This window comes from Chroicocephalus ridibundus, chromosome 2 (genome assembly GCF_963924245.1).
Source record: "Chroicocephalus ridibundus chromosome 2, bChrRid1.1, whole genome shotgun sequence".
Lineage (NCBI taxonomy): Eukaryota > Metazoa > Chordata > Aves > Charadriiformes > Laridae > Chroicocephalus > Chroicocephalus ridibundus.
Genome location: NC_086285.1, coordinates 156,445,689 through 156,575,753, shown reverse-complemented (window position 1 = coordinate 156,575,753; position 130,065 = coordinate 156,445,689). Strand labels below are relative to the sequence as shown.

Below are 130,065 nucleotides of genomic sequence, written 5' to 3'. Positions count from 1 at the left end.
TCATTACAAGGACATTTTACTTATGCAGTGGTCATGTCTAAGAGTCCCTTTTGTAGACAAAGCGTCCATCATTTGTTCGTTTTGTGACAAAAAGTATTATGCGACTCTATACACCTAGTTTTAATGTTCTGGGCAGTCTAATATCTGGGGCAGTCCTCCCAAAAGAAGACAGTGGAACCTGGCAGGGGACAGAGGAGAGTGACTCAGGTGACCAAGAGCATGGACTAGTTTCCAGCCAGGTTATAGCTACAAAAATTATGACACTGGTGCTTGGAAAAGGCAAACGGGTGGGATCCATGAGGGCCTCTAAAATCTTTAGTGGAATGGCAAACATGAGCAGGAAACACTTGTTCATAGTTTCTCTCTGTAGAAGCATTTTGCATAAGATACATAACTACAGTGTTGAACAGATGAAGCAGTTCAGCTGTTGCTACTTAGCACAGGACCATGTAATGTTGATATAACAGAACAAATTCAGGGTAAAACTACTCCATTCGGAGCACAGATGACAAGAGTCTCAAATACACTACATTTTTAAAGCAAGGCTTTTTAAATTCACGATTAATAGATCATCACATTTGGATTCTCTAGCAGTTCAGACTTCCCAGAGAAAGTCGCTGGGTTTTCGTGAATAAATTCAGTCCTGAAAAGAGGGTTATTGATGTAAAAGGCTTGGAACAGGCATCATGCACAGCTACTATAAAAACATTTTCCACGCACTGAAATGGAAGGAGAGTTCTCATGTAAATTAACTACAACCTGCCATAAAAGTTTGATGGCCCTTTTCTCTCTGCTTTCTGAAGAGGAAACCCCCCAGGCAGACATCTTATGCTGCCTAATTGAAGCTGGTGGGGAGTCTGGAACACACCAGCGAGGAACTCTGCCCTGCCACAGCCCGGACAAAGCGTCAGCCTGGGCCACCCTCTCCTGGAGACGTTTGTGCCAGCAGTCGCTCAGGCATGAGGTCTGATGGAGGTCCAAGCCTTCCAGAGAAAGAGAGGTAAGGATGCGGCCCTGCTTCCTTTCTCTCAATTAGCAAAGATGGCAGCAGTTATGGCAAGAACAATATCTGCTGGGAAATGATGGCAGGGCACCCTCCTGAGAAACCCTGCTAAGGGGGCTGAGCACCCCAACAGTTGGATTTTCTTGGTCTGTAGCAGCTGAATTGGGGGGGACAGAAGGAAGAGCAAAGCACCCCAGCAACTCTAACAACCACAGCTCCCCAGTGCCACCTGCTCCACAGCTTGGCTAAACCTGATGCCTAAACCAAACATTTTTTTGTTTTGACACTTTTAGTGCAATTTGTTGGCTTGGAGTCCTTGTGTTGGAAGAGGCAGTGAACATAATGTCCACCCCCGTCCCCAGGCCATTCTAGGTTATATAGACCATGCCTTCCCTCGTCTCTTTTTATCTTTAGAAACCACCAACAACTCTGTTGTTCTCAGCTGCTTTCCATCTTTTGGATCATGAAATCTGTCCTCTCTGAACCTTTCCTGCTCCCCTATAGCCTTTCTGAGGGGGAAAAGCTTCAGCTTCCACCACCACAAGGGTTTTAGGAAGGGCCACCCCCCTCCATTAGCACTAGTGCAGCCAGACATCTCCTACGTTTCCAAATGCAGGCATCTATCACACAACTGCAGGATGTGAGTCGCAGCTGGTGTGGAAGAAGACCACAGTTAGAGAGACCACCAGCTGTCCTCTTCTATGGCCACACTCTCCAGCACCCACAACAGCATCTGTCCCAAGCCCCACGGCAGCCACATGGGCACCAGGACGCTTGGTTCCTCCATCCACCGGCAGCTGTGTGCGAGAGCAGCTGACGTACCTGCGTACACTGCGGCACCTTGCCCATCTCAGCAGCATGAAGCCATCTTGTCCACCACAGGAAACTGAGAACCAGTTCCAGCATGAGTTACAGGCAGGCCAAGGAGAAGGGCTGCACCACTGTGAAATCTATGGGCTGGAGCACGCGGGACTATTCGGCAAAATCTCCTCGCTGTGATTGCAGTGGGACCACGGGTGCTCAGCACCTTGCAGGCTTGGATACTGAGCACGCACGGACACGGGTACTACGTAGTCATGATGCTACTTCGGTCGCATTTCTGACTCCCTGACAGAACAGCCTTAAATGCTCTGTTTCCCCCCCAGCCCCGACTTGCTGTGTTTAAGCACCAGGAAATAAACGTGGTGAAGATCTGTTATCTCTGTAGCCCATGCTGTAATTCCTACAACACTGGTATCTTCTCTCTCTCAAACCCACCCACTAAGTGATTGCCTTTATAACAGGAATATTTGTAAATCTGCTGAAAGCATATACAGTATCAGTCTCCAGAATACTGTCATTTTTGCAGACACAGAGGCTCTCTTTCATTTCATTTCACTTATCTCATCAGCTTACCCCCATCTTAAAACAATCCACTTCCCCTCTTACCTGCAAACCTTAAAAAAAAAAAGCTGCAAAATGAAAGCGGCCATGTACAGGTCAACACTCACATAGGAGGGACTTAAAGCTGCTGCCAAATTTCCTATTTTTCTTCTGCTGTTTTCTCTCCCCTTTCCTCTGAGAAGGCACCTGTGTTGCAAGTAACAAAATTTGCTAGGTCGTGGTCCACCTAATGTGGTTGACAGAGGCGAGATTCATCTCTCCTAATGCCAGATGTCTGCAGACTAAATGTTCACATGTGAATTAGTTTTCTGGAACGTCTTGGTCAATGGAGGTAAAGAAGGATTTTGAGAGCTTGGCTGACCTGACACGCTTCTAGAGGGCTCATGCAGGTGTGGACATCTACCAGGGGAACCCCCTGAGCAATCCTAGCACGTTCAGGTTTAACATTTGCAACCATGGCCCAGGAAAGAGTGAAATAAAAGACCTAATAGTCCTCCCCAGTCTTGTGGTAGTAAGATTACACTTCCTGGCATAACAAGAAGACGTATCTAATAACTAACACCATGAAGGGAGTAGCTTCTGTTCACATACTCCCCTCAAGCTCAAAACATCAGACCACCGTAGTCTTGCTACAAATGCAGTCTCCCCATACCATATTAGCTGATACCACTCAAGAACTCTGCAACGTTTGATTTTGGCATCAAATAGGAAAGACATCATAGAATCATAGAATGGTTTGGATTGGAAGGATCACCTAGTTCCAACCCCCTGCCATGGGCAGGGACACCTCCCACCAGACCAGGTTGCTTAAAGCCCCATCCAACCTGGCCTTGAAAAATGCTTGCAAAATACGCATGCGAGTATGGACCAGACTGACCCGCCCTGCAGCGTGATCACTGACACCTTATCCTTCTGCTCCACAGGCAAAGCTTCAACCACCCCCTTCACCTGGTTTCACTTAACAAAATCAAATGTAGTTTACAAAGGCTCGTGACTGGATGCCCCACTGCTGTTACATCAGCACTTCCCAAGGGTTTGAAGGTATCATACAAAGGGACGTCTCTGCTTCACGTACATCCCTTTCTTACTTTTACTTACCGCATGGAGAGACTGGATTTTATGTGGCCAGATTTCTCCCATGTGAGTCAAATAACTTTCTTCTCCTCGTTTGCATTCCCGCAGCTTCCCATGCAGCTCAGACACAGATGTTTCCCTCTCTGACAAAATTCTGTATAAACCATTCAAACAGTTGTGTCCGCACAACTGTAGTTAAAAACATGATAAAGTCAGTTTATTTTCTTCCTCAGCTGTGTTGCATTAGAAAAGAGAAAGAATTTTTTTTTTTAGCAACTGGAGTTCTTGGTATCCCATATAGATAGGCTCTGTTGTTTTTTTTAATCCACAACAAGTTTATTCATCTAAATTGAATCTGAAATCCTGCGGGTGACATTTTTAGGCTCATATGTCAGCAGATGCTTCTTTTGCCTTTTTTTACTTCAACAGAAACAAGTTTATACATAATTTTCTCAGCAGTGTCCGTAATACAAATCCCACTTCTAGGCAAGCTTCCAAGCCTCAGCTGCTTGGTCATATGCATCAGGGAGCGTTTTGTGCTTTAAAACCTCACACAGCATTGCCCACAGGAATCTTTCATTCTCCTTTCCAAAATTCATCTTATTAGCCTCCTCTGTTGCCTCAAACCTAATTTTCTACAAACAAGTTGCTTTGAAGTTAACATTGCCCATAGAATTATTTGTATACCTTCTCCCCTTTTGCAGGACCAAGTGGTTATTGTACCTATAACACCGCAAGCTTCTTCATTGGTTTAGATCTGATTGTATAGTATAGGCTTGAAAAGGCAAAGCAAACCAGGCCTTTGGAATGCTTGTGCTGCAAGTCGGACTGAGCCCCTGATTATACTTAACAATTTTCCTCCTTTTTCTGAATTTCTGCATTTAACAGACTAATTCCTTCTATAAGCCCTTCTGAAATGATGACTTCTCCTTTATAAGTTGGATTGCCATTAGTTCTGATTTTCCCAGCCTTATCTTTGTTTCTATGTGTGCATATAGTTACAGAGAATACTTAGTGCCAGCGCCTTGCGCAGCTCCCCTGTTACTATTCCAGCCTCAGCTTCGTAGCCATTGCTTGGAGTACGTGGTTTTTAGCAATTTATGGCCAGCTGCCCACAAATTTCCATAATAGACGTGGGGCTTCTAAGCACATCCGCTGCTAATGGATTTGGAATTGCTCCGTGCATTTTATCTGCACCACTTCGCCTTTGTAATACCTGTGGGATAATTTGTAAAGCAGGTTTTGTATTATCTCCTTATTTAATTTTCTTCCTTGATGTCTCAAACCAGAATGAGACCAGAATGGTGATGTCTTCATATGGCTCGGCTTCAAAGCCGCATGCAGGTCTTAAACAGAAGATTACAGTGGTAACAGGTAGGATCTCTCTTCTTGATGCCCTAACATCATCGCAGATCAGCTCCAGAAACCAAAATACAGCAGAGGCCCAGATGCAGACAACTTGTCTTCAGCATCCAGCATAGGTACTACAGTCCCTAAAATGCCCAGTCCCCCGAACACTGTAATTCAGAGCCCCTAAAACAACTCCCAGTATGGTTGATAGACTTCTCAGGTGTGGCCCCATTTTCCAATACAAGGTGTCACTCTCCCCCTCATTTGATTTTACCTGGAGGTAAAGGCTCCCCCCGTGAACTCTCTGCTCCGTAGCCTGACTGTGCAACTGAACTGGGCGAGAAAACACCAACGCTGCCTCTGAACTGGCAACTTTTGATTCGGTCAATTCAGGAATGAATTTTTAACAAAACAAGCTTTCCAAATGATTACGTTACCTTTTGGGCCCGGCAAACATCTTCAACAATAGCCACACTGGCACTTCTGAACATCTGATAACTTGGCCGCGATTTAGGCGTCCCAGATGGTGTTCAGCTCTCATTAGATCTTGCAAACTACTCAGTCAGTAATGGCTCTGTTCAGCTAAAGAAAATGGACAAATGTCACATTTTTTGATAACAAAGCAGCAAGTTGGAAGGGATTTTTCCTAGTGGGTAGGGCACAAGGTCATCACTTTGACAAGATCAATGCTCGAAATTTTTCACAAGTATTTCCATGTCCAAGTTTGTCTTGATTTTATTATAGAGGTTTTGCAAGGTATCGTAGTAGTTTCCTTTTGTGTGGTTCATTGTGTTCTGGTTTGTTTGTTTTTTTAAACAGCCTAAACTGTTGGAATAATATCACCAGAGAATCTCAGCCGTTTCTTAAATACTCCCCTCCATTTCTGGCATGCCTTGGCTGCAGAGGAAAAACCCATCCACGAGTGCAGCAAAACCACCTACAGGCTGAGAAATCGAGGAATAACTCAGAGTCTTACCTGTTGGGGCACTCCATCCCGGCTGGCTTGCAGTTTTTAATGTTCCTATATAGCATGCAAATCAGTCCTAAGAGATCAGATAATTTGTCACTGTTACTGCAAATTATTCAGGCATAGCATGGAGAAAGGGAAGGAGAGGCAATGCAAGCTCTCCTCTACAGTTCTGCCAATGGGACTCATTTGCAGAGTCCCTTGCAATGGCTATTTTTCAGTTCTTGGCTTCCTTTTTGACCCTCAGCCCATGGAAATCATTATGTGGTTTTTATAGCTTTTAGAACATATCAAGGGGTAAGCCAGGTACAAATACAAAACTGGACTATAACATGGAGTTCCAAGTAGGCTGGTGTGTCAACACCCTGGTACATTGTGTGTTCAGACCAGTTTGAGTCAGTATCAAACACGCAGCTAAATTTGAGGAAGTATCTTGTTATTTTAGTATGCAGCCATGAGAATTTTCCTCGTGCTTTTGGCAAAGGTGTGTTTACACAGTCATGATTTCAGGTGAAACATGAGATCAGAATATGCAAAGCTAGGATGGTGGTTTCTCTGGCTCTGTGGACTCACTTATCAGGGCACAGAGGAGACGGCAAGGTTGGCAAACATCACCCTGCAGAGTCATCTTTGTGGATCTCACCAGCCTTGCCCCGGTGGGTACCTCCTGGCTCCGTGTTCTCACGTCACACCTTTTTCCCTGGTCACTCAAGTCTCTTCCTAGGAAAGACGATGCTGCTGTTGCCCAAACACAAGTATTTCACATGTCTCTGAACGGCCTCGGCAACTGCTACATGCTTGTGAGAGTCCCTGTTTAAGCAAGAGTGACCACTCCTTAAGGACCCCACTCAAAATTGGGTGCCACCCTCTTAGAACTCATTCAGAGCTATGCAGAGGGATAGTTCCTGCCCCAAAAAGCTTAAAAACCTGAGCAAACTGGGTTTTTGAAGCCTTCTCTTCATTGGCTTCACTTCTCATATCGCTCATGTATAAAACTGATTTAAAAAATGACAAGGTAGAAGAACGAACTCTATTCTACTAAAAAAAAATGAGCTCAAGAAAACGGGAGGTGGGTAAGGTCACACAGATTGAGCCCGGGTCACTCAGCTCCCACTTCAGCGAATGAATGAGGCAACCCACAGCTCCACACCAAGTCATAGAAGAAAGCAGTGCAAAATGGAGACACCAGAAGCATCAGTGTGCCCCCACGGCAGGTCACAGTTGAAGCCCTCAGAGATGCCAGCAAGTGACAGTCAACCTGGGACACGCTCCACGAACAGGGGGTCAGAGACTGCCTGTTTGCTTTGCAGTACCCAAAACCTGCCCCAAGGGATCCCGACCCCAAACACCCTGACCCTCAGTAGGGATAATTATAATGACCAGAATCCTGATCATCCTCACTCTGCAAGATTTTGTTCTCTCATTGTGTGACGGTGACCCTTCACTGCCAGCGCAGAGCTGGCCGAAGCGCAGGTCCGAGCTCTCTCTGCTGCAGCATCTTTTCCCTACTGAGAGTTCAAAGAATGGACAAGAGCGTTTTGTCCCCAAGGCTTTAATCCAGAGTTTTAAATTTATAATCCAGGGTTTAAATCAGAGTTTTTGTACGTGGCATACACTGCTCCATCCCTCTCCAAACACCAAAGAGGCAGCCTGCCTGCAGCATGAACTGGTTTCACAGTGCGAGTTTGACATCTTCACTCCAATCACGGCCTCAAACTACGCTAAGAATACAGTAACCATGAAAGGCAAAGTTAAAAGAAGAGGAGATGATTTTTTTTTTTGCACAAGCCACTTTTATGCTCCTTTTATAATACTCTGTGAGCTGTTAAAGCCCACAGTCCATCAAGCTGTGCCCGGACTGTCAGCGAGAGATGAGGAATTGTATCTGCTGCCTCAAAGCACCCGCTATGCAGGAAAGAAAAGAGCACATGAGAGATGAAGCATCTCCCTAAGCTCCCCATGATTTGACTCACTGTTTATTAGGAGGGTTTGATTTGTAAATGGGAGGAAATACGCCTCCATTAAATTGTCTTTCCGCACCAAACACGCGCTGCACAAATTACAGCTGCTGTTAAACAAGGAGGCACATAAAAAGCTGTGCTGCTTCGCGTCAGTTATTCTGCACAAAATGACGTCAGCGATAATATTTGCCATTCTGAATCGCCACAAGTCACAGCGGAGATGTCTCGTTATTGAAGGCACCGACACAGCCAGGATGAACAGAAACAACCCACCTCCTCAGAGCATCAGCAGAGGTTTTTTAGTGCGGCACAGAAGCCAAATACTTGTCTTCCTGATGTGGAAGCACATTTGTTGGCCTGCAAAGGAACTGCTTGATTTTAATCAGCAAAAATCCACTGCATTGAGGTCTCAAAAACCAGATAAAATAGATGTCCAGGAATATAAATAAGATAGAAAAGAGAGACAGGACAGAAGTTTTGTGTCTTTTATCTCAATAAACAGGAATTCAATTCTTTTTTTCAAGATGTTTAGATAAGTTTTGTGAAAGGTACTGTGTGGGCTGCTAGCCATGCTTTTCAGTTTGAATTTAGACAGTAATATAATAAAAAGATACTAACACAAAGTTGAGGCACGTTAAAACTGAATTAATACAAGACAAACGCAAGCAGCACTGTGATGATCATTGAAACTGGAAATGCATCTGTCAGTCACCTGTGGTATAACTTCCTTACATCAGCATTTGATCACGTACAGACTTTGCTTTTTCCAAAATCTCTGTTAAAACGCAGACCTGGATTGCTCTCACACAGGGTTTCAAAGCCGGGGGTAGTTTATGAAACCACTTATACCCAGGAAATGGGATTATCTAAGAAATGTATAGCTGTCCCCAAAACCCTGTCTCTTCTCTGTACAGATCTTTTTGAAATAATTACCTGATCCTTCATGAAAAAACAGCGGATTTTAAAACAATGATGTCACATGTACCCAAAAAAAAATTCCCCCATTTGGAAAAATGGAGAAAAATTGAGAAAATGGACTTCAGATGGAATTGGACTAGAGAAAAATTACTTCAGATAGAACAGAAGAAAATTCAGGATCTTTGAGTTTTCACTCTCAGAACAGCCACTTGCAGGAATATCTGTGCAAAAATGAGCAACTGCATGTAGGAATCATCACTCTGCAGACCTCGGTATTTGTAGGAGTCTCTGCAGGGGAAACGCTAGACTTTATTTTAACTCCTCTGCCTTCTCCACAGCTCGCGTGTTTTCTGAAGGATTTAACAAAGCTCATTTAACTGTCATTATGTTTTCACACAAACACCGCACAGGATTGGAGGGAAGAAAGCTTGATTCTTTTTTGCAAAGAATAACCAAAATCCTTTGTCACTTAATTGCTTTCTTTATGAGTAAAGAACGGAGCAGAGCCCGGAGCCTACCTGCTCTCTCCCTTTCCCCCCCAGCAGCCGCAGAGGCAGAGTCCCCGTCCCGTTTCTTAGAGATCCATTTCCATCGCAGCCAGGGAAACTCAGTGCAGCATCAGGAACACACACACAGCTCTGACCACGCGCTGCAAATAACGCCATATCTTGGTGCATAATATATATGTTCAGGAGCCAAGTATCCTCTTATCAGAGGCTGGATAAAGCCAGTTACTAATCACAGAATGGTAAGGGTTGGAAGGGACCTCTGGAGATCATCTTGTCCAACCCCCTGCCAGAGCAGGGTCACCCAGAGCAGGTTACACAGGAACGCGTCCAGGCGGGTTTGGAATGTCTCCAGAGATGGAGACTCCACCACCTCTCTGGGCAGCCTGTTCCAGTGCTCTGCCACCCTCAGGGTAAAGAAGTTCCTCCTCATGTTCAGGTGGAACTTCCTATGCTCAAGTTTGTGCCCATTACCTCTTGTCCTGTCACTGGGCACCACTGGAAAGAGCCTGGCCCCATCCTCCTGACACCCACCCTTTAAGTATTTATAAGCATTGATAAGGTCCCCCCTCAGCCGTCTTTTTTCCAGACTGAAGAGACCCAAATCCCTCAGCCTTTCTTCATAAGAGAGGTGTTCCAGTCCCCTAATCTGAAATTACACTTATCTCCAAAAACTCTAGGCATTTCTCACTTTCCTAAAGTGCCTGTACAGCAATTGAAGCTTTCCATGATAAAATCATGATGCTCAACACCTGCTAAGGTATTTCCATAAAAACGTGGGAAACACCAGGTCAAGCTGTCATCTGACAGAAACCCGACCAGGAGGTGAGCCTTCTGCATCCTGCCTGGATGTGCTAATCATGATACTACGAATTTAGGAAAAAATGAAAAGAGAATCACAGAATGGTTTGGGTTGGAAGGGACCTTAAAGATCATCTAGTTCCAACCCCCCTGCCATGGGCAGGGACACCTCCCACTAGACCAGGCTGCTCAAAGCCCCATCCAGCCTGGCCTTGAACACTTCTAGGGATGGGGCATCCACAGCTTCTCTGGGCAACCTGTTCCAGTGTCTCACCACCCTCACAGTAAAGATTTTTTTCCTAATATCTAATCTAAATCTCCCCTCTTTCAGTTTGAAACCGTTACCTCTTGTTCTCTCACTCCACTCCCTGATAAAGAGTCCCTCCCCATCTCTCCTGTAGGCCCCTTTAGGTACTGGAAGGGGCTATAAGGGTCTCCCCGGAGCCTTCTCTTCTCCAGGCTGAACAACCCCAACTCTCTCAGCCTGTCCTCACAGGAGAGGTGCTCCAGCCCTCGGATCATCTTCGTGGCCTCCTCTGGACCCGCTCCAACAGGTCCATGTCCTCCTTGTGCTGAATAACTCAGGCATGGAAGGGTCCCTATAGATGGAGGCTGGCACGGCTGAAGCTAGCCCTTGGCTATATGTATGTGTCCCCTCATTCAGCAACGACTGCAGCATTAAGTTAAGTAACACTCATGGTGTTTTTACCCTTGGTTCAAGTACACGGCAGGAATAAAATCCCCATTTTGGCTGACAGTGGGATAAAACTCCCCTGCAACCAGCACTAGGGACAGGCACGTGGATTTTCTGCCCACCCCACGGCATTTGGAAAACATCAAACTATTTTGTCCTCTAACTTGCAATGCCAAATCCTTAGTGTCAACAACAGCAGAGCAGGGCACATTCCCAGCAACATCCGTTTAACCAAATATTTTCCGGAAAGGCAGGCTGCCGTGCATTTTGCGTGTCTATTTAAGAAATAAACTTACTCTCTGCCAAAGAGCCATTTCAAACCATGCTTTGCAAACACAGCTGTATTTGAAACTACCAGACACAGGAATTTAACACGCTATTTTTGGAACAAGACATTTTGCCTCTTTTGTTGTTACAGATCACATTACCTGGGTCATTCCTGGTGAACTCACTATTGTGAGTTCATATCGGCTTTGGAGTTTTTCCGCAATCTTGCATGCAGCGCAATTAGGAAATTAACATTTCTTCATTCCAGTGTGATGTTACAAATCTCTGCTCTTTTCCTCTAAACTAGAAGGAATTATTTGGCCACCACAATGTCGTATATAAAACTGGTGTGATGGTGAAGCTGATGAATGAGTCAGTCCTAAGAGGCTGCTGGGGAACACTGTAATTAGGAAACCCCTTCATTTCTGTGCCTTAGATTTTCATCGAGGTCTTTACTCCTTATTCCAAAGTATTGTTGTTCCAGGTACCAGCCAGGTGACACGCAGACAGGGCACTGCTGCTCAGCCAGCCAAGAAAATCAAGGGATTACCTAGAGTTAAAACCTTTTTGCCCTTTACATCTCTCCAACAGAAAAAACAATTGAGGCAGACGGTTACAATCCCACTTCAGCGCTTTCCCTCCCTGACCAGCTCCCACCGGCTGATCGGGGCCTGCGGCGGCTGCTCCATCAGGTGCGGGCACCACGGGCTGGGATGGGGCACGGCAGCGGCCCCCGCCAGGCATCCCTCCCTGCAAGGATGCTCCCACGGTGGAGTCTGAACCCAAAGGGTCTGGAGAAGAGGAAACCGGCTCCACAAAGTTAATGCCGTTCCTCTTCCCTTAAAAAGCAGCGACTTCCACAGATCCACGCAGGAACGTGTGTTTGCACCTCTAAACCCCGATCTCCAGGGAACACGCGGCAGCTTCACGTCTCTCTCTCGCGTTCTGTCACCGACCGAAAGGAGAGGGCCAGTTCAGTTCTCCTGGTGAAGTGAGGAGATGGATTCCATAGGTTTGGGATAGAGGGATGGAATGAAATGCCTCTTTTAGCATGCTTTTTATTTATTTATTTATTTACCTTACAAATCTAAATGTAGGCAAAATATTTCATCACATATTTAGATGAAATCAGCAAACAGTTCAGCAAAAAAAAAAAAAAAGCCTGTTTCACTTACATTTTTTCAACAGGTAAATGCTTTGTCCAAAATACGTCATTCAAATAGAGTGTCTCAGCTCCAGTCTTCAGCTTTAACTGGCTTGTTTGCCAGATTAACTCCATTTCTCTAGAAAAATACCACTTACCTGTATTCTTTGAAGCGAATGATAAAAACAAATTAGAGCTTGGTGCAGGCATGAATCTTTCTGCCACCTACTCCTTGCGCAGGCCTGCAGATTGGTTTGCAAACTTTTTAATCAAGGGAGGGCGAAATCTCCAGATAAATCTGAGCAGCAGAACACAGGCTATTCATTTGTTCCTGCTGTTTGTGTTCATCCCAAGGAAAAGCTGACAAAGGCAGGGCCTGCGGAGCACACCTGCGAGAGGCACACGGCACAGGCTCTGGCAGGGGGTTGGACTAGATGATCTCCAGAGGTCCCTTCCAACCCCTGCCATTCTGTGATTCTGTGAGACGTGCACGGCCAGGCAGCTGAATCTTCTCCTCTGTAGCTGGCCATGCAGAAGTAAAAACCATCCCAGTTGTCAGAGTTGGAGATAACAGGCTGCGGAAGTGAAATTCTACCTATTTCAGAACAGATTAAATATGAACAAAGAAAGACCTTCAAGTGATTTCTGTTTCCGAAGAAGGGCCCACGGCACCCTGAAATGAAACATCTGATACACCTAGGCACAAACTGTCTCGTCCGTATTTCTCCTACAACACCTTTAAGCCGTAATTCCCACAGCAAGGAATTATGAAGGGAGGAAGCACAATTAAAACACAGACTAGAGAATGCACATGCGTGATGCTGCCTCATCCACAGCTTCTTTCTCATGTGAGGACACTAAAAACATCCGAAGGGCATCTAACACCAGCAAGAGACCATGCACATCTGGACCAATAAGACGTGTTTTGCTCCAGAACCCACCAGAGAGGTTGGTTTCCCCGTGGCTTTGCCCAAGGCAGGCAGCAGCCCAGGCTCACTGCGCATCCCCCTGCGGTGTGCGGCACCTGTGGGCTGGGACTGAGCTCAAGGCACGAGCCGGGGAACAGCCCGCAGCATCCCAACACCCTCGTCATGTTCCATCTCAACATAAGGAGGAACTTCTTTCCTTTGAGGGTGGCAGAGCACTGGAACAGGCTGTCCAGAGAGGTGGTGGAGTCTCCGTCTCTGGAGACATTCCAAACCCACCTGGCCATGTTCCTGTGCAACCTGCTCTGGGTGACCCTGCTCTGGCAGGGGGTTGGACTAGATGATCTCCAGAGGTCCCTTCCAACCCCTGCCATTCTGTGATTCTATGATGCCCCTGGGAGGAACACAAAACACAGAATATTTTTACAGAGGAGGAGCCTCAGTCCCTGCCTGTACCAGGCAAGAGAAAGAACAGCCCCATCCCCGCAGGAAACCCTGCCAGCCGCCTGCCCCATCCCCTGCCAGACACCCCATCGTCCCCCACACCTCACTTCCAACCGCACCTGCAGTCCAGAAACCTGCCTGCTGTCCTCTCTGGCCACCACGTTGCACCTGAAATACCCTAACAAGTCGCACAGAGGGCCCTGCGTGGGGATGTTCTAATTATCATTTCCCAGGGCTGACGTCCCGGAGGGCAAGAGCCCGGCACCTCCACAGCTCAGCCCACGCTCTGAGCTGCGCTTAACAGAGCTGTCACGCTGCTCTTCTTTCCCCCATCATCGCTCACGATGTGACACTCGGTAGGTAAATATACTTCAGAAAACCTCCTTGCTGAAAACAGCCTCTCTCACCTCAGCACTGGGTGGAAGCGAATATAATAGTATCGCTATTGCCAACAGACCTCTGACTGCAAGCCAAGTTCCCAGACACACTTCAAGGCTTTCAGCACCGAGTATCTGCTTCAACCCCGTAAGAAAGCCGCCGGCACGACTGGCGATTGCAACTCAATACATCTCTAAAAGTTGAAAAGTTTTGTGTCTAACTTATTTGGAGGGTTTTTTTGTTGTTGTTCAAGACACAAAAACTGCATTATTCTTAAAATTTTGTTTTCACCTCAGATAGCTGCCTTCTTGGAAAAAGCCAGTGTCACGCTCAAATGAACTGTAAAACGAGGAACGGCTTTTCCAGAGTCTTAATTCAGTGACTTTTCAACCTCTTCACAGCAGATAACTAAAATCCATTTACGGAAATACCTGCACCCTGAACAGCTCTTGAATACTTTGTAGAGAACTGCGGCACCAGCATCAGAGGCAAAGCTTTGTGGGCAGCAGGTGTTAGGCAGGGATTAAACACCATGGGGAAGACAGTCATTTAAATATCATTCTTTTGACAGGCAAATTCTCTCTCCATTACATCCGCAGAAGTGCAACTCCATCCAGAAGCTGCTAACGCAGGTAATACCAGTGAATGTTCCTGTGCACCAACACAGAAACCATACTAAATCCCTCTGTCTACAACTGCCTAATAGCTTTTAAAGATATAAATTATTATAGTATGACTATGAATCCTATATTTGTTTTGGGGTTTAATTCCCATTAGTTTGCTATCAGAATAGTCTGATGAAAATATCAACTTGAGTCCAGGGCAGTCAGTTCACAAAATCACCTGGGAAGTTAAATATTTACAGTAAAAAAAAAAAGCAAATATTAAATAGGACAGCAAAATGCCATGAAGGCCAGCTGAAGCCTGCAGAGACTATGGTAAACTTTCAAATTACAATGGCAAAGTGTCAATCTGGCATCCTCCGTCCCGTATTCAGAGCGTTTCAAACCAGCTTCACGCTTTGAGCACACCCACTGCCGTTCAGCCTGGAGAACCTCGGCTCAGTTTGGGTAACCTCCCCGCTGCCTTCCTGAGGGTTCTCAGCCAAATCCGCTCAAAAGCTCCACGGGCGTCTCCCTGAACTGCCATTTTAAGAATGTCACCCAGACTTCTTTGCACCTTTTCGTTTGTTTCTTTCTCCATCCTCAGGAAATTTAGACATCTCAAGTCCCATCGTTCGGGAACTTCACGGGTTTGCCCTTCTTTAGCACTACAACTTGGATGGGGGTAAGTTTTCCACATGATCTCCAGAGACAACACCATGCATGAGTCTTGGATGACCACAAAACCCCAGTGCATTTCTGACAATATTACTGCTACCTCTGTAGTCACCTACGCTGTATCAGAGCGGTGAGTACCACATGGTGTTCACAGCACCACCGATGCTGGATCTTCTGCTTGCACTTGCCAGAGACACCTGTATTTGCCTGAGGTGTTTGCTTTACACCATCAGCGTGGCCAAGAGCAGAACGTACCATGGACTGTAACTTCACTAACTGCAATCCACAGCTCTCGGGGCTCTGCTGTGCAGAAAGTCACCGGAGCGCAGGAGCGCACACTGCCATGCCCAGCAGCACCCTAACTCTCCTTCAGCCAAGAACTCCTGGCCCAAAATGGCTTTTGATAAAGGAGCAAGACCCTAAATCAAGCAGAACTCAGACCAGCAGCCTTTTGCTCACAAGGTTTACACAGACTGCGGGCAGCCAGCATAACACATGGAAATTGTCACCTGTGTCCAGAGATGCCATCACAAAGTTAAATCCAGCAAGAAGTGCCGTTGCACACCTGACCTTCAAACCAAGCATAACCCCACGTTTCATGCCATCACAGTCACTTCGCAAAATGCCCACTTGCGTGTTTTGCTGCGCCAGGCTGAGCCATGATAAATAGTTGTAAGAATAATTTCAATTGACTGTGCAAAGTATTAAAAGAAGTTGCAAGAGAAAGTTCTGGGGGATGTGGGGAAGAAAAGGTTAGCATCTCCTGCAGAAGCCAGTTCTCCATTTCCTTCAAATAATTTGCGTCCTTTGAAATTAAGAGAAGAAGGATCTGGACTGTGAACTGATGGTTTATTGTCTTCGCTGTTTGTGATACAAGTAACCATTTTTTTTAATTGCTGAAAGTGACACAGACTCAGAAAGCTGTCTTGACACATAACTGCTGCCACAGACAACAAGAACTGCAGGGCTCCCTCCTGGAGCCGCGTGACTGCGCTCGGTTATCACATTCGTGTTTCAGAAAACCTAGTCCTGGCCCGTGATCTGAGCATAAATCACCAATTCCACAATCAAAGGCAAAAAAAACCCCAACGTAGTTTTCTCATCTTTTATGATATTATTTTTTTTAGCTTAGGAAGACTCGTGCTGGCTGGACACTTTAATGCTGCATCTCTCAATAGCCGCTTTGACCAGTTTTAGTCACTTCACGAGAATTTGCTATCATTTGCCTTGAAATGAGGCAACACCTAGCACAGCAAGTTGAACTGTTTTCACAGGATTACCAGATTTAGATTTTAATTAGCTCCAAGCTATTAATTAACACCTCTGGTTCCTTCTTCGCTCTTCAGTATTTCAGTACAGGAGTTTTAATGAACTTACCAGTGGGAAAAAGATGAATTTTTGCTAGGAATTTATATATTTAAGATCTGTCTCTTTAAAGTATCTGCCAGAAAGGGATGATGTGGATCCCCCTGGGAGGACCTCTGAGAGGGTGACAAGGCAGGAAGCTTTTCTGCATTTCCCACGTAGTGACTCACCAGTCTGAGAGCATTTCCTCCAGAGGCATTTGCCAGGAGACACATTTCGGAGCAGGGAAAGACGGTATAGAAGAAAGGAGCACATATGTGACACTATATATGCATGTTACACAGATGCGTACACAACTTCCCTACCAGCTTCACACAAAATTATCCGTCAGGCCCCTGAGTTTCCGCAGCAGGAGGCCGCATTGCGTAGGGCTCTTCACAACAGAGACGGGGCTGTCCCTGCCACGCGGGACGCAGAACCACCTTCCAGTCTCTTTCTGGGCAATTAGAAGTTGTAAGTTCAGTCAAGTTTGCAAGTCTACAGCAAATTCCTTCCTCCAGGGCTCCGTGCTTTTTAGACACGGCCCAATACAGAGGTAGCGCAACGCTGGAACATCTCCTGGAGCATCTCCCTCCATTCACCTGCATTTGACCTCCTGCTGACTCGAGCCCTGGCAGCAACCCAGGGATGGGGTAAGCCGAGGAGAAAAGGTCTTCATCACTTCTAGAGCATCGACACTGTACGCTGCAGGTACTACACAAACATCATGACACCAGCTGCAAGACCTTTCTGACCTTGTTGTAATTCCCTAGAAAAGCAGCCTTCAGGGTTTTATTTTGTTGGGGTTTTTTTTCCCCCTCTTTTATTTTTTTTTTAAATTATTAATAAGGAGGTATCTACATTGCATATAGTAAAGTCACTGGTAGCCTATCTATTTTTATTTACAAATACAATGGCATTTTCTTCTATCCCACTCAGAGCAAAGATAAGCCTGCAGCAAAATTACTTGATACACAGCACAATTCTGTAGCTTTCAGAGCTACAAGCTCTATCTCTAAATATCAATATGATGTCCCAAACCTCAGAAGACCTTCATCCATTTTCACTTGGTTTAAGTATTCTTTCCTTCCCCCAAAACAGCAATCTCTGCCCTGAGCCTGCTCCCCACGTCACCCATCCGAGGCAGCCTGAGAAGCCGCTGAGCACTGAAGCTTCCAGCCCACGCGTGACGGGCACAGCAATGCAATATGAACTAATGGAGGGTGGCTGTGTTGTTATAATAATAAAGCCTAGAACTGCTACCACGAATAAATACAGATCTGCAGCAGAAAGAAATTCTTCCCGAGTCTGACCTCTGCCTCAGATGAGCTGTTGGCAGACAGGGCTAACCCTTCCCCACAGCTGTAAGTAGTACAACAGATTCATCACTACATGGAAATTTAGAATTTTTAGGAGAAGGAGAGAAAAATCTACCACGATCATAGAATCACAGAATGATTCAAGTTGGAAGGGACCTTAAAGATCACCTAGTTCCAACCCCCTGCCACGGGCAGGGACACCTCCCACTAGACCAGGCTGCTCAAAGCCCCATCCAGCCTGGCCTTGGACACTTCCAGGGATGGGGCATCCACAGCTTCTCTGGGCAACCTGTTCCAGTGTCTCACCACCCCCACAGTAAAGAATTTCTTCCTAATATCCAATCTAAATCTCCCCTCTTTCAGTTTGGAACCGTTACACCTCATTCTGTCACTCCGCTCCCCAATAAAGAATCCCTCCCCATCCCTCCTGTAGGCCCCCTTTAGGTACTGGAAGGGGCTGTAAGGTCTCCCCGGAGCCTTCTCTTCTCCAGGCTGAACACCCCCAACTCTCTCAGCTCTCTACTTATCCTAGTAACTGCATTCATTACCTAAAGAAATGTCAGCGTCTAGGATCAGGGTTGGACACAGACAGCTGTAGGTGGTTTCTCTCGCAGGTTTGTACACACGGGACTGGGGACATCCCAGGGACAGTCACCAACTCTGTCCCCTTCAGCGCCACCAAAACCCTTCAATTTCTAAATATCCAAAGCCAACCATTCTACGCTTCTTTTCTTTCACCCCACCGTAGCACACGGTTAACAGGACAGAGATGGAGAAAGATCAGGGTAACGACCTGTATCTCAAGCACCCAGACCGCGGCATCGCCTTCCGCCATCATGACTGGGAAGTGCACAGCTACATTAAATGGCAATGTACCTCGGAGGTGGCAAAATGAGAAAGCACCCGCAAAGGGCAGCATTTGCTACTTCCAGGATGCCGTGAGGGGTTATTGGAGTCAGGCAAATACAAGACCAGCTGAACAACAGGGTGCAAGATCGCTCCAGTCACCTGCCGGTTCTTCTCAGGCTGGAAACATACCTAATCCCAGCTGGTCCTGATGAGCTGCGTGCTAATTGTATTAGATTGGTTTATTAAATAGGTCAGGGTGCTCAGGCATGCTGCTAAGCCTTCCAGCCTCCATACGTGCTGCCTTGCTGAAAAGTCCTCTGAAGGAAGGAAACTGAAACCTGCTGGGGAAATCACAAAGACCTAAAATAAGCCTGATTTAAGCTAGTGGCTTTCTCGTGGCTTAAGCCCGGCAGAAGGCAGGTCAGCACGGCTGGCCCAAGGACCCGGCAGGCACCGGCCGTGCTGAAGCATCCCCAGGAGACCAAACACACAGCTAATGCTTCTGCCAACATCAGCCTTTTAGTTTTTCTCATGCACGGAGCAATCCTTCCAAATGTAACAGCTACGCACAGCTTTGCAGCTCTGAAAGACTCGGTTATCAGTGCACACCTTCAGGAGACACAGTTTCTTCTTACAGAGACAGCACATCTCCATCAGAGCCCTTTCTGCTGGTTGTTAAACACTCAGTGGCCACGGCTGCCCAGTGGCCCAGCTGTCCCTTCCAGCCCTGGGTCCCTGCACAGACCTTTCTGAAGCCACCTGTGGGTGGGGAGGGGAGGTGTGCAGCAAGGTACAGGCAGGAACTTCGGCCGACACACACAGCGCAGCTCTGGCATGGGGAAAAACACTTCCCAAAGAGCTGTTATGTGCTGGAATAGCAACAGGGAGCAAGTCATGGGTTTGACAGCTGTGCTGGAGCAAATGGAGGGGAAAGAACTGCAAAAGCAATCCTGGCCCAGCAGTCCCAGCATGGCAATGCAGCAGCAATAGCAGTAAAATTCCTGCCAGTCCCCTGAGTTGCGTGATACCATCTATTTCTAGTCTTCACACACACACAGAGCCCTGCTAAAAGCCCAGAGGTAGCCCAGTGTCAGACTCCTTCCCTTGAATCATCTCACCAGCACTGCTAATTGATCTCAGCACAGACTAATTGATCTCAGAAGGGGAGATTTTTTTTCCATCATGGCAACTTTCTTCACTGGCAGACCATATAGCATTTAATCAGACTAAACTGATCATTTAAATATTTTAAGAAATCCACCTGAGCTCATCTCTACTCAAGCAAATGGAAGTCTATTAAGAGCATTAAAAATTCTTAAGGTTTTTTTTCTTAAGGTCTAATAAGCTCTAAATGCTAAGAATCATTTCTTCCTCTCTCCCCTTCCCTCTCCCACAAAATATTACCTGTTTGTATGTCTGTTAGCCCAGAAAAAAAAAAGAAACCAAGGCACAACCCAGAGCCCAGGGGACACTTGTCTACAAACAACATAAGATAATCCATCACACCGTGCCACCAGCTGGGTGGCCACTGCAAGCGCAGCAGGGAATCCAGCACCAGGTGGTCCAAAGGGGTGGGACACAGGGATAAAGGTCTGCTTTTGGGGACACCTGCTTGGGCTGTGCTGCTGAAGTGGTCCTGGGGTCCCTTTTAAGTGCAAAGGGAGTGATGGCGTTTGCCCCGTGGACATATGCACGCGGACGCCAGCAGGCACACACAGAGGACAGCAGCTGGGCTGTCTGAGACGTACAAACTCATCATCTTTGAGAAAAGGCAAATCGGCCAGGTGGGGATACGGCTTACAGGCTGCCAGGCACACCATGCTGATGCCTCCCGGGGTCCTCGGTGGGCAGCTGGGGACCACTGCTGCAGGCACCGCACCGACACACAGCGAGAAGTCACTGCTGCCCTGTAAGCACTTGCAAAGATGAAGTGAAAGCGAGAAGCCGAGCTGCAACCAGAAACTTGAACACCTTCACATCAAGCTCATCCGCTCTCTGCAGATGGACATTCACCCAGGAATAGGAATAGGAGAGGAGAAGGCCTGTTTAGAAAAACAAAAGTACGTTTTTCTAAAATCAAGAGCTTCTGGGTAGCTGCTCTCACTCCTAACCTAGGAGGAGCAGACACAACAGCACTTCTCTGCCATAGACTGGTCTCTCGTTTTCTAAATGCAAGACTGCTCTCTGTCGGAGAAGCCCTGCCTGCTGTTTGCATCCTATTAAAACCCTGTCAGGCAGCAATTGGTACTTTTCCAGTATCAGCAGGACAGTGATATCACTGGCTGGGAGTGAAAAATCTGTTTATGAAAAAGTAACGGTTTGTTCTGCATCCTAAGAAAGCATAATCTAGATTTTTCCCTTGATAAAGCAGCTGTTCTGCCCAGCTCAGAGCAAGGACTATAAACAACCCTTCTACATGGGATGCTGATGATTTTTTGATTTTTTTTTTTTTGTAATTGCAGGCTACGGAGTTTCTTTCCGTAACATGCAGCTACTTATATGAATTATAGAATCACAGAATCAAAGAATAAGTTTGGGTTGGAAGGAACCTTTAAAGGTTATCTATAATTACACTAGTTACAGCAAAGAAGAGCATACCATACCTTGCAGCAATGGCACACCTGGTTCAGAGCAGGGACTGGGTGCCCGGCAGACATCTCTCTGCTGCAGGGAGAAAGGGCCCATCACACACATACAGGCATCTCAGGCCCACAAAGTTCCCTTTCTGTTCAGGGCTGCTTGTAAAAATTTCCCAACCAGTTCCAATTTTGCAGGTCTACAGCGCAAGTTTACACAAAGCGTGCGGAGAAGGGGGCCATGCGCAGCTTCACACAGGCGTCTCCTTCGGCACAAGCTGATGGACCCCAGTCTCTCTCACTCACTGCCCTCCATCAGTTTCCATAAGCAGAGGTCGACTCAGGGCCCCCCCCTGTATTTATGCAGCCTCCTGGGTACATTTTGTAGCCAAATCCAAGCTCTCCGCTGCTGCTGGGCTTTGCGCGGGGCCGGCTGCCTTTGCCCAACTCACCTCACTTCAAGCTGTTGGCTCCATCAATTCAGTCCACAGACTTGACATAGATAAATTCATTATTTCAATGCATGAACTCAAGTCAAAAAAATAATCTCCGGACCATCCTGTCTGGAGGAACTGACTCTGTTTTATTTTACCTTGCTTCGCTCATCCCCCACAGCACCCTCGCCTCCTGCACAGCTTGCCTGAAGACAAGCACACAGAACACTGCAATCATAGATCTCGCCATCTGTTTAATAATGGGTTTGAGACACATCCGCTCTGAAGAATAGAAATGAAAACACAATTATCTCCTTCCCCCTTCCGAAACATTATCACATGTGTGTTACCATGGATGAACCTTCAGTTTCGTCACTGCCATCTATTCGGTCCCCTCGGGACATATTCTGCATAGCTGTAAAATCAGCTCTCTAGGAAGAGGGCAAGAAATGTTGGTCCAATGAAGAATATGGGCCAACATAATCAGATTTGTTAGCCAAAGAAACTAATACTTTAGAAACTGACGTATGGAAATTCAGCTAATAATACTTTATCGGACTGCCTTGGAAGCAAGTGCCAAGGAAAAGAGCTGTCTCCGGTAATTCACAGGGTCAGAAATACAGAGACAGCCTAGACAAACTGCCAGTCAGGATCAATGCAGAGCGAGAAGTGCAAGGAACGCTACACAAACTAAGCTTCATCTGCCTTCTGAATCCAAATCCCAATTTATTTCCAAAACAAATGACTATGCTAGCACTGTCAGACTTGCCAGGCATCTGAGGGAGTACCAGGTCCAAAAGAGAGGATGCTCCATGCTGACCTTCTATCTATGCGCATTAAAAAGACATTTCAAACTCACTCTTCAACCCTCCCAATCACAACTATAAAAAAACCTTATGTAAACAGACTTGGGCTAAGACACGTTCCTCCTCTTGTTTCCAAGGTGTCTTAGGCCCAGGTTTGAGCCTCAGGTTGCTCAGACACTCGAGTCCCACACAGTTACTCAGCGCTGAACCACCTCTCCAGAGCTGGACTCCAGTCCTCCAGGAAAGCTGAGTTAAAGTAAGTCTGCTCTTGTTGGGTTTACAGCAAACAAACCGACAGGAAGGCAAACCAGTTGCACGTAAGGAGTAACAGAGTCCTACACCCCATCCTTTTCTCAGAGGTTCCTCGCTCTGCTTCAAAAGCCAGAACTTGGCCAACCTGGAGCTAATGCTTAACCTAAAAGACATTGTATATAGCAATGCTTATGGAATCAACAAGTTCATTAAAGCTTATGAATGTCATTTGTCATATCAATATTTGACAAAGACTTAGTCCTGTTATTTAGATAGTTTTATAAACAGATATGTGGTATTCTGCAAGTAACTTTTTAACCAAGTCTGTTTTCTGAAGCCTTTTTATCCAGTACGGAGAGCTCTGCCTGTTAATTCTATAAAACTGCCTTACTTCAGTAGCGTTCCCTAGCAAAGAACATCCACTTGAATAATACTTTTAATAAAATAAAATTAAAAAAAAACCACCATAAAACAAAACACACATCCACTGTTTTTTCCTGACGCTACCTGTTGCTGGAAGTCAAGACAGTAACAAGAGAAGTGCTGAAACCTACAGGGCAAGACATTTCAAGGCATTTCAAGCTGTAACAGGGTAGGTTTAGGCTGGACATTAGGAAAAAATTCTTCCCAGAAAGAGTGGTCAGACACTGGGATGGGCTGCCCAGGGAGGTGGTGGAGTCACCATCCCTGGATGCGTTTAAGACTCGTTCAGATGTGGGATATGGTGGATATGGTGTAAGGGAGAACTTTGTAGAGTGGGGCTGATGGTTGGACTCGATGATCCCAAGCGCCTTTTCCAACCTAAATGATTCTATGATTTGTGTGTCTAGAAACCTCCGCCTGGTAAGTCCGACTGCATCACGCACGCTGTACAGTCCAGTTAAACAAGCATATGATTTCAGAGTATGATCAGAGTAATACCTCATCACTCATTTTCAAAATGCATTTTGTTTTTATACATCAGGTGAAAATACAATCTGGGCCAATTCATGTTGATTGTTTGAAGGAGTTCAGAGAGCTGGAAATATAAGCCAGGAAAACACCTTCCAATTCTATTTCTACTCCCTGCTTCCCAGTCTGCTCACGCTCTTGGCACCTTGCAGTTCTGTGTCTAACTTCTTTCTCATTTTTTGGGGGGTAGGAATGGTCCCCGAGGATTTGTAACTCAGAGGTGCGTTTCCATTTCCCTATTCTGTAAGAGTGAGCTCTAGGATATAACAGGTCAGACAGACACTTCCCCCCTTCTCCCAGCACTTTTTCCTAAACTATTATTCCTTCCTCCTTCTTATCATTATCTTCTTTTCATGTCTATTTCTGTTCCCCAGTTGAATATATTCCTTCTATTGCAATGACTATTTTCAGTCAACGCCAGGCCAAGACTCAATTCACTAAGCCTCGTGGCTCGTATCCACACTATACACATCACAGGCTGTACATGCTACAGAACAGCTTACAAATCACTGCAACTTTAGCACTGATGTCACATGGAACATTTTATTCCTGATGACTGACTTAATTCTTCCTGTTGTTTCTCAATCTCCCTCTTCCCAGGACTGGGGACCCCACCGTCCTGCAGCCTTTGAAGAAACACACTTACAAATTGATGAAACAACAAAACAGCGTCTTGCCAAGCCAAATCGCTCACTCGGAATCCGAGTGATAGCTTCTTCCGAGATAACTCACAGACATTTAGAGCTACCAATGTGTGCAGTGCTACCCTCCAGACAGACGGCATAAGTGCCAGACTCATGGCCAGGGTAAAAGCCCATGTGTACTCTGAGGGAAAACAGAGTAACAGAGGTCCTCTCGCCCCCATATAGGATTTTATGCAGTCACTTGCAATGGAAGAAAGCTATCAGCTTGACAAAGGCTTTAGAAAAGAAAATCCCACGTGAACATTATTAATGACAGGAAAGACATAAGCAGAGATTCAAGGTTAGATTCTGCACATGCGCGACAAGAGCAGCAGAAACCACCCGAGAGGGATGCGCAGCCCAGCCGCAGGCAAAAAGCTGAGGCTGCAGCACAAAAACCCGCAGGAAACAAAACACCAAGATGAAAATGGATATCGCAGAAAACATGATAAGATTTTGTCTATAGAAGGAAAGCAAGCAAAAGCTACAGCCCAGGAAAAACAAATTCAAGCCCTACGATGGTAAAACCATAGAAGAACTAAACCCTTATCACTTACAAACAAAATGGCAAATAGGTTGAAGCAAGACAAACACAGAACCACTGTTATCAAGTGATCTTAACATTGATTCATACAATGCAGACAAAATTCAGAAGACACCATAAAACAGCCTATAAAAGCCTTGCAACAGATCCCCGAACAGTTTCTCACAGTGCTTTTTTTTTTTTCAGCTAGGATGTTTCCTATAGGCACATTACATCTAGAAATAAAGGATGCAGCAAATTCATTAGTATTTCCTTTTTTATAAGGGAAAAAGACCACCAAATTCCCCCATACCGAACACCAGCAGGTAAAACAGAACCTGGAAGCACATCAACTTCCAAGCTGCTGTGGCCACATGCCTCCTTGCTACTGTTGCAGTAGCATCACTCTCCTGCTCTGTAGTGTTTGATGACCCCCATCTCCATCCACCCTCTCCTCCTCCGAGGTCTCAGTCCTCAGCACTCCTCTGTCTCCGTGGTCTCTAGCCCCAGTCATCTTATTACCATCAGGTTTTCTCATCACTCAATTCATTCCTTTGCTCCCAGAAAGCAGCTGGGACCACACAACCACAACATTCATGAACTGGTCTAATGCCGGTAGTTCAGTAGTAATGATCTATACAGGTTTACAGAAGCGCGTTGTGCTGTATTACTGCCTCTATGTTCTGCTAAACTAGTGTTCTCCAAACCCACAATCTGAATTTGTCTAGCATTCAACCCTACTTAAAAACAAGTACATAAAAATCACTTCATACACTTTATAAGCAGAAGCATAGAATAGTTGAGGTTGAAAAAGACCTCGGGTGGTCTGTAGTCCAACCTCCTGCTCAGAGCAAGGTCAGCCGTGAGATTAAAGTTGCTCAGGGCTTTATCCAGTCTGGTTTTGAACACCTCCATGGGTGGAGGCTGCACAACACCTCTGGGTAGCCTGCTCCGGTCCTCGACTGTCTTAAGTGCCAAAAAAAAAAAACCCACCAAAAAACAAATGCTTTTCCTTATATCCTCTGCAGGGGAAAAAAAATCCACCAAAAAAGCAATTGTAAGAAATTATATTGCTGTAGTACAGAAAGATATTAGGAGAAAACACAGGTCACCTGTGCACCTATTTTGAGGTTTTTCTCACAGTTCTGCTTGGACATGGAACAATAGTTTTCTTGGAGTGGCTGTGAGGAGGGTGGAAGAGAAAGCAAAGGATGGAGGGGGGAGCCTAGAGATGCAGGACAGACTCATAATGTAAAGAGACAACAATTAAACAAGTCAGGTCTCCATTAATTTGCAGGAATCCAACATCAGTATTCATTAAAGCCATCATGAACTAATACCTCCACCATCCTACTCGCATAGTCACACTTTTGTGAAACTGTGCAGAATCCACCTAACAACAGAATCAAGGACACAAGGAGTTACCTGCACCCCTAAAGCCTGGGTTACTGAAGACAGTGATTCAAATTTGCATCACGTGCGCACATCAGCTCCGCCTGTGCAAGATGGAACCCTGAGCTACGTACCTCATTGCAGCTCAAGAAGTATGTCAAGTCTCCAAGCCCAGCTCAATTCCTAAAGCCTGCCCAGTTCCAGCTCACCAGAAGGCCCCTTTCTGGAAGGCATCTTGTACCAAGTAGTTCCTAACCAAGTGATCGTGATCTCAAAGTCACCCAACGCCTTCTACAAGGAGCATTAAAAATGCTTGGGTTTGTTCCAGGGGATGAGGGAGGATTAATATCACCTTTAAATGCTGAACAATAAAACCAGATACATTTCAACTATGGTCCAAAAGGAGCCTTAAGGTCTATCACAATGGTAAAGCCAGAGGCATGCATTTGGGGTATTTAAGTGGAACAAAAGGCCCTGGGGTAAAAAAAGATAATATATATATGTTTACATACACGTTCTCAAGAAAATCTGAGACAGAATAAAGGAAGGTTTAAACCCACTCAACCTGATCTAGTTGAAGATGTCCCTGCTCACTTCAGAGGGGGTTAGACCAGATCACCTTTTAAGGTCCCTTCCAACCCAAACTATTGTAGTGATTCCATGAAACCCAAGGAGGTGGTTATTAGGCTTCTTTCACCATCTAGGACTGTATTTCTTTTTTCTATTATAATCAAAGTGAGACTCTCTGCACTTATACTGCTAAGATGAATCCTCAGCCGGGATTACTTTAAAGAAACAAAAAAATAACAATTTTGGTCTCATTTCTTCCAAGTTCCCAGTCAAAAATGTCTTTAGTCAAAGAAAATGGATAAGACACCACATGCGCAAGTCCCTTCAAATATCCATTATCAAAACTACAGGTTTAGACGATGGCTGAAGGAGACAGCACATACGCCATCCTCTTGTACTTTCCCTTCTCCTTAGGGGTTAAGCATATGGCATGGGAAAGACTACACTAAAATAAGGAGTTTCCATTGATAAAACTGCATTTCTGCGGAATTGCACGCAGACAGGAAAAAGATACTTTGATGACATTTGGTAGTCTCAAGCACTAGAGTGACAGAGTGACATTTTAGTGCTGTGCCCAAGAAGAAAACTACTGCGTGTGAAGGATTCTGCACATGGTTTGACCTACACCACAGTTTATTTGTAAACATTTGTTACATGTGCCAATAATTTAACTGAACACAGACTTTGTACAATTCCATGTATAATATTAACAATGTCACACTTGAAGAGCGCAACTGTATTCAGTTACAGTCGTACTTTAAAACCTTCAAAATACAAACTATTTGGAACACCGAACAAGAAAACAAAGGAAAATTTGAGAACAATGAGGGAAAAGAAAAAGAAAACTGTGAAATTATAAGTCATGAATCAAAAAACCTGAAAACAAACATAACACACTTTCTAGTTGGCTCCTGAACGTCTTCAGGTCCATCCATCTAGACTGACTACTACTTGGGCTGTGCCAGAGCACAAAACCATCTCTCTTCTGCAAGTTAAAAGTCTTGCTGAAGACAGAAACTTAAACCAGCTTTACCATGTGCAACGCATGTGATTTTTCCCCACTGTCAATAAAACTACCTGAAGAAAAGAAATTGATTTAATTCGTCTTTATTTGCAATACAATATAAAATAAGATTTTTTTTTTTGGTATGAAGATCTTTGAGATCTTATTTTTTACACCATATTTAAAACAAAAGTCACATAATTTGAGTAAAGCCTCTGGACCATCCCAAGCACTGGAGCCGCAGTTGAGTTTCAGGTATTTTACGGACTTCTTTGGTTGCAATCTCTTCAATAAACTTCAGATATGCAGACTTGAACATTTAAACTCCTAAACTAGTGTTGAAGCACCTAAATTAGACTGGCCTGAGTTCTAAAAAACTGCAACATATCTGGAATTCTCACCATTAACTGTAAGATTTATGGGTATTAAACAACTCTGAAGAGCAGGCTACTTTTATTTGGAAACTTTACTTTAGACAACCTAATAACAAAGGGTATCCTTCACTTAGTAACACTGAAGAATACGCAGTGAGAACAAGAAATTTGCATCCATTTCCAAACTTCCATACAACTTGTGCTACCATCACTTTACATACTAGTATAGACAGCGCATGGCAAAATTCGATACAATATGCCAAACTAGCTCATCTACTACAGCTCACTGTAGCACGTAAAGTAACACCTAGAGTACTGAAAGTGTTAAGCCATCACCTACTGCTTAGTTCCTCTACAGAGCTAGGTATCGGCTTACCCTCCACATAACAATTCTCACAGTAAATGTTTCCTCTGCCATTTCTAGCAGATTCCTCTTTAATTTCTTTCGAAGGAAATAAGGCAACTTAAAACACTATGGAGAGTATGCATGTCCAGTATAAAAGTCACTGTAGTGTAAATGATCAACTTTATATAGACAATCTAGCTCTATAATATACCCAAAATACGAAGTTCAGCTGCTGTTGGTAAAATACAAAACCAAAACAGATGTAAGAAAGCAGCACTGAGCAAACTGAAGTACTACAGACTTCCAGTTTCTTCAAGCGCAAGTCCCACACTTACACTTTAGGAATGTATATAAAGCAAAGGAAAGAAGAAGAATGGAATTTTCACAGTTGTAACTGAAGCCACTGCATTATCCCATCATGGTATGTTTGTCCTTTTCAAAGTTCTGCCACGTTTTTTCCTACAGCCATACAGAACAGGATACAAACCCACACGTTGCCCTTTTTCTCCTTGCTGTTGTCCAGCATCACGTACGCCACAAATTCTTAGTTCATTATGTGTTGTAGGCTACTAATGACAGGATGGTTAAGTCTCATTTTTAATTATGACTGTTTAAAACAAGGCAGTTCCAGTAAAGAAGAGAGTTGGCAGAGTGCTTTAGACAGCTGCATTAGAAGTCTTAACATTTTACATCTCTTGTTCTCCTCGTGTCCTAAATGGGACAGACTTCTTTTAAGCTGGCAAAAACTTAATGCCCAATATAAACAAAGTGAAATCATGCTACATAACATCATCCCCTACAAATAGAGCCAGAACACGATTTTAGATGAAACAGCTTACTGTTGATGTTTATCATAATCAACAGCTGTTCAAGGAAAACAGATTCAGAAGTCTCTGCCTACACATTCTCTGCTGTTATCTTCCTTTGCTAATGACTGTCATGTGAAAAATCAAAAGCTCTGTTCTTTCAAACATTAATCAACAGGACAGATCTAGTTATGTACCTTATACTCAACTTACAACATTAGGAGTTTTCCCACAGCAATCATCACCAGCTTCAAATAACAATGAGGGACTAACGCCCGGTGCGATCCAGTCTGAGACACTTCTGGTTTCATACAAAGAGCAAGATGTATCCATTACCACGAAGTACCCCATGAACGGAGCCGCCCACGTCAGCCCTTCCATAATTCCACACCGCCATCGAACTCTGCCAGAGATGAAAGTGTACCACTCATCTTCAAAGCGGCCTTAAGTCATCAGCAGGCCTTCAAGTCTGCACTATCTCAGCCTCCTGTAAGCATCAAATCTCTTCCCATTGTACTGATTTGTCAAGGCCTCAGTGTTAGGCTGAACGACAGAATTCAACAAGCCTTAAATGCCCCATATCACTGTGATACTTTTTTTTTTTTAAACAGTAGGTATCACTGAGCTTTCAGAGGAAGAGCCAAATCTCTTACCTTTATACAGAAAGATTTTCAGTAATACAGTACAAAACTAAACAGAATTTATGTTTGAGTAACGAACATAGAAAACTACTATTGCCATTTTGTGGTGACAACATAGAAATTTAACAATCATCAGAAAGCCTAGAAAGGGCGTGTTTAGTTATAAAAGAAAGATTGTCTCAAGATAAAAATAGTGCTGACAGCTAAAAAGCTCTCTGTTGCAGCAAGATATGCAGTAATGAGTAACAAGTTCTAGACGGATTAAGCACTTCCCCAATACTGCAACACAACACGTTTTTGTAACACTACTTTTAACATGGGTTATGCTGCAGCAGCGGTACACTTCTTAGTGGTTGGCACTAGGAATTAACCATAATAGAAGAAAGGCAATTAGTGATCGATGCATGAGAATCCCTATTTGACCTGTTCCTTAGCTGTGGCTGAAAAAAACTGAGCAAGGAGACCAGCCGTTCCATTCAGAGAGTACACCTTCTTTGAACATGAGATTCTTGGCAGGAAGCGGAACACCCATATCTGCAGAAATAGGCTGCAAAAGCGAACTTGAAGAACCAGCATCATGGAGCTGATCCAGTGTTGAAATACCTTCCTAAAAGCAAAAGGAAGAAAACATAGTGTCTTAAAATAGACAAACAATAAAGGATTTAACAGGTAGAATATGACAGGCTAATCCAATCTGCACATACACTTAGCGTTTCTGAAGTGTGTTACTTTAATCCAATAAATACCAAATCGCTATGGAAGTAAAAACAGAATAAACAGGGGGAAGCATGAAATAAACATACAGCTGCCTCAGATGCACCCTTGTATGCATTATTTGGCTTCCAAGAAACCTTCAGGGAAGCCTGAGGCTTAAAATTAAAGGAAAGACCTAGCAAAATGTATGTAGAGCTATAAAAATCTTCGGAACAGCTATCATACTGCTATTTATCCCATACTGTGCTAAGAGCTATGCATATATTTGGATGCACTGATTTGACCATCTTTTGAGTAGTTTTGTTTCCCAGAAGTTTGGTTTTCTCAGCTTAAAAAAATCACTTCAGCACCTTCTTTTTTCCTCTCTATACAGATCATCATCAAGAAAAGCGTATCTCAGAGGTAACATCTAAGAGATTAGGACAGGAGTCACTTGAGACTGTTTCAAGAGCTTTCGAGGCTTCTAACCTACTGGGAATTTTCAGTGTTCTCAGGAGGAAGTGGTTTCAGGGTCACACCATCCATAACACTAACTCATTAAGTAACCTGTAAGTTCCTTACCTTATTAAAAAGATAGATTTTTATAGAAAAGTATCTATAAGCAACTAAGCAGATTCCAAGTTACATGTGGACATGCCTTGCTGGCATACATTTCCATGCAGAATTAGAGCAGGCTGCAGACCCGGCATTCCTCCTTGCTTGCTACGCAAGGTGCCTATTCTCTATCTATGGTCTTAAAAAAAAAATAATCCTCCCTGAGTATGCAGTTTTACGTATTTATACTCATTCAACACCAAGTTATAGAGACTCTTAGGACAAGTGCAAAAAGTAACTGGTATGAAATACACGTCAATGTGTTTTATTTTTTCCTAAGGGAACACAGTTGACTTGTGATGCAGATAAAATCTCAGAAAGACTAGCATAACCGTGGTTTGAAGTAAATCTCCCTAATATATCTAAGAAGCATCCAAATAACCAGCGGAGTAGGCTGTGCTATAACAGAGGAGTGAAGAACAATTTTTCTGTGCAAGTCCCATAAAATACATGAAACTACACACAAGACGCAACCACAGAAGTCAAGAGGCAAATATTAAATAAGGCTAGAAAAGGGACGGGGAAGTACTCTTTCCTACCAGTAGAGTGAGGTTGATACTGCTCTTAATACAGCTACCATTTAAAGAAAAAGCAAATAAAACAAACCATGTATGTTTCCATACAGACAAGAATAGCAAGTAGGAGGGCAAAAAAGGATGACAGACCATAAAGAATTATTTACATCTGGATTATTGCTCCTTACCTGGAATGAATGAACAAAATTAAGGACCTGAAGAGACAGCTTTCTACTGGAATGTAAAAGTTTTTGAAGGCTGTCAAAAACAAAAGAGAAGAAGCTATGTCCCATGTCCGCAAATTTTTACCAGTAAAGTACCACCATAGTAACTTGCTCACAAGTAACTCTAGTAATATTTAACACCATCTGACAAAGTTCAAAGCTTTCACACAGAAAGTTTGGTAATAGCGTCATCGCTGAAGAGATGCTCGACTCACCTCATCTGCTCTTGAGTCTAGTCAGCTAAACGGTATTTTCCCTATCATTTACACTGTGCTAAAGTGAAAGTACTGCAATTGAAAAATGCTATTTTACATGAGGTATATTAATATATTAGACTTTATCATGTCTCGTTCTTATCTAGGACAGGCTGGTAACATGACTTTTAAGAAGCAGATTAGTGACACACTGTGAAAAAGCAGGTCAACTACTATAATAAAATCCTTAAGCCATGTTTTCAAGCAGTCTTATTTTTGGTCTCCAGAGCAATGCCCTAGAAAAAAGAAAAACAACCACACAAACAAAAAAGCAAACCTAAAACTCCCACCGTTGAAAAATTAACCTCTCATAAAGAAAAGCTACAGTAAAAATCAGATCTTGATCATAAGCGATGACTAAACTTAGTAAATAAGCTAAATGCATTTTACATCAAAGCATTAGCAGTAAGCTTCCCCCAGCACAGGGGCAGTGGGGTTAGGAGGAGGAGCCTGTGCTAAGCTAGGAAGGGGAAATGAGTAGCAAGTCACACAAATTTACTTTCTTTCCTGATCTGTTCATAGACAGTTTACTACAAAGAATTAATTTTCACCTTGCAGAAACTACAAAAAGAGACTAATCTTAATCTTAGCACAACCAAGGACTACTAGATTATACATTATAGCTGGTATTTATGAGCCAAGAAGAGACCACTTTACACGCTAGAATTAGATACCCTATGAAACTTAGCTCAGTTCTGCTCCTATAGTCATCAAGTTGTAGGTATCATTTTTGCAGAAGCTCTGGACATAACACATACACCCTGTTAAACCTGTAGCTGATAAATTACAGCTCACCTTTCTTTTCTACATAATCCATGAGTGGCGATTTTTCTGCAGACTTTCTGATTCAACTCAGAGCTGAAGAGCGGAATGCCAAAGCATAATTCCAGGGGAACCCACTCGAGTTCTGTTGTGGGTACTACAGAAAAAGACAACCAAATTTTAAGAAAAGACAAAGCAAGAATGTTGATCCCAGAACCAGTTATCTCAGATCAGGCTCCATTGGACAGTTCATACTTTTTAAGATAGCTCATCTACTGAGTTGCTCAAAGATTTAAGGGAATCTGAATTTTAAGAAGGAAGAACAGTTAGTGTTGATTATTGTCTGGGATAGTAAATGCAGACAACAATGTGTTCAGATCCTTAAAATCAAGATACCTCATTGGACTGAAAACGGTTAGTACAAGATATTCGTCATGTTTTTACCTTCAAGGCTTTGCTTGGCTGCAGAATCCATTGGAGTTTCTTCTATCACCATCTCAAATGATTCTGTGCTCCCATTTACATCAGATCCCGATACTAGATCGGCCTCTCCTAAAGGTAAAGCAATTCTTATATAAACATGCAGCTGAATATAAGTTTAGTAACCACCTGATGTAAGGAAGATGACACAAACTTTGCCCAAAGACCATATAGCTATAAAACTGGAGGAAGGGATATGCAGAAACACAGGGCCCGATTCATTTTAGGACTGAAGAGTCACTTAGGGATCCTCAACACATTTATGAAAGATTAGGTTCTGGCATATAAAAATGACAAAATTTACTTTTAATATTTTGAAATTATTCTTTTTCTTCTGTTGACTGGTCTAGTCCAGTGATTCTTCAGTCTGTATTTGCTATTTCTGAGCTAGTAATAAAGAAGAATTAGGAAGTAAGCCTACCACCAATAGATTTACACTCAAAATGGGTTCCTATCTGTGTCGGATAGTATTTTGTAGAGTTACAAATCAAAGAATTGTAATCCTTTGTTCACCTTTGCTAAAGCAATTGTATGTGAAATTACATGAACACAGCCAAAAAAGACAATTATTGGCAACTAACCTCTTCCATCAGAAGCATCGCTCAGCTTTCTGTTAGCGTTCCGACTTGAAGGATTCAACATCGTGACATAGCCACAAAAATGCTGCAAGTCTACTTTGTTTCTCAGTATTTTTAAAGCTGTATGAATACCCATGTTCACACGGGAGAAATCTAGTAGAAAACAACACATATTCCAGCTTAATTCACAAGAAGCCTCCTCCATAACCATAGAGTTCACTTCTAGTCCATGCTAAATTTTTTATCCGGATTTTTCTCTCCTGTAATGCTCCAGCTTAGTGATCAGGTTGGTAGATCTGGGATAACGTATAAGTGACCACGGTCTTCCCACACCAAGCACTACTTGGTATTTTATACTACAGTAAAAGAGCCAAACAAAAATACAAACACAGGAGGATCATGCTCTCAGAGACACATACAGACAGTAGAGATGGAAAGGTTCAGCTAGGAATCAGACATCCAGCTCTTTCAGTGCCAGAGTCTTTTGGCAAATTCAATACATGCTCCATATACTTGAAGTTCTGAAGACTTCGAATACAGCATTAGAGGTTAAAAGTAGTTTCAACATTGAGGAGTTCATGCTAGAACTTAAAAAATTCTGTCTTCAAGATTTTTCACCTAGCATCAAGTCAGAAGAACACAGACAACCCAGAGAGAGTGAAGTAACTCATTTTGAATCCAGTAAAAATTAAATTAGGAATATAGCTTTACTTCTAGTTGGCCCAGATTTTTCTAAGTGGTAGCTTAAATAATTTTAGATTTCATATCCGGAAATTCATTCTTTCACGACAGCCCTCAGTTGGGAATTCCATGGCCTCAACTCCCCAAAGCTTGTGTCCTGCTCTTCAAGAAGTATTTCAGAACATGTTAATTTCCCCCTTTTGAAATCAGCTGAACTAGGCAGACTTTGGAGGAATAGGAAATTTTGCTAGCAAAGCTCTTCCTGGGGGAAAAATCTCCATAATAGCTCCTAGAGCTACTCATTAAGATAGAAATTTAAATTTAAGTTAAGACGGTTTGTTCAGTTTTGGTCTCACCCGTCTTACAGTTAAGAGATGATGAATAGAATACACAGATTTATTTATGCAGTTAGTAAATACGCTAGTTAATAAGAAAGTATGCATAAAGAAAGATTTGGAAGTATTTGTGGAAGTTACTTCTTTACCTCTGTTCCAGGAGAGAAGAGAGGCCAGAAAACACATTCTAATTAGGACAGAGAAGATAGAAAGGAGAAGACCATATCTCTAAGCTCAGAACAGACTTGTCAACCATTTAAATATTCTTTTCATTTTCTCATCTAACTTGACTCATAAGCACAAGAAAATTTGTATTCAAAGGATTATTGCATCTTACTGCAGAAGATAACATGCAAGAAAATTAAAAAGGGTAGTACAGAGATTACATTAAAGACAGTCCGTTACCTCCCTGCTGCTCAGCTTCATCAAATGGGAAAGGTATGTGCATTGTTTCTCCCATTCCGTGCATGCCATGTCCCTAAACATCAAGAAATTAGATTAGGAACAGAAAAATATACTCAGCTTAGTCCTACTTAGTCAGCAAGTTTGCCGATGACACAAAGCTGGGGGGGTGGCTGACACACCGGAAGGCTGTGCCACCATACAGAGAGACCTGGACAGGCTGGAGAGTTGGGCGGAGAGGAACCTTATGAAATTCAATAAGGGCAAGTGTAGGGTGCTGCACCTGGGGAGGAATAACCCCCTGCACCAGTACAGGTTGGGGGCTGACCTGCTGGAGAGCAGCTCAGCTGAAAGAGACCTGGGAGTCCTGGAGGACAACAGGATGACCATGAGCCAGCAATGTGCCCTTGTGGCCAAGAAGGCCAATGGCATCCTGGGGTGCATCAAGAAGAGTGGGGCCAGCAGGTGGAGGGAGGTCATCCTCCCCCTCTACTCTGCCTTGGTGAGGCCGCACCTGGAGTACTGTGTCCAGTCCTGGGCTCCCCGGTTCAAGAAGGACAGGGAACTGCTGGAGAGGGTGCAGCAAAGGGCTACCAAGGTGATTAGGGGACTGGAACACCTCTCTTATGAAGAAAGGCTGAGGGATTTGGGTGTCTTCAGTCTGGAAAAAAGACGACTGAGGGGGGATCTCATCAACACTTATAAATACTTAAAGGGTGGGTGTCAGGAGGATGGGGCCAGGCTCTTTCCAGTGGTGCCCAGTGACAGCACAAGAGGTAATGGGCACAAACTTGACCATAGGAAGTTCCACCTAAACATGAGGAGGAACTTCTTTCCTTTGAGGGTGGCAGAGCACTGGAACAGGCTGCCCAGAGAGGTGGTGGAGTCTCCATCTCTGGAGACATTCCAAACCCGCCTGGACGCGTTCCTGTGTAACCTGCTCTGGGTGACCCTGCTCTGGCAGGGGGGTTGGACTAGATGATCTCCAGAGGTCCCTTCCAACCCCTGTGATTCTGTGATACTTGTGCTCCCTTTTTCAGGAGCACCAGTCAAGCTGATGAAACAAATATGCAGATCATTAAAGTTTTGCTTAGCTGAAAATAGTAAGTAAAAAAAATATCCCACCCTTCCCCCTAAAATGCACATGAGTAAACACAATGTAGTTAAACGTTAGTGAAGATGAGCAATTTTTCTTTCCAATTACTAGTTATAAACAGATTTCATAATCACTGAGCACTTTTGGTACAAAATGGAGTTTACATCCTTAAGTACAGAACATTTTTGAGCAGTCAAGCCTGTCATAAGTGGGCCTATGTAATTTTATGTTTGTTACAATATTAAACACCTATTTATTTGAACAATTAATTCTGAGAGTTCAAGTGAAGTGATGAAACGGAAGAGCAAGCTATTTTACTTCTTCCAAATAGAAAAACTCATTCTATTTTTCCTGTTTGTGATAAAGAGCATGTTTTGCTATGATTTACTGTAAGAGCTGAATACCAAGCACTCTGAAAGGGTGCATTTCTTGAATAACAGTTCATACACTCAGATACCTTATAGCACTACTATCTAAAAATCTTGTGGGCTCTTCACTTTCATTCCAGTTTCCTATATCCCCAACACTCTTATAAATCCACATCTCATTTTAGCTGGCAAAACTCTATTGTGTCTGCCCATAGTACATTAATTCATATGTAATATGCAGTCAGTTCAAAACCCATGTCTTAACCACCACTGAACCATAGCAGCACTGGCTACAGACGTTAAACATATTTTTCATCTCTCAGCAAAAGTTTAGCTCTCCTACGTTGTTGATCTCCTGTACCATGTAGCAGCTTAACTCAAAAAAAATATGCGTGTTTTCATCATTTATACAAAGTATTCTGTACCTGAATTAGAACAGCAGAATGCGTTAAAGCATCATTCAACATCGTGAGCACATTTGAAGTAGGAACTACTCCTGGGTCGTGACCCCAAGACGTTATTAGTAAGCGATCATAACCCTAGAAGAGAGAAATTAAAGAGTATTTACAGTAGTAACGGACTACCCAGGCACATAAAGTGAAGTACCAGAGTTAGGCATTTGCATATTGTTACAGTTAGGAAGTTACCACAGGTACCTACAACTCTATAGCATTACACTTTGTACCAAGGATCACCCATGGTCATATTCCTGGTAAAGGTAGAAGTTTGCAAACCTCAAAGTTAATATGCTATTTTGAACAGGAGGCGTCTGTCACCAATTCCTGTAGAACTATGTGGCCATCACAGCAGCCTCCTAGCAAATAGATGAAAATCATCGCACATAAACTTAAAAGTAAAATATAGGCTAGATAAACTAACACTGTCAACAGAGAACAAAGGTATATCAACCCCCAAAATACCTATCCACGGGGGAGGGACAGGAAGAACACCGACTAGGAAGTAATTTCCTAGTTTCTCAGTTTTCAAGGTCGAATTACCCTGCACCTCTATAAGATTTCTGGAAACGTCTAGAGAGTTCCCCCAAGAAAATTACACTGCCAAACAGTAGCAGGAGAGAAGCATTCACACATGCACACAGAGGAGAAAAAAAAAGCTGCAATAAGTTTGTGACAGTGTAGAATGGGAGATCATTTAGTACAAGAAAACCTGACCTATCAGCACACTGAGATTCAAGTGGGACTGAAGTTTTCCAAGGATACCACACTGAATGCTTTTTACTAATAACAAGTACACAATCCATATATTTACTGGTAGTTTAAGCTAACGACAGGCTAAGGTTTGAATCAAGCTCATCACCAAATGAAGACTGCAAAATACCTTCCACGCTGGAAGCCTTGATTCGCTTAATCCTATGTTATCTTAAAGTAAGTCTTAGAAGTATCTACAAAATTTTTTGAAATCATAAAGGGAAGGGACATGTGAAAGAGGTTTAAGGAATGGAACATAAATCTACAAATCTTAGAGCCAGAGATGACTGCTGATGTAGGTACACCTAAGAACACATATCCCTCTCGGGATGTCTCCATACCATTGTAATATATTTAGCTCCTCAAGTATCTATTCCAAATTATGAGATGAAAACTGTAGAGGCCTTTCTGCAATTATAAATTTGAACAATATTATTTTACAAATTCCATTGTGAGCAGCAAGACCCAAATGCTGATAAGCATCTGCTGCATTTCAAATCAAAGTCAACAGATACAAGGATTTTTGGTTCAGGCAAGTTTAGAAGTTGCCATGACCACTTCCACCTGGGTTTGCCTACTATACAGAATACCTAACAGTACTCCTGTGTGGCACACTTGTCCTTATTAGAATCTCAGAGACAGAATGGGAGAAGGGAACACGAGTCTTTCAGGCATCAGTTGATCACCTCCACTGTTTTGTGGGACTCCTTGCCAAAGCACTGTATGGATGCTAAGAAGTTAGGCGAATTCAAGGCTGGAAGGAATTTGGGAGAGGAACTCATTACTGCAGAGGCAAGAATTCCAGTCACAACCTCCACATACACAAAATCACATACAGCTCAGGAAGCTCCAGACCAGAACATGGGGAAGGCTGGAAAGGTCTTAAAAGGAAATATTACATATTGTGCTTATTCTGGCACTGCTAGAGCCAGGCTCCTGGGCTAGGAGACCTTCTGTCCAACCTAGTGCAATTATTTAAACTGCAGGGAAAATTACAGCCTAGAACTTCAAAGTCTCCTTCACAGATTTCTACAGTGGCCAAACTGGGAGTGACCATCTTTAGCCATCTTCTAAACCAGGCAAAGTTATATGTAGAGGTATCCTATCTTACATGATACTAGAAAAAGCACAATATATTAAGTGTCTATCTTTTCATACAGCTCTTCTACATCTTTGTAACACACTCTAGGGATGGGCTTACAAACTTAAATTCATGACTGCAGTACCACATTTTACACTAAAATCAAAAGGGGTGGCATCAAATACACCTGAGTCGCATTGTAACAAAAAAGAGACGTAAGTAGCATTCCTTTTTCAGAACCTAGAAAGAAAACAAACCAAGATGCTACACTACGTAAAACTTGCTTCTAGAAAAGGTACTTCTGACTTGAACTGCGTACAGCGTATCTTCGAAACATCTGGAGAAGGGGGGAGAATAAATCCATGCATACACTACCTGAAAAATGTCTGGAAGTTTTCGAAGACGTGTTCCTTTAGAGAGCAACAGAGAGGGTGGTCCTTGTCCAGTTATATGGTAAATATAGAGTTTGAACCAAACTGAACTGACTTCTGGTATTGCAGGTCCAATATGCTGAAGACAGATTATTCAAGAAATCAGCAACAATTTAACTGTTGCAACTGTTATATGCACAGGTATCATTTAAGAATCAACAGTTTTAAAGAATTACAAATCCTGTTCAAATGTGTTACTCTGCTACTGATGATATTCTACTCAGTCCAGTATTGCAAGACTCTTGACAGAAAGGCGATATTAAGGTATTTTCTATGAATACAAATTCAAGAACAATGAATATCTGTCATTGACTCTACTTGAACAGGTAAATCATTAATAAATTAAACAAACTTAAATTTACTAAGTATTCACATTTTTCCTCACTAGACTTTTTTTTTTTTTTAAGATGAAAAACTATTTTACTATTCTACATGCCAATAATTGAGTCACTTAAAGTGACATCTAAAAGATGTATCCAAAACAAAGCTATTAAGAAAGATATTACATCAGTAGATACTGGGTGAAAAAAAGAAAAGAACAACAGTATTTTTTCACCTGGGGTGTACAGCTGCTAATAGGCCGAATTTCATTGGTGAGTGGTGCCATGGAAACCAGTAGAGTATAATTTTTGTTGAGAACTCTGCTGCAGGTAGCTGGATCCAAGCCGAGCAAACTCTCACACCGTAAGAGGTCCAAGGGAAACCCTATATTGAAAATGTAAGATTCTTAAATTATCACTTAAGATGGAACACACAAACCAAAATATGATTTCAGTATTTCTATCCTCCCATGCTAAGCCACAAATACAGTATTTTCCACAACTCAGTTTTAAATTATTGGGGTGAATTTTAATAAATCTGTACATAATTTTAGCAAATCCAGTCATACAGGGTTGTGTGGCACAGAGCTACAGCTTGCTCCTCACCAACTACCTGATCCCAGGAAATTAGCACAGAGATACCACAGAAGTTAATTAAGGTTTTTTGAAAAAAAAATAAAAAAATCTACCCCATTAGAAGAATGCACTCCCTTTCATGACTTGAAAAATGTTTCTTTGATGGAACAACTCTGAATAAGCAATGACTCCTTTATTACGGCCTTCAGAAGCACATGATTTGAAACCAATCTCTTCCTCAAGTTCAGCTTTTCTTGCCACGATTACGCTTTAATCTGTTGCTTTGGATGTTAAGTCCAAGTTTTGGCAACCAAATCTGTCATTCAACAGGCAAACCCAGTAACGCAGGTTCAAAGGACAATGAAAAAGTGATGTTTTGGCTTCAAAATATTTTAAACAAGTAGGATAAGGATTGCTTTCTGAAAAGCAGCTTAATAAGAAAGCTGAATCCATGGCAGCTAAGTAAACAAACTTAGATGGATTTCCTCAGAAGTGATCACAGTACCGTTATTTGGTTGATCAGGCTGTACAGCTTGTGCCCCCAGGTCTTTATTGTGCCGCAAAAACAGTATTGTGTTTCTCAGTGTAAGTGCATGATCGAAGTACCGCTGTGCTTCCCCTTCACCTGTGCTTTGGACCTAAGAAACAAACACAATAAATGCATACAAGTGGCAGGCTGTTTCCACAAGCATCAATTGCACAGAAGGAAAGATTAACAAATCAGCATTTTAAAGCTTTGTAATTGAGTAACAACCCTGCAGCTTATATGCAAAGGTGATTTACAGCAACTATTGAATGAGGAGCGAGTCTTGGCCACGCTAGTCAAACAATCAAAAAGAACACAAAGATAACACCTATAAATCAGAACTAAGACACAGTCTTTAGGTAAAAGTATTTAAATGTTCGGTCATTCTGACTGGTATAAAATGATACAGCAGTTAACTATTGTCTGTCTAGAACGATCTTTAAAAGGTGGATAGCTTAAACATACCAAATAACGGTCAAAGTTTTCTACAGAAATGGTATGCAGACTTTCAGAAACATTAACACCTTACTAAAAAGAAAGTGATTTCCATTGAACAAGCCCTAATGCAGGTGTGTGTACACACAGACTCAAGCCAGGAGTGTATGAAGATGATCAATGGACTGGAGCATCTCTCTCGAGAGGAAAGGCTGAGAGACCTGGGTCTGTTTAGCCTGGAGAAGAGACGCCTCAGAGGGGATCTCATCAATGCTTATAAATATCTAGAGGGCGGGTGTCAAGAGGATGGGGCCAGACTCTTCTCAGTGTGCCCACTGACAGGACAAGGGGCAACGGGCACAAACTGGAACACAGGAAATTCCACCTAAACATGAGGAAAAAACTTCTTTCCTTTGAGGGTGGCAGAGCACTGGAACAGGCTGCCCAGAGAGGTGGTGGAGTCTCCGTCTCTGGAGATATTCAGAACTTGCCTGGATGCGTTCCTGTCCAGCCTGCTCTTGGTGACCCTGCTCTGGCAGGGGGGTTGGACTAGATGATCTCTGAAGGTCCCATCCAACCCCTACCATTCTGTTCATTAACTCAGTTTGCTCACCAGACTCACCACACTCATATACGTGCACGGTGTGTCCCTGAAAGTCACTAGAGGTATGAATGCTGTCAATAAGAAACATTTTAACTGAAGCACTTTGGTTCAGCATGATAAGGTGCTTGATCTTATCACTCTATTGCTAAATAAGCAATTTTACACAATGAAAATATTGGGGGGTTTTGACCCTTTTAACACTTCAAGTGCTGAAAAAGCATTTTGTCAAACACGTAACAGATTACCTTTTCCAGCTCCACCAAGAAGCTGTCAAGACTCTCATCTGACAATTTGCCAACTTCAAACATAGTGACTGCATGACTTTTCAAGTTCTGGAAAAACAAAACCGTCTTAATTCTTTGAGAATGGAACGAGCAAGTAAAAGTTTTAGTAAGCAAAAACATTTCTTAAAAACAAGCAATACAGAAGTTTTTAAAAATAATTACAACTGTATTATATTGAAGTCAAAGTATTTTAAAGCTCTACATATTTTTTCTTGGCATAATACATTGAACAATTTTGACATACTGGTGAAAGATTTCCCATCATTAAAAAGGCAGTGAGAGTAGAATCAAACAGGAAGGCAATACGCTTTGTGTGTCCACTAGACAGATTCAGGCTGCTCACACTGGCTGTTTCAGCTAATAAAAAACAAAAAGAAAACATATGATCACATTTGTTTTATTTAAAAATAAAATCATCATGTTTAAGTCAAATCTATTTTAAAAAAGAAGAAAAAACCCGTTAGTTATTGTGTCATACTGAGTAGAACAGAATTCCCTTATCACTACTAAACTACTGATTGACCTAATTCAGAAGTTGGTATCTTTGCGTCAATTGATACCCATAATACCGATCAGACTCATCTTCAAGAAAAGCAGCTATTTGGCTGAAGAATTTTAAACCAAAGTAGACACCACCTCCCCCACAGCATATTCCAGATGAAAAAAGGATCTACACAATCTGAGTTTTACTTGTTTCTAGACCCCTTTTCAGCCTATTACACTCTAGAAATATAAAAATACTTGATCCTAAGGTATTAGAATTTACTGTTAGTGCTAACCTGGATCATCTTGACTGTTGGTATCTGTATCTGTGGCTGATGACCCAGCTTCCTGTATAGGACTTCTGTTTTCCCCACTGTCCCATGAAAGCAGCATCTTTTGAGGGTCCAAAGTACTCCTATTAATGTGAATTAAAATCCACATCTATCGGTCATGGTAGTACCAGAGAAGTATCTCTGCCTTCCACTGCTAGTAGTCCATGCACAGGAATAACCCATTAATGCCTTTTGATACTTCTAAGCTCTAAACCAGTCAAGCTTGATGTCCCTCAGAGTCCTGTTTTGGCTTCAGCAGAAAAGTTTATTTGGGGATTTGAAAATACTAGATTTTGAAAGAGAGATCTGAAAAACGCTAACCACCATCGTTGAAGAAGAATGCAATGGAAAAAAATCTAATTCACTTTGTTCTCACAGTCTGAATTAGCATTAAAGAAAACTCAGGCATAGCAGTCGTTTTAAATGGCTTAATAGATATTGAACAGAAGTGCCTGACAATTCTTAATTAACGCAACTTGGCACTCCAATTTGGAGAACTCTTTGTTGACTGGTATTAACATCACTCTCCCAGGATTTGACATAGATATACATATATGCAAGAGTGTCAATGACAGAACTGCAACAGTACCTGACAGCAAGCAAGCAAACTTTATGTACATATCCACTGACAGCAGTGCCAAGAGATATCGTCTCTGTACTAGCACAGTAACAGCTGTTATTTCTGTCCCTGGGAGTTTAAAGCAAATGTACACTTGCCTGTTTCAAAAGCACGCAATTAGGCATTTAAAGGTCAAAAAGCCAGTACTAAGTAACAGCAAACAAAAGTCATACATTGAATTTACAGGCTAAACTACTACTCCATATCTTCCGATTAAAAAGAGGATCAAGTATTCTTACAATTATACACATTAGAAAGCCAACTGAGAGTTGCTGTTGCGGAAGTCGAAGCAACCAACCCACAGCTTTACAATTGGATTTTGGTTCTAGCTTTCCCTTCAATGACAAAAATAAGCCTTGTGAAAGAATGAAGACACTTACTTCAGTCTGTTTACTGAAGGAACATTCTTCCACGACGGATGAAGATTATCCAGGTTTATTACTTGGCCTTTTTTATGAGCAAAGCCTAACCGACAATACATGGACACAGCATTCTGAAGAAACACACATACATGTAATAAGGAACTGCTATATGAAACCAGGTTGCAAGACAGTGAACTTTCCACATCAAGTTCAACAGATGTATTATATGCACATACCTTTACTAAAGATAAGTCAATCTCTAGGACGTTTGCAAGCTAAAAAAAAAAAAAAAAAGAAAAATCAACAGTACAGAATTAACAATGCAGGGTAATTAATTCACCACTTTGTTGATTTTTGTTGATTTTCTTTCCATCTGAAGGAATTGTTTCACTGAATTGAAGGTACTCCTTCAAGCCTGAAGAACTAGAAAAGTTACATTCAAGACAAAAAACAGGCTGGATCTTAAGGCTGGCAATACCTCTAAATAAAAACACTTGATGTGGATCCATATCTCTGCCTTAAATATTTTCAGCAGCGTGCTTTGGGCCCTTTCATGTTTTCCTATCTCATAGAATGGTTTGGGTTGGAAGGGACCTTCGAGATCATCTAGTCCCAACCCCCCTGGCTTGGCAAGGACATCTCCCACTAGATCAGGTTACTCCCTGACACAGGGTAAGTTTTACTTACCTCTGCCACATTAGTGTGTTCATCTATTGAAACAAATATCTTGTACAGGAGTGTTTCAAAGTAATCACCTTGCACTCTGTTCATCACAAAACCTTCAAGTGGTGGCACTAAAAAGAAAAATTACTAGCAAAATTACAATTCAATAACAACTTCATTAAACTGAAACTGCATAAAACAGAAACATAAATTTACACTTTTTTTAGTTTTCATGGTACCTGTAATTTTGAGGATTTTCTAGTCACAAAATAAAAGACTAAAGACAGTATACCTGGTATTTAAAATTCTCCCACTCCTTAAGAAAGTAATGGTTGTCAATGTGTTTTCTTATAGAAACTAAAGCCACTTTACCCTGCATCATAATCTTACAGTCTCCAGCTCATTCACTACAGATAATTTCCAGTCACCCAGCCATTATGTGATTTTGTAACATGTATGGAGAGTAAATCATGGCTCTGATTGGAGCAGGACACAAAAAACCCACCCCACACTCCACAGCTGAGACTCCCAAAGCTATTATCTAAAGCTGTAACTTATTAATTCATGCCACAAAACTTTAAAAGAATCTCACCTTACCTAAATATGTATACAAAATAAGCAAATATAAGAATTCAAGTTGAAATAAATCCTATATACAATAAAAAACAATGTTTTAATAGGGTTGAAAACATTTAGTCAGGAAAAAATTTCATAGCTCAAATGTTCTGTTTAAGCAAACACATGCACAGAGATAAGCAGCTTCCAAGACAGACAACTACAGGTTAACTGAAATGAAACCAAGAAAACATAGGTATAATACCATTAAATATGTACTTACCTGCTATACAGCTGTCATCAGATATTGGTACATCAAGGTAAATAAATCCTTTGTTATACAAACCTTTATAAATAAAAGCACATCATTTTAGAAAAAAAGCATTTTCCAGAGTACTAATGATACAAAGTAGACTTCCCCAGCAGCCGATTCAGAATTTAAAGTAATTTTTCCTAATAGCCTCCACAATAGCATACTACTTTGCAATGCATGGATCAATAAACCACATCTAATATGAAACAGGTGTCTCCCTAAATCAAAGTTCTTTACTCGTAATCTGATGCAGTACACTTGGAGTTCTACAAGTACTTTCAGGACAACTGAGGACAGTAGAACAACCACAGACTGAAGCAGCTACATTTGACAAAGATGGATGTGTGCCCGCCTAAATGTAACTTAGTTTTCACCATCATCACTGTACTGTCAAGAAGTGGGGTTTTTTCTACTGAATTAGTTTTGTCAGCTGAGGACGTTGGCTACATTTTGGTTCTGCCCTAACTCAGGCTGGAACTTGCACACTTTGAAGCAAGGATACAAAACTAAACCACATCAGTTCTGATGGTCCTCACATGTCCTTCCCACACTCCTTCACAGAAAGTCTTTTTTTACACAACTGCAAAAATAAATTCTGGGGCATTGCACCACAAGACATCAGCTAAGCTGCAGCAGACACAGAGCGACACTGCATACAATGAGGATAATAATGTGGTAGATTTTAAAGGACACTTTCCCCACATAAGATTGATTTGAGTGCTAAGCATCTCGACTGAGTTCTGCAGAGTAGATGAGCCAGGGGGAAATTTTTAAGGAAGGGCAAAACATTTCAGCATGGTTATCTTTATAGTCTAAAATTTGTAACAGCTACACTCTAACAGTAAAGCACAAAACTAAATTACACAGTATAAAATAAGCCAAATTTATAGTCAGTGGTTTCTTGTGTGTTAACCAAAGTCACTCCATCTACATATTCATTACAGCAGGGAGGAAGTGTACCAACCACCCTCAGGTGAAGTGTTATTGAACACCTGAAGTAGAATTGTCAGGATGTTTCACACATACAGAGCCCAGCCCAGCTGTAGTGTGTGTGTCTACATCTATAGTACATCTAGTAAAATTACTACACCAAATCAGTTCTTAAATAAAATGCCTGCATTAAACCAAAATGTAACCTGAATTCATGCTGATACAACTGCTGTACAGCACAGGCAGTGACACAAACTCAGCTATACAAACCAGCTTTAATGGACATTACAAGCCATCAACACGCTAAGAGTGCTTTTCACTGTCTTCCCTTCAGATTCAGCTCTCGTAGCTGCTACATCCTTCCTTATTGTACCTGAAATGTGTTGATGGCATCGTAGTTTGGACTAAACAGTCCTCTTTCCCCATAAAAATCCCATCCTATTGGCAGACTATTACACTAATCGTCTGTACATTCTTTTTTTACCCATCAGTTGGAGTAGAAAGGTACGCTAGATCCTTCCAAACCTACTAAACCTGAGCTGTAAACGCTCTCCACAACCAACACCAAGCTATGTATAGAGAAAGATCATGAAGTGCTTTTGGAATTTAAATTTTTTTAAGCCCTATACTGTTTCAGATCCACTACCTCACTATGTCTTTTATTGTTTTATTCTGCTTCAGTAACAGCCAGTGGAATTCTGCTTCAATTTCTTAGGAAAACTACAGTGCAGAGCTCCAATTGCTTGTAGTAAGACAAGCATTTACAGACAGACTTCTCAAGAAGGTGTTTGTCAGTCCTTTTGCAATCCCTTGCCTAATATGATTTGTCTGTATCTAATACTTATTACACTGAAATAGGGAGACACATGCATACCATTTTTCTGTAACATTTGCAGACCTTTGAGAAACAAGGCAGCCCCTTAGATTTAAGGCCCATTTTTATGGTGTTCAAACAGTACAAAGTTACAAAACCTCTCCTCCTTTGAAAATCAAGGAGCGAAGTTTTACCACCCAGGATTACCAAGTCTGACATTAATTTTAGTTTTGCTTGTCCTCATCTACATCCCCCCTCCCCACGACAATAACTGACAGTTTCTAATGAAATAATTTGTTGAATCAAACAATAACAAAGCAACAGCTGCTAATGAGTCACTGTTAAACAATTTACAAGATCTAGCTTGCAGTCTGTACAAGCTCTTCAGTATTTTCCTCCACCACCTGTTATGCTTCAGCTCTCTACATCCCCTTTTATTCCTAGTTTTCAGACACTGCTGTCAGAATTTGTTGAGCAAGATCTACAAACAGAAAAGGAATGTTTGTTAAAAACTTACTGTGAACTACATTGAAGTCTAATGAACCAGCAAGCTGAGGACCTGAATCAATTATCTTATCAATAGCAGACTTCTCCGATGTAGTACAAATCTAGGTAAAAGAAATCATGTTAAGTCTTTTGTAGAAATGAATCTATGCAGTTTACTTAATACCACTCAACCTCACATTTCAGCCTCAAATCAGTCATAAGTAACGTGAGAATATAGGAAGTAACCCATGTTCTTAATCAAAATACTGGCACTGAAGAATTCACTCCAATTCCTGTTAAAGTCTTAAACTTTTTTACTCTTGCCCCCACACAAAATTATGCACGCTTTAGGAACAGTACTTAGTTCACGGGTATTTGGGAAGTGAAGTCCACAGCGTAACAGGTTTGCTCTTTAAAACTTCCAAAGTGAGTGTTAAGCCACACAACTGGAACCATTCTAAAAAGAGGTCCATTACAATATCAAAGTAACACGCTTCAGGTTAACCGCTCTGGGTTGATGGGATGTCAGAATATAAATAGCCACTGCCTAAGATATTCCAAATAGTAGCCAAAAAAAGATCCCATCACTGCTTTAAATTTGTTCCAATCTAAACAAAAGACTTACAAAGAAGGAATTAAATCCAGATCAAATGACTAGATGACTGTAAATAGAAACTGTGAGAAAGAAAGTATTAAAACAACTCACAAATTTTTCCCGTGCAAACAATGAAAAAGATAAAGGAGACACGAGGAGCAGAAACAATGAAAATATCTATCAACTAAAGTCCAGTAACATTCTGATTCTAATTATATTGAAGGTGAAGATTCAGTCAAAACTGAGCCGTCAGGGCTTAAATATGAATTTAAGAAAACATATTTTGTTGCTTGCTCCCTACAAAGCATATTAGTTACCACAGACTGGTTGATGCAAAACCACCTCACTGTACATAGTGCAGAAAGTACAAAGGAGGGAGAGGGCAGAATACGTAAACAAATAAAACGTCACTTTTTCCATTAGTTCCAATCTCTGTTTCCATTAAAGAGTTGTTATAAACCTGCAACATAATCTTTGTGTATCCTACATAAAGGGAAGCCCCTTTTTTCAGGGACTATCAGTATTGAACCAAAATTAGAGATGCAATCCATACTAAAATACCTTGATGTCATCCTCAGTGATGTAGCCAGACTGTACGACCCACCAAGCTTCTATAGCAATCTCCACAGGTTTCACGGGTAACAGATCATGAGCAGTTTTCCTTCTGAAAAATTTCTGCAGTGGTACAGTCCATTTGAGATGGTAATAAAGAGCACTTCACACGTGCAGACAACCATTTACCTTTATATAAACTGATTTTTAGATAAACATCCATTTTTAAGTACATTATATTCACAGACTGGACACACACAAATACTCGTCACTGAGTAAAAGCTTCCCTCCTCTCTCAAATCATGTGAAAATGGGAAAGAAAAATTATTTGCATCTGATACTGTTAAGTCTTCCCATAAAACCACATTTTCATCCATATTGTATGTGTCACTAATTAAAAACCACACTGTTCAAACACATTAAGATCAAGTCCAAATTTAAACTATTTACGACATTTTCTAATGTTAACAGGTAAGAGCACAGCAAACAAAGTATACAAATGGGGCATTTTAAAGAAGTTCAACGATCTTAAACAAAAAAACATTTTAGGAACATTATAAAAGTACCCCACGTTCTCAATAAGCACAGTGCTAGAAAAACTACAATGAATGTCAGTGCAAAAAAGTAAACCTGGAGGGTACTGTTTATTTATAGACCTGAACAGCTTCTGCACCGTTGTACAGCCTTTACTTTTGGGTTCACACTATCAACTTCATGTTTTGGTAAGCACACTTTTGCTTGAAGGAGCACTGTAAAGCTACTGCACAAGCACTTAAGAGTTTCCTGAAGTAAGAAAGGAACTGTTGCAAATTAAAGGGCCTCCTTTTATCAACAATTGTTACAGTGTTTTCCCCAGGTGCTGTTCACAAGCAAGGACGTCTGTTCAGACTCATTATTGTTGTCTCAGAAAAAACATACATACTACAAAAATTTACACCGAGATGAAGGACTCTCCCAGAATAAACTCTAATCTCAACTACACCCATAGCAACATGGAACAATTCTTCCAGAACCAGTAGCATTACTCCATGTTTATACTGGCCACGAGACATGAGTTATCTGTGCCATAGAATATACACAGCTCTGAAAATATACGTTTGCAGAAAAAAAGAAAAAAAAAAGATGTAACATTTAATATCTTTTTCTTTAGTATGATTTTAAATTAAAAAGCTCTTTATCACCTTCAGGAAACACAACATAATTAGAAATACATTATGTCACATTGAATTAGCCATACTATTAAACTAACAAGATGTATGAAATTATTCCATTCTTCGCTTCCTACGAAATAATAGCAGGGGGGTGGTAAGTGGAGAAGAAAAGGGAGAGGAAATTAAAGATAAACTTACTTTTGAAGACCTACATTGGTTCATTAGATCTATATACTGGTTTCTTCCTATACCAAGAAGTCTTAGACCTGAAAAATAAGTAAGGTTTTATTTCTCTTAAAACAGGTTTAAACTGATGATACATAAAACATTCTTCAAAGAATGAGACCTACTTCTATAATAATATCTTTAATTACTCTTTCTTCCCAAAATAAAAGGACAGTTATAGGAGCTAAATTCAGTTTTAAGCCAATTTGACAGAGAACCATGTTATCTAAAACTAGAATCCATCCCCACTCATTTATTCTGTACAGGTTAAAAAATCCTATACCCTGTATCTCTCAAGTCACAGGGTAGCAGGGGATAATCCAACCCGTTTCTCTCCTACACTCACAACAACAGGTAATAACTATGTTTCAAATTAACAGAACTAAAGCTGTACGTAAAGACTTTGGTCAATAGTTTTTCTTCTCCCCTAATAAATCCCACACCAAGCACTGGATTGGAACTGTAAACTAAGAATTAGAGCACAAAAGGCCACATAAACCTCTAAGGAAGATGATTAAGATCTAGTTGAGTTAAACTGAACCAGAATTTATTTCTATAATCTCTAGCTTTCAACCACTAAGCAACTATGAACAGATCCTGGAAAACTACTTGTTAGTTTTAAAATGGAGACAGAATATGGGTTAAGTCCAACTTTCTTGTTTGACACTGTTTTTTATTATAAGATGTTAATAAAGACGTTTAACTTAATTATACCTCAGCAACTGACCTGCAGCTGCTGCTAAAATAACAGAATTGCTAGTGAAAAAAATAAACAAAACACCAACAACAGGGAAGCCTTTCCTCACTTCTTACTCCTGAGTAACCCTAGACTTCCAACAAGCTACATGACCCTGAATAAAGAATTTTTCCTGATCTGCTTCCCAAATGTGAAATAGAGGCAAATTAGTACAGTTAACTGGCAATATCCTTTTTAAAAAAGAAAAAAAAAAAACACCAAAACCGTTTTCAAAAGCTGCAGGCTACTCCTCACCTGACTACACACTATCCTTAAAGAGAAATCTACATAAATTTATACCGAAGGTGAGAAATTAAGTCTTTAGCTATAAATAACTTCTCAGTGGCAGGTTTGATTAACACCCTCCCTAAGCCAGCAGTTTGCATTTTGCTCTATAAGACTTATCAGCAGGTTGTTGCTCTTAACGTTGTTCTCATCCACCAGGTTCAACATTTTTGCTTTCCTAATCTTCCCACCTCACACCCACAACAGTCTAACAGAAAGCAAGATAAAAAACGTGGTGCATCCAGGAGTGTCATAAAATATGAGATTCTTTTCTGTCTCTTTTCTGGTACATCATTTCTCGATCCACGCTGATGTTAATTCACAAGAGTGTTAACAGCCTTTCAGTGTCTTCCCAAAGCTTTCTGCCAAAAACACATGCCAAAAAATGCACTAGGAGAGGACCAATAGCTCAGCTTGCTGATGCACAATGGCCAGTAAGACTTTCCAGCCAGAAGTCCAAGCAAACCAGAATGCAATACAAGCAAGGACAGAAGCTACACAAGGTTTTGCACCGCTCCTATTTGTACTCAAACTAGCCCAATTCCAGTGCTGACCATATGGACAGAACTGCGTACGGAGAGCACATGCTCCTTAATGTCACTATTTAAATGCTTTTACACCTTCATTCACGTGCTTATGTTCAAGCAAAAAGATCCCCACAAATCCGTTTTCAGAAGCTCCTTATTTCCAACTCACTGAAAGCAGTAATGCAGCTAGGTAATACTTACAGTCAGCGGCCGTGAAGTTCGGTAACGAATCATAGCTTTTTTCGCTGTTCATTATATCCTTAAAAAGACAAGAAAACTTAGTTGCAACAAGAAAGTCATTGTTTCAGAGAAGCAGGTCCAAAATTCTACCTGCCTTTTTTTTTTTAACAACAAAATGAAATTAAAACATATTAGAGTCAGTTACCTTATCAAACTTACCAATTACTTGATTAATCATTACACAACAAGTTAAATACATAAAAAAAAAAAAGACCTCGTTTAACATGAGCTTTACAAAGAAAAATACTGACTGACAGAATAATAAACATAAAATCCTGTATTTGTCCTCACAAAAAAAAAAGAAAACAGCACAAGGAATTGCTAATGGTAATAACAGAATAACCTAACAACTAATCCATTACGTCTGCTATCAGTATACACAAAATAAACAAAGCACTTCTGATAACCAATGAAAATAAAAGGCTGCCAGAGTGCTGAGAGAAAACAGAACCATCTTTGTTCTCATAAAAAAGGATCTGCTTCAAGCTTTTGAAAGAGTTTCGAACTTCGTTAAGTGTCCTTTTTGAAAGGGAATAAAAAAAGAAAATAACGACTCAAATGTGCTGTGTTTTAAAAATGGAAATGCTTTTTGTTTTATTAATCTAACAGAATGAGCTATTTCTTGTACAGTTTGAAGGGAAGAGTCACAATCTCAAGTATCAAAAGAGAGAGACTGGCCTCAGAGTGAGTCCCACCCCTGCTCCACATCACAAAGTTCAGCTCTCGAACAGGTTACAGCGGCAGAAGTGAAAAAACTGCAGGTACAAGCAGTTGTCTAGAAAGCTTCCTTTATGTTTTCTTATTTGTCAGCATAACCTACCCAAAAGTGAATAAACTACAAGACACTGCCTCACATGCACTAAATGGCCATCACCAACGTCTCTAGGACAGAAAACAACGTATTCTCGCCATAGTTTTGTACTCACCTCCATTATGCCAGTGTAGTATGAAAACGGTGTTACCCTTAGACCTTTTACCATGATGTCAGACAAATGGTAAGGGTACAACATGAGATGATCTCGACTGTATTTTAGCAGATCCTCATAATATTTACGTTCATCTTTCTTGACATGCTTAACTACAAGGGGAGAAAAAAAAAGTTACATAGTTCTATGAAGTTCAATTAAAAAAAAGTGTTATAACAAAAGGATTTAAAAAGCATAATGGCAACTGGCAGAAAATTAAAAACAAAATAAGAGAGAGATACAGGGCACTCAGCATCCAAGGATTTCTACATATGATACCAGTACTCTCAGAGCCTTCAGAGATGGCGTTAGAACAGCGCAGATTTACTTCACTCGTTACCAGGAAGCGGCCCACTGAGACAGAACTCATGTAGGCTGTAGAAAATTATCTTTTAATTAGTGAAACTATTATCTACTTTGAGAAGAAAAATGGACGCAGTCAATGCAAAATAAATTGAAAGTCTGCAAACAAGTCATAGCCAATAGCTCATGTCAGTCAAGGCCACTGTCTGGCCACTGTCTCACCTAGTGCCAGGCTTCATTTTATTAGTCAAATCCTCTCTTAACATCTCTTAACTTCTAGGAAAAGGGTGGCATAACCACAGCAGGAATTCAATTCCACCTACCAACTCAGTAACCTTAAAGAACGCTTCACTAGAAAAGCTGCCAAATGGACTCAAAAGTCAAGACTTTTCTTGATGTTTCATCATTTAAAAATATCCATTTTGAGGTAAGAAGGGACCTTTGAACAGGGCTAGATCTTGTAATTTTACAGTAAAGACAAACTTCCACACAGAAGGATCAGGTAGCAATTCGAAGTTAGTCAGCTTCTTTACTCACCTAAGTTATTCCGGTATCGTAACTGATTACGGATGCTGTAGAGTACGACTTGCCTTTCATATTCCCTCTGAGAGTTTCCAAGACCCTTGAAAACACAAAGGCCTTTTAGCTGACATGCACAGAACCCCTTTTAGTTAAACCACTGCAAAAAATCTCATGAGACAACATATGCAAGCGGTTGTCATCACTCAGGAAGTCCTGCAGTTCAATACAGCAATAGTATCTTCTATCTCTGTACAAGGTCAAAAGTATCTTTCATTAAATAAGTCTCTGTATATGGGATGTAGATTTAAGCAATAATCTTTAGATTTTTTTCCAAGTACCATTCTGATAAGAAAAAGGGAGCATCTAATCCTTAAATCAGAGGCTTTAAACCATCTTTTAGATGGCATGAAGCATCAAGCATTTTACCAAGCATTCAGTGTCTCGCAGCCTTAAAGAATTGCCCAGAATTAGTGTAGCATAAACCAAGCGTGGTGAATGACATGTGAAGGTTCAATTTCTGCACCTAAGAAACTTACAATGGAAAAAATAAATAATGAAACAGCTCAAGTTGTAGCTTCACACAAATAAGGCAATCAAGTGATCTCAGGTCACAAGATTAAGGCGTAAGCACAGCACATTATTGGACTATCATGAAAGAAGATAAAAAGAGAACTTTGGTTGATGCTTTAAACGCATTACTTCAAAAGCTGTTGCCTTCAAAGTTCTTCATATTACTCTTCTGTTCTGCATCTGCAACAAGCAACTTGTTTGGTTTCTTGCTTTTTTTTCCCCTCTCCTGGCTCCCTCATTCATGTTCGTATTTTAAAAGATCCTTAGATAAAAAGGTACTTTACTGCATACATGGGATAAACAAGTAAGCTGCCCGCATACTACAGAATCAGGTATTAGAAAAGAAACACCTCATATCCCAAAGAGGGATCCAAGTATTTGCTCCAAGTACAAAAATATTAAGGACTATCCTAACACTAAAGTAAACAAGGCAGTATTCCAGAAGTTACATTAAAGCAACTAATGCATTAAATATTAGCATGTTTTCTACCCTGAATCACATAGCCAACAATATAGCACTCAGCTGGACAGGTAAAGAGAAATCATCATTCAGCTTCTGAAATCTCAAACTCAAGGAATTCAGTTACTCAGGGCCTGCAGACACTACTCATCCTCTCCATCCTTCCTTTGTGCAAGAGCAGAAATTGTTTATCAGCATCTGCTTTCAAGCAGCACTTTGGAGATGAGAGCGTACCCTCGACTTGACACAATACCTCCCCCCCTCTGCTGTCAGAGGCCCATTAAACACAGCAAATCAAAATTTCATGAGGTTTCCTTTTCCACAAGTCACTCACTGCAACAGTTCCCTGGCTACCCAAATGCAGGGCTGCACAAGTCTGCGATGACACCTGTCCTGGTTTACCTCACACTATTGAGGGGTTACATGGTGGATACCCACCTCAGCTGGTCTTGCATCTGTACAAGGTGAGAGAGGACCCCCACAACTCCCTCTGCCCACAGAGAGCCAAAACCACCTCTACATCCCTCTCTCCTCACAGACCTCCCGCCAAGCAAGCATGTATATGCCCCACTCCTCACATCCAAACCCCACACCATCCTCATATCCCACAGACACCCACACGCTCCCTACACACACCCTCTCCCCACAGAGGGACCACACACCCCTCCTATCCCTCCGTCTTTCACATGCAGACCCCAGACCCTCATCATACTCCCCCCTATCCCCACAGAAAGCCCCACACCGCCCCCATCTTCCCGTCCCCGTCCCCCCGTCCCCCCCGACACAGGCAACCCGTGGCCCCGGGGCAGGCAGAGATGAGTCCCCACACCTCCCCGCACACAGCCAGGTGCCCTCCCCGGGCCGGGAGCTCGGCAGCCCAGACCTTGCCTGCCCGCCCGCACCTGCTTGACGCTGGCCGGCAGCCGGCCCCAGGGGTAGTTGTGGCGGATGTGGAACTCCACGTCGATGTTCATGGCGAGGAGACCAGGCCGCGCCGCGGGGCCCCGTCGCCGGGAGGCGCTCCAGCCCAGGGGCCGCCCTGCCCTCGGCCCGCCGCCACCGCAGCCACCTCCCGCCCGCCGCCACTTCCGCGTTACGCCCCCGGAAGCGCCTGTATACGTCAGTTCCGGCTGTGCGGGGATAGGCCCGGTGTCGGGGTTGGGGCTGCGCATGCGCGGGACGGCGGCGGGGTTGGCCCCTCCGCGGCCTTTGCGGAGGCGGAGTCCGGCTTCCCGGCCCGGAGAGGCCTGGTCGGACGCTTCGTCCCCCGGCTTCGTCAGGGGAGCGCCGCGAGGTTGTTTCAGTCGATGTTAATCAGCTGCTGTAGGCGGAGGGGAGGCCTCGGTCGCTGCAGCGGGCGGGAGGAGTGGCGAGGCCGTACGCGCAGCGTACCGCCACCCGCGTGTGCGGTGAGGGGCTGATCCCTCACCTCGGCTGCTTCCCGCACGCACCAGCGCAGCCGTCTGCGGGCTCACACTGGTTGGGAACGGATTCAAGCGTAAAATGCTTGTTACCTGCTTGGTCGGTTCTCGCTTTAGTTTCCTGCTTTAGTTCACAGTACACCCAGACAACTGTGACTGCTCCAAGTAGTCACTTGCAGCGGCCCTTGCAGGTGCAGGAGCACAAATAAGGATTTCACGGCAAGGAACATGCAAGATCGTTTCATTTAGCAGTGGCCCTGGGCTGTGCCAACTGAGCGTGCCCCCAGCGTGTGGTCTGCGTAGCGTGGGGGCTGAAAGCTTGGAGACCTGAATACCAACAGCAGCCCATCCCGTTCATACCGGGTCCTGGACAAGTGGATTAGTATCATCAAGGAAGCTGCTTCAAATAAAAAAGCAGCAGGTGCCCCTCCTTATCTTAGGATCTGCGTTCTTATGAGTCATTGAAAGTCTTACCTGTGTCAAAATCTGTGCCAACTTTCCATGCAGAAGCAATTTGTTACCATTTAAGTGTCAGGGAATTGCAGATGGGGAAAAGGGCTCTGTGTACTTAACGCTACGCAACACTTTAATGAATGATTGATACATAAGTAGAATAAACAAAGCAAATGAGTCCGGGATCACTTGTGCCATTTATTTTTTAAGGCTGTTATCCTGCATGCTCGGTAATAACCTTGGAGCAGTGGTGACGGAGCTGAAGGGGAACAAACTGCAATAGAAAGAAACTCGGTGATCTGTTATCTTCGAGTAGGTCCCCAGGGAACTGCAGACCCAGTTCTCCTTCGGCATCACTGGTGTCCAGGATCCCAGTTCTGCGTAACTGCAGAGACATAAAGCCTCAGCCAGCGGATGTGCCTCATGGTGCCAACGCACAGAGATCCCTGGAGCTGAGGAGATGGTGAGCAGCTCCCACAATCTCCAGGGTCTCAGATAAGGCCTGCCAGCTCATATCACCAGCAGGATTCAGTCCAGGAACACAGTCACAGTCTGCCAACCTTCTTTTAACCCTAGTTGTCAGGTTTCTTATGAACCTTTCTGTGTCACGCCCTACATTGGTTTATAAATAAACTATGAAAAGACATTAATAAGAAACCCTTTTTGCCTTGCCCATTGCCACATAAACCAGATGGTACAGGTCTTTGTCTGGTACTGTCTGTTTGCTTTTAATATCAGAAATTTGACACACCTCTCAGTAGGGCAGGAAAATTTTTTTCTTGCATGGTTCTGAGGTAAATTATCTTGCTAGTGGTACCAGCAGCTGAATAAGTAAGACACAGATATGAGAATCCACAAGGTAAAAAGTCGGGTGATCAGAATAACAGTAATGTATGCAGTAAAAAAACTTTATTTGATAGCTTGGAGGCTTCTATTGTATTTCTTTCATCTGCCTCAGACTTTCCAGTGATAGCACTGGCAAAAAGGAAATAAGACAATTAGAAACTATTGATGTAGGGTGGATCTTCCGAGAGGCAGAATAACTCATCAGAGCTGTGATTAGAAGGCAACAGTGCATGTACTTGTTTTTTAATACAATTTTAATACATTACCAGAAAGGACACCATACAACAAAATCGTTCTGTGTTTATCAGTCACTTTGAGAATTTGCAGATGGGTGATTGAAATTCACTTTCTCAATGAGTCATAGATAAAACACACTAAACTCCTGCACCTTCAATTGAGGTCATTGGACTCTGAAGTTATAATCCCATTGGTGTAAATCATGTGTGTAAAATACAGTGAGCACTGAGGATCAGGCTACTGATGATCCTTTTTTTCCAAACCTTAGGATACCATTAAAACCACATCCACTCCCCCGCAGCTCTGCTCCTCAGGATCAGAGAATCACAGAATCATGGAATGATTTGGGTTGGAAGGGACCCTAAAAATCATCTAGTTCCAACCCCAAGTGTTCAAGGCCAGGCTGGATGGGACTTTGAGCAGCCTGGTCTAGTGGGAGGTGTCCCTGCCCATGGCAGGGGGGTTGGAACTAGATGATCTGTAAGGTCCCTTTCAAGTCTAACCATTCTATGATTCTATGAAAATCAGAAGTAGCAGCTTGGCTTCCTCTAGTGACTTCCTCTATTTCCTGAGATATAAGTTGATAACAGTGTGCTCAACAAGCTTGATGGACTGGTGGAGGCCTGTTTTTCCCACCACCAGGTAGCTGAGGCATATCTACACAGTAAAATATAGTGCTCTGAAAGAGCAAGCTAAGCTGCATCTGAACTGAGCACCCACATTGAGAAGTTGCAATGAGATCTCTTATTTGCATTCCTTCTAGTCCTGGCTGGCCTGATCATCTGCATGCCACCTTCACCAACGTGTGAAGAATATCTACTCCCCAAGATGACTCTTGTCTCATTTTCAGAAGTGATTTGTGCAGTACCCTCGAGCTGCTTATTCAAATTGACAACTGTTGATCAGATCTCAAGACCAAATAGTTCCAAGGGAATTCTTTCCTTACAAATAATGTTCTTTGCATATCCAGGAATGGGACAGTGACTTCCTTCAAGGACACTGACTTCCAACTGGGGACAAATTCATTGTAAATGCCTGGGTTTAGCTGAGTTTGTTGGCTGGCTGAATTGTTTGTTTAGGACTTCTATTCCAGTTTTCAACTGCTTAAATTCCTGTCCAAAGTGGACATTTGAAAGCTTAAGTCCTTTCTGCAGCTTATCCCTGTTAGTGAATGTCTTGGTAAACCTGTCTGAAAATCTTTTCGTCCCTGATAGTGCCTGATCAGTCTGTAGTCAACCCACTGCCCTTTTTGTCTGGTCTGGATAAATCTCCAAATACTGTTCCGACTTCTTGTGATTGCCTTTACTTTCTGCAAATTCTGCGTCTCACGCAGGTTCACCAGGGGTCAGGAGAGTTGAACAGGAATGCCAGGCACCACTACCACTCTAAGAGTGGTACCAATACTGCAGTCAAGGTTGGTGAAGACATTAATTCTGTTGACTCTGCTTTAATCCACAAACTGTGTTTCTCTGTCACACAGAAATCCAGGTGCCTGTCTCTCCGGCACAAGTTCTGCCTCCTCTTGCAGACAGACAAAGCACCATCGCCCTGCAAAAAGCGCAAAAAAGCCCTCTGCAAAAAGCGCAAAGCTCAGCTTCACTTAGTTTTCACCTGTTACCACCTGGTCCTTCATTACTTCACTGCACTAGACTGAAGATTTTCATTACCTCTTCCATTTAGCTTCAGTTAAGGCCCCTTGTCTTTAACCAATTTTGTGGTTACCTTTAAAGCAAACACTCGCTTGGTGGTTGCCAGCAATAATCTCGAGTAGCAGCGTTGTCAGTCAACAGTTATGCACTGTAGTGTGATCCTTTTCACCTTTTAGAATTCCCCCCACTCCACCTGCCAGAGGAGAATGCTTATAGGTACCCTTTTGATAAGCCCCTAGTGCCACCTTGTCCTCTGCATTCAGCCTGCTTGACCTTGCCATGGCATAATACCCATCCCTCAGCTTTCCATCCTGCTGGCAAAAGAAGGAATAGGTGGAGGCAGACTCCACTCACTGGATACCAAGAGACACCCCTTTCTCATTGCATGGGGTACGTCACTTACAGGACTAGGGTCCTCAGTCTTCTGCAGAGAGACAGCTCTGTTATTTACAAAGCTGAAAAGTACCATACAATCATTAATTTTTGTTAATTATACAAACTTTTAAACTCACAGTACATAAGCCAAGTCAACCAAATTGATCAGTGGGACTAGAACATAGTTTTCCTACTGATACCCTATTTGCATGTTTAGATAGACCATTTGCGTGCACAGCACGATACAGTATGACTCAGTCTGCTGTTCGTGTTAAATCTGTAATGAGTTGCAACTTCTAGGCTGCTGTATTTCACTCACAACCAGTAAAAGCAGTAGGATTACCAGTCTGTATTTCAGTTTATGAGTGCCCTCCGACCTGACAGGTTCCAGGGAAACCCTGCAATTGCTCTCTCCAACTTTAGTATTTCCTTTGATGTGAGTTGGGATGCCTTTATCCCCAAAAATATTATGAAAGAAGTGGGTAGTTCCCAGCTCAGTAAAGGCTTTGAAGATGCCTTTGAGACAGTATGTTACCACAAAGTATGGAATTCTGCATAAAATTCTTCATACTCACATTTGATTTTTACATTGAATGTGTTTGAACACCGTAATTGAAGCTGATCATTTCTTTTTAACTGTGTTCAAATGGTAGAAAGGTCTTTGCAGGAAAATACTGTCCATCAAACCGTTTAAAACCTAGAATTACTACTATCCTTTCAGTTACACAGTGATTTTCTTTTGCTTACTGTCTAAATACATAGATATTTTTGTTTTCCCCTGCACTGCTATAGATTCCAGTGTACTTGTTTTCTTGTCTTCTTTTTGTCTGGGTGTCCTACCTGAGGTCTAAACCAGGACCTTGGCTGGCTGCCAAGTACCCACCACGCTGCTCCCTCACACCCCTCCCTCAAAAGGACACGGGGAGAAAAGAAGATGAAAAATCTCATGGGTTGAGATAAAGACAGGGAGATTCTTTACTAGTTACTGTCATGGGCAAAACAGGCTTGACTTAAGGAAATTAATTTACTTTATTGCCAATTAAAAATAGATTAGGATAGTGATAAACAAAGACAAAACTGAAACAGCCTTCCTCCCCCTCCCTCTTCCCAGGCTCAGCTTCACTCCTTCATTCCCAACTTTTCTACCTCGTCCCCCGGAGCAGCAGAGGGGGATGGGGAATGGGGGTTGCAATCAGTCCATAATACTTTGTCTCTGTTGCTCCTTCCTTCTCATGTTCTTCCCCTGCTCCAGTGTGGGCCCCCGACAGTGTCACGGGTCCTGCCAGAAAACCAACTCCTGCATGGGCTCCTCTCCATGGCCTGCAGCTTCCCTCAGGGAACATCCACTTGCTCCAGCATGGGACCCTCCATGGGCTGTAGGTGAGTATCTGCTCCACTGTGGGCCTCCATGGGCTGCCGGGGGACAACCTGCTTCCCCATGGTCTTCTCCACAGGCTGCAAGAGAATCTCTGCTGCAGCGCCTGGAGCACCTCCTCCCCTTCTTTCCTCACTGACCTTGGTGTCTGCAGGGGTGTTTATCTCACATTTTTCTCATTCCTCTCTCGCAGCTGCTGTGCAGTGTTTTTTACCCTTTCTTAAATGTGTTATCACAGAGACACCACCAGCATCGCTGATGGGGCTCAGCTTTGTCAAGTGGTGGGTCCGTTTTGGAGTCAGCTGGCTCTGGCTCTGTCTGGCATGGGGGCAACCTCTGGTCTCTTCTCACAGATGCCACCCCTGCAATGCCCCCCTCCACCCCCCCCACCAAGACCTTGCCACGTAAACGCAATAAAAGCAGTGAGATTCTGTTTGAAATATTTTGTAAGACGTTAAGGTTCTCAATGACATGTTAAGTACCATTAAATCCCAGAAGATCCAATATAAATCATTCAGAGGAGGCGTCTTTTCTTCTGAAATGTTTGGAAAGCTTGTGTTGGGCACTACCATAACTATATGTTTTAAATCATTGTAATAACAATTAGATAATTGAGTATGTATAATCTCGAGGCTTATATTGTGAAATCCTGATTTTTTTTGGAGAAAGCAGCCAGCTCCATGACCAAACAGGATATGATATTAGATAGTAGGGATAATAAAGCCACCATGTAATGATGAATACGCCCCACCTTGTAATGACTAGAATTTAAATAATGACAGAAGTTATTGATTAACCCAGGGTTGGGTAGGATATAGCTGCTCTAGTAGAAGTTGACTGTTCCATCTGAATGCTTGTTTTATTGAAGAGCAGAAGAGTTGCATCTTCCTTACTCAAGCTAAGCAAAAATGGGCGGTTCACACGTAAGTAGTTATTTAATTTGGATTGTCAAGAATGCAGCAATTTCCTATTTTTATTTTTGTCCATTTTCACTTTAAATGACATTAATACAGCTGCAAATGAAGATTTAACCTCAAAATCTACTTTTAAGTGTGGGTGGGAAACTTGTATATAGGTGGTAACATCCTTAATTGCAGTACATGAATAGAAAATTACTATAACACAGATTCTAGGTGTTTTAATACCCATTGTGACTTGGTTAAAAAGGGCAGCGCTTTAATTTTGAGAAAAAGAAATGATGCATAGGATGTCATGGGAAAACTCATTTTACTTAGTTTAGCAAATTTGTGTTGGGACATTCTGAACAGTAAAATAATTCCCTAAAGATGTATGAAAAACTTCCTGTCCCAGAGGCCAACACTTTCAATATCTGGCTAACTTTATCACTGAATAGTAGGGAGAGGAGTAGCCTCACAATGCGGTGCTCACAGAAGGGCCTGATTAAAATCCAGATTTCAGGATTTACTACATCAAATTACTGTATGAGTTTTGACCGAGACAATTTTGGCTAACATTTGGGTGTTTAATAATAAATAGCTAAATCTACATAAGGATATTTAACCTCAAAACAGCCTGATCGTCAAAAGCTTGTGTGATAGCTGTGAATCATTGGTGCTTCTGGAAGTTAAGTAGCTTATGCTGAAGAAACTGGGGTTTTTTAGCTCCAATTTTAAAACTAATGGATAAAAGGCAATATTTATTCAGCAGCACGTTTTATCCTTGCGTGCTGTCTGAAAACCTGCAGTTTTACGGTACGTATCAATAGACAACAGCCTGTTTGCTGATACAGGCTAATGTTACATTTGTTTCTTTAAGATTTGTATTATTTTATTACGTGATTATTTTTTTAATTCAAATTCAGCAAGGTCTTGAAAGATGCTGAGCATCTGCTGCTTTCGGCCCAGCTCTCCAGGACATTGTCTTTGCCAGGCTGAGCAAGAGAGCCCATACCATTTGTGCAAAGCTCCAGCTTTTTGTCCCCCTGTGAAAGGGTACATGGTCCCATCTCCACGCCATCCTTTTGTAGCCTGGCTGCTTGTGTGAGGGGAGAGAAGCGAGCAGCTCAGCAACCTATCTTCGCATAGGAAACAAGGCCGAGAAAGCTCCTGCCCCCTGTGTCCACGTAAGCACACATTGTAGGGTTGTTGGCGGGCGTCTCCTGAGGGTGCTGACCCTGGAGAGCCTTTCACTGGACAACGCCCTGAATGCGGTGTAGAGCAAGCATATCCAGTTTAGATTTAAACTAGCCAGTTGAGGTCTATCTCTGTCAAGAGAGAGCTCAGCACATGCATCTCAGGCAGGTTTAGTAGTTGTATGGGCTCCATGCTGGACTAGGTAGCCTGGATGTAGATGCAACTGGAGTTGTGCTGTAGGCTCCGGTGGGAAGAGGTGTGAGCCCATGTTGGAATAGAATCCCATGATTCAGCCCATGACTCATCTGGGAATTGCATCATTCTGTGTTTGTCCCTAGAAAATTATAGGTAACCTTGGAGAAATGCCTGCATCTGCATCAGCGAACCACTTCTGGAACAGCCTGAAAATACGAAATTCTTAACAGAGCTTTTCAGCTGCAGTTTGTTCTTTCTCCTAATCTCATGTTTTGCAACCATAGGTTCATGAGTGTCTTATGTATTGTGTTTTTTAAACCTCCAGAGCAAGTCTTACAAACTCGCAGCGGATATACGGAAACCAACCGTAGGGACTACCAGTTTGTCAGCAGAGGAGCCAGTAAGCACATTTTTTAATGAAGGATGAAAGGGGCAGCGTGGTGTTGCAGCACGTGTTGCTGTGGTTTATGGTGGCTTTGGGAGGCACTGCAGTGCACAAAGGCAACTCCTCTTTCATGGTCAAGACTGACACTGGAAAGCTGGGTAAAACTCTGTTGTTTCATTCTGTTGAGTGCTGCATCTTTCCAAAATTTTGTCTGCTTTGAAATTTCAGGAGTGAAATCTTTTTAATAGCCCAAATTCTGCTGGGATAAATGTCAAATTAATGATCGATGTCAAATGAGGGGTTTTTTTATTTGGTTAAATGGATTTAGGTTTTAAAACTTTTTTTAAAAACGTCGTGATTAAACGAAGTTTTCACTGAAAGCTAAGCATTGTTCAAAGAAAAGGTTCCATTATGTGGATGTTAAAATGGAACTTTTCAGCTCTATCAAAATGTCTCATTTTAAAATGGAGCTTTCATCAAAATTACTATCTTCCTAAACATATAAATTTGAAAAAAAGTAACAAATTTTTCTGAAAAAAAATACTTTCAACAAAAATTTCCAACCGGCTCTAAAGTTTACCTTTCACATACAAACTGAGCTCTCGATTAAGATCTGCACCTGGTGCAACATTACAGCTACAGATTTGCATATTTCCACATGCTTTTTGCTCTCTGAACCCAATCCGGTCCCTTTTTCTACAATCAAACAAAGTTTTTGACTGTACATCCTTAGAGATTTAAAGTCTCTAATTATTTACTCTGTTTGCAGTCTTCCGTCAAGCTTATCTGTACCTCTGCTGTCTTCAAAATTGCCACAAATAGAATCAATCCACCTGAAAATCTGGGTAGCTGCTCTGCTGTCAGCAAGGTGCTTTGGGGACATTTTGGGAACAGCACCAATAGTTTTGATGATATGATGGTTTGAAAAGTTTGATGGATTGTGACGTTTGTGAAATTGTGTAATTGTTTTTTTAGCCTTCTCTCAAGAATCCAAGATGACTCTTTACGCATTATTCTGTTCTCTGTGATGTTTGTGACTTGGATCAATCTCGGGGGGGTGCGAGTTCTTTGTTTTTAATTTAAACCACTTTTTGAGATTCTCTGTGACTCCCTTGATTTCCATCTTCTCACTGTAAAGCAGCCCAGACCTTCTGCCAGGGAGGACTGTAACGTAAGAAGGGGGTGGCAGGTTGTTGTGAGACAGGTGGTTTGAGAACTTGAAGGTAAAAAAAGTAAGTATAACCAGGAGAGCACATCTGCCTTGGGGATCCTCTTGGGGATAAGCTCACAGGCATCACAAGGGCTTCTGTGTTGCCTATGGACATTTCTATCCTTGTAGAAATGTTTCCTTAGTGCAAGTATTACTTACCATAGGGTGATTTTTATGATCTCATCACAAAGCTCAACAATTGCTATTTGTTGCTTCCCCTGGCAGACCAATATTCGGTGACAGTTGATTCTTGTTCAGTTCCTGGCCACAAGCCCACAGTCAGCAGAAAATAAATATACCTTCTTGTTCAGCCACCCAACACTGGGGAAGAGCTGCGGCGGATTCTTTTCGTTTCCATGGTTCCCCTTTTATCCAGGGCATTTGCTGTTCCTTTTAGGTCTGAGGCTGTCCTGTGAGTGCAGCTGTGGTAGGTGTTAACAAGCATCTACCCATGAAAAATTTATTATGAGTTTGTGGCAAGAAAAAGAACCCATCTGAAGTATCAAAGGGTCGTTATATTTATGTGTTACATCATGCAAACAGGTCAAACAATTATGTTTTACAAAACCGTAAAAAAATTCCAAAAATATCTAAAGTCTAATGCTCTTCTTTGTATAAAACAGTTTTAGTGTATTCTACCAAGTTCTGTTGTTACTATCCAGAAAAATTACATTGCCTTTATTGTTAACTACGACTACTGACTGAAGCAACGGACTGATTACTGCTGCTCTGGGTGACTCAGCTGACCTGGGACTATTTGAGATTTCCTCCACCCTGTGAGGTGGAGAGGAGTTAGACAGAGAAACCTCCAAGTTCAGTAGACACAGTTGGTTTGTCAGACACTAAACATGCCATGTCTGTATAGTAACAGCCCTTCTACATGTCTATGAATAGATAGATGGTGTTTAGATAATGCATCTTGCAGAGGAGTGTTTTAAAACCAATGAGACCTCTCCCAATCAAGGGGAGAAGTATGTAATCTTGGGGCTTCCCTGATGGGGTGCATTGTCCTTCCAGTTCTTCTCCTTTTTAAATAATTCAGCTTTAGAAAACATGAAAGAGTCAGCAGGATGTTCCCAAAGATTGCGTCCACGTATTTCAGCCCTGCGTAGGCATTATTAAGTCATGTTAGCTTTCACGCTGGCATACACAAGAATTTACTTCGGTTCCATCAGTGTTAACTTACCAAAACTCATCACAAGTCTTAGTTGAGGTAATGAGTGTAAAATTTTTAATAAGACCTAAGAACACTCGAGCTATCTCTTCATCGGTATGCAAGTCAGAGATTGGCTGTCTCAGCTGAAAAAGAGGCAGAATATGCCAGATTCCAATCATTTTGGTTATCATTATCCCTACTGGCCTAGCATGTGAAGTGTTTTCCAACCAGGCATTATGGTCAGTAAAATAAAAGTAGACAAATCCACCCCAGGTGTAACAGAATAATTCCACACTTGGAATTCCAGATTTGTCCCAGCTGAATAAAGCCATTTGTCATTTTTCTGTGGCTTCCATTTGCACGATAAGTATTAAAAGGAAGTGATGTGAGGCATGACTCATGTCTAAACACAGGCGTAAAGCCTCTGGAGATTTTTAGCATCCTTTCCTGCCCTGGGTTCAGCTGCCACACCAGGGAGTCAGGTCCCTGTCAGCCCTGTGTCACCTCTGCCAGCCCCACGCAGGGGCCGGGTGCTCTACAGCATCTCAAAGGTATCTGTATTTAAGCCGGTGAATTGAGCCCTTTAGAAATAAAAGCTGCAGTTTTGCGCCTTTGGCGTTCCCACTGGGTGGTGCCCTGGTAGCTAACTCTGATTTTAAAAGTGATCTGCGTTAGGGGTTCCACCAGCCACAAGGAGGTGTGGACACATTAAAACTGGACAGTGGAAAAGCCAGCCATGAGAGAACCCTCCCAAATTTTTTTCTCTTAATGGTGATGAGCGTGAATAAATGGAGTGGATAAAACATTATCCATAAGCTCTTATGAGGTGATATTTTAACAGCTATTTAGAAACAGGAGGGACGTCGTAGGAGACTGATGGTTTTAATTTTGCAGTTTAAATAACTGTTAGAGCAATTACCTTCACCGTTGCCACTTGTTTGCAATAGGAAAAAGGAAATGCCACTAATTTTATTAGGATTTTGTTGTCACTGTAGCTTTAGTCTTAGATGGAGAAGACAAGGTTATTTGCACCTCTCAGTTTGGAAGGAGCCACTGAATCATTGCAAAGGCTGTTGAGTAATGAAGTCTGGTCGACATGACTTACATACATTGTATTATCCATTCTATTATACTTCATATAGAAACTGTTTTGTTCCTGATAGCAACAGACTGCCAGCAACAAGCTAGCCTGACAGTGCGTGTTGCTGTCATACAGCTGTTCCGCCTAAAACCGCCGTAAGGATTTGGGAGAGTGACAGCCTGCCTGGCAGATGGCGGATGGCATTCGAAGAGGCCGATACCATTCTCTGAGCAGTCAAGGAGGCAGATGGCAGTTTTGCAGTTACATATTGTGGTTGACTGAGAAAATTACTCAAACAAACAAAAATGACAGGTACATTTTACAAAACAGCAGAGGAAGAAACCTTGTGGTCAAAAGGACACAGGCAGTCCTTAAGGTAGCGCTTGCCAATTAACATACGTCAAAAAGGTGTTTCTCAACCCCACCTTTTACTGCCGTAGCACAAACCCTGGTGCCTGCTGACGCTGCCCCACTGCCAATGTGCTGCAGCTGTTGGCTTCTGTTTGTCTTTAAATGTTAGTGTCCATCTATTCTGACCCGTGTGCTAAAAGCCTTTTTATTTCACATAAATTCCTGCCTGAATAATTGAGCCCAATTATTTAATCTTCCAGAAGAACTTGCAGAAGAACATCTTTCTTTGATGCAAGGGTGATAGGAGGTGGGGAACCCACCATCCACTAATGACCAGATATCCTCATGCCTGAACAGCCTTTGCTAGCTAGATGAGACTCAGCCTTGCCTACCAGTAATTGATCTTTGTTTCTTTTGCTTCTCCACTATATTAAAGACCTCTAATATTAAGAAGCTTTTCCCATGAAAGCACCTATACACTGAAATTAAATGGGCTTTATCTGCAATTCTGCCCTTTCTGATTGATGTCTGGAGCTTTCTGAGCAAGTCACACTTTTATCCCCCAGGAATATTTGCAGCCCCATGCCAGGCTGGCTGACACGGTTGGGAATAGAGATGTCCTGGGTGTCCTGGGGCCTTGCTCACACAGAAAGCAGCCACAGATCACCAGACCCCATTGCCAGCTTGGCCCAGGGCCCTCATCCATCCCACAGCAAAGCCAGAGGCTCCCGGCAGAGGGGTGATCCTCTGCCCACTGGCTCTGAGAGCTCTTCCACCCACAGCCCCGAGGTGTGCAATACCCGTCTCCAGACTCTTTGCCGTGGGCAAGGGAGGGATGTTGCTCATCAGGCAGGGCGGATGCTACCGCTGAAATGGCTTTTCCTCCTTTCTTTTGGTGTTCATTCCAGCCTCAACTGCATTTTTAACAGACACAAGCAGGCAGATATATTTTCTATTAGGAATGCATATGTTTAAAATAAGGTGACCATATTATAAAAGAATAATATACCTTATGCAGGGGTAGAAGGCCTCAGGTAGCATTATGACAGAGTGAAAAAAATATTTATGACTGGAAATGTCTGTTCTGGTAACTCAGATTATTGGTGAAGTACAGACATGGCACCATGTTTTCAGTCTGTCTTTGGAAGTAGATCAGAACCAAAATACTGCAGCCTACTCCCGTTTTTGTTCTGGTGTTTTTTTCTTAACACACGGAAATGCTTGGAAATGAGTGATGAGATTTGGTCTGTTTGTCACTAAGACTATCCCTTTGAGTGAGAACTCAGAGTTTGTTCCGCTAACAGGATGTTATTCTGACAACATGTGATGTAGAAGACTAAAACCACAAGATCAAGACAACGTGCCCTTTTTTTTCTCTCTATCCAGTGCTGTTAGTCTAGTTACCCTTGGATTCCAGTTGCATTATAGCTTATTAAAGGCTTCTGCCAGGATAAATAATTAATCTTGAGTATATATGCGTTGATAAAAAATTAATCATGTAGGCGCTGATTTGCCAAAAGCTGTCTTCCATGATCCCAGTGTATTAGAAACAATTTAACTAATGAGATAAGCACCCCAGTCCTGTTGTTTATTATGCTAACAAGATGACAAGATGGTTTGGGACATTTCTTGGTAGACAAGGAAAATAAAGTCTCCTCTCCACACAGAAGAGGAATACAGAAAATCAGAGAACTGGAAGGCACCTTGAGATGTCAGCTCATTTATCCATTGCCTACAGCAAGATCAGCTCTGCCCAAACCAGTCCTGACAGCTCTAGCATTGCTGGGCTGGAAGAGAACTGGTTCATTAGCTGGAGACAAGGCTACCCGAAGGCCTTTGAACTGGTGACTCAGTGACTCTTCATGGGTGAGAACTGGGAAATCTCAACAGGTTCCACAGTTTCCGATCTGGGATGGGTTTTCAATCGTTTTGGCTTGTCTGTTTGTTTTTCTGGCGGTCCTGTGCTCACCTTTGGGACATTATGGAAAGTTTGGGGCTTGGCTTCCTAAAGAAACGGGAGGCATGGCACTGCAGTATGTATAGATCTGGTACCTCAGCTGAAATATGTGAACCCACTGGACATTTTTTAGATGAATTTACCAGCAGGGTGTTAACCTCAAAATTATTAGGTGCCTGTTATGTGTCTTGAAAATCCTGAGGAGAGAGAGAGTGTATTACAGATCTCCTGAACAAAAGACTGAGGCTTGAGCTCACCTGCTTGGTAGAAAGGAAAGCTCAGATTGCTGCACATGGAACCGGTTTGTGTCATTCTTTTTAAAACCTCATTTTTCTCCAATGCATTTTGGTGAACGTAATTAAAATTATCTGAAGAATAAGAAAACTGGTGAAATAGCTGTGGTAGCCCAGCTCCAATAACCATTGGAGATGCCCTCTTGTGTGCGAGACATCCACACCGGGTTGACCGATGCAGGTTGCACAGGAGGCCACTTATTTCTGACAGGCAGCGGGCAGCTTACCCTGCGGCACCTCTAATGGCACCAGATACCTATGTTTAGACAACTGAATAGTGCCCTAAATTTTATTTCAGACCGTACTCATGAGCAGGAGTCAGTGCTGTAAAGAGCATGGCAGGCTCAGTCTGCCCTTTCTATGTGCTGCTATTTTGAGATTTAATTTTTATTTCTGTTAAGCCAAAGAAAAATGGAAACATCCATCAAATTGAAGCTTGAACTTAGACATCCACTAAATAAATCACATAAAATGGACCTGGCAAAAACAAAGATAAAATGGACCTGGCAAAAATGAAGACTGGAGGAAGCACTCAACATTCCTGGATCGATCCAGCCCTTTTTAGGGCTCCGCCCATCACTATTAGACCTGCATCTCGACTGCTCTGGTCAGCAGCCACATTCCTGCTGGCTCTTCTCAGCAATTTGCTTGTAAGCATCTGTGTCTGCACTTTCCCATGCACTTTATCCGTATGGATCTGTGTTGGACCTGCAGCGAGTGAGCACTGTCAGCAGCATCCCGAGCAGCTACCCTTTCTGGTATTTTGACATTACTGCTCCATAAACCTCTGTTCCCGAGCATGGTTGTGGCATCTGCTTGAGATGACAGAAATGGAAAAATAGCTGTGATTGCTCAGCTGTATTATCAGCTATTTTCAGGTAGGGTATTTGCAATACAGGAAGCTACCTCGAGCTTAGGGACATGGTTTAGTGGTGGACTTGGCAGTGTTAGGTTTACAGTTGGACTCGATGATCGTAAAGGTCTTTTCCAACTTAATGATGCTATGGTTCTATGATTCTATAATTCTGTGCTCATGGTAGTGTTTCTTCTGTTCTTGTCTGCTGATGGACGAGCACTTTGTATCTACTACAAGCTTAGTTGTCTTTAGCTAAAGGAAGATATTAGATTTTGTCTTCAGAAATATCTGCAATGTATTGCAGCATCCCACCAGTTCTAACTACTGATGCCTTGAATCCATCAGAGCTCTTCTTTCCCCGCCATGTCTTTCTTGGTTTTGCTGACCTTTTTGTTAAACTGTTTATTTGTGCACCATAAGGGCTCCACATGCTGAAATATCGAAGAGCAGTTTCCAAATGCTTCTCTAAGCATTGCAGACCATCTTCAACTACAAACTGATCTTACCTCTCCTTAAAGTCAAATGTAATTTACAGTAGGAAAAACTACGTAATGTGCCTTACAACAAGGTATAAGTTTTAGTTTTAGATCCGTTATAATCTATCCAGTTTCATAGAAGTAAATCTGTGGCAATTTTAGCCAAAGCTGCAAGGGCAAATGATTGTTGTCTAAAAATATGTATGAGTGAGGCAAAAACTGTTCAAGCTAAGGAACACTGTTGGCAGAAAAAGCAAGTGGACATAGGCCATGAAGACAGCTAGGCTGGAAATGAAAAGAGGGCTTCTTACCAGCAGAACTCTGGTTACACTAATAAATATGGAAGTATTGGAGAGAATTGTAGAAGCAAATGAAGTAACAGAGTAGATGGAGCTGGACCAATTTATGAGAGCAAGTTCCTTTACATCCTATGTCCAGCTGCAAAATTTTTATGCAATCTCTCCACCTGATATTTCAGGCTCCACATCATGCTATCACCAAAATTGCTTTAACATTTATAAGTCATTAACTACTCAAGCCTAATCGAAGACCTTAACTCTAAAACAAGAACTATATTAAAGTGACTCTGCCCATATTTTTAAAAGAATACCTACAAGTTACAAATGGTATTAAACACCAATTTCTTTTGTCATTTGTCCCTTGCAGGAAAATCTATCCATCAAAATCTGCAGGGTGGGAAGCAGTACAGGTCTGAAACAGCCCTCACTCTCCTGCTGGGAAGGCTGTGTCATTGGGCAAGAACAAGACCGGGACCCAGCAGGTGGTGAATTTTAACCAGGGCTTTCTAGATGACTCAGGACTTGGCCTTAACAGTCAGTCACTTAACCAGAGTATCAGACTTCCTCTCTATAAAGCTGATAGTAGTATTGCACACAGCACTATAAGAATGATATCTCCCAGGTGCATCATTTAATGTTTTACAGTGATATATTTGAAGACGGAGGCTTTAGCAGAGCTGACTCAATAGATTCCTCTGGTGCTTTAAAACAAACATGTCCTGAACATCATTAAGAAACAGGCCTTCCTTCCCTTCCACATTGAAAAGAAATGCCTTCCTTTTTTTAAGTCTTTATGAGTCCCCATAAATCCACAATGTTATTTCACTTGCTGGTGCTACCATTTTGCTACCTGTTGTAACTGTGCTACACACAAACACAACAGCCACAATGACAAGTTGCACGTAGGAGTTAGGGACTTGCTAAAACCTGAGCATAATTGACCAGCCATCAAGGCATAAGTTGTGGCTGCCCCGTCCCTAGAAGTGTTCAAGGCCAGGCTGGATGGGGCTTTGAGCAGCCTGGTCTAGTGGGAGGTGTCCCTGCCCATGGCAGGGGGGTTGGAACTAGATGATCTTTGAGGTCCCTTCCAACCCAAACCATTCTATGATTCTATGATCTATGCATTTAATACGTTAGCACTTTTTTCTGTATTTTGTGCTCCAGAATTGTCCCTTTTTTGCTGATTTTTCAGCTGTTTATCTGGTCCTTACCCTCACAAAGAAATGCTTTTTAACCAACTCTAAGAATAATTTCAGTACTGGCTGGCTGACACAGACAGCAGGGTCAACCATATGAGTGGCATGAGTGTCATCTGAAAAGTGTGCTAGCGCTATGGAGCCAAAATAATGATATCTTAATGTCATCATCATTAGTCCATTCAGATATTGTACCCCGTCTGTCCAGCTTACAGTGTCCTGTGGGTGCAAGAAGTAATTAGGAGTGCATTACCCAGTAATACTAACAACCATATGCTAAAGTAGGAACTGAAGTGTCCAAAACACTTTGCCTGTTAAACTTGGTATTATGGAGAGGGGAAATCTGTACTGGCACCGCACAGGGCGGTGTGTGGGGCACAGTCAATGGAACGGGCAGCAGAGCATCCTCTTGGAGGCTACGACCGTGATGCCCATTGACTCTGCCACGTGTTGAGGAGCACCCGGACCACGCTCCTTGCATAACCACCCTGCCTTTACGACTCTTCAGCAAAAAGGCCCATTGTGCCTCTGGTTGGCTGTGCATGCAGCATTTGCATCCTGGGGCTGTATATCCAGAACAGGCTTTGGTTGTATTGTGGGATCCCATTATTCTGTTCCCCCAGATTCCTCGGCCACTGAGCCTGGTTAGCTGTCGTCGTTTGTTTTGGTATTAGAGAGAACAAAGGTGAATTTTATTCTCCCAAGAATGGAAAAGGGGGTGTAGCAATCAGAAGAGATGAAGGAAGTTAGAGCTGCTTAATTTTCAAGCATGTTGTGCAAAAAGATATCTTTTGTACATGATTCCATCAAAGGAGAAGCACGTACACCCTATCATAATAGAAAAATGTGAATGCAATTCATTTTCTATAAAAACAGTGATCAGTGTATCTCTTCTCTAACTTTGTGCTTTTCCCTTTCCTTTTTGAGAAAATTCCTGAGAAATTTGAAGACCATTAAATAAAATCTCCCTCTAGAAAATACTAGTTACTTATATGCATCTGTTTCCACCTGATATGAAAGGTTCAGAGAAGCCTCTGTGTGTGTCAGAGCATACAGCAGGATACACATTTACAAGCAACATTTGTGATAACGATGTGGCAATGAAAGTCTTAGCTTGTGCTGTAGAGATCGAGAGAAATTATTGCATTATTATTGTACCTGACTAATTGCCATTGTTGTAAAAATAACTTTCAATTTCAGTGAGATGGCTGCACTACTATTAACAGTAAATTGTATCCTAGCTGCTAACTGCGTTAGAAAAGCCAGCTACCTACGTGGTCTTTGGTCTATCGCAAAGGTACATTGGTAAAGCAGGGTAGGGACTGGATTTGGGATTTCTCTTTGAGATAATACCCTTTATCTTTTGCTAGGAGACTCCTTTATCCAGAGCTGTAGCTCTTCTACCAGAGCTGGTAGATCACAGCATGAAACTTTTGAAGAATACCAACAACCACGCTTCCGGGCTATATCTATACTTGTAAATAAAACAGGGCGTCCTCTGGCCAGGTGGGTACATGGCAGAGCACGGCCCACAGCCATATGGCTAAATTCTGTTTATCCCACAAGCAGAATGATCTTGTGCCTAATGTCTTTCAGGAGTTGTCTCTGCCCTGTGCTGTCCCCAAAGACAAGGGGGCCAATCAGCCATTTAGCCTATTCTGCTCTTCAGCAGGATGGTGGCATTTTCAGGAGGGCTTAGAAGCAGACTGCCGTGCCCTGGGGTGTCATAACCCTTAATTTAGTGGAGAGCAGAGTGCCATGCCCTGGAGTATCTTAACCCTTAATTAACAGTGGTGGTGCCAGGCCCTGGCAGCCCAGCAAAGCCAATAGCCTGATCCACGTGTTGCTATTTGAATGGAAATGCCAAAGCACTTGCAGCGCCCCCCGAATCGACGGCCTGCATGTAGTTCTACTTGATTGAGGAGCCTAGAACCTATTTTACAGCATTATTTTAGAGTTTAGGCATTTAAAATAACTGATTCATGATACCACAGAGGTTGAAAATGTTGCTGCCCTCCTGGTCTCAGATACTTCTACCCCTGTCCGAGAAACAGCAGAATAGAGGGTGTACCAGCATTTCAGCCCTTGTGATTCACAGCTTGTCAGAACAGCAGGAACGGGCATCGTTTTCTGTTTACATTGGTATGTCAGGCTGTAAACTGCCGCTGTGGCTGTGGACTTTTCCCTGGTAGATTTAGCTCAAGGTAACCACATGTGCTATTTTGCCAAAATAAAAAAAAAAAACCCACCAGCTTTATCATGTTACATATCTCCAATTATCTCACTTGCATGAATGCATCAACGCAAGAAAGGTTTGCAGGACCAGGTTTTATTCAGCTGATTTGGATTGTAAACTCCTAGTACTTACGAACGTACTGCAGAGACGGGGCCTGGTTCTGTACACATCTGATAAGGCGTTTATATTGGCCTATTGTTAAAGTGGTACAAACAAATAATATTTGATCTGGCATGAAAATGCCTGGTATGAAGTTATTACCTTTAAATCATTTGAGTAAGCCTGAACTGGCGGAACGAAGTTATATCGGATCAGCACCGTGTGCCATGTGGTGGCAGCTATTTGTGGATCCGTTCTAGGAGCCCTAGGGATAGATCCAGTATTTCAGCAAAGCCCAGCATGAACTTCATGGTTTAGATGATGTGAATGAAGATCAAGCAAGAACCTGGCCCAAACTGCTGTCGTTCAGAGACTAATGCAAAATTGTTTCCCATGTATCTGTTGTGCCTCTGTTTTCCCAGTCAACCAATAAACACCATCATCACGGGTTTGATGCAGACCGAGATGCCAAGAAAATACATAGTGCCTGCAAAGGAGCGGGTAAGAAAGCTCTTTTTTTTTTTTACACAAAGGGCAATTCGGTATTATAAGGAGCATATAAATAAATTTAGGGCAAAACAGCTGTTCCAACTGGTTTCAGGTAATCTTTATGCTTTCTGTCACTTACTGACTCAAAGAACATGCACAGCCATGGAGTTTTATATGATTAACATAAATGGGAAGGGAAGCCAGCTTGTTCCTCAAAGACTGGTAAGATCTAGTTTGTTAATTGCTTGGCTCCAGGGGATTGGGATAAACATGATATTTGCTCCCTGTGACAGGAACACCAAGCTGTCAAGGCTGATATGACAGTCATGGGGTCTAGCTACTCAGGTCAGATTAAGGTCATGGTTAAATGTCCTTTCCCAGACCTTCAAGGACCAGCAAAAAACATCACCACCTCTATATGCTCATCAGAGCCCATTGCACCTCCATCTCCTAAAAGGAACATACGGTGCTCTCAATCTGCATCAGTGATTTTTAACCAAAAATACTGGCTCCCACCACCTTCTAAGGTAGTTTGAAGTAAGCTGGCTGAGCGTGCACTGATGCGAATGAGGAATGCACAGCGTTCATGGGATCCTCAGGTCCCCGGAGATGACAACGTCCAGCAGAGAAAGAACTGCCAGGCAGCATACCAGAGCAAGAAGTTATTCATTCACTCCAGGCATTTGCACAGTAAACATGTATTTAAGCATTTCTTCCTGGTATAGCACCGACATTCAGAACCAGCTAGTTAAGTGCTGAATATCAGGAACTCTTCCTGTCCTATCAACTGAGGCCCCTCAAGACAGTTCCCCAGAGGGCTCTCCTACTGAGAGTTTAACCCCACATTGTCAGATAGGAGTGCTTTTCCTTCTAAAATAGGACCATGCCTTCTGCCTCAGTTCTAAGCAGGAAGAAACTGGACAAGATGCCCTAAACATGTCCTGTATGTACCTGGTGGATGATATGCAGGGATGAGAATGCATCAGTTGCTGCTGAATGCCAATATCATTTGTGTTTTTATCCTTTGTACTGGTAGCTCCTTAGAAACCCTTGTTGGTCCCTGCTCCCGAGAGCCTGAGACGAGGCATGGCCCAGAGCCCAGTAGGTGGATGCAACAGATGGAAGAGCGCAAGGAGAGCATGGGGCAGTGTCCACCAGCGTGACGTGCATGCATCAGCAGACCTGGCCTATGGCTTGATGCCTTTGCTCTGCCATCTAAACCCTTTATATGCTACGGGTAGTTTGGCAGTGCCCATCACATGCAGGGTCATAGGTCTCTCCTGATACCCATTCTCCATTTCAGTACTTACCTTGAAGAAGTAACGCCTGAGGCAAGCTGCTGGCCCTCAGATGGAAGGGCACCGGGACACATGTGTTAATGCAATAGCTACTCTATTGTGTCTTTCAGGCATCCAAGCAACATCACTGCAGTCCTTTCCCTTTAACCACACACGTAAGGAACGCCTTCCAGCAGCTTTGTTTAGAGCAAACATCTGTTTATATGGCTGAGGGCAAGAAAAGTACAAGAACAAGGTCATTGCCTTCAGGGAGCTGCTTCCATCCATCGCATAAGTTACAGCTCAAAGCTGCCCCAGGGCTTCCTGCTGGGGGGATGCTGTGTGTTGAGTTCCCCGCGGGTTCCCGGGGGATGCAGCTGCTCTGGTGCCCATCACCGGGGCATCCCATACTCCCAATTCATTCTCACTTACTCTTGCCGAGCAAAACAGCATCAGCAGAGACTCAGACCACGACGGCCGGTTCCGGCTCCTCTTCCTGACTCCATTCAATGCAAAGCACAACCCATTTTGTACAGGCTGGACATTCAGGCTATGGGTTAACGAAGCTGATTTAAACACATCCCCACCCACCCGGGCCTCTCGCCCCACGCCGTTCGTTCTGTTGTGCCGGCACAAGCGTTCGCACACTTAATGAACTGGATCCTGTGGCTGATCCCTCAGGACTACTCAAACAAGCATTGCCACCAAAGACGGGTATGTCAGCCTATGGGCACTGCCATAACCCTGACTTTAGGAGCCATGTCTGACCTTCTTGAACAGAAGACTCGATTTCCCTGATAAAATAAGAGCAGCGCGAGATAGTGAACTTTTATTTTATGGTCTGAACATTGTAGCTGACTACAGTTAAGTATATCCTCAAAAGAATCTTAGATGCTACAAATCCTAAAGTTGGCACCAGTGGGGATATATAGAGAGCAGGTTTTTTTCTCTTCAGAGATCATGTTTTCTTTCCTCTGGATTAGATTCCTGATTAAATAATTCCTATGCGCAACTTCTTTTTCAGGAACCGATGAAAAGAAAATTATTGAAGTGTTGTCAAGTCGAACAGCGGAGCAGAGACAGCAAATAAAACAGAAGTACAAGGCTCTGTATAGCAAGGTATTTCAAAATAAATGGCCTCCCTGTTTCATACGGCACGCCTGCTAGAAATAGAGCCTACAGGCCTCTGCTCTTGAAAATATCAAGGGCACAGTGGATTTAAGGAGGACACCAGTTAGTTTCTGATTCAGCAATTTATTTTATCTCCTAAAATACCAATTATATTTCTAATCTTAGGCCTCAGAGTCTTCTTGAAATCAGCCTTAACCAGATCAGAGCATTTTAATCAAAGTTGGGAGAGCTAGAAAATTATTCATAACTGAAATAAAAAATACTTCAGCTTGTGTTCATCTTCAGCACATTCAGAAAAAGGAATTAATGTAAAAAGGAAATTTTAAGTCAGAATCCCTCTCAGACCAGATGCAAATTCAGAAGGACTATTTGATCTTACACCATTATATTTTTGTTGAGTTTAACAGATGTAGTATTGATATTTTCCAGTGATGAAGTAGAATGCACGTTGCAAACCTGAGAATTCTCATTGGGTACTTGATTTCTGGAGGAGGAAAGGTAGAACGCCTTAATGATTCTGTGTGCAAGAAAAATAGTTTCCAATAAGACAAATAAAGCTCCCAATATATTATTTAGATAAACAGTTAAATCCTGCAGAGCTTGTTATTATATTGGTATTTTCTTAAGGTCAGCTTGCTCATTAGTCATTAGTCAATGTTAATAGGACTGGCAGCACTGAACCTGAAAGCCTTCTATAAAGAATCATAGAATAGTTTGGGTTGGAAGGGACCTTTCAAGGCCATCTAGTCCAACCCCCCGCAATTGAGCAGGGACATCTCCCACTAGATCAGGTTGCTCAGAGCCTTGTCCAACCCGACCTTGAATGTTTCCAGGTATGGGGCAACTACAACCTGTACAACTGGCAACCTGTGCCAGTGCGTCTCCATCTTCAGTATGTAACAGTTACAGCAAGCATGATAAAGATTTTGGTTACATAAATCTTATAGATTGAGTTCTATAGTGAGGATTAATAAAAATAGGCATTAGAAATGAGAAAATGCTATGGGACATCCCAGTTACATCATCATGGAGCAACCCTTCTCGTGGGCCTGGGCAGCCCCTCACCACAAAAAAGACATTGAGGTGCTGGAGCAGGTCCAGAGAAGGGCAAAGAAGGTGGTGAGGGGTCTGGAGAACAAGTCTTATGAGGAGCAGCTGAGGGAGCTGGGGTTGCTCAGCCTGGAGAAAAGGAGGCTGAGGGGAGACCTTATCGCTCTCTACAACTACCTGAAAGGAGGTAGTAGCCAGGTGGGGTCGGTCTCTTCTCCCAAGTAATAGGCAATAGACAAGAGGAAACAGCCTCAAGGTGCACCAGGGGAGGTTTAGATTGGATATTAAGGAAAATTTTTATACTGAAAGGGTTATTAAGCATTGGAACAGGCTGCCCAGGGAAGTGATTGAGGCACCATCCCTGGAGATGTTTAAAAGACAGGTAGACATAGTGCCTAGAGACATGGTTTAGTGATGGGTTTTGTCAGAGTTAGGTTGATGGTTGGACTCGGTGATCTGAAATGTCCCTTCCAACCTCGGCAATTCTGTGATTCTGATTCTAAGGAGCCACAAGTTGTACCGTTTCTCGCTCCTGCTGCTCAAGGAAGTGAGGTTGATGGTGCACGCGTTGAAACTGCTCCGACACCCACATCAGCCTCTGACTTGAACTGATTGAGTGTTCACTTGTGATTGTGTAAGAGGGTATTTAAGAACAATAGCCTTTGAGCTGGGCTTCTGGTTTTTTGTTCTGAACTTGTCAAATACTTCCCGTACTACAGGAAATGCTGACTGCAGATAGAGCTTCAAATAAATCATCAGCAGGCATCCTTCTCAGCATGCATACACTAGCGAGTTCTTCTCTGGGGTCTTATTAAATTTTGAATTAAGTAGATCATTAGTAGAAGGTTGATTTTTTTTTTTTGGTGGAAAAAATGCTGATTGCTTGGTACCGAAGCACTCTGTAGAAATTTGGTGCTTTTTCCAATAAATCAATTTTAACCAAAACTGGAAGAGAAGTTTAGTAAGTTTGATCCCTTCTGTTGCAGCTCTTTTGAAGCAGAAAGTTTCTGCATTGTGTTTCAGAGCAAACTCTCCTGTTAAGCTTTTGAAAACACTAGACTATGCAGTCTAGTGTTTTTAAACAAGTTAGTAGTTACTTACACAAGTAAGTAGTTGTTTAAACAAGTAAGAGTCAAAACTGGACTGATATTGACTCGTATTTGAAGATGGAACCATTGTTTAATTCAATATGAAACAAAAATTTTTAGGGATTTTATTTTGTGAAAAAAAGTCTGTGTATTTAAAGCCTTTTTTATGTTTTTGTCCCTTTTTGGTACAGAAGAAGCTTTGAAATAATGAAATTCCCTGAAACAAATAAAAAACCCCAGCTCAGCTTTTGCACTAACCCTTCTGACTGTCCCCGCAGGATTTGGAAGACGACCTGAAGGGAGACCTGAGCGGGAATTTCGAAAAGGCTGTGCTGGCTCTGATGGACCTGCCCTGCGAGTATGAGGCCCGAGAGCTTCGGAAGGCAATGAAGGGCGCTGGGACGGATGAGTCGCTGCTGATTGAGATTCTCTGCACACGAAACAATAAGGTTGGGACACCCAGGTAGTTTTTATGCATGACCTTCCCTGGGTCGCAGGGCAAAGAGCTCACCAAGAGCATCCCCCCGGGGACGAGGAGGAGGGATCAGACCAGCTTCCATGACTGAAATGCCTGTTGTCGTGGCTGCAGCCATAAGGTTGCCATACTGAGGCTGAAACTCTTGTAGGAGTTAATTGTAGTATGATTAAAATTCCTTCCTTGGTCCTACTCCCATCTCCCATGGACGGCACAGAAGCAACACTGATGACAGAGAAAGCCCCAGGTGCCTGTTTAAAGGCAGCGTTGGCAATACTCTTGCCGTTCAGAGGTGGCTCCTGCCAGGTTCGGGAATGCAATCCTCTTCAAAAAGCCCTTCAGCTTATGCCTAGACACAGCTGAAACCAGAGGGACACCTGCATGAGTCAGGCATCCATCGGGATGTGTCCTGAGCCAGGCTGGGTTTGTGCCGTGTCTCTGCCCTGAGCGAGAAGTGGGAATTCGGCTTTTCCCCCCTCCATGCCTCCTATGCCTCAAGCAACACAAGCATGGTACTGACTTGCTGGGGTTTTGGTCGCTTATTTATTTATTAATTAATTACATTTGTTTATTTTCATTTGCCATATTTATTAAATTGATTATTTATTTATTTGATTTATTTGCCTAGGAAATTGTAAACATAAAGGAGGCATACAAACGGCGTAAGTAGTTTTGTCATTCAAACACTTTCATTTAACGCCTTTATCACTGGGTCAGACCTCACAGATGTTTTTTTTTCCTCCACAGTCTTTGATAGGGATCTAGAGTCTGATGTTAAAAGTGACACAAGTGGCTCCCTGAAGAAGGTATTAGTCACTGTGCTAGAGGTAAGGCTGGGGGCTTTCCTCTTACGCGTCTACCTGATAGGGTCAGCTCCTTCTCTTTATCCTATCTATCTACGCTGGGTAATCATAATAAGTATTAGCTGGTATTTACAATAATGTAATTATGATATGGAATATAATAATGAGGTAATTATAATAAGCAAAAGGCATTCTTCAGGTTGAGACCCTTCTATATCTATAGTTTTTTAATATAACTAAAGGGGCTATGTAAAATCACAGGTAATTTTATAAATTCCAATACTTTGAAGACAAGAGAATTGTTTTATTATTATTTATACCATGGTAATGGCTAGAATACCTGTTCAAGGTCATGGCTACATTATGCTGAGTTCTGCCCCAAACCAGCAAAATCTTACTTCCATCTCAGCTAAGGAATTTACAATTCAGATAGATATAGAATAAATAAGAAAGAGATTGCTGTTAAGTTAGTTTTTTTTGACCAAAAAAGCATATTTTCCATTAGAACACACTTTGTTTTAAACCACCTACACAAAATAAAGAAAAAGATTAATATCTCCATAAAGACACAATATAACTAACTAAGAAGAATACGATCACACCTAGAAATGCAACATGATGGCCAGTCGGATCAGACAGCCCTGAGAAATTAAAAGATTCATTAAATAGAATAAGCTTTAAAGATCTTTAAAGGTCACATCACTAAATACACCGCAGTTAGATTCCCATTCTGGAGAGCACTGATACAGCTCTCTTCACCTCTTGGGGTATATTTTCAGGAGTGAAAATAATTTTTCATAATTATTCAGATCTTTGTCATAGATTAGTCCTTCGTAATTTCAAATAACAGGAATTACAGTGTTAGTGAATGCTCAGAGTACATGGGTTAGTCAGGAAAATATCTTGCAGTTATCAGGGCACATCCAGCACCACAAAAACCAGCAGCACTTCACTGCAGGTACCAGGAACATCTTTTCAGTAGCTGGACGGTGGATACACCAGCTGCTTTCCTAAGAAACACTGTGGTTTGAGCCCGGGTTGCTGTATGTGTCCAGCAGCTCAGCCCTCTGGGATGAAACCAAAGGCCGTGGTGGGACGGTCCTGCCCCAGCAATGTGTGCACAGCTCAGCCCCATTCCCACCCCAGTGCCTGCCCACGCATGCTGCCGCTTCCCACCGCTGGAAAAATACCCGCAAAACCCAGCAGCAACCAGAACACAAGAACAACCCAGGTGGGCAGGGACCTCTGCAGCTCTTCTGGTCTGGCCCTCCTCAAAGCCAGGCTAACTCTAAACCCAGACCAGGTTTTCTGCTGATTTTGTTTTCTGCTCTGGACATGTGCTAGCTGGGAGAGGGAGCGGGAGCACGGGATGGCAAGGACGCTGGGGACAAGGGGGACCAGCTACAGGGGAGCATCCACAGAGTACAGTCTACTGCTGTGCAGCTACTGAGCCCCGATAGTCCCTTCTTGCTCCAGAGAAGCAATCTCAGAGTTGCAATCTCATTAGGGTCCCAGCACGCAGCAAATAAAACTGGGAGATAAGCCCTAGCATTCAGGCTTCACCTGTAAAGTCAGGAAAATCAGGGGCTGCGGTTAACATGAACAGACCGTTCCAAGCTGTACCACCAAGTCCCACCGTGCCCCTTTACTAGGCGTTTGTCAGCAGATGGCAGCAAAACTATAACCAAAATATTTGAGGGCCACGAGCTGACAGTCTTCCCTTCCACTACAAAATGTAATCAGCGCTTGGTCTGGTTTTTTTTACTGTCATGTCCTTTCCTGTAGGCAAGCCGAGATGAGACCCAACAGGTCAATGCAGATCTCGCTGAGCAAGATGCCACAGATCTGTATAAAGTAAGTGCAATTGTGGAAAAATCCCTGTTTCCCCTGTGCTGCGCAGCAAGGGCTGCCTGGGGGGTGACTAAACACACCAAGCAGGGGGGCAATGGCAGTGTAAGGGCGTGAAGCGAGGAGGGCATAGGCTGGAGCTTGGTGGATCAAGGGCTCTGGCTGACTTTTTGTGTCTACTGTGAATAAGCAAACGCTTCTAAAAAATAACATGTAATCTTCAAGGCAGGAGAAGGCCGGTGGGGCACAGAGGAGCTGGCTTTCAATGTGGTCTTAGCAAAGAGAAGCTATAGTCAGCTGAGAGCTACTTTTCAAGCCTACGAAAAGGTGAGTTATTCTCTTCTGCAGTGTGAGTTGCGTAGGGCCTGACGTGTAGTTTGCAGACCCTAAAATGACATGTAGAGCAAGAGATCCTTTCTTTGCCATTTTAAAAGTTCTTGAAAGCTTCAAGAATCTTGGAAAACATTTTCATACAACTGGATCCTGATCTTCTGGAAATAGGGAATAAAAGCTGTATCTTCTGCCAGTGAAGAACCTATTCCCCTTCATAACCTACACAACATCCAGCCAAATAAATGTCGCGATGTTGCTTCCTTCCCACAGCTGCGCCATGGTGGGTGTCCCCACTCCTGCAAGAAGACCAGTTCACAAACTCCTGCCCTAAAGCAGGGTTTTGCTTTTTCTGTTTTTTTCCTCTCCTTCTCCAAAGCAGAGCCTGTCAAGGTGTCTCCTCCTGATCCCCCTACTTCACATGCTCATTTTGGCTGGGCAGAGGCACATCTCCAGCCTCTTCCTCTCTGCCCGCGCTGGGCAGACAGCCTGTGCAGGTACTTTGATTCACTCTCCTCTGTCTCCAAATATAAGGCAAGGTAGGCAGCAGGATCCCGGCTGTCTGGTACTTTGCCCTGTGTCACCCACCAGGGACATTTTACTCACACCTGGGCCTGGAGCTGACCTCCACTGAGACCTCTTGCCTGGAAATGACCTGAGAAAGTCAAAGCAATGGGAAATCCTTCTCCTGGCAGCAAGGTGGAAGCTCAGCAGAGATACTTATTCTCAGGAGAGGGTCCCCCGCTCCAGCCTCTGGCTCATAGTCCTGAACTCCCCAAGGATTCCTCTTAGTTTGTCAGGAAACTGTAACCCTAGGCACTGAAGATGGAAAAAAACTCCAGTCAAGGCCATATTTCAGTGTCAGCACAATAAGGAACCCATAGTTGGAAAAATGTTTGCAGCTTAATCCAAGTTTTGGTTTGTTGCTGGCAGGAGAACAAAACCAGTCACTAACTGATACTCTCTCCCTCGGAGTGGCCCAAACCCTGGGGGTTCAGTTAAATGCTCCAATAGCCAAGCTACCTTGGCTTTTTGATTCCTAAAGCCAAGCAGATCAGGTTGCCCAAACCGGTCTACCACATCCTGCCTGGCTGTATTTGAAGTAGAAGTGGGCCAAGATTAGAGCCATGCAAACATCAGACCTTCTCTGCATTTGGAAAGATAAATAGGCCCAGATCTAAAGCAGGCTGAGGGTTTGCAGAACTTAAGCCCAAATCCTTCCCGCCTTGTACCCATGGTCTCCCAGCTCTGACCTAAAAGTCCACTAGAGTCTTGAACCATGTAGGGCCATCCTGATAGGCAAAACAGAGCAAAGTAAAAGGCTTTGATGTTCATGAAGTTCACAAAAGTCAGGATAAACTCTGGTTTGAAGTGACAGTCTGTTTTTCCCCTTTCTTAGAGAATAATACAAAAACTTGGGAACAACTGCAGTGCTTATAAACTTTCCCTGGGAAGCCAAAGACAATAAGTAACAAAACTTCATAGAGCTGGTAAAGGTCCAAAAATTATCTTATTTCTGTGGGAGGCATCCAGAGCCTTTGATAGAGGGGTTAGAGGAAGCTCGAACAGTTTCTCCTGCCCAGGGGTCACTCAAGAAGAAGCTACAGCTTCTTTGTCCTAGAAGCCCTCAGATACATGCGGCTGCTAGATTTAGGTTATCCATCTCTTAAGCATTGTGCCTTACCTGGCCACATAGACCTTCTTAACTTGGTGCCAGTGGATCCGTGAGTGCTTACGCCGGAGGAGAACTTAATTTGCCCTCGAATTACTCCCTTGGAAAGGCTCTAAAGGATCTGAATTGGCCTTTTGCCATTGGATCCTAAGTCTGATGCTGGTTTTATGGCAGTGGGATGGCATGTACAGACAGCTCTGATGGCTCCTTTTTTGTTGTCCTCATAGGTGTGTGGGAAGGACATAGAAGAATCCATTAAAAGTGAAACATCTGGAGATCTGGAGAAGGCTTATCTCACCCTTGGTAAAAAAAAAAAAAAGTGTCAAGAGCTTTCTTTTTTAGTTCTTGCCATCATCTGACATTGGTTGTTGGGGGTTGTGTACAGCCTGGTGACAGACATCGAGATAACCCTAAACTGAGGTGACATATCTGCCAGGAAAAGAAGAGCCAGTTTTCAATAGTGATTTGGACTTGCTAGACACAGCTTTTCTCCACACAGCTAAATTATTTGCCCTCTAACACAGGGTGGCCATCTCCAAGCTGCTCCCGAGGCCATCGCTGTTGATAACTTCCAGAGGATGCCTGGGCATCATCGGAAATGTGCTAGCCAGCCACCACGGAAATGTACAGGGCCCTTGACAGCAATTTAGCACTGGGGATGACTGTAACCAGCACTTAAGCCTGTCCCCTGGCTCTGGCTAGCTTTCTGGTATTGCTGTTATCAGTCTGGATCCGGGCTCTCCCAAATCTTTCCCCTGTGAGCTGTGGAGTGAGCAGCTACCCCAAGAATGGATGGGCAAGCGGAACTCCAGAGGGGCAAATGCTTGTTCTCATTCATTTCATTTTCACTGGGGAATGGCGGAGTACTCAGTGCTGATCATTTCCCTGTGTAACATGCTTTCCCCGTGGAGAAACGTATGTCCCCATTCAGACTTTAAGACTTCTCCTTGCATACCGATGGGGGACCGGTCACAGAATGAAAGCCCCACCAGCTCATATGTCTGTCTGAGCACAAACCCTAGGGAGTTTCCTTTATTTCTTCCTTATTTATTTCCTTCTCATTGAAGATGTATCACAAAGTATAAATATACAAGTATAATGAAGCCTCTTACTGTTTTCTCCAGTCAGCTGTGCCAAAGACTGCCCAGGTTACTTCGCTACACTTCTGCACAAGTCAATGAAAGGAGCCGGGACTGACGAAGAGACCTTGATTCGCATCCTTGTGACCAGGGCCGAGGTAGGGTACCCTGCGACCTGTAATACCTCACATCAGCTCTGGGAGAAATACAAATGTAGAGGGTATGGAGTGAGTCCTGGTAGCTCATGTGCTCAGTCAACCCATTTCAGCTCAGTGACACTCTGCTTTTGTACCCGGGCGACTCTAATTTTGATACTGCATCTAGTTCTGTTTTCAAAAGAACTAAACCAGAAAGCATGCAGGCAATTTCAAGTGGAGTCAACTGTACCTGGTTAAAACTAGCCCACGGGGAGGTCTGGCCCCAATAGGATGTTAAAAGTAAATTCCTCGTTAAGTAATGATAAAGCAGCAGTTCCCAAATTGAGAATTGCTTATAAACATATGTTGCCAATTCGCTCTGATTCCAGCTGGGAAAAACAGATGGGGAGAAGGGAAGAAAAATAAAGAGCCAAAGGAGATAATTGTCATTTTAAAAAGCACAAAACTGCACAAAACATTTGAGATCTTAAACACAGTCTTTAAGTCTTCCTTCCTTGTAAGCTGTGTAGGTTGTAACTGCAGGACTGTTTCAGCCTTGACATAGAAGAGAAGTCATTCACAGGGACAAGGAGAGCCTATTTCTCAATGATCGGCAATGTGAGAAATTAGTCTCCAGGGTAGTCTCTCTGTTAAGACACGGTCCAGTCGTAGTAACATTTAAAACCCCAGTGATAAAGATCAAGCCGTGCCATGGGTGCCATTTCACAGGAAAGCTCGAGACAAGGCATTTAATTCTCCCCACTGTGGTAACCAGAAAATTACTTCTGTGGGTGGAACAAAACTCCCTTTTAGCCGTACTCCTTGAGGTGCCTCTGTCCCTGCTTGCCACCACAGAGTGGCCTCAGGAGCTGGCAGTGACCGGTGTGAGTTTGTCCAAGGCTGCGCCCACATGGCACCGCTGAGCACTGGGCAGAGATGCCCCTGGCCACCCCGGCACGGCTCTCCGCTCAGACCCTCTTTGCAGCTAGCATCCCCTCACCACACCATCTGATGTGAGCTTACCTTAAATCCAAACATTAAGCTGAAAGTCCTCCAAAGTTGTTAGGCCTCCTGCTTTCTCCTCTCCTCCTCCCACCGGCTGCGGTGGAGCTTGGAGCAGACCCCAGGGGTCCTGGTAGGAGCAGGGCATATTACTCAAAGCACATCCCACTCTTCTAAAGAGACTCCTGGTGTCTCCTCAGAGCGACCTGCCAGCAATAAAGGAGAAGTTCCAGCAAATGTACAAGAAGTCGTTAGCTGAAGCTGTCCGGTCTGATACCTCTGGGGACTTCAGAAAGTTGCTGCTGGCTCTTTTGCACTAAAAAGCCATCAAGAATGAAGAGGCATGCTGAGCAGCCACCTCTTGATTAGTTTCCAAAATAGCATCCAAAAAATGTGGCATTAGCACAAAGAAAAAAATCCAATTTATTTTCTTTCCAGCTGGGAAATGTGTTGCCAAGTAATGTTGGACATGAGGTTTATGTTATGGCTATCTCGCCAAATGTCCTTAAGCAATAAAGGCATGTTAAAAAAACTAAATCTAAATTGACCTCTTTGTGTTTGCCTATGTGGAGGAATCTTCTGTCATTGTTTCTTCTGGGTAGATTTTCTGTCTTTTTCTGGTTCTGAAAATTATCCCTGTTCTTTCCCCAATTTGACGGGTGCCATGTCATGCCGTTACAGTCCTGCCAAGAGAAAATGGATAGTAATTTCTTCTCAGCCCATTATCGCAGCTCTTTAAACAACCTGAGGGTTGTGAATTAATGATTTAAGTCAGGGCGTGATTAAAATCCTGCTACCAGCGGGGAAGGTCGGAGTGGTTTCCCTGTCAGTGAGTTGCCCTCTCAGCATAGTCACCTCCTAAGTTATTCCACGAAGGAGATAAGGACTTGCGGTCCACATTGGCACCACCTCCTGGGATATGGTGCAGGAGCACAGCTGGGGAAGGGATGGGGCTTCATGAGATGGATCGGTCAGGCAGGGAAATGCTGTTCCCACAGAGGCAGATGTGGGCCTCAGGACAGCTGCATGGTCTCCATCTTTGGAGGTTTCCAAGAGGAACCTGATCTGATCTCATGGCTCACCCTGCTTTGAGCAGGAGGTTGTCCTAGAGACTGCCGAAGGTCCCTTCCTCCCCGAACTACCCTAAAATTCTATAATCAAATGACAAAAGATGTAGATGAAAAATAACATGACAGGGCCTGACAAATAAGAAGAAAGAGAGGAGAGTCTGTGTCAAGGAGATGAGCTTGTAAGCGTTTCTCTGTGTCTGGCCCTTTCCCCCTTTTGAGTGTACTGCTCCGCAAAGGGAAGGGTCTTTCAGACCTAGATCCTCTGAGGTGTGATGGCTGATGGCATGAAATTCCCATTGAAAACAGTATTTCTGAAGCACTGGACCTGTTTCTCCCAGCTTGTGTCAACATCACAGCACTAGTACCTGGACGCCTAGTTATAGTCTGTAAAGATGGGGCAAAATAAATGGGAGATGGGAAGGATGGAGTGCTTTTAAGAAGGATGATCTGTGTGTCACACAGGTGTAACAGGATGTTCCAGCATTTCAGAGGCCTGATCCTCCTTTGGCAAGATTTCTAGCAACCTAAAAATATCAGAGGCAGATACTGAACCTGAAATGAAGCATCTGGTTCCAGATTTTCCTTTATCAAAGGCATTTTAATGTTCAGACCCAGAAAGAGTGGAGCAGTGCAGGATCTGCGTATCTTCTTGTTGCTGTTGCCATGGGGCTCTTGTAACCAGAGACTATAGAAAGGATAGATGAATAATCTACTTAGGTGTCCAGTGTTCACGGTGATATTTTATCCTCCAGAGGTCACACTGTATGTTCAATCCAAGATAAGCTGGCCGGCACCCATTCTCAAAGGATGTAGTTTGAAGAAAAAGCCAGCGGGTGTCTGAAATGCACATGAAGGAGCTGGTTTAGGCAAAGGATTTGTTTTAAAATATTCCAATAAGAGTGCCTAAAGCTATATGAGTGGCTTCTGGGAAACCTCTAGAAGCTCAGCACACTTTAAACCTTAATTTAATGTGAAGCGCATAACTTTGGCAGCCAAATTTATTTTTGCCTGAAGACTGTTTTAATTAACGCTAGTAGGTCATTCTGACTAAAGAAGGAAGAGTACAATTGCTTTCATCTTAATCTTTCACTCTTTAATTAGAGATTGGCCTGAAACCATGCCAGAATCCCACACATCTTCACACCCACGCATACTGGGCCAAAGTCATTATTGAATTACATGCTGTATCTCTCTATCTGGGCACAATACATAGAGTGGTGGCAGTGACACTTGTGAAGTTGCTCTGTGTCTCCAGTGCTGTATGAGTAAAACTTGTCACTATGCCTCTATAACAAAAGTTTAGGTCAGGGTCTCACAATTCAAGTTCACGTTTCAAGACCGGTGTTTACAGATGTAGTCTGCTACCTCGCCTACAAAATCAGAACCAAACTCAGACTCGATCAAGTCTTAAACTAAGCCTTAGTTCACAATTAAATATCACACCAATGTGAAGGACAGCTGTGGTGATAGGGCACTCAGGGAAATTATGTTTGCTGAGCAGCTAAATTGAAAATGAGTAATGCAATAGTTAGAGAGGAATGAGAGAGAAGGATCATAAGGGCATCCGGACTTAAAGAATAGGAAGAAGAGCAGACAGTTGGCAACTAGTTGCAGCAGAAGGAAGTTAGCAGACCTCTGTGGGCAAGAGGCAGCATTCACAAGTTGCAACAAAGGAAATTCCTATCGGACCTACAGAAAAAAGTCTTTTGGTGGTGGTTCAGGACTGGAGTAGATTGTCTAGAGAGATTGTGAAATCTCCGCCTTTCACGATTTCAAAAATTCAACTGGACAAATCCCTGAGTAACCTGACCTAATTCCGAGGTTAGCCCTGCTGTGAGCAGGAGGTTGCACTAGGTGAGCTCCCAGGGGCTCCCCAACCCAATCTTCTCATGACTCTAGGAGAATTAGGTAGTTTGTGAGCAGGAGACCACACCTGGCAGTGTTGTGTGGAATAGTCATTGTATTTCTGTTGCCTGAAGTAACACGAAGGACTTCATCTTATTGTCATGTACAATTGTCCATCAATTCCCCATATTCACACTGGATTCTGTTTACTTTTCAATGTCTTCTCCGCTACTTGCTAGCTTGAGGAGTTTCATTGCCTTCAGTAAACCCAAGATGTCAACCAGCGAGCTAGAGGACAGGGTAAAAGGGCTCTTTTCCCAACCCAGTGAAGCAAATAGTAAATCCGCGCTGGGCTCTGGCTGAGCGTGGACAGGACTCGGGGAAGCTGATTCAGTGGGGAGTATCAGGATGAGTCCAAAACTGGGTGCTGGGTGTAGGGAAACATTTCCTTCACAGGTCTGGCCCAGACATCGCATGTGGAGTTAGGTCTCCTGGTGGTGGTATCAGCTGGGTGAGATACAGACACATGTGTTGAGTAGAACAGTCCTGATCCATGCTATCTCTTCATAGTAATTTGCTAGTGTAGACATATCTTTACTCTTTTAATCCACATATTCATTATATATGTTTACATGGATGCATAAATACGCAATACATAAATCTTATAACTCCCCAACACATTAGTCTTCCTTTCTGATCCCATATTTCTCTCCCCTCCAGCTTATAATAAGCAAAATGGTGTCAGGTGCCCACCTCACCCTGGTCAGGGCCCACTGACCAAGCCCCACGCTGCCGGGGCCGGCAGCATCCCGGGCAGTGCTGGCTGCTCTCCCAGCCTGGGCGGAAGGCTGTCACCCCAGCCAGACACCACTGCTGCTTGCGGCATCTTCCCATCCTCTCCAGCTCGTGGCATCTGATTAATTATGATCCCTGTAATTGTCTCTTTTTACAGTGAGGAATGTTAATTCTGGGGTTTGTTCCCTCTCCCAGTTTTATAAGGACCATAATAAGGAACATTTTTTTCTTGTCCCTGTATGTATTTAGACTGCAAATTTGGGGAAAGGGATGATCTCTCTCTTGATAACTGGGAGCTGGTAGGCGTTGAGGCAGCGCACGTAACACTGAATAAGTTCAGCAAAGTTTCTGCCTTGAACAGTCCTTTTTCCTTACCCATATTTGTTCATTTTCACCTGAATTGTAATAGGATCAGTGTATGAGTTTTAGAAGTTATCTGACATCGCCAATCTTCTCTGTGCACCTGTCTGCTGGCTGATTAGATTACAGCTTTTTTCCAGTCTGTTGCTTAGTGCATGATAATAGACATTTCATCATCCCATTACATTAAAACATAAGAAGAGCTGCTCTGGGTTGGAGCAAAGGTTCAGCCATCCTAATTCCAAAACTGAGCAATCCCGAGCGCTTCAGGAGAGAGAGCAGAAGGAGCAGGGTGCGTATACAGAGTATACAGCATTGCGGCAAAGCGGTTGTTCTTTGGTAGGCATCTCCATTTTCTAGAAACTAGCCACTGACGGAGTTCATACAGCAGCAGTTGCAGAGGGTGACGTTTTTTGACAGCCCCCAACGATTCCAGCCTCCCTGAAGGGCTATGGGGAACCTGCAGCATCATGTTCCACCGTGGTGCTGGGTCACACAACCTGCAAATGAATCCACTTCCCCACTTGCATATGGTGCTCAGACCAGCCCGTTACCTGTCCAACATCCCGTGCATCATTTGGAACTCCTCTCTTATGAAGAAAGGCTGAAGGATTCGGGTCTCTTCAGTCTGGAAAAAGGACGACTGAGGGGGGACCTTATCAACACTTATAAATACTTAAAGGGTGGGTGTCAGGAGGATGGGGCCAGGCTCTTTTTAGTGGTGCCTGGGGACAGGACAAGAGGTAACGGGCACAAACTTGAACATAGGAAGTTCCACCTAAACATGAGGAGGAACTTCTTTCCTTTGAGGGTGGCAGAGCACTGGAACAGGCTGCCCAGAGAGGTGGTGGAGTCTCCGTCTCTGGAGACATTCCAAACCCGCCTGGACGAGCTCCTGTGCAACCTGCTCTGGGTGACCCTGCTCTGGCAGGGGGGTTGGACTAGATGATCTCCAGAGGTCCCTTCCAACCCCTACCATTCTGTGATTCTGTGATCCCACTCCCATGGTTAACACAGTATCCTGTCCTCACAGAAAAGACCACTCAGTCCTGGTTGAGTCAACAGCATGCCAACCTGGGAAACCTGCCTCAAGAACTCCTTCAGGAACAGACTTTCTCAGACTTCTGTCCCACAGAAGAAACAGCTCTTCCCTCTCGCCAGGGGTCACGCTGCAGCAGTAAGGGCCATACAGGACACACTGTTCTAAGATACACCATGAAAAATGATTTCTAGTTTATTTATAAAGGAAATCCTAACTAAGCAGTGCTGCTGTCCCCACGTGGTTGTTGGAGATGTGTCTGAAACCATAAGCTCTGGGAAAGAAAGAAGAGCGAGTCACAAAGCAGGCAGCAGGAGCTTCATTGCTCGGGAGCCTTGGCCCCAAGTTGGCAGGGACCTGTGTGGGGACTCAGCAGGGAGCAGCAACCCCCCCGAGAGCAGTAAGCTATTTAAACAGCACACGCTGTACTCTGGGTTAGCGGGAGTTTGCATAACCGTGCAAAGCCCTCCAGCCTGAGATCTTCTAAATAAATGCCACATTTATCAGTATCGAAAGCAAAAGAACATCCCACCTACCCTTCCCCCGACCCCATAAAACAGTGTCGTTAGTGAAGTTGGATAGCATCATTTGTTTCTTTAAGGGTTAAAAAAATAATCCACAGCCACTGCCAGGAAGAGGCAGAACTAAACAGGCAGCAGAGAGTTAGAGCCAGAACAGAGATATAAAGCTAAATCAATCATCAAAACGGACCGCAACAAGAGCATATACATACACAGCAAGAAAGAAAGCGAGAGGGCGTTTTGTTTGGGTAGTTAATGTTCTCTGGACAACGAGAGAGAAATTCTCCTTTGGGTTTTTAATGCCACTCTAAATATTTATAGCAAGATCATGGCCAGCTGGTGAGGCAGCGGCAGCAGGGAGTAGGGAGGGGAAGGCACGTTTTCCCCAGCGCCCCAACATCATCCTCCAGGTCGTCTCGTTCCTCGAGGAGAGGGAAAAGGCTGCACATGGCCATGTTTACCCTCACAGTGACTCATCTGCAGGAGGCCATTCCAGCGGCTCCTGCCCTTCCGCTCCCTCACCTCACCTGGCCCTTCACACACACACGCACAGATTGTGCGGGATGGTAAGATGCCACAGCCTCCAAAAAGCTATGCTAGCCCGGCTCCACCCTGTCCTTAACATGGGTCTGGGCCTTCAGGGTTTTGTCTGTCCTTCAGGCATTTCACCATCTTGTTCTGCTGCACTGAAAAGTCTCTGGGAAAGGCCACGTACGGCATGACCCGTGATGCAAAGCTGATGCTTTGAGAGGAACAGGCTGCCCCCATCCCTGCAGTCTGCTGGGACGCGGATGTGGGGGCAGGAACATATGGAGGACTGCAAACACCAGTGCGGCACGGGAGTTGACCTAAGGGCACCGTGGCTCCCAAGGATTTTCGCTCATCTGCCTCGCTGCGACTAGATGTAGACATGACTCACCCGTGAGCTTTGGCTTTGAAAATATGAGAAGGAGTTTTTACTTTAACCTTGTGTTTCCCTGTGGTAGCAATGCTTAGAAATGATTTTTTGGATTCAAGCCCATCCCAGAACAACGGGAGGAATTTCAGCACAGAAAGGGCCTGATCCAGTTACCCAGGCATGGGCAGGCAGTGCCATTTTTCCTGAAACACCCAGGAAATTGCCACAGAGTTGGGACACATCACACTGGACCTGCTGGAGACCCCAGCCGGGGGCCAGCTGGGGTTCTGGATGATCCTCTGCTGGCATGGGACACTCGACTGATCCCAGCTCTGGGGATGGATTTAGGCTCACCATCGCAGAATCCTACATGAGAGTGTTAAATATGGACACCTACATGTGATTGAGGCAGCTGAGCACCCCTGGAGACCTAACAGTGCCTGGAGGACTGTTCACCTGCCCAAATACAAGTGGTACTTACTGGTGACCTGAATAACTCTGCGGACACAGTTGTATTGACTAGACCTCACTGGCTGCAAAAGGAGCTCGGGCACCTTGTTCATGTGCAGGCATCTGCAGTCGGGGAGCCCATGGAAGTGTCTGTCCTGGGGAGATAAGTGCCACCCTGGGACCTGCCACCCTGGGATGCTGGTTTCCAGCTTCCTGCACTCACGTCAGCAGCCTGCGCCAGCCCTCCCACCCGTAACGCTGAGCTTCCTCAAGCCACCTGCTTGAGAAGTTCTTTGCTAAGGGTTTCAGAGAGCTGAGGTCCTTACACAAAAGGCCACCACCTGATATTTTCTATATGAAATATCAAGGAGCATCATAAAGATAAAGTGCTCCAAGAGTGAACTTCATCTCTGCTTGGCAGAGGGAGCTGGGCTCCCCCTGCCCACCTTGGGGCAGCCCTGGGCGCAGGGCTCCCGGCGCACCAGCATCTCCCACCAGACAGCAATGGGCTGTCGCTCCCCAGATCTCTCCATAAGGTGGAGACACGGTCCATCCCACCGGCATCCCTGGAAGCCCTTCCTTCTCCCTTTTACTCCATGAAAGTAGGGTGACAGTGCATTACCTAGCGTTGCAGACTGTTTACAGGCTTCTAGAGTTCCCAGGCACTTTAGGACAGGGTCCTGCCGCTCTTTCCGAGCAGACGGCCAGGACTTTTATAAGTGAACTTTCCTCTCCATGTCTATTTATTATATGTAAACATTTGCCAGAAAAACACCACTCGGGCATGCTCAGTAGTGTCCAGGTCATTGCAAAAGGCAACAGCGGCGTCACATGTGATAACAGCGAGAAGCCCGTGTGCGCCTATTCTTAGCTCTGGAATGTATACAATGCCCCACCGCCTCGCCGCTCCTGCGCGCTGCTCCCCAAAGCGGCAAAAGTGACTTCAGAATAAACACGTCCAGAAATCACCCTCTATGAATCACTTACCTACTGAAAGAAACATCCTGTGGGTTTATAGGTTTTTTTATCCAGGCTCTAGCTATGGAAAATCTCAGCAGAGAATAAACGACAGAGAGTAAGTGCATGCAGTGAAGGACAACAGAAGGTAAACGTTTCTACCCTACCGTTTCACTGCAGGTTGAGCAGTTAGCCATGACAATAGATACTCATCATATTTTTCTGCCTGGCACTTAATTTAGTCATTGTGTGTCTGATTAACATTTTTTTAAAAAAGCACAGCTAAGCAGAGTTAATAAATAACCGTTTTAATGCAGATTCCCAGTCTCTAGGGTTTCTTTTGCCCTGCTGCAGAGTTCAGCTCTGCCAGATTTACATTCTTTGGGAGTGACTAACTCTAGGGGAAAGAGGCGCAAGCTACTAAACTGCTAATACTTTAAAATAGTGAATAAATGTCTAAGCGCATTTATTCAACGTGATTAAAGCGAACAAACCAATTGCTTCAGCCATCCAGCTTTCATCCCAAATCAGTGAGATAACTTCAGTGCTTTTGCTTCTTGCCAGGGACACAGGCAGTGCTGACCTCAGAGCTGCAACCTATCTGATAACTTCATGAAAATTTTAAAGGGTCTTAGCGACCTTTTAGCTTCTTTATTAGTTTCCCACTGTGCTTAACCCATGTTCCATTTTTATGCATAACAGTGAACGGATATTTAGATCAACATCAAAGTCCCGATTTGTTCCCTTGGATGTGGATACTTCAATAAAAGCTGCTAAGAATTTGGTTTTTTCTGCCAAGTTCGGAATTCATCTCTCTCCTATTTCGCTATGGAGGAGGGATCCACTGAGGAGTTTCTCTTCAAAGACCAGGACTTCTCCTCTGAACTGTTGAGGCAGCTGAACGCTCTGCGGCAGAGCGGGATGCTGACTGATGTTACCCTCTGCTCCGGGGGCTTCGAAATCCCCTGCCACCGAAACGTGCTGGCTTCCAGCAGTCCATACTTCAAGGCGATGTTCTGCAATGACTTCAGAGAGAGTCGTCAGGCTAAAGTCATCCTGAAGGGCATCGATGCTGAGATTTTGGATCAGCTTATCCTTTACGTTTACACTGGGGAGATTCTTATATCCACTGAGAATGTCCCGCGCCTGTTGGAGACGGCCTCCATGCTGCAGTACACTAAGCTGTTCGAGGCCTGCTCTGCCTACCTCCAAGACAAGCTGACTCCTGACAACTGTCTGAGCATGATCAGACTGGCCAAAGTCTTGAACTGCCAAAGCCTGAATAAGAAAGCCAAGGCTATGGCTTTGAAATGCTTTCCTGAGGTGGCCTCTTCTGAGGACCTGAAGGACCTTTGTCCCTTGGAGCTCATTGATTACCTTGGGGACGATGAGCTCTGCGGGGAGGAGGAGCAGGTCTTTGAGACACTAATGGTCTGGATCCGGCATGACCTTCAGGCAAGACAAGGCTACATCCAAGAATTGTTCAAGAAAGTCCGGCTTCAGTACGTCCATCCAACTTTCCTCTTCCACTTCATCGCCAATGACTCCCTTGTTCAGTCCTCACCTACTTGCAGGAGCATCCTTGAGTCAGCCCGGAGACAAATGTTTTCCTTGTACAGCACCAACGCACCTGACATCAAGCCCATGCTGCATGTTCCTCGCAGGTACTCCAACCAAGAGTTCCTCATCATCATTGGTGGCAGGAAGGACAGCCAGCAGACGACGAGGGACGTCCTGCTTTATGATGACAAGACGAACCAATGGCTAAGCCTGGCCAAACTTCCCATGCGCCTGTACAAAGCCTCTGCAGTGAGCTTACACAGCAATATTTATGTGCTCGGAGGGATGCCCGTTAGCAATAAGAAAAACCCAGTCAGTGATAATATTTACATTTACTCCCTCAAACTCAATCAGTGGAGGTTGGCTGAGCACATGTTAGTTCCACGTTACTCCCACAGAAGCTTGGCATATAAAAATTATATTTTATCGTTCGGTGGAATTGGTGAAAACCAGGAAATCCTTAATTCTGTGGAAAGATATGATAGCGTCTACAACACCTGTGAGAGCATGGCAAAGATGCCTGTTGCCGTCCTTCACCCTGCTGTGGCTGCCAAAGATCAGAGGGTCTACCTCTTTGGGGGAGAAGACATTATGCAAAACCCTGTCCGGCTGATCCAGGTAATGGTCAGTCCTGCTTGGCGTAGGCAGTTTCATCTAGGGTATTCAGCAGTGCATCCCTCTCCTGAGGAAATCAAACCCCCAAATAAACTTTATTTGGAGTTGCAGCAAGAGGCAGGATGAGTTGACACATGGCTTCAGGGAAGTTTTGTCTGCAAGGAGCATTGCAACTCTTTCATTTTCCCCTTTGAGTGTTTTTCAGGCAGAAGCCCTGAGGTACTTCTCTGGGTGTCAGTCAGCTCTGCCACTGGTGGGCACTGGGGCCAAGGCAGCCGCAGGTGACGCCATGGCAAGCAGCGGCCGACCCCCTGCCTGGCTTCATGCCTGTAGCCAACCTCACCAAAACCAGCATTTTCCACTCAGAGGTCGAGCTGGGGTCTCAGCTGCGCACCTGCTCGCTCGCAGCAAAAGCAAAGATTCGCGATCATTAGAGCAATTAGATTCTCACTCATCAAAGGGCCAGGACTTAAACTGACAGTTATTTCGCATAAACAGTTGTGTTAAAAATGTGGCTGCTGCCACATGTTGCTGGCTCTCTGCCTGCTTTCAGTGGTTACACTCTATTAGCAGGAAAAAAAATTACATTAAATCCTTCTTTATCTGATTTGATGCTTTAGCAACTTTGTAGTGTTACTTTCCCCATGAGCGTTTCTCACTGGTTTAGGTGTTTTAACTAAGAAGGATCATGAAAGGCTAAGATGGCAGCCAGCACCCTTATGGTGATAACACTACTTGATTATCAGGGGGAAGGAAATGTATTTATCAATTAGCAGGGAGATGTCCTGGTGATATTTGCTATATTAAGAAGCGGATGACGTGACATAAAAGTTTGTGTCCCCAGATACAGATGACTGAATGATCATCATCTGGCAACAGCTCTTTTTCTCACATAAATTGATGACTGAGATACCACTCTAAGTCACATCAACAAGTCCCTTTGCCAATCTGAGGGCATACCAGCCACCAGCACAAATATAGCAGCTGGGCAAACGCGGTGGCTGCCAGCAGAGATAGGTGAAGTTGAGGTTTGTTTGACCAGAAAATTGCTCAGGCTAAAACAGGAATACACAGAATAACTGGAAAATGAAATGTAATGGCTTGCACTTCAGGAAAGCGTTATCCAGGAATTACAGTGATTTAACAGTCATACAAAGATTTACAGCTGAGCAGCTTGCATATGGCAGACACACTCTGCCTTAGTGCATGCGCTAGCATCTCCTGAGCAGACAAGCCTGGAGAACTAGAACGCTTTCCAAGGGGACTTATTAGGAAAAATGTGGGTAAATGCTCGGATTTCCAGCAGTTCAAGCCAGAGGATTGTATTCATTAGGACAAAATAAAAACCGTAAGCTCCTCTGTAATTACAATTGCCAGTTAAAATGCAACATAAACAGCTGCATTTGTATCTTTATTTATTTGTCAGGTTTACCATGTCTCCAGGAATACTTGGTTTCGGATGGAGACCAGAGTGGTGAAGAATGTCTGTGCACCAGCTGTCTTGATTGGAGACCAGATTATCATCGTAGGTGGTAAGGGCTCTGTTTCACTTTCCCTCCCACCTCCCCCTGCCCAGATCCTGCAGGATTTCACTGCCTTCCTGCTTGGGGTGCTCCCTCAAAAAGCACATGGAGCTTGGGATAGGGAAGGAGGAGTGCCTCAACCCTCCATACACATCTCTCATGGGGTCTCACAGCCATGGAAGTGGGGACAATTTCTCCACGGGGCACCTTCTTTCTCCAAGTAGCAGGACCTGTGTGGGGGTAAATTGGGGAAAAGCCAATGCAAGTTACAGCTCTGCAGAAGCAGGGAGGAAGCCAAGGACATGGGGGTCCTGCTCCTCCCCTGCTGACTCACAGCCTGGCCCTCCCTGACTGCTCTTCTTGGAAGGGTGGAGAGTGCAGTCACCACAAGGCCATGGATGGCTTGTTGGGACGGGTGGACTGCAGGGCTGTGAGGGGTCAATCAGCCCTGTAGCTGTCTCTTGGGGGTAATTGTGAAATGTCCTGAGAGGGCCATGAACCACTCCGAGAGGGGAAACTTCGCAGTGTCTTTTTCAACCTGTGGATCAGGCTCTGCCCATGGCACTTTGATGGATCACATCTCATTGGTAGTTTGGCACTCTGCAGTCCTTAATGCAGCTCCCCTGACCACAGGCTGGCACGAGGAAGCATGTGTTAGATTATTTAAGAGAAGACAAAGGGAAGCTTTAGCAGAGCAGAGGACTGAACCCATATCACGCAGGACTCAAACGTGGCATCATCTCTCAGCCAGAGGCCACTGCTGCCCTTTGCAGTGAGAACAGGGGAGAGCTGAGTCAAAAGATCCAAGACTGTCGGGCTCCTGTGTGGCAGATTACTCTGACCTCAGACCACAGTGCCTAAAATACAGCATTTGCAACTCTCTTTATTTTCAGATGCATTAATTTGATGCCTGTATTGACCCATCTGCTGCTGCTGAGCTTAAGTTCTCTATTTATTTTTTTTATTTACCTAACAAAAGCCACAGAAATTCATGTTAACTTTAAACAACTTTCATTTTGCTTGAAAGTAGAGAGATTCACCACGATAAGGTTTTCTTTACCAGCTTCCATGCCATAACATTGGCCAAACACTCCTAGTTTATCAACAACAGTAAAACCCAGAAAAATAACATTTTCTCTTAAAAATAGCTTTCGTCACATTTCAGGTCATCTGTGCATGACTGGTCACATCATAACAAAGGGGAGTGGGTTGGCCCAAACAAGACAGGCCTTGATTTTTCTTAGGGAAAGTGGCTTCAAGGCCCAAAGCAAGTTTGTTTGCCATGTACATGGGGAAGCTACTGCTGGTTACCAAGCTTCCAGACCTCCATTGATCCTGGGAACCAGCCCTTACCTCTCGGCAGATGTGAGGTTACATCACCCCTCAGTGGAAGACCCGTCCGTTGGGTCGCTGGGCATGGTGGCCAGCACAAATGCATCACTGAGGGCTTTGGGAGTGGAGCGAGTGCCAGTGGCACTGTGCTGTTGAGTACCCAGCTCCATTCAGTAGACAGCTATGACTCCAACCCAACAAGGCATTGTTGTTCCCTCCCCACATGCCATTGGTTTCTGTATTTCCAAGTGAAGCTCTAGGAGTCTGTCAGGTGAAAATAAATACTTCAGGACTTTTGAAGGCACATGCAGAAAACTGCGAGCTCCAGCTGTGTTTGACAGGTTGCTTGACTGATAGGATGGGGTTTCTTGTGTTCATTGAGCCTTGGCTGCCAACATGATATGAGACAGGATGAGGACAAACAGGAATGGAAGACAGGCAGATAGGCATTCTTGTGACACATCATCGTTTTCCAGGTTAGATATCTTAATTCTGCCAAATTATGTACCTTTATATTAAGTTTTATTGAAGACTAGCAGGAAATATATTATTATTCCTTCTGCTGGCCATAAACTCTAATTCCCATCTGTCTCTCCCATCTCTGGCTTCACATTTAGGGTACACCCGGAGAATAATCGCTTATGATACAAAAGGCAACAAGTTTGTTAAATGTGCAGACATGAAGGACAGACGAATGCATCACGGGGCCACTGTCATCAAGAACAAGCTGTATGTGACAGGAGGACGATGTCTCACCGCGGACAATGTTATTGAGGACTTGGATTCCTTGGACTGCTATGACCCGGAGACCAACACATGGACACCAAAGGGAAAACTGCCACACAAACTCTTTGACCATGGGTGCCTTACACTCCAGTGTGTCCCCTGTTCTAACCTTCTCTAAATGACCTTTGGCACTTCCCAGGACGTTTTGTGCTTTCCTTCCCAGAAAGGACGCACCTTGCTCTGCAAAGAGCACACGGGGAATCCTCATGGGGTCCCACAAGCTCCTGACCTTGACGGCACCAGCGGCGTTAGTCATTCCCCAAGCGCTCTGCCAGAAAGGTCACGAGCTTTGTGCTCATGCCGTATTCACCTGACCAGTATTGCATGTGCTGCTAAGCCCAGCCCGGAGACCTGACCCAGAGCCTCAGCAGAAAATAGGAAAAAAACCCTGGGTAAGATCCTGGTGCGGGATTTGCCCTTGTACAGACTTTAAAGTGAAAGGTGAATAGGAATGCTGTTATCTCCAGGGAAAATAAGATCTGGGTAACCTGGATTTGTGTTAGCATGCAAGCTCAGCTGTGTGCCATGATCCTTTGCTACTCGGTGCTGACTAAGCTTTCCATTTCAAGTGGTGGGAGCATTTGGAATAGGAAGCCCCAAGCTCTAGTTTTGTAACCAGCCCAACAGCAGCTGCCTGCGCTAGCTATGGTAGTCATAAGAAATAAAATGTTAGTGTTCCTACTATCAAACTGGAAACCGGCAAAGGGCTGATGCTTCGATCTGAACTCTCACATTGCAACAAGGTGCAGGTTTGACTTCTCTGAGCTACCTCTCTTTCACAGTGCAGGGGAGATTTTTGTTCCATCTGCCTGCTCTCCAAAGGAGCAGGAGAAGGGGGAATGGAAATGAATGTTGTCTGTGTCTTCTTTATCGAGGGGTTTTCTTTTGCAGGGAGCTTGCTCCTCCTTTTGCATCGGTCATAGATGCGGGGTTGGTTAGGAAGCCCTTTGGCTGATGGAATTCCTGAAATCTGGAATAGCAGAGAGGACACATGGAGGAAAGGGGATGTAAAAGAGAAGAGGTATTTGGGAGGAACAACTTTTTTTTCCTTTCTCCTCTCTCCAAACCACTGGAAAACAGCAAAGAGAGAAAGCCAGTGACAGGAAACCAGCTTTCCAAGAAGAGCAAGTCTAAGTCTGCCACTTGGCAAAGCAGCTCTGGCTCCACCAATATTTTTGTGGTGTTCTGCCACTACGTGCATATTTTTAAAGGGAGGGGATTAATCATCAGATACTGAACAAGCTGTGAACTGGTGTCAGGTCACCAGGCTTGGTAAGTTTGCTGAGACAGCAAGGAGCTTCAAAGATAGGACCTATGACCACCATCCAGAGAAAGGATGGCAGAAACAACACCCCTTTTCCTCATATTTGAGAGAAAGTGGGACTTTTCCACAGGTACAGGATGGTATGAGGAAACCACACTCAACCCTCCTCCTCATCGAAGGCTGCGCAGCCATGTGGTCACCACCACGTTGCAGGACACCAACTCCAACTGCTAAGATTTCCTCCCATAATTCTGTATCTGGGAGCAGACGGGTGACAGAAATAGTTAACGAAGCAGAGAGCTGGAAAGAAGAATTGTGTATCAACTGCTGTTTTAACAATGCAAAATAAAACGGTTATTACTGTTTGTATGAGCTTTGTGTTCAGGAGTCCCCATTGTTCCCTCTGCATTGCTGATAAAGGGAATTGGTTTTGTACCAGCAGTTTTTGCCAGGGTTTCCTTCTAAGGATCTGAGTAAACCTGCAAAAAAACGAGTGGGAACCCAAACTCATCTCCCAGCTCGGAAGCCTTTGGCTATGTTTCTGCTCTGTCTTTCAGTCTATATCATCTTCTCCGCCCAGTGCAAAGCAGGGCTAAATCACACCACTTGCCAAATTGGACGGGAGCAGTGATTCATTCTGCTTCCTCACAGGCCAGCTCCAGCTCTCTGGAGAAAGAAGCCTTGTCATGGCCAATTATGGAAAGTCTGCCCCAGGGAGATGTTTATTCCTAACCCTGCGGTGCCGCCTTCCCAAACTCCTTCCTGTTGTGACCCCACTCAGCTCCGAAACTCCAGGAGACGTCCGTTGCTGCCATGCATCTTAGCTGACACGGATTCCTGCCAGGCTCGTGACTGTACCCAGAACCGAGGAAAAAAAGCTGACTTGGGGCCATAACCCCATGTTTGCAAACCATTGCAGCAGTCATTGGTTTACGCTTGGAAGCAAACAGATTTTCTTAATTCCCATATCATATAACTAGTGATTTTCTCAGCATTCATGCAGGGACCAAATAGGACCTTGCACGGCTGTAGCTGGGCAGGAACTGGGGAGTGCAAAGAAGAGCCGTGGTTGCAGCAGCATTGAGCCCAGCATCCTTCCCCTGGCCCTCGGGGAGCCCTCACGTCACCCCCAAGTCCTCAGAGATGCCAAGGGCTATGGCCAGCTCTGCTCTGGCTGCAACCCTGTGCTCCTTCCCTTCACAACCTTCTCACTTTGTGCCCATAATTCAAGGAATTTGGGTTTGCTGGGCAGTAAAAACAAAGCCTGGATTCTGATAGACTTCTGTCTTGTGGTCAGTTTGCTTTGATGAAAACTCCAACCAAAGCTATTGGGGCCCGTTGCAAAAAGGGTTGAAAGCAGAGAATGGCGTTGAGCTTTACCGAGGCAGAGCGGGGCTGGCGGAGTCGCTCGGTCACAGGGAGGCAGCAGCACACGCAGCTTCAGGGCAGGGGATACGCAGCCCCAGGGAAGATGCTACAGGGAAAAGGGATGCTGCCTTTCTAATCAGGTGCTGGCCACCACCTGGCTCACCTAGAGCAATACCTGGTACCATGGCGAGTGCTTTGCAGTTGTCATACCCAGTGGTGCTATGGGTGAAAACATTGCTAGCAAGGGTCCACCAAGACACCCCTTTTTCCAGTGTCAGGATGGGACTTTCCCGAGCAGGATCTGCGAGGCCACCGCTACCCAGAACACCTTCTGAGTCACCACATGCTTTTCCAGAGGTCTCATCATCCCAGTATTCAAGCGTTTGAGCACTCGCTTAGATGGGAATACCCTGTGAGAGAGCAGCAAGGTGCTTCACAAATATGATCATGGCGCCATGCAGAGGTTGGAATTTGTTGCTCTTTATTTAATAAGCATGGAAGCCAAGGAAAAGAGGGGGTTTAGAAATGGTTGTTGGTTTGGGGGTCAACTTTTGGAACGGCTGAGCACCTGCTGCTTTTTTTGAAATCAGAGAGGACTGTGAAGGCTCACCATCTCCAAGGTCTCATTCTTGGGTGTCCTGAGACAGTCACGAGATCATGGAAACCACAGGACCACATGGCTGAAAGCAGCCTGCTCCGTGGGATTTAACCCAGTCCCTCATGGCAGGTTCTCGTCCAATGCATTGAAATTCTGCCACGAGAGACACTTTGCTCCCTCCCCAAATAACACACTTGAGTGCATTATTAACCTCACAGCTTTTAATACTCTCTATCCTGAACTTTCTTTGCTGTACCTTCTGCTGTCCCCACAGAGATAAAGGACGATCGATTATCCTTTTTGATATCTTTTTTTTATATATATCTTTAAAGTTTATTAGGATGTTTCAAATTCTGTAGACTAAACAAACCCAGCCCTTTCAATCTTTCCTCATAAGTCATGTTTTCTAGACCTCTGATCATTTTTGTTGCGCTCCTCTGGACAATTTCCAGTTTGTCCGTATTTTTTTTTTTTTTTTAATTTAAGTGCAGGGCCATGGCTCAGCCTCACAGTGCTGAGAAGGGCAATAAACCCCTCCTGCATCTTACCTACAGCACTCCCGGTCTCCCAGCCCTGAAGGACTTTTGCTTCTCGCAGCAGCAGCAGATTACCGACTTGGGTTCGGCTGTGCTCAGGATTAAGGAATGCTTGCAAGTTTGGGCAAGGTCACATGGAAAGACTGCAGGAGATCCAGGATCTCCCAGGGTTATGCCGTAACTCCATCTTTGCTTTGGCTCACCAGGATCCTGAGCCAGATCCCGTTGAAAACAATAAGTCTCTCCATGGGCTTCAGCAAGGGGCTTTGGACCGGGCCCTAACTGTTGTGTTCTCAGCTGGGTTCATCACTAATTCTATTAATTTTAACAGCAAATATTTAATGTTTGAGTCATTTTTTATACTGGGGGGAAAGTTTTGGGTGAAAAAAAAAAAATAAAAAAAGGAAGGGAAAAGACTGCATTTTCTTTTTAACTTTCTTCCACTTCCCTCGCTGCAAACTCGGAGCTGAATCCTGCTGCACCAGCAGCCGGTGGCGGCCGGCAGCTTTGCTTTGATCTTAGCAAAGAGCTTCATAGGTTAAGCCTGTGTTTTTTCACCGTAACCATTTATCAAACAATACAATCCTTTCCAAGGGCAGCCTTTTTCTCTTGCAGCAATTTGTTTATAATTATGATGCATTTCCCACTTTCTTTTTTGATTAAATACACCTGAAAAAGTAGGAAAGATGTCAACGCATAAATAAACGGGCACTCCGAGTTCATCGCTTCGTCAGTCCTTTTTTCCAAACGCCAAGGAGTTCACTGCGAGGTGAATCCTCCCGTCGAGAAGGAAACAATTGGGGAGAGCGTATATGAATAGTGTACAGGGTAACTTATCCCTGGCATTGTTCCTTAGCCTGACCTGAGAGCCATTAATAATTGACAGCGGCAAAAACAATCCCTTTTTAAAAATATAAACATCCATACTTTTTTTCCAGCTGCTTGAAAGCTCCCACACCCGAAGTTAAACAGTCATATTCTCCATGGCACAAACGAGCATGAATTCCTTGGTGCAAGCTTACACCAGCAAAGGAGCTGAGACCTGCTAATTAGTGGACTGCTAATAATGTTTTCAGCAGCTATTTCTGATGAGTTTGCCCGGGGTCCAAATGAAGCACAGTGCATATGGAGAAGCTGGTGTCTCAGCTTCTGGTGCCGTTGCCACCAAAGTCAACGGGGCTCCTCAGGGTTTATGCTGGAGCACTGAGAGATTGATCTGGCCTCTTCTGTTTATTGAAGTTTCCAAAATAGTAGCAGAGTAGCGAGGAGCCCAACTGCTCTGTCACTCGGCACGTCACCCACTGGCTCCAGCTGCCGCTTGTCACTTTTCTGCCTGGGGCTCTTTGTTTGCCTGCACTTCTTTCATGTTGCAAGAGCCCTTTCTGAGAAAAGCAAGGAGCAGCACGTCTCGGGCAGCCTCGGGCCGTTAGGTGGGTGCCTCGTGGCTGCTTTAAACACGAGGCATCCCAACAGCTGTTGGAGACATGTGGCTTTAGGCTGGGGGTGAGCCATGGGGTAAAATACTGCTGGACGTGGGAAAAGGTGGCAGAATCTGGTCCGTTGCTTCATCATCTGGAAGATCTCTATAAACCATCCTTCTATATCTAATCCTCCCACGTCTAGTCCTCTGAAATTTGTTTCTCGATCAGGCTGTGTCTTCTGATGAAGAAGCCATGTCCCATCACCTCTCCCTACAGCGGGCATGCTGGGACAAGGCCAAAGGCATGTCCCCTTCCTCAGGTCCCCCAGTGCCACAGCTGTAGTGACATCCCCTGAGTCTTGCCCTGCTCTTGGCGCATCGCTGCGGTTTCTCCCTGCTCTCGGACACCTTCTCAGGCCAAACAACTGGGCAGATGTGCTCTGCAGGTGCCCTGCACCCATGTTTGGAGGTGGCAATGACTGCCCAGAGCACTGGAAAGTGACACCAAGGATTCTCAAGTCCAAATTTTCAAGCTGATGGGATGCTCCCAGTCTGGAAAATCAGTAAAAAACAATCTGAGCCTTAGAGCAGAGCCCTGACACCTCTCTGTGAGAGCCAGGGGACTGCAGGGGAACGTGTCCAGCCCCGAGAAGCAGAGAGTAAACTGCATGGAGGATGCTGCAATGTGAAACTTGGCTACAAAGCTTCAGTGCTGGGAAAGTGCAGTGTTTTATCCAGATCAGCAGCGAGCCCTGGAATTAATAGGGTTGATTAAACCGTTTTGATGTGCATGGTATGTGGAGATAAGGGCCCAATTCCCAAGGGCTTCTAGTGAAAATTAGATGTTAACCATAGGAGTACATGACGTCCCCTGCCAGGGGTGAGGAAGGCTGCTGCACAACAAGAGACACGTACAAACCAAAGGGGCAAAAGAGGCAGCTCTTGGGAGACCAAAGTTACCATGAACTTGCTGGATCTGTTTTGATGCTGAAATGACGTGAACCCTGGCACCAGGCAGATCGAAAGCAAGGGAACTATGCCTGCTTTTTGTTGTTATGACACATATATTTCCCTGAAAATGACATTAAAGAGTACCAGAGGCTCAAACATTGTTCTGTTTATCTGTTCCCCGGGTAGGGCTCTTAGTCTTAGAGACAGACAGCACTGCAGAACATGGCCCCTGGCAAGAAAACTTCGCCTCTGGCATGAGGACCGTTAGCAAGCGTGACACGGGAAGGCAGCCCAGGGGTTCAGGGCGTGCACGGCTATTGCCCGCTGCTGCTGGGCAGGATGGCATCCCTTTGAGACACGCAAAGGGATGAGCCACCAGAGGAGACTCCCCTGCCATGCACTGAGGTTGCCAGATAGGAAGCCAATGGCAGAAGACGCTTCCTTCCCAAGGTGTTGACCTGGTGTTCATCCTGTGCAAAAGCATGGAAAGGCTCCAGTGTCAATGGTGCCTCCATATGCTTCAGGCCATGCTTTAGCCCTGGGTCTCCCTTGCAGTGGAGCTTGCACCTGAATTAGCCATTAATGGTGTCCCAAATTTTCCCTACCCACGGTGTGAACCAACCCATGCTTGTGCAAGCAATGCCTGCATAGCCGTGGCGTCCTTAGGAGAAGACTCCCAGCAGCTTAACTGGGTGCCACCTCAAGCCTTGATCAAGGAGGAAAGCAGGGAGGTCCTATGGATGTTCTTCAAGATGCTGTGATATTTAATGGATAATTCAGACCTTTTTAAAAGAAGGCAGTCTTTGGGCTTGGGAGGTGCTGGCTGAAGCCCTGGAGGCTTCTAGCTGAGAGATCCTGTTTAGAGCTTACAAGAGTTGTCTTTCTGCTCATTATAACTTGGAACAAATGTCAGTAAATAGAGCCTGTTTCTTCTCCAGGCATAGAGGGCTCTGGAAATTTTCTCAAGAGAAAAACAGCAACACGCAGTGAAAGAAGTGGTGCCTGAAGACTGAAATATAAATGGCAGAGAAGCCAAAAGCATGTTCGTCCTTCCAAGCTTGAGCTTATGTTTTTAGTGGCATGAAATGTGACATGCACAGTCAATCGCAGGTTTCAAGACGAAGAGTCTGTTATGTGTGATGGCAGCACAAAAACACGGGTCCTTACTCCAAAGAGCTTACAAGAGGCACAGAGCAGAGGACACAGTTGACCCTCAGAGCATCATCAGATGGAGTTTCAAAGCATCCAGCTCATTCGTTAGGCAAGAGCAACACCTTATGCCATAACCTGAATAACTGAAGTACACCTCAAAAAAAAAAAAAAAAATCAGCTCTTCCCTGTAGCTCCCTGGTCCACAGCCCATCCCACAGATCAGCACACAAATGTGATCAAACAAGCGCCAAGGCCCAGGGCTTCCTGGAAACTCAGGCAAGACATGGAAGATGGGCATTAACTGTCTAACACCAGCCTCTTCTGTCCCCAGACACCCCATAGCCAAAAGGGCATCATTACCCTAAAACATACCTAGAAGAAGAGTTTTTTCTGTGGTTTTCAACATCCAGATTTTCCCTTTCCCCAGGAAAGCTGGCAGAAGTTTTGGGACAGCTCTAGGAACGGTCACACAACTGGGAAAGTGGATCCCTTCTGCTTTTAAAAACAAATGCCTTATAGAGTGAGGAGACAACATGCAGTCAGCTCAGGGCTCTCTGATTTCCAGGAACAAGCTATAAAAGCCATTAAGACTGACTGAAAATACTTTGGCATTTCCCTTTCGTATTTCCAAAGCAATCTCAAAGATAAGGTGGTAGGTAGTGCAGACTGACTTTCCTAGGACTGTCACCAGGGAAGGGAAACGCAGCTGGGGAAATGATTTACATGGATCGCTTGGTTCTTGTCTTCATCATATTTCTTTGATTCTAGCATACATTTTTGCCCTGCTGATCTGTGGCTGGACTAATGCAAATGCATGGATTTTTCATGTAAATGCAACATACCGCTTTGTGACTGCAGGGTGTTCCTGAGCTCAGCTTGATCGGGAGAAAATCCCTTGCCCAGGTTTTAGTAGAAATCTGCAGACACGCTGCTAACGGAATCGTGGAACTGCCAGGCTCAGTGGGATACGGCACTTGCAAACAGCGTGAGTCATTTGCCCTGGAGCTGTAGGAGCAGAGAACATCTGAAGATCTAGATCAGATTGGTGAATCAGCAGCATCTGACACAGTTTAAGAGGTTAAGCCTATTTATAGACAAATGAGGGTAATTTTCATAGCTGAAGGGATTAGATTTTTTTTTTTTTAATAAATTCATAATAAACTCTTGGGAGGAGAATGCTGAGATCTGTACTCAGTTAACTCCTCAGAGACGAGCGGAAGTTTGTCCAAGGCAGGGATGGAGTCAAAGGAGCCAGAAACTCCAGAGTGCATTATCCTCACTGCTTTGCTTTTTATCCACTCGCAGGATTAAGTTATGCTTTCAGGACAGCAAAAAACATCCCTGAGGAGCCAGACCTTCGTCTCTGCCTGTCGCAAGGGTGGGACTCCCCTGGCATCCCTGCAAGTGCATTTGATGGGGGAAGCTGGGAGGGACAAATCGGATGTGCACCCATGGGGAAACAAGTCCCTTCTTTACGGGGGACTTTCTGTTCATCATTTCTTGCCTTACTTCATACTTTACTCTTGGTTATCACTAACGGTGGACATAAGAGTTAGTTTGCCAGTGTGTATCAGCAGCAGAATTACGTAGCATCATCAGTCAAGTGAGAAAGGATGGGACTTGCTGAGTAATTGTGGGTAAAACGTTATTTCTTTTATGTCTCCATCGCCACGACATTAGAATAAGGATGATACCAACCCCACAAGGGCATTGCAAATGAATCCACTAAAGCCTGAAAAATGCTGTCTTTTGTGAATTGCCAAAGACTGCCGTTGTACAATCCCACTGCAGCTACTTGCTATTTAGGAAGTAACCACACCTACAGAAACAGTGCAACGAAATGAATATAAGGATGATCTTAAAGGAACTGGTAATCAGATGGATAAGTACAAAGACTTATAAAATGGGTCTGATTTTGACTGAGGCTATCCCCCTGCCGAAAAAAAAAGAAACCTAAATGCTCCTCTGAAGACCACCAGTGTTAAGAAAAGCCTTTTATAAATAATAGGGCTGAAATTAGCCGACAACTCCTTTTCCTACGCTGTGTTTTTGTACACTGCTTTCCACAGAAATCAAGGATGGATTGAACGTGAAGTCATAGACCCACTGGGAGAACGGGCCTTGTGAAAAGGACACGAAGGCTTGCAGGGTTTGCAGGTGGATCATGCCCACGGATGGGCTTTTACTTACGCAGGGGCTCTTCTGCTTGGAGGCAATCTCCCAGGTAAGCTCAAAGATAGGAAAATCATCCCTTTGAGTTCATCTGAAGCTTTATTTCAAATTCAGAGTAATGATGTATGGAGCGCTCCATGCACTCATTTCAGTCCCCAAGTCTGCAATTTCAGGTCATGCCAAAACATGGCATTTCCGTAACATGCATTTCCACATCCAAGGTCTGTAGGACCAGGTCCTTGCTTGTTCCCTTGGAAAAAGCATGGTTTTCAGTTCTTTCAAGATTTTTGGACCAGCCTTTCTGAGATGCCTTCTTATAAACTCCCCTCAGCATCTATTTTAAAAGAATAAAAACACATCAAAGTCTCACACATTCTTGCTACTTTCAATGTTCTCCAATTTCGTTATTTATATGAATCCATTCCCTTTTTTCGTTAGGGTTTTGGGGTTTTTTTTTTAGTAGCTTAAATTTCACGTACCCAGTGGCAAGGACAGAGACCTGCAGGGTGTGTTGTTTTTAAAAGCTATTTTATTTTGTCTGTTCTGTGATGAAAACTGCCTGCAAATGTAGGATTGCAAGGATTTTTGGGCACCTGCCATCACTCTATTAGCTTTAAGCTGATCCTAGGAACTGGCAGTACTTGACTATCTGGTTCCCAAGTAGCATTTGTGAACTGCAGGAGTCTTTCAACCTTGTCTTCCAAGCACAATTCCTTAGGCCCCTGCACTCACCACCTGTCTTGGTGGGCTCAACTCATCCTGAAATCTTAAAGCTAACATGAGGTATCTCCATTCTTTGGTCTCTGCCTGCCTGCCTTGGCACTAAAGGGGACACAGCGTGGAGATGCCCAAAGCGGCAACCCAGGAGACTCAACAGCATACGCTTCACCTGCGCTTGTCCAAGTCAAAATTCTCTAATTTATCCCCTGGAGTTTGATCTGACAGCAGATGGGTCAAATGCTTCGAAGTAGCCTCAGGGCATTGGTTAAGTGTCCCAGGACTAGCGTGGGGCTCCTTGGTGCTCCACCGTTTCTCACACCTTCCCAAAAGCAGCTCCGCTCAGTGTGCTTCAAGCGAGGCAAGCAAACCAATTAACTGCTTTTGAAAATCCTGACCTCAGTCTGTTATGATGAGATCTTCTTGATAACAGCACTGCCTGGAGTGAGCAAAGAGCTTTCCTTGTTTCCCTCAATCCCAATTCAAGCAAACTTCTGCTGACCTCTTCATTTTGGCCAATTGATTTCAATGGGAAATGGACTGCGCAGGGACCTTTGACCTCAAGCCTTGTATATTTTCTCTAATATTCTTTTATCTCCACTAAAAAACATTTACTAATATTTTAAGCTAATGTTTCTCTTCAGAGGGTCACACACAGTTCAGCATGCATCTTGCATCCAAAGATTTCTCCAGGTCTCTAGTGTTAAGTTCCAAACAGGTCGGGTATTTACTTGCTGTTGCTGAAGGGAGCAAGCAGAGCCCTTCTAGCTGACATACAAAATAATGAAAGGAAAACCATATGTAAACCATACTTTCTGGAAATAAACTGACCCCTCTACATTTACAGGGTCAGGGGAGTAAAAGTGACCCCATATGTCCCCATGTGACTGTCCAAGTTTCTACACAGGTCACGCAGATGTAGTTACAGGAGTTGAAATGGGGATGCAGGAGACGAGGACATGAGGAAACGCCGCCAGATTTAGAGCAACAGGTGGTTCCTCGCAGCACCCGCGAGGGACAAGCAGAGCTGGGCGGTGAGAGCTGCACAGCATGGGGTGGAGAAGTGTCTGCAGGGATGGGGCACCATGGAAATAAACAGAGGAACTGGCACCTGCAGCATCAGCCCTTTCCTAGGATTGGTCCTGCAAGGAGCTTTCGAGAAACCTGACCCTGCAACAAGGGCTGTACCTTAGGACTTTGGAAACACGGGGTTTATGCACCTGCTGTCCCAGACTGTGTGTGACTATCAACAAACCACTTGGCCACGATGTGCAGATCCCAGCGAGTGCTTAAATACCTTCATAGACGTGGGCGTTGGTGTTTCAGTTCTCCTGTTTCCTTTCCATGCCGGGGAGAAAATAGCTCTTCCCTACCTCGCATGTTGGAGAAGACAAACGTGTTCTGCCATGCCAAATGCTATTTGAAATGAGGTCCTTATTTTAGGGGCCCGCTCAACTCAGAAGAAATAACCCATTCCCGTGTTTCCAGCTCAGCACGGGCACCTCATGCAAACCTTCAGGTTTCTGGCCGGCAGAAGATAGGTCACACAGAGGCAGTGACAGAAATCCAAGCAGAGCACTGCGATCCAGAGAAGATTATCAAGCCCCGGGCAGCAAGGGGAGTGAACTCACAGCCGGTCAAGAAGAAAACAATTAGCACAAGGTTTGAAACACAGTCTCTGGAGAAGCTCAGAAAGACTTCCCATAGACATTTCAGTGTCTCACGTGGACACTGAGCTGGGTTCTCCACCACCCTACCCCTCACGTGGGCACTGGCACATAAAATGCACATGAAATACCATCTGGCTTTAAGTCATAGTTTACCTCCAATTCATGTTTTTGAGCCTAACCAAGAGAAGGAAGCGCTGTATTTTTACGTACTAAGCTTACAGGATTACACTGCTGCTACGTGGCTCGGTCTTTCAGAAGTTAAAGCCAGATGCAGCCAGACCCTTCCTGGTCCCACTGACCTTTTCCCATCGATGACTAACACCAGGCCTGCCTGTACGAGCAGAGAGCAAACAAGTCCAGAGTGGCAGTTCCTTGGCAGGAACTTAGTTTACCTTTCAGTGCCACATTTAATAACACTGGATGGCACTTATCAGAATAGATTTTCCAGCAAGTGGCATGCCAAAGCCTTGATGAAATCAGGCCTGCTGTCTGATGTCAATCACCTACCCTTTGCCAGTTCAAAAATGCTATCCGTGCTGGAAAACCAAGACCCAAGGAGCACATCAGCCCAGAAGCACGCAGCTAAACCTGGCCTAGCGATACACTGTAGTAAAATGAGGTCATCGGTGCATGGCCTTCAACCTGTTCTTCTACACTTTGTGTTAAACAAGAGGCTCACCAAACTACTCGATGTGCTCCCATGTGTCTTCCTATCTATTTTGTGTAGAATCTTTCATGGACACTGGAGCTGGAATATGTGAATAGGCATGGGTATCTACTGAGGTGGTGCAACGAAGTGGAAGTGCATCCGTCACCTTATTTTGCAGACATTCCACAGTCTTTACAATAGATTGATAAACAGCTGACTACAAACGTGTGAAGATTTTAGGGTGTGGCCAAAGTTAATTCTCAGCTCATGGCCTGAGCTTACCCTTGCTAAATATGCAAAAATAGACATTGTTCTCACCCTAGATTAGGTTATAGTTTCGGATCTTGTTGTTCCCTGGTGTCAATAGGAAGTATGTTCTCTGGCATCTGCATTAGCCCCATTTGCACCAGTCCCCGACGGCTGCGGAGCTGCAAGTTCTGCTTGTGGGTGGTGACTTTGCCTCCTGGTCTTTTGTTTTCGAAATGCAGCTGCAGAGGAGAGGAACATGGCATCATCACTGCTATGAAAGGTCTTTTCATCCTCTGTGGTTTCCGGGTTAGAGCTGTGTTGGCTGAGGATTCCTCCCCCAGGGTGGAGGAGTAATGGAAACGCAGCCTAAAACAGGATCAGGAGGAAGATGTGAAAATGAGCACAAACGTACAGCGTATGAGTCAGTGCCACAAGGAATCTCTATCCCATAAAGTCAAGATCACACCTCCTCTTGGTACAGCAGAGCTGTTCCCACACAAGGGGAAGGGATCGTGTGGCGTTCAGCATCTTAAAAAGGACTTATGTCCTGATGGAAAGTTTAATAGTAGGAAAATGTTTTCAGGTCAGCAACATTGCAGCTTCAGAGAAGGGTAGGAAAAGCAAGCATGACATGCTGCATTCATTATCTGCTGTAAAATAATATGGAGTGGATGCTGAGGCCAAATCTTCTGCGTGTGCAAATCAACAAAGCCTCACTGATGCTAAACTGATGCTGAACTGATTAACTCCAGCCGATGAGCTGGCCTTTGTCAACAAAACCAGTCCTTGTACCGTGAGGGGTCTCTCATGCGGTATTATGTTTTTAAATTTTCATTAACAATCTCACCTCAGACTCCTCAGAGGAATTAAACTGTAGCTTTACCACAAGGAGTGGGCAACGCAGGCTGAGAAATACCCAAAACAACAGCTTCACTCTCAAGTGTCTCCAGACTCCCAAGCCCTAAAGAAGCAGCCTGGGGCACTGGTGGCTGGAGCTCAGAACTCAGCCCACGGGTTCTCCAAGGCAGACACCAAGTCCATCAGAGGGGGAAGAATTTGTCCCCCAAGGAAAGAGTGGGCACTCAACAGAGAAAGACCTTCTCTCAGGTAAGCACGAAGAGGGCAAGGCAGAGCCCCCCCACAAAGAGCAGGGCCCGGTTTGAGCCCAGGCAGGATTAGGAGGTCGTTAGTGAAGTCGAGGTAGCCATGAGGCAGACTAGAGAAGCTGCCGTCTGCTCTGAATCAAAAGTCCAGGGGACTGGCATGGTTGAGGTCAAGGAACAATATAAAAAGAGATGGTTTTATTGCTGTTTATGGACCTGAAGCAGAAGGTGGATGTAAAGGAGCAGGATGGAGCACAGCTACAGGGAGTGGGACTGCTGGTGGGACTGCTACATAGACCTGATCATAGTGCAAACGTCAGCCCTGCTTCAGCTCCTCTTGGCAAAGCTTATCAAGCCCTGCCTCTCCCATGGAGCTATTACAGTGAGGGAGCAGAGCTGACAGCCCAGGTAGAGCCTCATGGTCCATCCAGCTAGACATCTGAGCACACATCATGCTTGACACCAGCCCACCACTTCTCCAGACGGGCCCCACTGATAGCTGAAGAGCAGCAGCATGCCATACCACCTGCTCATCCGTCAGGTGGCAGACGGAGCAATGCACCAGCCATGCAGCCGACACAGCACTGGGCCTGCCCACAGGCTGCCTCACAGCCCAGGGAGGCACCTCACATTCTTCTGCCATGAGTGTGGTGCTCTCATGGTGCTCCTCCGGCCGCACCCAGCTGCCTGCCACGTCCACACCGGGTGTTGCAGGACCAACCCTCCCACTGGCAGCTCTCCTGGGGGATGCAGGCGGAGGTTTTCCAGGAAAGAAGGTGCTCACAGAGGTGGTAGACCACAGGTGTCATCCCCACACCGAAGTGGGCAGATGGCTTTGGGGACAACCACCTCCAAGGAAGTGCAAGACGCCTCAGGTCTCCCTGCATGCTCGAGCATCCTACCAGCCTGGGAAACATCCTGAGGAACCCAGGACAGGTGAAGCCCAGGACTTGGCCCAGGAGGGCAGCCTGGGCCATACCTGTGCTCTTGGCACCCATCTCCCAACTGGTTCCTCAGAGGTGTCCATGCAGATGTGCACCTGCACAAGCAGAGGGGACACCTCTGTCACCCCCTGGACCAGTAGAACATGGCCAAAGGCAGGCCCTGAGCCATAGTGGGTGCACCTCTCCTATTTTGGGGGGGGGCTGGGACATGGCACACTGTATTGTAAACCCCTCTGTGTAACTTCTCGCAGTAGCTGGTCTCTGCTGCCTTCAGTTTAGAAGTGCAATGACTTTTTTCCTAAGTGCTGGACTGACAAACGCCACTGGCATCCGAGGTTCAGGATGTTCCCAAATAAAAATCGTGTTTCCAAGGACACGTGCACATCTCCCTCTCTTCCATGAATTTGCATGGCTGGAACCCGGTGAACTGCTGACAAGGCACGAGGAGGAGCAGGACGCGGGTCATTCTCTGGTATCCATCCTGGTTTATTTGAAAGCAGACCTTGTTTCAAATAGAAAGCGCTGAGTAGAACATGCCATTTGTCACTCTTGGGAGCAGATTTTCACTGTAGAGGCCCCACTCTCATTTACAATAAATCGCCTCATAATGTGCAGGTGATTTATGCCATTCTTCAACTATAAATTATATTTACATCCACTCTATGGTCCCTTTACGCTGTTAAAGTGTAGTGATGTGACTGTGGAGTAAGTGATAGTGATAACTCGTCAACCAGGAGAAATTCATCAGAATAACTGTGTACATGAGGAAGAGTCTTTTTCATCTTGGAAAAATATTCTGTCTGGTTTCCTCATGTGAAAAAAACATTCACATCACAGATTTGATCCGCAGGCGTCGTTTCCCTTGACCCGAACATTGCAGATATGTGCTGTATCTTCCTCTGAAATGGGGTCAGGAATTATGAATCTCTTCTGTAACTAACATTATTTTTATTCACGGTATTCATCCAAAGATCCCAAGCAGAGACTAGAAAGCTTCCACGAGAAGCAGTCTAAATTGTGAATGAGGATAAATTTGTCCCGTTCGCTTTTTTGATTTGCTTTTCCAGCATCTGGAGAATATAGCTCTTCCTATTATAAGCTTTTTTTCAAGGGTGATTTTACTTACAGTCAAAAATGAGCATTGTGAAATCAACTGTTAAATTTAGATCTTCAGGCTGTTTTCATCAGAACAAAAACACGGGGATTTGTAGCTGTCAGCTTCCCTAAGACTGATTCATACAGAAAGACCAAATCCTGAGCTCAGTTACCTTAAGGTGGTTTCCAGTGATACCGGAGCCACAGGCATGAAGTCAAGGTCCCTTTGGACCTTAGGATGAGGAATCTTTTGAGCGTTTCAGGCAATGACCAGATGAGGAGAGGTAATTGGGAGAGAGCCATTTTAGCGGTTTCTCACTGCTAGCTTCCTGCTGAAACTTTTGAAAGAGGAAAACAACATTTCTGGTTTCTCATTTTTCTTTCTATTTTGGGATATTACTTTGGCTACAGTTGGAGCTTTCTAGCTTTGAGAGCCAAATTCTACCATTAGATCTGCAGGGCATTTTATCTGGGTGGGGAAGAAGAAAGTTGGCCGGAACAGGTGATGGAGGACCAGCAGGATTCTTCTGTGCTCCAAATACTGGTCTCAGTGGATCCATGCTGCTTGTGTGCTCGGGATAATGTATTTCGTTCGAGAGGGGGCAGGTCTCATACTACCTGCACCACTAAAACACACGCCGTGATTGCCTGTACTAGGGGCTAAACCCTCCCATGCATTGTCTTGCGACTTTTGAGGACAGATTGCTTAATATGCTAAATTACAGCCAATTACCTTATTATTATGGATAAAGTATTTTCATCCAACATGCCAGAGAGATGAACATTGTACATAACACGATGCCTTTGAAATTCACAACAGTGTTTTCTGAGAAAAGACATCCTTCTGGTCCACTGGTAAAAGCGATGTCTTTTACCACTTCCCAGCAGAGGGAATCAACCAGTTACTGGATGAGCTCCTGCCTTCAGAGCTGTACTTCAGTCTTCGAATTTAGTCCAAGAACTAAATTCTGGGCCGAAGCTCCGCTATCTGCCAACTTTAGTTGAGTTTTTATCCTCCTCTGTTAGTCCAGCAAACCAGATCAAGGGTCTGACTGATACTGTGTCAGTTTAATTGCAGGAATTGTGTTACACCACTTAAAGCTTTTATGTGCAGGCTCATTTTTATGTTGTTTTGAATGTCCTTTACACCAGGTTAGTTTGTCCCATCCCTGACCCCGTACGTCATCTCTGTGCTGCTTTTTCTAGGGGGAAAAAACAACAGCTTGCTACCCAACTGACAAGCTGATAGCTTGTACGGGATAAATTAAATTAAAACCATGCGTGTCATTGGTCAGAAAATTGGGTTTACATGTGAAGAGGCATAACTCCAGTGCCGTCTTTTTTGTATCCCTGTTAAACATTAGGGGAACCTGTGGTTAATGCACTTCACGCTGCCGACTGTATGGACCATTTCACCGGTAAAGACCAAAACGCCCAGGAAACAGTGAAGTCTGCCCTCCTGGAGGAGGACAACGGTACGTTACGAGAGTCATTGACGCTGGTGCACCACAGAAGACCTTCTGTGGCTGAGGAGGACAGCCCTGCCTCCCGGGGCACACTGAGGTACTATCACCACAGCACCAAACTCTTAATGTTTCTAAACTCAGAGTGTCCCTGGAAAGCAGACACTTCATGAAAAATGTCATAAAGTTGAATTTAACCTTTTCCTGCTGGAAATACTGCAGACAGACATTTTGGCTGCTGATAGAGGATTCCCCTTCCCCTTTTTCCTTTCTTTTGTTAACTATATAAATATTTATGCACATTGTATGACAGTTAGGACATGACCGGGCTACAGCTAGGGGAAAGAGATGGAGGCAGAATTTGGGAGGCGATGTCCTCTTCTGCCCTTTGTGTTATCCACGCCTGGGGAACGGGGGGATAATTTTGGAATATTACTTTAAATAGCAGGGAGGGGCTATCAGGTTTCATTTCATCTGTTGGTTCTGGTCTGTGGTGCCAATCAAGCTGTAATTGTAAATTATACAACGGAGTCCTATGTGGCGAGGAGCAAAGGAAGAGACAATGCCCTCCTTCGCAGCTGGGGCATACCTGTGGCAATCTGCGTTTTCCCCACTAAGCCCATGTTACTGCAATTACTGTCTGCCTCGGACTTATTTATTTGAAGCCTATTATGTCAGCTTAGTCAGATCAGCGCAGTAATGCTCTGCTCTCCGCACTTCAGCCCCCGGCGGGTGAGAAAATGGGTTCCTCTTTCTACAGGGAACTGTGGTTTTTCTGACAGCATGCGATGGGGCACGAATTCCTGGCATAGCTGATATCATCTAAATCCTCAAGTCTTTACCCAAAGCCCCCATGGGATGATCCAGCCAGACCCCATGCACCCCAGTGAAGCAGGATGAACAGGGAGTATGACTGGACGCCCCCCCTCCGCTCCTCTCTGGGAATAGCATCCATCTGCGCTTTGCATTTTGTCCCTTCTTTACAGCCTACAGATCCTTCAGCCATTTTGTTTTTACACCAACTTCTGCTGCTGAAACAGCTGATGATCGTACGGTCCGACCACGCAGGGAAGATGTCCCAGAGATGCACCGAGCATCTCTGTTTAGATAAGGCTGGGTATTGGGATGGGGAATGGCTTTGAAGATCCATCAAGATAAGGGAGTTGAGTGGTATCCCCAGTTGACTTTTCTTGAGAAATACATTTGGATGTAATCTAGCACAAATCCCAGCACCGGGGAAGGGTGAAAAAGGGATCAAGTGTTCTCATGGTATCAGCCATTCTCGTAAGCTCTCAGCTGCAGTGAAACCACACCAGAAGATAAGGTGGCTTCTGACTGTGGTGACACCAATGCTTTGGGGCTGATCTTGGGTCTGAAGATTTTAAGTTGAATTTACCTTCTCTTTCTTCCTTCAACTTAAACGCTCTATTCGAAAGACAGCAGGAAGGCTTGTTCCAAAAACATTGTGAAATTAGTTTTATGGGAAAAATAATAAATTTACATTCTGGCTTGCAGGGTTGTATACTGTAGACGCTGACACAATGAGCTAATTTAGCTGGAGGAGTTAGGCTCCAATATGATGACAAAGGCAGTTTCTGCGCAGGCTAAACAATAACAGCTTTGTAGAAGGTAAGCTGCAGGGCCTGGGAACAGGAGGAAAAGACTGGGTTCAGGCAATTTAAGGTAGGTAGCTGCCTTAGGATGTCTCTCTGCATTTAAGATATCTCCGAGACTTAAAATTCAGCTGTTTAATCATCTGTCACCTGTTCAAGGTTTCCTAACTCTCCTACGCCACACACACTGCCTTAGACGATATGTATTTTCCAGACGCGTGATGAGACCTCCGTCGGGCCCCATGTGTCATTCCCCTCCCACACCAGAGCTAACGTCCTTCCCATAATGGATATAGATACATAGATACACACAACACATCCCCTTCCAAAAAAGCTTCCCGAGCTTCTTCTCCATTAAGTTAACCTCAATTGTATTATCTGGAATTAATTTTGCTGCAGCACTTGTTGGACGTTCAACAGAAAGATGAGCGCTATAAGCTCTTACACAAGCTTCATGCTCAATGGAATAGCTGATCACTAAACTTGGATCTAGAAGCGTTTTCCTTCCTTGTGCTCCAGCTGGTGTACTCACAGTGGTCACACTTTAAAAGCCAGCATCCTCTGCACAGCGCTCAACACCCTCCAGTAAATAGCACGGTATCTGCTGGGAAATGCTTTTTCTTGGCCACCCGCTCTGCCCCCAGACAACAGGGCTGGAGGACGAGCACTTACTGCTCCGCTGCAGCCGTCGGCAAAAAGCCTCATTCGAACCACCGCAGTGTTTCAAGCTACAGTATTCCTTCGGGACACAGGCTGCAAATTTAAGAACAAAACCTGCCCCACTAATATCAGTGGGAAAGTCGCCAGCAGCAGCTGCAGGGGCCAAATGAGCTGTTCTGGCAGCAGAAGAGGAGACTATTTTGCACTCTCAGGTTGATGCAGCTACTGTGTCCCGCCTAGCCCGGGCAAACCCCTGGTGAGTTAGAAGTAGGAGAACCTTAAAATTAAATGCAAACTTAGGAGGACTCACTTATTTTTTGAAGCAGTATGGGTAGGAAATCACATAAGAGAACATAGCTCAGTAAAAAAAAGCACCTCCTGCTCCTGAGGACCTGCAACCTAAAGAACAGGCTGGGAGGGACTCAGCTGACAGACTCGTTCTTGAGGTTAATTGCTGAAATTTAACAATTTCCTGCCTGTGAGCTGAGCCAGAGTAACTGTTGCGGAGCACAGGCCCGACTCCAATGAAAAGCGAGGTAATCTGAGCTCGTTTAATGAGCGGGGAGGCAGATTGCATCACCCCGCAGCTGGTACAGGCGAAGAGCAGGGAGGCACGACGTTCCTGCAGCTCTCCTCCTGCACCGGGACTTGTTAAACTCAGGCGAACGAGCATCTCGGCTGCCAAAAAACAGAAGGAAGGTCCTGCCCCGGGCCAGGTGATGCATTTTGGATCAGAGGGATAAAATTTTCTCCTGAACTGGCCTATAATTGTAATGTGGCAGCTCACATATCTTACCATGAGCCAAGGAAGGATGACAGGTAACTTTTTTTTCCCTTTAGGATTGATTTGCGGTGGCTGAGTAGAGCACCTAACTGCTTCTGCAGAGCTCGGAGGCTCTTAATGCACACCAGCTCTTGCCAACAAAAACCCCAAAATCGATGTTCCAGCCATGCAGGTGGCCTGCTTGGGCTTCTTCTGAATTATGAGCCCGCTGAGCTTGCGGAGTTATTCAGAGTCCTGCAGCCCGTATCCAAATTTTACTATGGCAGGGATTAATTATTTTTTCCATCGACCCCAAACACCTGAACCCCTGCCAATGTATAAAGGGGCCTTTTCATGACTTTGAGGGATTGTCAAGGCTTGTATCTCAATTTTTGGGAAAGGAACCTGTGATGCTCTCCAAAAAATGCTTCACACCATCATCCAAGTGTTGAGATGAGCAACTCAGCACAAGGCTGCGTAATTGCAGTATTAGCCCCAATTGAGAGACACGACTTCTCTTTTGAATGGGAAGGTCCTCAAAGCAGCAAGTTGCATTATTTCCTGCAGTTCTAATTATATTTTAAAATTTAATAATCAAGCCACTAGACCTATATTTACAAAGACAGATCTGGTATTACTTAGATCTTCCTTCTATTTTACAAGAACAAGACTGCCTCTTTCCCAGCTAGAACTCGGAAAAGAGTTAACTGCAGCCAAAGAAATAGGGACTTAAACTCCGAATTTATTCCTTCTGTTGCAGGTACAACTGTTGTGCCCTTTCCTTGCAGCTGCCAGCTCTGGGCTGATGAAAAACACCCTGGAGAGTAGGACTTTTGGGCTATTTCTAGGCTGCTTCCCCTTTTCCAGCATCTTCTAGGAGCTGGGCTCCCATTGCCTGCACAAAGACTAAAAGATCCTGAAGATGTAGCAGCCACACATTGTCATTTCGGCACAGTGTGTGCTGAAAATCCCCTCCTTGTAATAACAGTGATGCTGCTGTGACTCCTTGGCACTTTCTCTTCAAATCCACTTGCTTCCTGGAAAAATCAGGCACGCTCTACTCCATGCCTGGCCAAGAAAGTCCAGATGCTTTATTGCTTCTTTCCCTTGCTGCGTTTAGTTTGTTAATGCTTTCATGTGAAAACAGTGTGACACATGGGAACCCTAAGTCGATACGCTATTTATTTCTTCTGTAAAGTCACTCCTCGGTGCGAGAGTTAAAGGTTACAACCAGTGAATGGCTGCTGACTCCAGGGGTTACTCTTATAAAGCAAACCAACACTGATTTTTATTTCTGTTTATCTGAAGCTTGCAGAACACTACACACCATGTAAACATCACAAGGCAGCGAGGGGGAAGTTGAAAGCAAGGACTGACCACTGTGATTATGTCTGCACACAGCACAGGGAAGCACAAAAAAGCGGATTGAAAACTGCGGTTGCTGAGCCACAAAGTCTTGGCTCTACTGGAGCAATACCAAGCCTGCGGGAGATGAAGCCAAAGCCCCCAAGATATGTCTTCGTAATACCTACTGGAAGGGAAAATCTCAGATGTGCAGTGGTCTTCAGCAGAAAACGTTCCTCTTTCTTGCAACTGTTCATAAAAAAAGGAAAGGGTTATAAAAATAACTTACGTTTATGTATTTAGATTAAGAGCGCTGGCGTTAAGGTTGCCTGTGGGCAGTGATAGGCAGGGCAAGGGAAAGGAGCCAACCTGGTCTGATGCCTCCTACCTGCTCCTCTAAAAGGTCCTGGGCATGAGAGGTGGCCCACTGAGCTCACCACTGCAGCTGTGCCCTTCTCAGCACTTTTTCGGAGTGAAGGGGAGAATTTGTCACCTATTCCGGGACACCTAAATCACTGCAGTCTCGGATCTCAAAATTATGGGTAGCTTCTCCATAACAAAAAGGCCTGGTACACTGGCATCTTTCCCTGAGATTGCCAGTGCCAAGTACTCAAGGATCACAACTTAGCCTTAAAAAACATAATATTCCCTTTTGATTGTCTTCTTAACCAAAGCACAGGGTATTTTGCATTTTTTGAGCCACGGGAGCCCAGCTGTCAGGGCTGCAAATGTGCATTCCAGGTTTAAACCGAAAGCTGAGCTTCTCACCCCAAAACTATGCTCCAGATATTGGTGCTGTCAAAAGAAAGCCAGCTATCACAAGACTTACGATAAAAATCAGAAAGCCGGTGACTGCCCTTCCAGCAAAGCATTCTTTGTGGCTATGTGTAGCCAGTTGAATCTCAGCTATGTGGTTTTAGAGACAGAAATTAGTACCTCCAGCTGCACGACAACAAGCCTTAACTATATGAACTCAAGAAGTCGGCTCCACCGGTGCCCCTGCTCACCAGCACCCGCACTGGCCCGATGCACAGCCCAACAGAGGACAGAAGTACATGCACAGCTTCCATCAGATGCTCAAGAAACAGCAAATGAAGCTGAAAGAGTGGTGGTGCTTATAGTCATAGATGTGAGAGATAAAGAATAGATGGCATTGGGTAGAAAATGGCAAAAAGACCAGTCATTACAATACTTCTCTCCTGGTCCGAGTTCAAGCACACGGGCCAAGTGGCCCTGTTCAATTAAAGATGCATTTGGGAGAGGTCCCACACGAAGCCGCAACGCTATTCCTGGCCACACTCCGGGTGAGCTACGCTGGCAAGGAATGTGTGCTTCAGGAATGCAGCTGGACGGGCTGTGTTTAGGAAAAGTTGTGTATCCTACCAACAGGGAGGAGGATCGGAACTCTCTAATAACCACGCTCCTCCCTCCACGGGGGTTTTTATGCAGCAAATCACCCCGTTGCCCTTTGCAGCCTGCTCCTGTGGCTCAGCCGGGCGCCGGCCACCCACGAGACCAAGCCACCCCGGAGCAGCTTCGTACGGCCTGCCCGTCAGGCAGGGATGCTCCCTGCATCCCGCCGAGGCTGCCAGGGTGATGTTGAGGTAAGCAAAATGTAGAGCAACCCAGGCCGGAGCTTGCCGCAGACACGGAGGCGAGCATCCCGAGAAACTCCTCTGGGCTCTTCATTGAGACCGAGCGGTCGAAGCTCCGGCTCTTGTGGAAAGCAGCTGCTGGTGCAGGAGAGGGCTTGCTCGCATATGGAAAAATGAGCTGTTCTGTAAAACAGGTAGTTCTGGGTTAGAAACACGTAGGGTCAGCTAAAGGGCACCTTCAAATCCAGCCAGGAACAACTTCCCGGGCTGCTTCCTCTGCGGTGGTTTCTATAGCATGACCATAAAATCTGCATTTGCTTAATGACCGGTGAGACAAACAACTACTTTCAGAGCCCGCGAGGGAGGGCAGATGTGCTGTGTGGTCCAACAGCAAGGGGTTACCTTCAGATTTCCTCCCCCGTGGTGTTGACGGGAGGCCTGGAGCGGGCAGCATGCCCACTGGGCAGGGCTGTTACCCCCTGGCACCTCCCCAGACCTCGCCTGAGGCCACCTCTCACCTTCGGAAACTGCCCTGCCTGGGGACGGCTCTTCACCCGATGGAAACAGCTGCTTTCTGCAGGCTGCTGGGGGCACAGAAGGACAGAAATTTCACTCTGTTCCCTCCGCCTGTGTCCCTACCTTCCCTTCCAGGAACATCCGTCCTCTGCAGCAGGCTCTGCCCTTGGACTGCACCATTCTTCCACCTCTGAAGGCTCCAAACCCCTTTAGAGACAGGAAAATTAAGATGCAAGGAGGCTGCAAAAGGGAGTACTCAGGGTTAAACACCAGTGGGTGAAAGAAGGCAGAATTTGGGTCTCCAAGCTGGGCCCCCTGAGACTGCAGGCACCCAGGCAGCGATGTTTGTGTCACAGGGGGCCACAAAAGCCACAGAAAACACCGCAGTACCAGTAACAAACTTCAGACCCATTATAAGAGCCACAGCCATGATGTGCCACAAGGACAGAAGAGACGAAAGCTATGGCCACTATGTGATGTCCCTGGGGTAATTATAAGACCTCACTGATTATTCTAGGAGCTCAGCCATGACCTGTACTACAAAGCCAGGCCAAGCCAACCCCACTGCTGACTTGATCTTTGCGGGTGCGATACCCTCAGAATGTAGGGCATTTCGGTGCCTTTTGCTTTCCCCATCGCTGGCGGTGCAGCACACACACCAATGTGGACCTCGGGGAGGCCCCGGAGCTGGTCTAGCTCTGGGCTTGGTGCGCTGCTGTCCCACAGAGAAACCTGTGTCCTGCAGGACTGTCGCCACAGCCGGCTCAGGCGCCGCTGGCCGCTTGCCCACCGTAGCTCTGGACTCCTGCTCTTCTCCATTGTGGAACTGAATGTCAAGTACTAACAACTCCTGGCTGCAAAATCCTGGGCTTAACCCAGCGGGCGGGAGGCGGAGACACCCTTTGACATGGAAAATATATATTTTCTGTGAAATCAAATCCCCAAGCCTGCCGCCAGCTACATCATGCACAATTTAATACAAGCCAGAAGTAATTCCCGGATATACTTCCAAATTGACAAGGCAGGAGTCCCTCGGGCTGCTCCTCCTTTCAGTCGGTTTGCTGGCATTAATTCACTGCCAGCCTCTGTCCTCCTTTAGAGCTACCTATGGCGCGGGGAGGAGGGAGGATGGGCTGGCCCATGGCGTGCAACGTACGTGGAAGTTGGCTCGCAGACAACACCCCGCTGTTTGTCTTTTGTGCACGGGGAACTGCCAGTACTGTTGCGGCTTTCTCCTCTCTATTATCTGTCCTAACCACATCACCCCGCGTTTAGGGGTACGTTCCTGCTAACCGAGGCAAAGCCCGGGCGTCATTTTGCTTTTTCTATTTTCACACCAAGCCCGCTTGCAGGTATTTGCCCAGGAAGCTATGTTATTCCTCTCCCTCCCGTTTCAGTGCAGAGCAGGCTTCTCCCTGGGGAGATCAAGTAACTCGCCCAAGGTCAGGCAGCAGCTGGTGAGACCAAATCCACTCTTGGGGCCAGTCTCCTGGCTTAAGTCCCCGCGAGCGATTTACACAAACGGCCCTCTCACCCCAACATCAGCAGCCAAGACCCCATCCAGAGGGTTAAAATCTTGGGCTTGGGCTTTCAAAGCCAACACAGAAAAAGTCTGGCACCCTGATCCTGCCAGGAGATGCTTCCCTCGGCCTTTCAGCATCCTTAACTGGGTGGTCTCATACTGCCGGAGCCCGGCAGCGAGTCATTGGAGTATGCACCTCGCAACTCCCTCGCCACATCCAGTGCTGGAACCTCCTTCCAAAGGTGAGTCATGGCCCAGCACCTCCCCACGGGCTGCGTGACTTGCTGCCAGAGGAGAGGCTGGCTCCCGCACCTCCTTGGATGCCGGCTACCTCCTTGATGAGTACATACGGTCTAATGGTCACGGGACAGGCAGGCAGGAACTGCCGTGATTTCATTGCAGCCATGACCTGATTCACCCTTCATCACATCACTTACTCTGTCTCTCTGTAGAGTGAGGGTCATGAGACTTGCCTGCCTGGTATGAGGATTAATTCCCACCAGCTAATGCTTTAAAGATGAGAAGAACAGCGTACATTGCTGGGTGTCACTGTTATTGCTGTTAGACTTGCGCTCTGCCCACCTCCAACCAGGCTCTGGTAATGCACAGGCAGGAGTCCACAGTGAGAGGCATTTATGTCATCGGCATTTGTGTGACATCCCTCTCCCAGGAGGATCCCAAAGGATCCTAGCATGCTCTAGTGACAGATTGTATGGGGTTTTTTTGTGTATGGTTGGACTCGATGATCTCAAAGGTCCTTTCCAACCATGAAGATTCTATGATTCTATGAATTCACTGTTGGGTGCCTTGAGGGACCCACATCCACCAGGCAGTCACCGGGAGGCTGCTGGGCAAGGGCAGGGGTGTCCCCTTCCATGCCCAGGGCCAAAGGAAGACCTGATACACGGTAGAGCTACTGAATTTTTGGGAAGATAAGGCTCTACAGGACACCTGTGAGCATCCAAACAGGAGAAATAGAGAGTCTCAGGGAAAAACCGTGTCCCCTAAACCATCTCTGTAAAGCTCGTGCCAGTGAGCCAAGCTTATTTCTGGCATTTGCTCTCGCCCAGTGAGTTGCTGCTTTCAGGGAACAGAGGTGTAGGAAAATAAAGCTTGGGCCACACCAGGACTGAAGTTAGATGCTTGAAGTTAGATGCCCTTCACCATCACTGCGTGGCTTTGCCAGATGGCAAACCCTCCCACAGCAGCGTGAGACACAGCACACTGACTCAGCCACTGGCATGCCCAGCTGGGGATGATGGAGGCTACCAGGGCTGTCTCCCTAAGGAAATATTCAGCTGGATCATTTTTGGGGTAAGAAGGACACATTTGCTTCTGAGGTTTGAGAGCACAGGCTGCCACAGCCAAACACGGGCTCCTCGCCTCTCCCCACGGGATGGTGGGAGCACATCTGGGATGGCCTGAGTCTGTGGCGTGGGCAGGATCCCATAAGAAGTGACAAATGAGGGTTTGTTGCCCAGAGTCTCCTCTGAAAGAGGGTTCCTGGCTTTATCCCCATGCGGGAAATACATCCTGCAGATGTTGACATTGCGGGATTGACATCCCACGAGATTGACATCCCGCAATGCAGACATTGATGATACAATTACCATATTGATAATTCTCCCAACATCCACTCACCTGTGGGAACCTGAGTGAGTCATGGCCCAAAGTCAAGCACCTGTTGCCTTTCTGTAAACCAGCGCTGCCGGGTTTTGTTACGCACTGTCCGGTGCAGCACGCTTCACCCGCAGCCTCGGTGCCCATTTTCACTGCCAGAGTTGACTTCCACTGTTAGCTTTGCCCTACAGTATTTATACGTGCTGACCACAAGCCTCCACAGGTCAAAGTCCAGAGACTGCTGGAATAAAGTCCTCACCACCTCGCAAGAATGTGCCCACCCCCAGCTACACCCCGTGGCCTCTCAGCAAGGTCACCCTGTACTCAAGTCGTCCACAAAAATTCAGTTTTTCCTTTCAAAACTGTGCTGCGGCGGATTCCCCTTGGCTCCAGCCAGCTGCGGGCGATGGCAGAGCCACCCTGCCTGGCTCCTGCGTGCCCCGAGATAATACTCAGCATGAGGGGCCCAGGCTCGGAGGGGTTCAAGGCTGGGGAGGTGGGCTTGTGTGCAGGAGCTCCAGGAGCCAGCTGCGTGCAGGCGGTTCCCACAGAGCTGGTAACGCCAGCCGTGACGGATGCAGTGCAGCGCGGCCTCTACAAGAGCCACAGCGCTAGTGCGGGGAGGGGGAAGTTCTCCTTTCACAGCTAAACACGCCGCTTTTAATCCCTCTGCTGCCGATTCCCAGATCCGTAAACAAGGAGCCACAATCAGCTACAGATTTGGACAAAATCGATGCTTCCTCTGGGCTCCTTTGCAAACCTCTGCACCTTCCCAGGCAGGAGCACGGGTTTGCCCCTGCTTCGTTAACCCCTGCACGCCAACAGCCTGCTGAGGACTGAAGGCAGAGTTTGGGCGCCTGTGGCACCTGCTAATGAAAGGCTCAAGTAAAGAAAATCTGTGCATGGAGGCTGCTGCCCTGCAACACCCCGGGGTGGAAATGCGCTCGGAAGAGCAGCTCTCAGGAAAGCCACCCCTCCGTGACCATCCACGTAGACCACCTCGCCTGGCCGGTGGGAGCAGAGCAGCTCAGCCGCCAGCAGATCTATTTTGAACTCCGGGAAAAGGGTCTGCACTCCGGAGCAGCAGCTCCGATTTCTGTCTGCGCCGCCGTTTCTAAAATGTCAGCGCCTGTGGTGGGTCCAGCCCAGCAAACCCTGGCTCTGCACCTGCCTGGGTGCAGCAAGCTTCACTCTCTTTTTTTTTGTTGTGGTTTTTTTCAATTATAAAAATTTTTACCCTGGGTTTGAGCTATCCTACAGTGCCAGTGGCGGCAGCTCTCCTGCCACACCACGTTAAAATCTCCAACGGTTTTAACACCCCCCCTGCTCGATCGTATCCACGGCTCTCTCATGGTCTGACTTGCTGCTTTCTTTCCATCAGCAGCCAAACAACCTCCTGCTGCAGGCCCCCAGCGGCTCCCTGGCTGCTCACAAGGATTTGACGGCGCTTGCAGGTTACCACCCAGTTCATGACGGCTTTTAAAAAAGACAGGACAAACCAATCCCTGTGTCTGCCTTCCCTAGCGCTTATTTCTCTCCCCATCCCCTTCTGCAGGCCAAATTCAGAGCTGCTGAGCGATCCTTATTAA

General features: G+C 44.6%; 3 protein-coding genes across 3 annotated transcripts; 2 read left to right on the top strand and 1 right to left on the bottom strand.

Annotated features, from left to right (window-relative positions):
* Nucleotides 1–27,421: 27,421 nt before the first annotated feature.
* On the bottom strand, nucleotides 27,422–56,219 carry FAM91A1 (family with sequence similarity 91 member A1). Its single transcript, XM_063327499.1, has 24 exons — nucleotides 56,024–56,219; nucleotides 54,107–54,191; nucleotides 53,228–53,379; nucleotides 52,263–52,320; nucleotides 50,487–50,554; nucleotides 49,147–49,260; nucleotides 48,022–48,112; nucleotides 45,731–45,793; nucleotides 44,917–45,023; nucleotides 44,466–44,504; nucleotides 44,248–44,360; nucleotides 43,213–43,331; nucleotides 42,678–42,790; nucleotides 42,395–42,481; nucleotides 41,090–41,222; nucleotides 40,245–40,393; nucleotides 39,633–39,767; nucleotides 37,394–37,507; nucleotides 35,508–35,580; nucleotides 34,090–34,239; nucleotides 33,473–33,580; nucleotides 33,062–33,185; nucleotides 31,977–32,046; nucleotides 27,422–30,572 (listed from the first exon to the last, which is right to left on the bottom strand). Exons 1-24 carry the CDS (start codon nucleotides 56,093–56,095, stop codon nucleotides 30,396–30,398), a joined length of 2,514 nt encoding a protein of 837 aa, XP_063183569.1. The 5' UTR covers nucleotides 56,096–56,219; the 3' UTR covers nucleotides 27,422–30,395.
* Nucleotides 56,094–88,173, top strand: ANXA13 (annexin A13). Its single transcript, XM_063324093.1, has 12 exons — nucleotides 56,094–56,396; nucleotides 64,091–64,165; nucleotides 75,783–75,861; nucleotides 78,151–78,245; nucleotides 80,674–80,844; nucleotides 81,499–81,532; nucleotides 81,618–81,697; nucleotides 83,459–83,527; nucleotides 83,747–83,848; nucleotides 85,751–85,826; nucleotides 86,648–86,760; nucleotides 87,942–88,173. Exons 1-12 carry the CDS (start codon nucleotides 56,094–56,096, stop codon nucleotides 88,059–88,061), a joined length of 1,317 nt encoding a protein of 438 aa, XP_063180163.1. The 3' UTR covers nucleotides 88,062–88,173.
* Nucleotides 88,174–95,576: 7,403 nt separating this feature from the next.
* On the top strand, nucleotides 95,577–103,119 carry KLHL38 (kelch like family member 38). Its single transcript, XM_063327498.1, has 4 exons — nucleotides 95,577–95,824; nucleotides 96,379–97,854; nucleotides 99,278–99,383; nucleotides 101,324–103,119. Exons 2-4 carry the CDS (start codon nucleotides 96,505–96,507, stop codon nucleotides 101,608–101,610), a joined length of 1,743 nt encoding a protein of 580 aa, XP_063183568.1. The 5' UTR covers nucleotides 95,577–95,824; nucleotides 96,379–96,504; the 3' UTR covers nucleotides 101,611–103,119.
* Nucleotides 103,120–130,065: the final 26,946 nt, after the last annotated feature.

Coding starts and splice junctions, on each gene's coding strand:
- ANXA13 (XM_063324093.1), top strand. CDS start 56,094: ATGGCGAGGAGACCAGGCCGCGCCGCGGGGCCCCGTCGCCGGGAGGCG. Junction 75,862..78,150: donor TAGTGCCTGCAAAGGAGCGG/GTAAGAAAGCTC, acceptor CTTCTTTTTCAG/GAACCGATGAAAAGAAAATT. Junction 78,246..80,673: donor ACAAGGCTCTGTATAGCAAG/GTATTTCAAAAT, acceptor CTGTCCCCGCAG/GATTTGGAAGACGACCTGAA.
- FAM91A1 (XM_063327499.1), bottom strand. CDS start 56,095: ATGAACATCGACGTGGAGTTCCACATCCGCCACAACTACCCCTGGGGC. Junction 44,505..44,916: donor AACACACTAATGTGGCAGAG/GTAAGTAAAACT, acceptor TTTTTTTTTTAG/CTTGCAAACGTCCTAGAGAT. Junction 37,508..39,632: donor AACTTCCAGACATTTTTCAG/GTAGTGTATGCA, acceptor TCTCTCTTCTAG/GGTTATGATCGCTTACTAAT.
- KLHL38 (XM_063327498.1), top strand. CDS start 96,505: ATGGAGGAGGGATCCACTGAGGAGTTTCTCTTCAAAGACCAGGACTTC. Junction 97,855..99,277: donor ACCCTGTCCGGCTGATCCAG/GTAATGGTCAGT, acceptor TTTATTTGTCAG/GTTTACCATGTCTCCAGGAA. Junction 99,384..101,323: donor CCAGATTATCATCGTAGGTG/GTAAGGGCTCTG, acceptor CTTCACATTTAG/GGTACACCCGGAGAATAATC.